The sequence below is a fragment of the Mesoplodon densirostris genome, chromosome 1 (assembly GCF_025265405.1).
Source record: "Mesoplodon densirostris isolate mMesDen1 chromosome 1, mMesDen1 primary haplotype, whole genome shotgun sequence".
In the NCBI taxonomy this organism is placed as follows: Eukaryota; Metazoa; Chordata; class Mammalia; order Artiodactyla; family Ziphiidae; genus Mesoplodon; species Mesoplodon densirostris.
In genome coordinates, this window is record NC_082661.1 from 54617751 (window position 1) to 54761929 (window position 144179).

General features: G+C 38.2%; 2 protein-coding genes across 5 annotated transcripts; both read right to left on the bottom strand.

Annotated features, from left to right (window-relative positions):
* Positions 1–7049: 7049 nt before the first annotated feature.
* On the bottom strand, positions 7050–59271 carry ZCCHC4 (zinc finger CCHC-type containing 4). 4 transcript variants are annotated; one of them, XM_060082121.1, is made up of 13 exons: positions 59139–59271; positions 58243–58361; positions 57213–57295; positions 37041–37316; positions 36435–36515; positions 28177–28249; positions 23398–23548; positions 21736–21836; positions 14136–14257; positions 13815–13890; positions 12310–12361; positions 11651–11795; positions 7050–7711 (listed from the first exon to the last, which is right to left on the bottom strand). In XM_060082121.1, the coding sequence occupies exons 1-13, from the start codon at positions 59263–59265 to the stop codon at positions 7576–7578; spliced, it is 1542 nt and encodes a 513-aa protein (XP_059938104.1). In that variant the 5' UTR covers positions 59266–59271; the 3' UTR covers positions 7050–7575. The 4 variants fall into 4 exon arrangements, with proteins under 4 accessions (XP_059938104.1, XP_059938179.1, XP_059938263.1 ...); XM_060082196.1 differs by lacking the exon at positions 36435–36515; XM_060082280.1 differs by lacking the exon at positions 58243–58361 and having other exon boundaries at positions 59188–59266.
* Positions 59272–77155: 17884 nt separating this feature from the next.
* Positions 77156–108426, bottom strand: PI4K2B (phosphatidylinositol 4-kinase type 2 beta). Its single transcript, XM_060082468.1, has 10 exons — positions 107977–108426; positions 99238–99374; positions 97488–97688; positions 96739–96870; positions 94782–94935; positions 93183–93244; positions 90785–90884; positions 86736–86869; positions 86093–86152; positions 77156–79214 (listed from the first exon to the last, which is right to left on the bottom strand). Exons 1-10 carry the CDS (start codon positions 108287–108289, stop codon positions 79041–79043), a joined length of 1467 nt encoding a protein of 488 aa, XP_059938451.1. The 5' UTR covers positions 108290–108426; the 3' UTR covers positions 77156–79040.
* Positions 108427–144179: the final 35753 nt, after the last annotated feature.

Below are 144179 nucleotides of genomic sequence, written 5' to 3' on the forward strand. Positions count from 1 at the left end.
ATAACCTACATGGTGGGGGTCCAATATTTTTATCCGCTTAACAATCTTATGAAAACTGAATGCCATTTTCCTGAAACTTATCCTGAATATGAACCCCCATACAACACATGGAAAGGACTGTTAATAGAACTATACACTCAGTGCTACAAGACAGAGGAGAGTAACTACCTGCATATTATGAAACCTTCACAGAAGAGTATGAATTACCCAGAACGCATGTATAACAACACAGGAAACAGCATAGGTGTGAAGTTCCAGATGTGGCCATAGCACTTCATGCGTGTCAGTGGGAGTGGGTGGCAGGGATTGTTACTGGAAATGATCCAAAGTAGCCATAGGACAAGAGCTATTAACACATGGTATTTCTAGCCTTTTTTTCTCACTGCCCCATAAAGGAGACTTTGGCTTTACCCACTCTGTTTCTTTGCCTTCCCCATTCTCTAAGGAAAACACTGCTTTGTCAAATTGGTTTACTTGTGCTTATGTGGCACAGGATCAAAAGGAAAAGGGGGAAAGTCCCAGGGATCAGGCATTGGTGCTTTTTAAGAAGGCAAAGATGGGAGATACAAATGTGCAGAGTGGGAAGTGGGAAAGGGGTGAGAGAAATGAAGAGAAAATAGACTTTAGGAATTCCCATGATGTATATTAATCTGTCCTCCTCCTAGTGCTTGAAAAGAAAATGCAGTGGCTAGCTCTTTTGAAATAACTTTTTGGTAGCTAGGCTGTTTCTTTGATCACTACACCCCTTGGGCTAGCTCACACCGATGGCACCTTTCCACGTGTTATAACGGTGTGGGGTTAGATTCTGAAAGGCAGGAAGTTGAGAACAGAGGTTGTTGGAGGGGCGTGTTGTTGATGGCATCACACTGGTTCATTGGTCATGCGAGACCTTAATTCTTGTGCCAAGGCTGATGATGAGTTAGAAAGGAAGGAAGACTAGTTGGGCAGAGGCGGGGGAGGGGAGAGGGGGGTTGCAGGAGGTGATTCCAGAGACATTTCTGAAGTAGGATAACATGAACAGATTATTGATTAGATCGGGGGAATGAAAGCAAGGGAGTAGTCAAGACAGGTTGGGATATTTGGGTGCACAGACTCAGGGAGTAGAGAACTGGTTGTTGTTGGGTGGGGTGGGATATGAGGGCAGTATGAGGGGAAGGGAGGGAAAGTAGACCAGAGCAAAGGAGTTCATTGAGGACTGTGTTCAGGTGGAGGTGTGGTGTGAAAATCCACCTGTGATGGCCAAAAGACAGCTGAAAAGGCAGGTGTGAAGGGGAAAGGTCAGGGCCTGAGCAGAGATGTGGGACTCACAGTGCACAGGGATGGAAGGTGGAGTTGTGTGGGATGTGACTGATCTAGGACAGGTGGAAAGGCTGTTATATTGAGAGGCCTATTTTGAAGTCAAAAAATAAGTGAAACATACAAAATAAGCAAATTAACTGGATTTGTTGGAAAAAGAAATAAATGTTAGTGATAGAATCTCTCTGCCCTGCCATGGTTGCAGTGGCACAAGTAATAACTAGAATGTGTCGGCTCATGTAAACTACAAGTCCAGTCCCGGGGCCAACTTCAGGGCAGACTAGATCCAGCAACTTGGAGTCACCAGGGACCCAGCTGAAGGTGTGCACGACCATAAGGCTGGCTCCCCATGTGTTTGCTGGAAGACTGCCGACAGCACCTGGAGCTACAGGCTTCCTCATTCAGAAGGAAGAATGAGCGTCTCTTCACCAGTCACAAGACTAAAGTACTGAGCCGCGTTGTAATTAGACCAGCCCCTATCCTGAGCCTCGCTGAAATCACAGGTAAAGGGGATGGAATTATGCCCTATAAAAAGTCCTCCCCAAGAGCTGGAGCGGATGTCAGTCAACCCTCCCCCAAATCCCACAGCAGGCACACAATAGAACGGGTGGGAATGATGGTGGCAAAGCGGCCCATCCATAGTGTTCAATATGACAATCAATCATTACTACTTAAAGGGTGGGTTTACGTTTGAAGTGCGTCTGGGAGATGTGGGTCTAGACTGTCAGTTCGTGGTGCTTTGCTTGTCTCCCACGACCACTTCAGATGCTGTTCAGAGACCAACTCGTGGGACTCCCATCTGGAAAAAAAGTTCTAAGAGCTACAGAACCAGTATTTGTATGTATAGGAACTTAGCTTAAGGAAATAAGAAAAAATCTGAGTATAAGTACGTTCACCATAGAGTTGTTTACACTAGTGAAAAATGCAAACAACTTAGATGTCCAACCATAAGAGACTGATTAAATACAGTACATGCATACTGAAGAATAATACTGTTGTTATAGGTATAAATTGATGTTCACATGTTTATAAGAAGGAGAGGATTGCAGACAGTATATTTTAATAATTCCATTTTTGTGGGGGAAATTTTAGAGTGTATATAGCTTTTACACAAGAAACAATCTTTGGAAGAACACACACATAAGTGTGACAGTGGTTATGTCTGGGTGGTAGAATTAGAGTTACTTTTCATTTTATTTGACTCACCTGGCTCGTGTATTAATTGTAAAGTTAGCAGGCAGCAACTTTTATTTCCTTTTGTCCTCTTTAAGCATGTGGAATGTTTAGGCTGTCTATCTCTAGTTTTCTCTCATTCCTCACCTCCACATTTTCACATGAAGAAGCTGGCCCATCTAATCAGGCTTCGTTTCTTAGAGATCATCGGATGTCACACTGCTAGTCTGCAGGAGTACTAAGCAACACAGTAGTGTGAGAATCTTGTGACTGTCCAGCTAATGGGATAAAACTCACCCCTCAGATCTCTGAGATCTGCTTGCTTACTTTTGGTGCTTTTTTCCCCCTCAGTCTTGCTGAGTTAACATTTATACTAAGTCGCTTGAAATCAAATAGTAGAGTTCTTATCTTCACTTTTTTGCAGTGACCTTCTAGCTGATGCTCAAGTAATTTAACCCATGTCCTAATGTTCCAATTAAAACCGCATCAAGTAAGTCAAATTGGATTTTCCTTTGCATTTTTTAAAGCTTTTCTTCCTTGGGCAGCTCTAAGAGTATTAGCGTCTTACTGTCAGACAGCACAGTTGGGTTTGGAGGCATAAGTGGCCATCTCCATTCACCCGGTCCTTATTTAGGAGCAGCTTCTACTTGGAGGGTGGAGAATGGTGTTAGCCTGGGCGCCTGCTTCCCAGGCTTGTGGGATGAGGAATGAGGCCATGCATACTGCAACTGGTTGTCTCTGATATCACCATGTGCAAGACACAGCTCTGGGAGCCAGTGAACGTTCATGATGATGTCCACAGGCCCCTGCCATCAACGAGTTTCTAATCTACACAGGGGAAACAAGCACAAAGAGTTGTTCTAATGCAGGGCATGATTTAAGTGCCTGAAAAGAAGTAGAAATGAAAAGACACACAAACACACACCTATTTTTATTTCACTGGTAAGAGACATACTGTTCCACTGGAGACACCAACAAGGACATCACAAAGGAGGTGATATCAGACAAGGACCTTTTATAGGCTGTGATTTTATATTTAAAAATTAAATATCTTGTTTTATTGTGCTTCATAGATATTGTGGTTTGTTTTACAAATTGAAGGTTTGTGGCATCCCTGTGTTATGAGATGATGTTTTAGCATTTTTTAGTAATAAAGTATTTTTAAATTCAGGTATGTGGATTTTTTTTTTTAGACAATGCTACTGCACACTTAACAGACTACAGTGTGGTATAAATGTAACTTTTAGATGCACTGGGAAACCAAAAAATTCATGTGACTCCCTTCACTGAGATACTCAATTTATTGTGGTGGTCTGGAACCAAACCCACAATATTTCTCTGATGTCTGCCTACAGTCAAGCTTCTCCCAGATGCCTAGTATTTTATAAATTGCTTTGAAAAGGGCAGAAATCAACTTAAGTGTTTTTCTTAAAATAACCTTGAAAGCTGAATTATTCTAAGTTTAAAGACTTCCAGATAAGGCTGCCAATCTTGCTCACGTAGCACATCCCAACGTTTAAACCCTCAGTGCTAGGATAGTCCTTCTGTCGGCTCTGAATTCCTCCCAATATTGTTTAGGTCTGTTTTCCTTTTTTCAGTCCTTCTAAGAAAGAGAAAAAAGCAAGTCCTCTCCATATCTTAGGCATGGTTACTGTTAGGGAATGAATGGTATCTCCCCAAATCTGCATGTTGAAGTCCTAACCCACAGTAGCTCAGAGAGCGACTGTATTTAGAGACAGGGCCTTTAAAAAGGAGATGACAAGTAAAATGAGGCCATTAGGGTGGGCCCTAATCCAGTCTGACTAGTATCCTTACACAAAGAGGAAATTTGGACACAGAGAGACACCAGGAATACACACACATAGAAGAAAGACCATGTGAGGACACAGTGAGAAGCTGCCATCTGCAAGCCAGGCAGAGAGATCTCACCAGGAACTGAATCAGCAGACACCTTGATCTTGGACTTCCAGGCTCCAGAACTGTGGGAAAGTTAATTATTGTTGTTTAAGCCACCCAGTCTGTGATTTTTTGTTATGGCAGCCCTAGCAAATGAATACACCTACCACCTGAAAACCTCTAGAAAACTCCATGTTTTCATCAACTTTTTACTGAGCACCTACAATACATAAGAAAGACATGAGAGTATAAGAAGTGGGTACTGACCTGAAGAAACTGAAACCTTTCAGGGAAACAGAATCTGTCAATATAATCACAGAATAATACATGAAAAGTGCCTCAAATGTGGCGCAGAATAGCAAGCGGTTTGGAGAGGAAGGTACTGGCTGCTATCAGGGACTCATGTGAGGCTTCCCAGGAGAGAGTGGGACTTGGGCCAGGGCCTAAAGGCTCCATAAGACTTTAACATACGGCTGTATGGAGGGAAATGTTCCAAACAGAAAGAAGAGAATAGGATGAAAAGATTGGGGCATACTGGAGAAATAAATTAGTCTAAATATCAGACTAAATGTAGGGGAAAAAACTGAAATCTGATCATCCAGGGCCTACAAAGTAACTTTGTATTTCATTACATTTTATAATATAAACAAGAAGTAGAATGAAATTTAGCTGTAGTTATTTAAGAAAAATGTCCTTTTAAAAAGCTTAGAAAGTTTTATCTGTCAAATTTCAGGAATTTTCTTCTATTGCTATTTTGAGTAAGTATCTTAATGTTCAGATAGGCAGATTTCTAATTAGAACAAATGACTTCATCTCCCATCACACTTTACCTCCCAGAGACATTTTTACATTCTATTAGTTTATCCTCTGAGAAAAGAAAGAGATTAAGTCCTTAAAATTAGTATTAATTGAACAAAAAAACCCAGAACCATCAAAGTTCCTATTTTTAACTCTCTAAGGAGGTAACGAAGTTTTTAAGTACAGAATTCCTGATTATAATACCCTATTTGCTCAATACTAAGATGGACATTTTTTTCACATTTCAATATTTCTGAAAAAAGATACATCTAAAATTTAATATATACAATTAATGAGATAAAGGTGTTGTCTCCCTGAAGAGCTATGATTACATCGAAAATGCATTTTACAATTGACGGTATCTTAAAACTAAGAAAATATGGTGATGATAAAAACCATTGGCCATCAGGACCCAGTTCTTCAGCAGTCATGGTCCCTCAGCTGTCTGAGTTTCTGGGGAGATTTCAACAGATTTTATCCACAGTATCGTGGACACCATGAAAGTCAGGCAATGTCCACATCTATGCCTGAATCAGAGAGGGGAACTCTCACAATGATTGTACAAGGTTCATATCTCATCCAATCACCTCAAAATCTGCCCCTCCTATCACCACAGGAACCCATGTTAAACAGGGGGCAAGAGAAGAGTTTTCTTTTTTTTTTTTTTTTGCGGTACGCGGGCCTCTCACCATTGTGGCCTCTCCCGTTGCGGAGCACAGGCTCCGGGTGCACAGGCTCAGCGGCCATGGCTCACAGGCCAAGCCGCTCCGTGGCATGTGGGACCTTCCCAGACCGGGACACAAACCCGTGTCCCCTGCATCGGCAGGCGGACTCTCAACCACTGCGCCACCAGGGAAGCCTAAGAGAAGAGTTTTCTGATGCTTGCTAAGTCCAGGAGCTTAGCTCATCTTTTGATATAGCCTAATCTACCAGGACCACACTGATCAGGGCCACATGTGTGTATTCCACATCAGGCAACAAACCATCCTAACTTAAATACCAGGTAGAATTTAAATACCAGATGGAGTGCAGTTCTTCCACCTTTACTCTCAGGGCTCTAGCTAAGCCCAAGCAGAGATGCCTCCAAACCTGCTCTAAAGCAGTCATTTGGGAAAGAGAGAAGAGTCATTGTGCAAATGCAAGCCATTCTAAACTACTAAGTCTCAAGGAGACAATGAACTGTTTGTTCAAACTACTCCCTTCCATGCTACAATAACTGACCACCCGGTGATTACTATTAGTGCTCCGTAGCCATCTTCACTTGTTAACGTTTCTCGCGGGTAGCAGGAGAACTGAGAGCCAGGGGCATGTGCCTCATTTAATTTCACCACAAACAAACCTGAGGTCTAACTATTATTGTCCCCATTATAATAACGAAGAAACAGTAGCTTCTAGAGAATGAATGACCTGGCTAAGGACATACAACCAGGAAGTGTTAGAATAGGAATGAGGATCACCAAAATGATCACCAAAATATCCTGCCTTCTGCTACTACTTTTACAAAGAGAGAAACAGGGCTTCCCTGGTGGCGCAGTGGTTGAGAGTCCACCTGCCGATGCGGGGGACAAGGATTCGTGCCCCGGTCTGGGAGGATCTCACATGCCGTGGAGCAGCTGGGCCTGCGAGCCATGGCCGTTGAGCCTGCGCGTCCGGAGCCTGTGCTCCGCAACGGGAGAGGCCACAATAGTGAGAGGCCCGCGTACCGCAAAAAAAAAAAAGAGAGAGAGAGAAACGTACTGCCTAGGTTAAAAGACACTAAGATGACAGAGCAAGTCATAATTCTAAATACCTCACTTATTCAACAAACATTTAGGTGATTCTATACCATCAAAGGACAACTGCAAAAAGTATTTGAAAAATAAATATTTAATAATAATTAACCATAATCATAATCTTTATATCTTTAGACTGGCTTTGTCAAAATTCTTTCCATCATCTTCAGATTCTGTCTAAAAAAAAAATCATACATTGTATTTCTCTTTACAAGTGGGGTTTAAGCCATTGTACAATACTTTAATATTTAAAATATCAAACTTAACATACTCTTATGTTCAATGTAAACAAAACCTCAGGTTTTCATTCTCATTTTCTTCTTTCTTCCTGCAAAAGGATACGTCATGCCCTTTCTTCAGATAAAAGAGGCTAAAATAATATGACTGGAAGAGATTTAAAGAGAGAAAAAAGGCACTGAGAGCTAGCAAACCAGCTAAGGATGGAACAACTCCCCAGGTCTCCAGAGGGGCTGCTGGGGGTGAGGAGGTCTATAAACCAGGAAATACCACCTGCCTACTTTCAAGCTTAGAGAGGTGCATACCTTTGAAAGCGACAGAATTTAAGTCCAGTGAGGCACTTGCAGAAAATGGCATCAAAGGTTGGACGATAAATCTTTCTTATTCGCAAGCCACTGGACATTTAAGAGCAAAGATATTGATGAGCTCTTTCTCTTCTTTTCTTCTTCCTTGTAACAGTTGTATGATTCATGGACTGTCCTTTAGTGGTCTCCATTTTCATCTTATTGCTCTTTCTTTGCTTCTGCTTTCTGACAGCTCTGAAAAACAAGGTGCTAAATTATTTTGTAGAATGAGCACAGTGAATTATGTAATTATGTTGAAGTTTAATTAACCAGCTAACCAAATAAGAAAACAGAAGGGAAGGAATTTACTGTATTATAAGCATAAATCCTCAGAATCCTAACCATAATAACAAGGAGATAGAGTCCTGACCAAGCAGAATGTTTGAGAAAAGAAATTTCTTTGAAAGATGGTGACTACAGATTTAGAACAATCTATTCAGGACAAACACACCACAGAAGTAAATAGGCAGGCCAATGAGTTGGGAGGTTTTTTGGTTGGTTTTTCTTTCTTTTTTTTTTTTTTGGTACATCTGTACTGCTCAACTCAGCACTTCAATCTCCAAATCCCTGAATTACATTTTTCAGAAAAAAGACCAATACACTGGCAGTTAGCAGTGGTAGAAAAATGAAATAGCACAATGGAAAAAACTGAAAAGGCTTAAAGAGGCCCATCTTATAGTCCTGCAGCTAATTTTCCTTTCCTCAGTAGATCTAAAAGTCCTGACAAGTGCCATACAGGATGCCCACATTTTGTGGTCTCTTCTTGAAGACTAGCTTCAAAATGAACAAGTTGAAGCCACTATGGAGAACAGTATGGAGGTTCCTTAAAAAACTAAAAATAGAACTACCATATGGCCCAGCAATCCCACTACTGGGCATATACCCTGAGAAACCATAATTCAAAAAGATACATGTACCACAATGTTCACTGCAACACTATTTACAATAGCCAGGACATGGAAACAACCTAAGTGTCCATCGACAGATGAATGGGTAAAGAAGATGTGACACATGTATACAATGGAATATTACTCAGCCATAAAAAGAAACGAAATTGAGTTATTTGTAATGAGAGGGATGGACCTAGAGTCTGTCAGAGTGAAGTAAGTCAGAAAGAGGAAAACAAATACTGTATGCTAACACATATATATGGAATCTAAAAAAAAAACAGTACTGATGAAGCTAGTGGCAGGGCAGGAATAAAGACGCAGACATAGAAAATGGACTTGAGGACACAGGGTGGGAAGGGGAAGCTGGGATGAAGTGAGAGAGTAGCACTGACATGTATACACTACCAAATGTAAAATAGATAGCTAGTGGGAAGCTGCTGCATAGCACAGGGAGATCAGCTCGGTGCTTTGTGATGACCTAGAGGGATGGGATAGGGAGGGTGGGAGGGAGGCTCAAGAGGGAGGGGATATGGGGATATATGTATATGTATAGCTGATTCACTTTGTTGTACAACAGAAACTAACATAATGTTGTAAAGCAATTATACTCCAATAAAGATATTTTTTTAAAAAATAAACAAGTTGAAACTCACTCTCTAAAAAACATTAAATCACACCAGGAAAAACAAAAAACAAAAAACACCCAGATCCTTTGTTTCAGGTGCTCTCTGACCTACATTACAGGCAATCTGTAGCTGAGGAAGATTGCTGGTCTATCCATTCACTTTCTCCAAGCTAGCAGAATCATGCCATTTATCATATCATGAATGAAGGGATGGGCTGGGGCTGCCAGTAATGGCAAACCTGGGCATTTCCATGGCTTCCCAGCAATATCAATTGTTAGATTCACTTCTCCTAAACCACCACGAGTGCCAGGGAAACGCTCCTTCTTGATCTTCCCAGGACCAAAACCTGGGAAAGGAGCTTCATAAACAGTATATAATCTCCTAGTGGACCAAACTCAGCCTCTCCTTTTGTTCATTCAGTATATATGTTAAGTGTTGGGAATACAAAAATGAATGGACACAGTCTTTGACTTCAAGGAGCTGGGAGACTGAGACAAGGCAGATGTCACCCTTCTCTTTCCTTCCCCCCAGTTTTTTTTAGGGGAAGAAACAGAGGCTATGAAAGCATCCATGAGCAAGTGGCAGAACTAGTTTGATTCAGGAAACTGTGTTCTTAATTACCTTGATATTGATACTACGTACTCTACTATAAATTATTCAGGTATGTAAAATGCTAAGCATATAGTAATTAATAAATAAATATTAGCTATTATTAGTAGCTCCGCATGACTACTACTCAGAATTTTGCTTGGCAATTTTATATTTTTCCATGTTTAGATTTTTCACCATGGACTGGGGTATCCTATAAGTTCAAAATAAAACAAATAAAACAGTCATCTTTATACTGTTTTGTGCATGTTACATAAATCTCCTTTCCCTCCAGCCATTTTTTAGAAGTAGGATAATGTACTGATAAGTGATGATTTAGCAAATTTAATGAAGTATAATCTCTTGATGGCAAAGTCAATGAAGCTATGCATATCTGTATACAAAATTTAAACAAATTTTCTTTGGTTTGTCCACTCAGAAAAACTAAACATGAACCAGATTTCACTAGAAGATACAGTGAACAAAAACAGAAAGAAAATGTTCATTTGTAATATGAATAAACAAAACTTTCCAGAGATAAAGTCTCTCAACAGTGATAAACTGAGTATAATAAACTGATTGTTTTATTTTGCCTTAAAATTAAATTGACCTAGTATTTGTCCTCTAAATTATAGGTATTTATGTAACTGATAAAATGAGCTCTAACCACAAGAGGGAGCCAGCATCATTCCAGATCACAACCAAAGGAAAATTAATACCAAGGAAAACCAAATTAACGTGACAACTATAAAACATATAAGATGAAAAGATCTTTTATGTCATATATACTAAAAAAGCTATTAAAATTATTTTTTACTATTGTAAAGAAAAAACTTTGCATTGTCAATTTCATTGTAAATTTTTTTTGAAAGCAGTATCTGAAGATCACTGTTCACAGTTTAGGAGTCTTCTCTAAGAGAAGAAAGTAATACTATTTAAGAACTATCAGGTATACCACATCCTAAAGAATTTGGTCTTGAATTAAAATTGATAAAATCTAGTACTAAGAGATACTACATGATTTCCCTCAATGAAAACAACATATTACTATCAAATAGTCAGGGCTATTTAAGAACCAACAAAGAGCCTACATTGTATTACCAAAATGCAAATTCAGTTTCCACGTGTCATAAGATCACAGAATCAAAGGCTGGGCATGTTGTTTGCAAGCAGAATTACATTGTAATAGTGCAACAACCCCAGATCAGTCCTTTATTAGGTTGTATTCTATTCTTAAAGCTTTATAAAAAAATATTTTATAAGACTCTTCAATACACCTCTTTAATTAATTTTTTAAATTCCACTTCTACCCTAGATTACTTAGTGGAAATAATTATTTAAAGTAAATTTGATAAAAAGTAATGGAAAAGGTAGTTTAAATACTAGGCAGAATTCAAATGGCTGGGCTTTAATGGAAAAAAATGATTTCTACTGACCGAAAAAAAAAAAAAAAAACAAATGGAAAAGAATTCTAATGCAATCACAAGTAGCTACTAAACCATCAGATACTTCTAATAATAATAGATGATTTTTTCATCACAAGTCATATGATAGCTCAAAATTTTTATCCTGATCTCAACGGTCATGTAATGTTAAACTTGGCTATCTGGTTTTCACATCAGTAAAACAAGAGGACTCAATAGCTATAATCTCTTCAGTTTAAAAGGAAAAAAGTGTAACATTCAAGTTAGCCCAGTTGAAATACCTATAGTTTTTCTAAATATACTATTGACATTGGTATAACTTTGCTCTGAATTACACGGCTATATTACACAAATATATAGGAAGTGAGTCACTTTCTACCTTATATTTTGATTATTTTCATGCCTTACCTATAAAATTTTAAGCTCTTTGACTCACCTTCATATCCTCCCTCTCCCTATCTATGCAAACAATACCTAACAGTGAAAGCAACAATTAATTTAGCATTTAGCATTTCTGGATCCTCTGATTATTGTGTACTTCTGTGGATTGCTCTGTACAAATATACAAGGAAAATTTTTTCTAGTAAATAAAAGAATTCAACTAACTTGTTAACTTTCTTAGATGTAAAGATGTTAGGACAAGTACTCCGTTTATGATCTAATTCACCACAAATAAAGCAGCCATCTTTAGGGCCGTTGCAAGAATGATCTGGAAGAGCACAGTGATTGCAAATGTTACAGTGGATCCAGGCTGTAAAATAAAAATTAGGTATTAGAAGAGGTTCATTTAATATAATTTTTCATTTGATTAACCTTTATGATAAGGAAGCGTGAATAGTGTTTACTTCAAATATTGTGATTGCTTTGCATAGCTAATTATAATTTGGCTAAAGAAGCCAAGGTTAAGAGGTTGGAATCCCATGTAAACCAGCTAACTTCTTTCTGATACATGGCAACAAATTCAGCCCTTCTGCCCTGAGTCATGAGCTTAGAGCCACTGACAAAATGGGGGCTGGCTGAGTGATACAAAACCCTGTTAAAACAAGCCAAAGCAAATCCAACACTGAAACAGGGTAAAGTCACGTCTCTCTTTGAAGGAGAGAACGTACATTTTGGCAAGTGTAAAAATTAAAAAGCAAGTAAATTAATGCAAGTCTCTATATTATTTTTTTCTTTTGTAAATACAGTTAAATAAAAACCTTATTTAGATGAAGAAAAAGTCAAATATTTTCAGAAGATCTCAAACACTAAGTCTGAATACTTACAAGGTTTTACACACTTTTTGCAGAGAAAGCAATGATTCCATTTCCTGCCATCCTACAAAAACAATTTTAAAATTATGTTTAACTTGTCACTAAAAATCAAATTTCCACAATTAAAAATTAAAATGTCTTATTAAAATCTGTGTAAATTATTCATTCCTTATTTCTCACTTTCCTGGGCTTTACTATTAAGTACTTTGATTTTAATTTATGCATTTCTCTACTCAACTCAAATGCCTCCTTGATGGGCCCCAATTTCCTTAACTCTAAAACTGGAGGATTTATCTAAATGATCTTGAAAGTCCACTCCAGATCGAGCAATCCAATCTGCAAAAAGAAGGACTCAATGAAAATTTCAAGAGAATTAATGATTCAGTTTTTATGTGTCTAGCTGGTATAATCCTTAATAACATTCATATTTGAGAACTTAATGTAATTTAGAAGGATAGAGGTTACTATTTGGGTAATTTAAAAACTGTGAAATAAAACATAACTAAAAAAGTACATGAGATGCATATGTCCAGTTTAATGAGTATTATAAAGTGAACACTGATGAACCCAACAAGTCAAGAGACAATATCATCAGTACTCTAGACACTTCCCTACATGCCCCTTCCCAACCCAGCATTCCTCCTTCCCCACTGAGAAACGCCTATCTTGGTTTTTGTGATGGTCACTTCCTTGCTTTTGTTTATTTTTTCCACTTACGTGTGCATCTCTAAATAATAAAATTTTGTTTTCCTCATTTTGTACTTTGTATGATCTGAGCATAATTTTTTTTAATGAAGAATACAGATAATTTCTAAACTAATTGGAAATATATAATCAGATGTGTTACCATAGTTAAAAACCAGTATAACCAGTAATATAATTATAAAGTTATAAAAAATGTACTTTCCAATAGTTATAAAAATATAGCCTTTCCTCTGGAGAATAATATGTGCGTATCAGCCAACTAAACTTCACATGTTCTTTCTGACTGGATTTAGTTAAAGTAACTGAGTAACCTAAAGGTGATCCCACCTTCCTAAAAAAATAACTAGGAGGTATGTCCCCTGTAGTCCTTCCTCATACGTAAAAAGCCCTGTCTACTAGTGCTGTGAGGAGTAAATACACAGCACATGTTATTAATTACTGCTTCATCAGAACAGTGATGGTATCTAATAGTTCAATTCCTTATTTGAAACACCTTAATTTTGCCCTCAACAAAATTTAGCCCTTATTTAGTGCCTTATTTGAAACACTAATAATTTTAGCAGTCATACAGTACCATATAAAAATAACTCAAATAGTTGTTAATGATGATGAAGGCAACTAAGTATTTTTAAAAGCCTGCCGTACTTTATAATTAGAGAAAAAATATTATATTAAAATATAATTAATAAATGATAATACATTAATACAAAGTATAATATTAACAAAATAACATTAAACAAATGTAATGAAACTAGTGACCTAAAATAAAACTAATATGTTTGAGTAAAAACACATTCTAAAGAAAACTGTACCTTGGATGTGCAAGAATTACAGTGTTCACAGTGCTGATTCTCTAGAGAAACATATCGTTGACACAGAGGGCAAAATCTAAGGAGAAAAGAAAAGACTCGAAGAAATCAGCTACATATACTTATTGAGATTCACAAGGTAGAAAAAAGTTCACAAGGCATTTGTTACAAAAGTTCGGTGTAATTCAAATTAAATTCAATATAACATTATAGGCCAACTTTAAAAGTAATAAAAGAACTACATGAGTCAATGTGAAAGGCATTTGGTGTTAGATATATGGAACTTTATTTTCAGTGACTTGTGTACTTCAAGGTTTCTCTTACCTGTACCCTTCTTCAACAGGAAGGATTATTTTGTTGGGTGGGATATTGGTGAAAATACGCACAGGAGACTGTTTCCGTCCTGTCTTTCCATGTTTATAAAGTGCATGATTATCATAATCTACCTAGAAAGTTTTAAAAAATTAAAAAGGAAAAATTTCTCAAATGAGTAAACATTCGTTAAGATTCTTTAACCAATAAATGAACAAACTGATGCCAAGATACAAATTAAATCAGAGTATTTAATAAGAAGTTCTCAAAAGCAAGAGTTTACCTAGTAATCAACAGCCTCAGAGGGGCCTCTATGAGAGTAAAATTTCATTATAAAAAAGGTAAAATTTGTTATGACACATTCATGTTACCTAGGATTCAAAAAACAACTCTAATATTTTATCCAGTGCAACAGACTTTGCAGGAAAGGCTTTTATGTAATTAAGACTTTAGCTTTGGGCATTAAAACATTCCACCTTTGATGATCTGTGCCAGCTTGTATAGGGCTTTTCATTTTTTGCCTGTGAAATTCACTGCATGTCCGTTTTCCATTCCCCAAGGCTCAGTGCATCCTCAGTGTGGCCCTCCACCATCACTCTCTGACAGAGCCAGGTGTGGGGGCCAGGCAGTGGCTCTGCCACTCACTTTTTATGTGACCTCAGGCAAGTCTGCATCATTTTCATCTGGAAAAGGAGGTTACTGATACTTACCTTAGAGTTATTATGAAAGTTAAATGAGACAATGTATGTAAAACACTGAATTCAGGACCCGGCATATGGTAGAGATAGATAGAAGGATGGAGTGCAGAGGGAAATCTATAACTATAGTTGTTTTCCCCACAATGACTATTTCAAACGTTTACTTCTCTCCTCAAGATCCCTAACTCAACTTTCCATTTCTGTAGATTATCTGGAAAGTAAACTGAGGCCAACAAGCATGATTTCTATTAGCTTCTTGCTCCCCTCTCTTCCTCCACCCTATCATCCATACACATTCTCAATTTGGTTTTAAACCTGCCATGAATCCACCTGGCCACTAAGTCCATCCATCTTCAGATCAGTAATTCTCAAAGTGTGGTGTTTGGATCAGCAACATCAGCATCACCTGGGATCTTGTTAGAAATGCAAATTCTTGCCCCACCTAGGACCTAATAACACAGAAACTCTGGAGGTGGGACCCTGCAATCTGTTATTTTTAACAAGCCCTCCTGGCACACTAAAGTTTGAGAACCACTGCTTTACAGGACCCACAAGAATACCATGAGATTTTTATAAGGTTAATACAGGTAGATCGCAACTTTCAAGTAAGTTGTAATAAATTCTTTAGATTCTAAATAAGGTTACACTTAAGAATTTACAACAGAACTGACTTGCAAAGTAGCTATTTAATGAGAGAATTACAAAAATGTAAGGAATCGGTGACAGTGGAAAGAGAGGCCTTTAATGGGAGGGAGATTGCTAAGCTCTCTCCGTGGCTATGCCAATGCCTTCTAGATTTACAGGTGAACAAATTTAGGAAGTCTGATTAACAAGCTTCAGCAGTGGGAAAAAAATAAGTACAGGATAAGGAGACTCAGCTAAATGAGAGACAGTGGGGAAGAAAAAAAAAAAAAAAGCCCTAGGGCGTTCGGCATGTAAGCACGCACAGTCCAATGTGGGGAGTCCACAGTCTATCACAAAGGTGTAAGAGCTGGTGTGAGCTCACAGCCGGCTTACATAGAACTGTAATATCGTAACAAGGAAAGGAGACGAAGTTAGATCACATTTGAAGCCCTCCATTCAGCTGCTACATTTTAAGAGAGACATTAATAAAGCCAGTTCATTTCTATTGAAAGTAATGGGAATAAATAGGGCTTATAGTTTAACAGATTGGGGGTGTTTATTCAGAAAAGAGAAGACTGGGAGGATCTGACAGCTATGTTATAACTGAAGGGGTGTCATGTGGAATAGAAATTAGACTTATCCTTTATTGCTTCGGAAAACAGAAGTAGGACCAATGGTTAGAAGTTAATAGGGAGCATATTTTATCTCCATATGAGAAAATTTTCTAACGATTAGAGCTATTAAATAAATTGAGTTGCCTTGTAAGGCTGTAGGACTTTGCTCAGGGAAAGCATTCAAGTGAGACTAGATGACTGCTTGTCATGAATTTAGTGGAAAGGATTATTACATTGGGAAGTCAGCCTACGTTAAGGCTATGCATCTTTACAACTTTAAAATTCTATGAATATATGTTACCTATTAGAGGCTAAGATACAAAAGTAGATTTTACTTCAAAATCACTGTAAAATAGTACCTTAAGTAGTTTTCTTTTAAAATGATTTAAATTCATAATTCTTCCCTAATGCACCTTCTCTATGTATTCAGTAAATATATGGTACCATATTAAATTCAACAAAGATTTTTTTTTTTTTTTTTTTTTTTTTTTGCGGTACACGGGCCTCTCACTTTCGTGGCCTCTCCCGTTGCGGAGCACAGGCTCCGGACGCGCAGGCTCAGCGGCCATGGCTCACGGGCCCAGCCACCCCGCGGCATGTGGGATCCTCCCAGACCGGGGCACGAACCCGTGTCCCCTGCATCGGCAGGCGGACTCTCAACCACTGCGCCACCAGGGAAGCCCAACAAAGATATTTTGAACATTTATGAGTGTCATAAGAAAAAAAATTCTTCCCAAGAGAATCTTATGAAGATTTTCAAATGCTGGAAAAGAGTATCTTAGAAAGATTTTTAGTAAATGGAATAGTCCATGCAATATAATAGATAGCAGATGGAAGAGAGGGAAAAAGAAAGAATTTCTTTATGGTTACCTAAGGAGTCAGAGAATGTGTGCGTCAGGGAGCTGGTTGATTACTTGATTTTGCATAACCTAATTGAGATTATTATTATTTTTAAATGTGGGTTTGTTGTGCTAATTAACTATAAACATATGGTATGTAAAATGCATGCTGCTAGGGTAAATTAATGTACCTCTAACATACATCCATATTTCATAGCTTCATCCACAAATAAACCTCCTATGGAAGTGCTATAAAGCAAACACAATTTTGCAAATTGCGTATCACTAGTGGTAGAGCTGATACACCATTTTCCCATCATTATCCCTGACATTTCACTCACAATGATGATAAGAGGCATTTTCGAATAGAAAATTTCTCCCATGGAACTGATTAATGTGATGAAGTACTGTATAGAAATGAGGGAAAGCACAAAATCTCTGCAATTCCTAACTTTTAATTTTATCTATACACAAATTTCTTCTGCAACATGAGACTGAAACTAGTTATACGGAAAACAAGACATTCAAGTCGACAAACATTTATTATTCTGCACCTACTATGCTCCAGGTATCACGCTAGGAAACAAAGCTTAAATAAAACAGAGTACATGTTTGTATTTTCATAAATCCCTAAAGTGTGTTCTGTTTAATTTCAATATATTCAAAAGATTCCAAGTGAACTCTTCAGCTCCATCAATCAACTTCTACCATAGCAATAAGGTTTTTTAGTCACACCATATTCCATGTAACCTCTTATTTTAAATATCATATGTACAGATATATACAGACATACACTTACATATATGTGTGTGTTATTCCTCATCACTTCAAATCCATTAAATATTTTATGTTTATTGTATACTGAATTTTGAGAATTTCACGTGTCACCTTATAATTTACAATCATTTCTCAGAAATTCCTGTCAAAACCTCTTCATTTCTGAACATGAAACCAGATTCGAAAAACAAACGGTTTTCTAAACAGGATGATTTTTTAAAAGACAGCTTTAGAAAAAAAGCAAAGATCTCTGCTTTTAACAATCCAGACAAATGTCCCAGATTAAGCAGAAACAAGAGATCATAGCATGTTCAAGGTGGAAGGGAAGTGAGAAGATCTAGTTCAGATATGGTAAATACAGGACCTGAATGCCATCACTCCCTGACCCTGACCCTGTGGCAGACGTCACTAATCAGTCACGCTACTCTCCGCCACTGAGCCTGGTGTTCTCAACAAATTCTCCAGAAAGTCACTACCAATTTATCAGGCTTAAGTCTAAAAGTAAAACTTATCTGGCATCCTTTTTCTGGTTCAGTCATTTTATTTTATAGGTAAGGAAACAGAGACCTGGAAAGATAAAGTGACTTCCCTCAAGATTATATTTAATCTTCTAAAAGGCAGTGCTAGGACTCAAACTTCTTCTGACTCTAAATCAGAATTTCTTTTCATTACCAAATCCTTCCTTTCTAATCTGCCCTTAATAAAGCTCTTGGTTTTCTAGGTCTTTGATAGCTATTTTATTCTGTACTCATCAAGTGCTTTATCAGTGAAGAGTCTACATGATTTATAGTTTATGAAGATTTGCAGCATTTCCGCCTTCCTCTTACCTAAAAAGTATTTCCAAAAAAAGAGATTTAGTGATTTTTTTTTTTTTTTTTTTTTTTTTTTTTACTGCATTGTGGTTTCGGGGCTTATAATCATCTCAGGCAAAGTCAGAAAGAAGGCCTAATCAAGGTCTATGGGAAAAGACCTGTGAAGGAGGAGAGGAAACTTTCAACTTTCAAATTTTTCATTTGATGAAGGTGGCTAATATAAAAGGAAAAAAATTACCACAAAATGAAGTTAAAGTAACAAAAGAAAAAAAAAAAAGAATGCAAAAGGCTCGGAAAGGATAATAATAAGTCCAGAGAGAGTTTCAAAAAAAAAAAAAAAATACGTGAGCCATGGTCGCTGAGCCTGCACGTCCGGAGCCTGTGCTCCGCAACGGGAGAGACCACAACAGTGAGAGGCCTGCGTACCGCAAAAAAAAAGAAAAAAAAAGTAGAAAAATCATCAAAGGGGAGGTACAACAAACAAAGTTTACATATACCCTAGGAGATCTGGCAAAATCAGTTTCTCTCACTGAGCATGTAATGGGCAGTAGTGTTCTTATCTTTAGTAGGAATCATGAAAAATGAAGATTTTTTTTTGTTTTATAGGTTTTATTCTAATTCTTCTTCTCAAAGGTTGGCTTTCTCTTTATTAGAAAGACTGCTTTTCACCCTGATACACATGGCCTAATTAGAACCTTTTCCACCAATGCACTGAATCATATGATTACTTTCAGTAAGCTTGGACCTTGGAACTAGTTCTTAAAATTAAAACTACAGTACTTCCAAAAGTTCTTTCCTAGTAACAGAGGTTGTCTAAACAATAACTGGTTACTACACATTAATAATCACTCTCATCTGCTTTATTCTGGATCTGCCTTCTTCTGCCTCCTCACCAACTGAAACTCTTGCCCAGAGTGAAAACTCATCTCTAAATGTGGATGAAACAGTTTTCTGAGGAACGATGTGTTTTGCAGTTAAAATAATGTGTTTTGTGACATAAAAATTGAAGAAAAGTTTTACCCCCACTCTGGGGCCATCTGAATGATGATTATAGTGATGGTTACGACAATGCTAATAGCAATAACCTTTTTTCTATATTTGCTGTGTGTCAGGGATGAGGCTAAATCTTTTAATGTATTATCTCAAATAATTCTTAAAACCTTAGGAAGCAGATATATTATTACTATGCTCATTTAACAGGTAAGATGAGTTTCAGAGAGTTACATAAAATGTGTAGGCCTAGATAGTAGGTGGCAGAACCAGCATTATAACCCAGTTCCTTTTCAACTCCAGAGTTCGTGCTCTTTTTCATTCAAATATTCATTCAACATGTACAGGACACCTACTACGAGCCAAACATTGTACTAGATGATTATTCACTGTCAAAGGCGGCAGGTGCTCCTGGAAACCAGGAATAGTTTACTTAGTTAACGTCTTTAGGATATGTCAGCTATCTCTACATTGCAAATGTCCATATTTGAAGCATCCTTCAGATAAGAAACAGAAAACTGGATGCCCTAAAAAGGAAAGTAAACCAGCTTTGAGAAGATATATGGTATGGATTTGCCTAAAGCAGAGCTCAAGAAGTCAAGGTTAAAATGACTTGTGCTACACACTTTTGGAAAGGACACTGTTAATATGGTTCAAGAGCCATAAAAAAGTCCATTAAATTTGATAACGTAACTTTTATAATTCTATTTTAGTTTTGGAAATTTATTTTAAGGGAGTTATGGAAAATATGGAAAAAGTATATGAATAAAAGATGTTCATGACAGTGTTATTTATAGTACCTGAAAGGTGGGAGCAACCTCTAAGTCCAAGAAGAGAATGATAACATAGCCTATTAATGGAATAATTTACTTATGAAAAGCATAAGATTATGTAGCTACATTTTAAAATATACACTTATATAAGGCACCATGAAGAAAGCAGAATTCAAATTCATCTTCCATAATTACAAATATGTAAACGTGTTTTTTAAAAAGACTGGATGTGGATACAGCTGACCCTTGAACAGCATGGTTTGAACTGCGTGGGCCCACTTATACGTGGATTTTTTTCAATAGTAAATACTGAACCAAAGTTGGTTGGATCCACAGATGTGAAACTGCAGATATGGAGAAACCTCACATACAGAGGGCTGATTATAAGTTATACACCAATTTTAAACTGCACCCATAATCCTCCTGTTGTTCAAGAGTCAACTGTACCTCAAAATTATAATATTTGCTATGGGAGGTAGAATCACAGGTAGGATATGTCCCCTCATTTCTGGTAACACTGTTTCATTATTTCTAAATAATTTTCATAATAGTGTATATCTTCAAGACTAGAAAGATTAGAACCAAGTGCTATAGGGAATTATACCCATTATCTTGTAATAACATATAATGGAATATAATCTGCAAAAATACTGAATCACTATGCTGTACACCTGACACTAACACAATATTGTAAATCAACTATATATAAAAAAAAGAAACAAGTGCTATCTTGGAACAACTAGTCAAGACGTTTACAGTTCTAGAGCTGAAAAGCCTTAATCAGAGGCTAGTCAACTGCTCAGAAAAATCAAATAGAAAAATGTCATTACAAAAGTGGAAGCAGTGCCCACTTGGTGACCACACACAGTGATGGCAACAACAGGGTTAACCTCAGAACCCAAGGAAATGAATCCAGGAGAGTGGACATTGAAACAGAAGGAGCTGAAGGACAAGGATGCAAAGGAGGAGGTCCGGTCAGTCTGCCCTGAATCAGCACACCCACACCTCAGCATCTCTGCTTCTCTGACACGCCACAACCTTGGGCACACCCCTCCTTAGAGCTCCTGGCATCCTCTGAGCAGCAAAGTGAAGTGTACATGGCATTCCACCCACCAGAAAAAGCAATTTACTTCTCTGCAACCTCTGAATGGAGAAAACCCATGTTCATAATGATGATCTTGGGGTGCTGCACAATCTTCTGGTGATGATGAAAGATCAGATCACTTGGTCTAAAACCTGGCTACAGTTCAGAATCACCTGGGAAACTTGGTAAAATATTTTTTCTTAGGGCTTTACCCTCTGGTTTTGATTTAGTAGGTTTATTTTGGTACCTAAGAATCTATATTTTTAATAACATAGTTTTAGTGTTTCATACAGCTTATAGTGTTTGCATTTACTAAAATTGATGAATCGTCTTATCAGAATATTTATTTAAGCAGAATATCCATTCCCCAACCATGTCAGAAAACAGAATATTTACTATACCTGGTAATCCAGCATGCAGAAGCTTGGGAAAAACTGACAAATTCGGGATTCAAAAAAATAGGGAAAAATCCAGAATATGGGGAGTTCTTTGTGACTGTTATCTAATGGATCACAAAAAAGAGAAAAGAAAATAAGAAACTGATGTTAAAGAAAAAAATAAAGTAGAAAGCTGTTACTGAAAAACATATGGTATTGGGAGAAACTGTAATCCTTCAATACATTTAAATCATACAAACGAAGAGATGATTTATCAGAGTACCATTTACAACTTGACCTTTCCCAAAAGTCAATGGAAACATTCTTTTATATCTAAACACAGCTATACATGGTATGTAAAAGTTATCTTTACATGCATATCACTATAGTCTAGGTAAAGGCAAAGATATTACAAAAAAAGTGGGAGATAAAAAATGAGCATCACTTTGAAGCACAACGGTCGTTGTGATATGGTAGAAGGAATCCTGGACCAAAAGGCAGAAGGCCTTAGGTCTGAATCTTAGCTCTGCCATAACTCACTATGCCAGTTTTCAGGGTGAATCTATCTTTTCTGAATCATGGAAGATTCTTATGAACAATTTTATCCAGATTAATTTTTATGAGAGACAGGGGACATAGCTATTAATTACAGAGCACCTGATACAGGCTAGTACAATGCTAGGTACTTTCTGTATGTTATCTCCTTAAATAACCCCTGGAGTTAGATGTTAATACAGTAATCTCATTTCACAGATGCGGAAACTGAAGCTTGCAAAATTTAAGCAATTTGTTCAAATTCATGCAGCTAATAAGCAGCAGAATCAGTTCAAGCTCACAAAGCTTTTTATTGCTTTCCCAACAACAATGACTTTATCCACTCTGATAAGTAGACTTCAGAACCAAAAATAAGTGGAATACTTAGCACTGTGAGTCATGTTTTAAATTTCATTTGCATCCCGTCCCCAAAGCACACTATTTATATAGCACAATTAATGGAGAAGCTTGATCACAAATTCCTGACACTCTTACATTTATCAACTTGCAGGTTGGAAACTGAAAAATGATTACACTGTCTAATTAGATAATTACATAAAATACTTTGAAGTCCTAAGCCATTTTAAGCTGAATATCCCCCAGTCATTAACCCACTTCTCAGGCTGGGTATCCATGTGACACTGATAACCACTGTTAGGCTACTGTACAGCCAACCTTCCCACACAAATCTTGGCACAGTTTAGAGCTGTGGACCAGGAGCTGGGTGCCCTCCTAGAGTTCTGGGCAAGACTTTTGGAAGAGGAAATGTAAGGTCTAAGAGGGCAGAGATAAGTGTCTGTCTTGTTCACCCTTCCACTCCCAGCACCTAAACAGTACCTGGAACATAGTGGCCATTCAGGAAATATTCACTGAAGAAATGCCAACAGTTCACTGCTATTCTTCATAATGTCCCCTTATGCTCACCAAAAACAAATACTTTACCTATGAGCCATTTTTAAAACACATGAGTAGAATAATACAAAGTGTATCATGACAATAAAGTTATTATCAAATAAGTCTATTTTTTAAAAAAGAAGAGAATGCAAGACGTATATTTTATCAGTGCTCTGATTCACTGAGCTCTGCTAATATTTGACAGGAAGTATATACATAGATACATGTTTATTTTGCAGTAAGTAATAAATTACACACCTTGGCTTTGACCTTCTTTCCACATAGCAATTAACTTCTTGAATGTAACAGCCAGAGGTTCAACCAAGCCACCAAAAGGAGGATCTGTCACCATAATGACTCCTTCACCTTTATCTTTCTGTAAAAATGCTCTGCATACTTCAAGGGCAGCCTGGAACAAACAGAAATTCATTTCTAAATTAGGACTAAAGGGAGGTACTTCATCCTATTGGGAGGAGAACGCATTAGGCTCAGTCTCACTCTTTGGACTGAACTTCACCCATCCTGCCACCCCAGAGTCCCTCAGTGACATCCTGAAGCCTCTCTCATTCAGCCCCCGTAAGATTTTATCTTTGGGTTCCTTGATAAGTGGGTTTTTAAAACTGCAAATTCAAACACCATCACTATCAGAGGGACTACACATTCAAATGGTTGAATTAAAAAACTAAATTTAGTAACCTAAAAGAGAGAAACTCATTACCCATGAGGACTATCTAAAATGCTAAATTCAATTCAACAAACAGAAGCAAGGACTGTGCTAAACACTGGAGACACAGACGAATAAGACATATTTTTTCCTGTCTGGTTTGTCCACCACCATAAGTTCAAGTTAATGAGAGCCAAATTACCAGTTAAACATGCACACATTTTTGATGCCAGGTAAATGACAAGCATATTTGAACATGCAAAGTAAATAAATGAAAGCTCACAAATAAAGCTTATCCAGGCCATGAAACCATGCTATTAACACATTTTCCCAACAAGTTGACGTGTTTTTAGTGATTGCAAAGTTAACATTAAAAACTGTCTAGGAGGGCTTCCCCGGTGGCACAGTGGTTGAGGGTCCGCCTGCCGATGCAGGGGACGCAGGTTCGTGCCCCGGTCCAGGAGGATCCCACATGCCGTGGAGCCATGAGCCATGGCCGCTGGGCCTGCGCGTCCAGAGCCTGTGCTCTGCAACGGGAGAGGCCAGAGCAGTGAGAGGCCCGCATACCGCAAAAAAAAAAAACAAAAAAAAAACTGTCTAGGATATTTATCACTTTTTTGCTTTGGGAGAACTCAGTAAGAGACAGACCTATAATATTAGCTCTAATCTACTGACTTTGTAGTTGCTTTCAAGTACTTATCTATAAAAGCAAATCAACACTTACAGTATACAAAATGGCAGAAGATTTGAAAGCTTAATGGCATTTAAACTTTAATAAACCTACATGTACTTTATAATAAAATATATATTGTTCTACTACTAAATCAACTTAGAAGACCCAACTGATGAAAGGAAAAAAATCACAACATCCTAATCCCTTTTCTCTAGTAAAGTCTTTATTAACTTCCTCCTGAAAGTCCTACAGCAAAGGATGGTGTCAAGAAGGTTAACCATTTTTCAGGCGCTGCCTGGCACTTCCCTAGCCTGCCTACACGAACAAGGACTAAAAGTACAGATGATGTGACTGAAAAACCTTCAAATTCCTTAGAGTAAACCAGCTATACTCCAATACAAATTTTAAAATAAATAAATTAATTAAAACCCCTTAGAGTTAAAAGTAGAAAAAAGAAAATAAGTAAGTGAACGAGGCCTGAACTCTTAACCAAATTTAAAAAGAAATTAAAGAATATCTTCCCAGGTAAGAATCAATGGTGGGATGTCCCGTCCTGGGTTGCTGAGGGTCCTAATGTTGACCACCTATGGGAAACAGACACTTGCTTATGCCACCAAGGTTGACAATAACTTAACTCTGTTCTTCATCTCCGTCATCAATAAAAAAGTGCTTGGCATTTTAAATAGCCACCCTCTGTACACATTTTAACCACCTTACCAATAAGGCATATGACATTTTTTATTACCCAAAAGACTATATTATTTGCTATGAAAAAAATTCTGTGCAGAAAACTCCTACTTTTTAATCCCATGAACTGTGAAGAGCTTCTGTGCAGTGGCAGAGGCTTAGATCCTCAAAGGCACATGGTACCTCAAAGGCTTACATGCCTTCACAGACACCTAGTAGACACTTAAATGCTTTGGTGATTGATTAGATGGTAATCTCTACTGAAAACCCTGACTCCGTAAGTAGGTAGAAAAAGGGGAGACAGTAAAATCATTAAACAATAGTTTTCTGTAGGTCACTCTCTACTGTTGCAGTGCTATTTAGTGGCTGCTCCTAAAATACAGAGAAAGGAGAGCCTGAGCTGGATGACTGTTTTCTTCTGTGAAACAGAACATGGAGCTCAGTCTTGGCAGCTTATTCCAACCATTATTCTAGAAACTTGTAAGGTAATTCTATAAACTCTTAATAAAAGTTACATAGAATTTCCTAGAAAAGGCTACTTACATGTTACTTTCTTAAGATATATGAAATTGCTAGCCAACTCTTCGATATTTAAATGTAATTTTACTCTTGTCTTTATTGTTCAAATTAAAAAGCAAAATCACGGTCTGGTATTAAAAACAAATAAACAAATACCTGACCCACTACTGCAGCATCAAGCAATAATATGAACTCAGTTCCTTCCTCAGCTGTGTCACCAGTGCTGACAACCCCCCTGAGCTCAAAGCCCCACAGTTTCAAGAGACCACACTGGACACTTGCACGTCGATGCCGTGCCAGCCCCACAAACTCAACACTTCCAAACGTCACTTCCACACTTCCCTACTCTCTGTTTTGAAGAATGGAAGATGAATCCAGGTCACGGCCCCATGTCATCTTTTTTTTTTTTTTTTTTGCGGTACACAGGCCTCTCACTGTTGCGGCCTCTCCCGTTGCGGAGCACAGGCTCCGGACGCGCAGGATCAGCGGCCATGGCTCACGGGCCCAGCCGCTCCGTGGCATGTGGGATCTTCCCGGACCGGGGCACGAACCCGCGTCCCCTGCATCGGCAGGCGGACTCTCAACCACTACGCCACCAGGGAAGCCCCCCCATGTCATCTTTGACTTCACCCCCGGTACACTTATCACCAAGTCTTCTTTTTTTTTTTTTAAATTGAGGTATAATTGACTATAACATTATATTAGTTTCAGATGTACACAGAGTAATTACACCTAGTCGTCTGGTTTCCATCTGGGAAATGCCTTCAGAATCCACTTCTTTCCTCTCTTTTCCCCACTGTCACTGTCCGAGATGAGAAGCCCCTCTTCATCTACTGTCAAGTGATCTTTCAATTCCTCGTTCTCCTTCACGCTCATCTGATCAGTTCTCAAATTCTAGTGGTTATCAACCACACAAGCACTTTGGGAAACAGTGAAGTCTAATTCTGTTATTTACTTCAATACTTGGTTTTCATAGCTTTCGCAACTGAAAAATATGTATCCCCATGCTAAATGGATTCTGATGGAAGGAGTACATCACTGGCTATACTTACTAAATCTCATTTTTCAATGAGTCTCATTTTTTCAATCCCAACCAACAATTTAGAATCTATTTTCATTTCCTGAATGCTTAGTTTTTTAGTCTTGCTTGGTTTTCATTCTATCATTAGCTAATATCTTAAAGCACAATATATACTTAAAACATGACTCACAATTCTTTAAAAATTGATATATACCCATCACATATATGTATGGATATGCTTCAAGTAGTCTTGATAATTTCAAACATTTTTGACCAACCGTCAGGTGTGATTACTTGGTTGGTTATAGATTTTATTTTGTAATGGGACTGACAAAGAGCTCAAATTAGGAGTAGAAATATCAGCTCTGCTATGTCGTTTATTCACAATGATGTTATTAACATCATATTGAAAGCAGATTTTTTTAAACCACTCTCCCTTTTTTATAAGGTTATTTTTTTTTTTAGAGTAGTCTTAGGTTTACACCAAAATTGAGAGGAAGGTACAGCAATATCCCACATACCCCCTGCCCCACACATGGATAACCACTCCCACTATCAACAGCACCCACCAGAGTGGGACATTTGTTAAAAGTGATGAACCTAAACTGACACATTATCACCCAGAGTTCATAGATAGGAGTTAACTCTTGACACTGTCTATTTTTTTTTTTTTTTTTTGCGGTACGCGGGCCTCTCACTGTTGTGGCCTCTCCCGCTGTGGAGCACAGGCTCCGGACGCGCAGGCTCAGTGGCCATGGCTCACGGGCCCAGCCGCTCCACAGCATGTGGGATCCTCCCGGACCAGGGCACGAACCCGCGTCCCCTGCATCGGCAGGCGGACTCTCAACCACTGCGCCACCAGGGAAGCCCGACACTGTCTATTTTTTAAGGATTAGTTTAATAAAACCATAAATCCCCTTAACTGGGACATGAAATTTATCAGGAAGGCAGACAGCAAACAACTAACCACAGAATTATTTAATTACAGGATCATAAATCTACAAAGGAGAACCTGACCTTGTCTGAGGGTCAGGAGAGGCTAAAGAAAGTGACTTGGAACAGGGTTCTGAAGGATGAGGTGACATGAACAAGGCAAAGAGAGAGTAGACAGTGGAGGGAACAGCATGGGCAAAAGCCCCTGTGGTGGAAAGGTCAGTTTGAGATGAAGGTCATATGTCCTGAACACGAACAGCAAAGCAGGAACAGGGAGAGGACAGGCTGGAGAATGGCAGGGGTCAGATCACAAAAAGCTACGTGAGTCTTGGTGAGAAAGTGGCTCTTCACCCAAGAAGCAGTGAAAAGTCATGAAAGATGAATAACATGATCACCTCTAGGTGCTCAATACACACTCAGTGAATGAACAAAAATAAGTATCAATAAATGGTAAAAAAGCCACCATTTGCTCTTGAGGGACCCTAGAAAAATAATGAAGGAAATACAATAAAAGAAAGAGATAACTGTCATAATTCTTACCTTTCCATCAAAGAAGTGATGGTTAAACATGTTGTAATGGCAAAAACTATCTTCCATATAAAACTGTGAATACCTGTAAGATAATTTGTTTATTACTGCAGTTACTTGTCTGGTCATTGTTATACATAAATAAATAAATAAATGTAAACTAAATTTTAAAACTATGAAATCACACCTTTAATAAAATCAATTTCATCATCCTTTAGTTTTTTTGAAATAAAGAATACTTTCCCAAAATCTCAAGAAGTCAGCAACAGTGGATGAATAACAAACTTAAATTATGGTCCCAAGTTTAATAAGCCAGTGACGAAACTACAGAACACTCATATATAAAAAACACATATCATTTTCTGGTTCCTATGGACCAGAAGATTCTACATAAATAATCATGTTCCTGATAGATTATTATGCAATTTAAGCTTGAGATGGGCTGGCAATTAAAATACATCTCTCATAGTTAATAATTTTAAGGAAAATATTGAATCAACATTTCTTCTCAACAGCTGTTAATTATTTTCTTCCGTGGTTAACAAAAAAAGGTATCTAATACAGAGTTTTTCTTGTCTATTGTGAATTAGCTTAATAAAATATGCTTCTCAATATGTAAGAGAAAAGAAGTACATGCATTTCATATATACTGAATTAGTGCCAGGAAAGAGGATATTTATTTACTGATTGAATCATTTTTTTCTTCTAACATACTATTTTAAAATGCAGTCAGTAATGAATGAGAGTACCAGCTCTGGGTATTAACATTTTATAAATTTTCACTAATTTACTAGGCAAAATTCATACCACATTATGGCTTAAATTTGCATGTATTTGACATCTTACAAAATTGAGTTTTCTTTATTCCTTAATTTTATTTGTACTGCCTAGCTCTGTTTTTCCCATTTATGTCTATGGGCCTTAATGTCTTTCTTGCTGATTTCTGAGGTTTTTTTGTATAATATAGAAACCTCTTTTACCTCAATAGGATTTTGAACTTCCACAGTTTTGTCATAAACAATTCACATATGAACCACACCATCCTTCTACAGAATTCATAACCTAGTGGAAAGACTGAGAAAAAATCAGGGACACATCCTTAAACAGCTCCTTTAACCAAATCACGATACGGCGCTTCTTTGCTTCTACTTCTACTCGCGGTTATTTATGACCATCTATAACTGATCACCAACCATGCTGAGTATTTAATACAACGGACAAGCCTAGTTTATCCTCTTCCTATTACACTGAGGCTAAGAGTACAGCTGTAGAGTCAGGTGGTCTGGTTTCAAACTCTGGGTCTCTCACTTATTAGCTGTGTAATCTTAGTAAGTTATTTAACCTATCTGAGCTCCCGTTTCTTCATCTACAAAATAGGAAAATAGTTTCTATAATACCTCATAGGACTTGGTAAGAATAAAGATAATGTATGTAAAGTGCTGAATACAATGCCAGCTACAAAGCATATACTGAAATGTCAGGTATCATTATTTTAATAAATACCAGCTATAAAGATGTATGTCTCAGTGACTCTAATGTTAGGGAATTATGTTTATGCTCAATCAAAATATCTCCTCCTATAATCTAGATCCGTTTCTTGTTATTCTGTGGAGATGGAAGAACAGCTGTTCCCCATTCTCAGTACAATATCCCTTAATATCACTTAAGATACTGTTAGTACATCTGATGATTTCATAAAACAAATTTGTACTGAAGAAATAAACAGAAGGTTTGAATAACTGAAAAATATTTAAACTATGTACTGTAACCCAAGGAACATTCCAAAACATGGTGGGACAATGTAAATTACCATTAATAAACAAATGTCTTCCTCTTTAACCAAATCCCAAATAGCTGATAATATAGCTATATCAGTTACTTAATTTACACATATATATTAATACTAGTACAGCTGTGGATCAACCATCATTTGAGAGTGTTCTTCGCTCTTGCATTGCTTTGTGTGGGCAAGGGAAAATACAATCTCTTTTTAAATATATTTCTACCCCCCTCCATTTATTTTCATTGCTTCATGATGCAATAGTCATTTTTTTAAATTAAAAAAAATTTATTTATGTAAAATTCAGCATAGCACACTCATCCAAAATGTTCTGGGCAGCAGTGGGCAGAGCCATAGAGAGAAAAAAGCCAAGATTTCAGCTCTAAGTTTCCATCAAACACAAACAAGGAAGCATAATTATTCATATTTTAAATTATGAAAAATCACTCAACATCACCCTCTTAGAATAAAATTGGCCACAAAGAATTATTCTCTCCATTGAATAAGGCAAACAAAACCAATCAGAAATGCATGCACTTGAAAACTGCTCAAAAGGACATTCATTTAATTTGGCCATTCATTCTCTTTAAATCAGAGTCAGTTACCAAGTATGAAACATGTTCTACACAAAGGAAATGTAATCAAGAGCTGAATAAAACTAGTTCATGAAATGAGCCTAAGAAATACATTTTTTGATACAACTTTATTTGGATGATAGTTTGCCAAACAGAGTTTCATATCTTTCATGCTAAAATTAGAGCGTATAGAAATCCATCTTAGCAAATGTTAACTTCATATCTTAGACCCCCAGAAAAGGACATTTACCACACATCTACATACAGCCCTGGAGTTGAGGCAGTTCTCTGCAGCCTTGCACAGACCTTACGTAGGGCAACAACAAGCCAAAGTCAAAGTGCCAGAAGGAACTATTCAGTACCACTTTATACCACAAAGGGATGTTTCCCTGATTTAACTGTGGTCCTTGTGAGAAATCTGAACCAACCCCACACTCCATTATAGTGTAAATACAGGCAACAGGCTGAGTTCATTCTGGCTACAAACATATGTCAATAAACCAGCTCTATCTTAGCACCCAATGTTGACCTTTTACAGAACTGACTAAGAAACAGAGTAGCTATCAAGGAAGCCATGCTAGGATACCACAGTACTATACCTTCAGCTTTTGTCTGCAACACACACACACAGGTTTACAGACAAAAAGAAAAAAAGCATCTGTGTATTCCATAGGTTATAAAACAACTTTATCCACATCCCCTACTCGCTATTCTGACCAGGGGATTTGAACTACAGGCTCAAGAAAGGTAAAACTACAAGGCGTGGCATTTAAGGCAAAAGAGTTAAAGGGCCATATAAATCTTTCAAATTAAAAGTACATCAGGTGGGCTTCCCTGGTGGCACAGCGGTTGGGAGTCCACCTGCCAATGCAGGGGACACGGGTTTGTGTCCCGGTCCGGGATGATCCCACGTGCCACCGAGCGGCTGGGCCCATGAGCCATGGCCGCTGAGCCTGCGTGTCCGGAGCCTGTGCTCCGCAACGGGAGAGGCCACAGCAGTGAGAGGCCCGCGTACCGCAAAAAAAAAAAAAAAAAAAAAAAAAAAGTACATCAGGTAAGATGCAAAGAGTTCTGGAGAATGTGTGCAACGATATGAATGTACTTCACTTACTTAACACTACTGAACTATACACTTAAAAAATGGTTAACATGGTAAATTTTATATTTACTATGTGTACTTTATTGCAATTTTTTAAAAACAAGTAAACAGGGCAGTAGCAATGAACAATAGATAATAAAATTTTAAAAAACAATTTATTTACAATAGCAACAAAAAGAATAAAGTGTTTAGGAACAAACAACAAAAGAAGTACACATCCTGCACACTGAAAACTACAAAATATTGTTTAAAGAACTTAAAGAATATCTAAATAAATGGAAAGACATCTCATACTCATGAACCAGAACACTTAATATTAAGATGAAAATACTCCTCAAATTGATCTATAAATTCAATGCAATCCCTATAAAAAGGCCAGTTGGCTTTTTTGTAGAAACTGAGAAGGTAATTCTACAATTCATACAGAAGTGCAAGGAACCCACAATAGCCAAAACAATCTTGAAAGAGAATTAAGTTGAAAGACTCACATTTTGCAATTTCAAAACTCACTACAAAGCAACAATAATCAAGATTGCATGGGACTGGTATAAGGACAGACATAGATCAATGGAATAGAATTTAGAGTCTACAAATAAATCCATACATTTATGGTTGTTTGGTTTTCAATAAGGTTCCAAGACCATTCAATGGGAAAAGAATAATCATTTTAACAAATGGTGCCAAGGTAACTGCATATCCACATACAAAGAATAAAGTGAGACCCCTACCTCACACCATATATAAAAATTACTCAAAAGAAATCAATGACCTAAATGTAAGAGCTAAAATTAAAAACTCTTAGAAGAAAACAAGTGTAAATATTCATGACTTTGGATTAGGCAATAGTTTCTTGGTATGACACCTAAAGCACAAGCAACCAAAGAAAACAGAATGATTGGATTCCATCAAAAGTGAAAAAACACAAAGAATGGGAGAAAATATTTATGAATCATATATCTGATAGGGGTCTAGTATCCAGAATATATTGAGAACTCTTTCAACAATAAGACAAATAACCAATTTTAAAAATGGGCAAAGGACTGAATAGAGATTTCTCCAAAAAGATAAACAATTGGCCATAAGCACATGAAAAGATGCTCAACAACATTAGCCACCAATAAAATGCAAAACAAACCACAATGAGACACTACTTCAAAAAGACAGAGAATAACAAGTGTTAACAAAGATGTGGAGAAATTGGAACTCTCATACATTGCTGTTGGTAAAGTAAAACAGTGCAGTCACCTTGGAAAACAGTTTGGGAGTCCCTCAAGAAGTTAAACATAGAATTACCACATGACCAAGCAATTCTACTCCTAGGTATAAACCTGTTATGGCCTCGGTTGTGTCCCCCCAACTAATTCATATGCTGAAGCACTGATCCCTCAGTCTCTCAAAAGGTAACTATATTTGGAGAGAGGGCCCTTAAAGAGGTAATTAAATTAATTTTTAAGCATTTCCCCTTTTAAAATTTTTTTAATTGAAATATGATTGATGTACAATGTTATGTTAGTTTCAGGTGTACTAAGAGGTGACTAAGTTAAAAGGAAGTCATTAGGGTGGGCCCCAATGCATATGACTGGTGTCTTTGTAAGAAGAGGAAATCTGGACACATAAAGAGATACCAGGGATGTGCATACACACAGGAAAGACCATGTGATGACAAAGTTAGAAGGCAGCTATCCACAAGCCAAGGAGAGAGATCTCAGAAGAAACCAAACCTGGGACTTCCCTGGTGGCGCAGTGGTTAAGAATCCACCTGCCAATGCAGGGGACACAGGTTTGAGCCCTGGTCTGGGAAGATCCCACATGCCGTGGAGCAACTAAGCCCATGCGCCACAACTACTGAGCCTGTGCTCTAGAGCTTGCGAGCCACAACTACTGAGGCCATGTGCCACAACTACTGAAGCCTGTACACCTAGAGCCCATGCTCTGCAACACGTGAAGCCACCACAATGAGAAGCCCACACACCACAACAAAGAGTAGCCCCTGCTCTCCACAACTAGAGAAAGCCCACGCACAGCAACGAAGACCCAACACAGCCAAGAATAAATAAATAAATAATATAATAAATTTTTTAAAAAAGAAACCAAACCTACTGACACCCTTATCTTCGACTTCTAGCCTCCAAAACTGTGGGAAAATAAATTTCTATTGTTTAACACACCCAGTCTGTGGTATTTTGTTATGGCAGCCCTAGCAACTTAATACAATACCCAAGAGAGATGAAAATGTATGTGCTGCTGACAACTGACATATATTGTCTTGAACAATTCAGTTGTGGACATCTTTTTTTTTTTTTTTTTTTGTCTTTCTAGCACCTATATCTCCCCTCGTTTCAGTCAAACACCTATTTCCTATGGAGAACCCACTCCATAGCACCCTATCTGCCAGGCTACGGTAATGGTTCTGGAATGGCTATGTAACCCCAGGCAAGGTAGGCAGAGTACTCACTGGAGTTTTGCTGCTGGAGCTCTCAGGAAAGATTCTTTTTCTACTGGGCAGTTCAGCTGAGACTATGTAAGTTTAAAGCTGCTGCCCACCAAAGTCCTTGGCAGAATGAAGGAAGCTGTCTGCAGAATAAGGTCAGTACAGAGAGAAACACAGAATGAGAGGTAGAGAGAGAAAGACAGAGCTCTAAAAAATTATGTGAGGCCCAGGATCTCAACTGGACTGAAGCCTGTTATACCCTAGACTCCAGCAGTGTGAGCCAATACATTCGCAGTGACATAAATGGATTTCTGGGACTCTAATGAAAGAAAGATTCCTGACTAATATGAATGCCTGACTCTAAATACATGAATAACCTGGAAACCAGTTATTAACGCATTTGAAAACTGTTGTGGAACAAAGAAGGGGGAAAGGTGGAAAAAGGGAAAGCTAGAAGGATGACAAGAGAGAAATATAGGCTATATAAGAAAGGCTTATATACACTTCCAAAAGCAAAGTTATTTCCAGAGGATAATTTAATTTGGGGGGCCAGACTGACTGGGTTTGAATCCTGAGCTGGACATTTATAAACTGTGACTTTGGTCAAGTTATTTAATTTCTTTGTATCTCAGTTTTCTATTCTGAGGAAAAGGAGAATGTTAATAGTATCTACCCTATAGGTCTATTGTGAGGATCAAAGGATTTAGAATAGGGTTTGACACGTGACAAGTATTCACTGAATACTAGTTATTGTTAATATTGTTATTATAAGACCTCAAAAGTTAAATTTCTACCTTTAAAATAATACATTTATAATAATTTAACAATAATACTTTAGGAAAGAAACATGGTAGTTAAAAAAGAAACTGAGATATTCATACAATGGGATATTATACAACCATAAAAGGAAGTACAGTTATATGCTATGACATGGAGGAATTTTGAAAACATTATGCTAAAGTGAAAGAGGCCAGAAATAAAGGTCACACATTGTATGATTCCATTTATATAAAACATCCAGAATAGACAAATCCATGGAGACAGAAAGCAGATTAATGGTTATTAGGGGAAGTAAGGAGTTTCTTTGTAGTGTGATTAAAAATGTTCTGGAATCATGGGTGATGGCTGCAAAACCTAGTGAATATACCAAAAACTGCTGAAATATACACTTCAAAATGGTAAATTTTAGTGAATTATAACTCAATTTAAAAAAAGAATTTGAGTTTAAGAAGAAGTCCATATTATCACTTATGGAATTCCATTTTCCCGAGGATTACTCACATCAAGCAGGTATTTGTAAAGTGTGTGCTAGTCCTGTTAATAAGGGATGAGGGTTACAGAAGGTGTGGTTTATTTCTGAGAAACATATGTGCTTATATTAGATAAACTAAAGTTGACTTGGAAATCTAAAGAAAAATAAATAACGAAAGCTGTACTTTTTATTGTGACTTTCTACACTTTAAAAATCTGTCTGCCTGTTTTTAGGGAGAAAAAGCATATGTAATTTCATAGAGAACCTGAATAATAATACTAGAGAGAATCCAGCAAATGCTGGAATATTGGCCAAATAGACTCTATCAGATTAAATAAAAAGAAACTCAAAGCCTGATTCCTTCAATACACTCAAGAACAAGTAAAATATACTAAGAACACGGTGTCTTACAGACTCACCATGAACTCCTGGAAATCAAACAACTACAGAAACTAGGAAGAGTACTTCAAGTTTACAGAATCAGAGAGTCTGAGGATGGACACATTTGCCATCCTGTGTTGTAAATCAAACGTCTGTATCTTCTCAATTACCACCAGAGGGGGGACTCAAGATGTGGTCCACTGTCTCACCTGTTTGTTCCAACACATCAGGTGCCATTTAATTCTGACCCTCTCCCACAAAGCTTATCTGTTTATCCTCTGCCTTGGGACTTTTCTATTTCCTAGTTAGCGCTCCCTCCACTTTAGGTCATGTCCAGTGAAAGACAGTATGCACATCATCTAGTAAAAATATTAAAATACATGTCTTATCACACTTAAAACATCATGATGAAACAAAATTCTGGAGGAAATTTGGAATTACCCTTGAAAAATAAGTATATTAGAAGAAATTTCACTCAATTGAAATGTATCTCTAAATTATAAGCCAAAGACAACTAGACATATTCACAGAGAAAATTTAGGAAGCACACTAGCAAAAGGAGAAATCTACCATCTCCCTGTTAAAAATATGGAAGATTACATGTTGAGTCTATATGACTAAAATGATACCTTATAACCAATCACTGCTTCTAAATGTTAAGTAAAGGATTGTAATAGGATTAATAAGACGAAAACATTAAAAAGAAACAGAACACAATGAAGGAGAATAAATATTATACTTTGTAAACCTACCGAAAATCAATATCCAGTAAAAGGCTTTTAATGTTAGACTTCTTGTCACCTGATGCTTTCAACCTGATCAGCTCATGCAACCTAAAGCAATTAGTGAAAGCAAATTTAATAAGAAATTACAAATGCCATAGATAACAAGCAAACAAAAAACCCATCAATGTTCTCCTGATATTTCTAATATTTCAGTGAAACACTGAAGAAAATTTGGCAAGTATAAGCAAGGTTTAAATTTCACCAATATTTTTAAAACAGTGGATGGATCTCACCTGAAACAGAAAACTCTAAAATAATAAATAACTTAAGATTCAAATCAGAAATAATCTCCTATCATATATCAGAAATCTATAAAGATTTCTCTCAAATGGAATAAAGATTACAAACTCCTCAGAGAGGGACCATGCTTTATATTTCCTTTGTATACTTGAAGCTTCATGTCGTAACCTGCACATAGTATTGGGTTGGACAAAAAGTTCATTTGGGTTTTCCATATCTTATGGAAAAACCTGAACGAACTTTTTGGCCAATCCAATAAATAACTACTTAATAAATTTTCTTACAGTTTAAATAGTGGTGATGGGAGAATGTTTAAAATACCATATAACATACCTTGGTGTCCCAACACACAGTACTCTTCTGAACCCAAGGGTAGAGAGTAGGTCTATCAAGAACAGACAGCTCCTATCAGCAAACAAATACTGGGCATTTGTCTTCTTGTTTTCCAATGGATACAGGAGTTGACTGGGCCTTTTTAACTGGGTGATAGAAATATCACCCACTATCTGATGCTTGCGATGCTTTTCCTCATCATCTGGCAACAGCAACTGCTGACATCTTTGACAAAACTTTCTCTGAGACAAGGGCAACTCAATAAACTTCAAGTACCTTCAAGACACAACAAAACACAAAGGAATACATTTTAAGTTTGTTGCTTTAAAGACAATTGATTTTCGCCAGGTTTAACATGCAAAAAGTATTATTACTTCCTAAAGAGTACTGCATGAAGAAGCAAAGGTACAAAACAATCTGTGGAATGTTGGCTAGGATTTATGTCTGGCTGCATACCTACAAAGTGGAAAAGAATCAGCGATTTCTTCAAAATTGAGATGCTCCAATTTAGTCACTGGCTGAAGATCAATATCCATTTAAAATGTGAATATAATATATTATTCAAACAACTTAGTAGTAATGGAGACTACTATCACCTTTAAATTTATTGACAAATCCATGTGTTCTAACTTGGAGGTGTTAAACAGTCTGGCTCAGTAAGACAGTCATTTTCAAATGAGAAATTAAGATCATTCTTCAATTTCTTATGGCATACATAGCAAGAAAAATTACCTCCTAAAAGAAAAAATGTTCCCACAAAGCTCCTCTATTCTTAGCAGTACTGATGGAGGCAGTTCTGAGAAGCTCACCCCCAAAGCAGCAAAACAATAATCAAAGCCTTAAGAAATACGATACCAGATAGCCTATTTATCCCTTTCAAGTCATCTTTATATCTGATTTCAAAGTCACTACTTTGGGGTTTTTTTCCCCCCTCTTTTCATTTTATTACTGATGATTAAAGAGAGAAGACAATCACAGTACGCTTTTAAAACTGCTGATTTTGTATATGCAATCCAGCTAAGAATTCACAGTAAGATGGACTTCCCTGGTGGCACAGTGGTTAAGAATCCGCCTGCCAATGCAGGGGACATGGGTTCAAGCCCTGGTCCAGGAAGATCCCACATGCCGCAGAGCAACAAAGCCCATGCGCCACAACTACTGAGCCTGTATTCTAGAACTCGCGAGCCACAACTACTGAAGCCCATGTGCCTAGAGCCCCTGCTTCGCAACAAGAGAAGCCACCACAATGAGAAGCCCGTGCGCCACAACGAAGAGTAGCCCCCGCTCACCACAACTAGAGAAAGCCCACACACGACAATGAAGACCCAAAGCAGCCAAAAATAAATAAATAAATTTTAAAAAATTTTAAAATTAAAAAAAAGAAAGCAGTGTAAGAAAACAAAAGAAAAATAAGTAAGATTATCATGGCTCATAGAGGGTCAGAAATGTCTAGATCTAAGCATGTCAAATAGTGCACTAAAGGATTCTTAGAGTTTGAAAACAGTCATATGATTTCAGCTGAACTAAACTCTGAGCTGCACTGTAAAAACTGTGAACTTAACATAGAATCAAAGTGGGTATTAAAACTTTCTGTATATAAGCACAGTTTCACTTCAAAGCACCCAAGGCAGTGAGAAATAGATATTCTGAATGGCGATGGCAAGAAATAAGCTCATCATGCTGGTAATTTAAATGTTTCTATTTCTATGATAACTGTTCTTTTGACAGCTTTATCTATGACTGGAAAGAAAAAGGAGCATGATACTAGAAAAAACTTTAATAGTAATTCAAAGTAAGAGTGTCAGTAGAGAAAAGGGCCCCTAAGACATGAGATGCAAGTGGAAGGAACTAGCACCCTCCTTGGCAACAGACACACTGAATTTACTACTACTACCATTCATTAGTAGCTGTTCATTGTTGAAGACTTCCACATTCAGCCACGAAAAAGCAAGAGAGACCAGATTTACCATCCTGGCCCTCAAAAAGTTGATAAAATATATGAAACTACAGTTTTAAGATATTGGACAAAAGAAAAAAGTAGGAAAAAAAAAAGATGTTGGACAACTGGCAGCCCAAACAGTGAACGCCGAGAGAAGGCAAGAGATGAGTGAGCAGTACAGCTGCTCAGCTTCCTGCCTGTGGAGAGCTGGCTGCACAGGATGGAGGCCCCAAACATAGCACAACAAGTTGATGAGGCAGAGCTGAGAAATCGTGGAGGCCAAGGCAGCTGGATCCACAAGGCAGAGCACTGGATGGTACGCATGGAGTACACGGAAGGCAGACAGCAGACACTGAGCTAGTGCTCCAAGGCCTGCTGAGTGTCCCCTCCAGCCTATGCTGAGCACTGATAAGCAGGTGCGTGAAAAGACTACCTACCAAGAGAGAGAGGACTGCTGGAAATGAGCAGGTAGAACAATCACCCAGGGTCCAGAGTGAGAAACCCCTGAATCCACAAGGATGAGGTAGGGTGCTCAGGACATACAGCCTCAGGAGTGGGAAGAAATCAGCCCTACCCCAAGGCTGCTCTGGTCCTCCAAAAGGCTTAAAGATAAGCCTTCAAAAGCAAGGGACTATAAAGGATCAGCCAGTAAATATTTTGAGCTTGGCAGGCCATCCATTCTCTCTGTCATGACTATTCTATTGCTGCAGCACAAAAGCAACCATAAACCCGAAAAGAAATGAACAGGCATGGCCAGATTTGGCCTGCAAACTGTCATTGGCCAACTCCTGCTCAAGAGTATCAAACATTAGCCAAGGAACTTAACTGTATCTTAGAACAAAGTTCAAAAATAGGTAAAGGAATAAAAAATATCCAGTATACAACAAGGTAAAAATCACACTGCCAGCACTGAATCAAATATAACCAGGTATGCAAAGAAACAAGAAAACATGACCCATGATTAGAGAAAAAAAAATCAATCAATTCAAACCAACTCAGAAATGACAGAGATAATATAATCAGTAGGCAAAAACATTCAAGCCATTTTATTATAACTATATTCCATATGTTCCAGAAGGTAGAGGAAAGCATGAGCCTAAGGAAAGCCATGGAAAATATAAAAAGACCCAAATCAAACCTATAAAGATTTTTTAATTGTCTGAAATGAAAAATACCCTTGATGTGACTAACAGCAGTTCAGACACTACAGAAAACAAAAAAACATTGGTGTACTCGAAGGCACAGCCTTAGAAACTATCCAAAATGAAACACCAAAGGGCCTAAATACATGAAAATGGACCCCTGAAAGGGGGGAGGGGGAAGAAAATTTTTTGAAAAAATAATGGTTAAAATTTTCTAAAATTACATTCAAAGATAAAAGAAGCTCAGTGAACCCCATGCACAAGACATGAAGAAAACTATAAGATACATTATAATAAAATTATTTGAAGATCAGTTGATAAAGAGAAAAATCTTAAAAGAAACCAGAGGGAAAAAAGACACGGAAGAACAAAGGTAAGAATGATACCAGATTTCTCACTGGAAATTAGAAAACAGTGGAACAATACCAATTCTGTACAAATTCTTCCAAAAAACAGAAAGGAGGGTATAATTCCCACTTCATTTCATTAGGCAAACATTACTCCAATATCAAAACCAGAAAAAAATTATAAGAAAACTAAACACCAATATACTTCATGAACACAAACTCAAAATTATTAACAAAACTTTAGTCAATCAAAAACACATATATAAAGACGGTAATACATCATGACCAAGTGTAGTTGACCCCAGATATGCAAGGTTGCTTTAATGTTTGAATTCAATCAGTGCAATGCACCATATTAAAAATCTAAAAAAGAAAATGATCTCATTGGATGCAGAAAAAAAGCCCTTGACAAAAATCAAACATCCATTTGTGATAAAGAATCTCAGAAAACTAGGAATAGAAGGGGACTTCCATAACCTAATAAAGGGCACCTAAGAAAAACTTACAGCTAACACCACTGATGAAAGACTGAATGCATTCTTCCTGAGGCTGGAATAAAGCAAGGATGTCTACGCTTAGCATTTCTACTCAGCACTGACCAGGGATTCTAGCCACTTTGATAAGACAAGAAATAAAAGGCACAGATTAGAAAGGAAACATTAAAACTTCTTTACTCACAGACATGATCATGTATATAGAAAGTCCTAAGAAAATCTTCAAAAAAGCTGTTAAATAAGTAAGCTTATCAAGTATAAAAGATAATATACAAAATCAATTCTATTGTTACAGACTAGCAATATATAATCAGAAACTGAAATGTGAAATATAACAGTTTAAAATAGCATTAAAAATATAAAATATTTAGGAATAAATCTGACAAGAGACATATAACCCCAGTACACTGAAAATTACAAAATGTCATATAGAGAAAAATTAAAGATGACTTAATAACTGGAGAGATATACCATGGCTATGGATTATAAAACTCAGTATTATTAAATGTCAATTCTTTCCAATTTTATCTATAAATTCAATACAATTTCAATTAAAATCTCAGCAGGACTTTTTGCAGATACTGGAAAACTGATTTTAAAAGGTTCAAAAGCCTGACCCTATTTCATATCATATTTAAAAACTAAGCAAGGACTTCCCTCCCGGTCCAGTGGTTAAGACTCCATGCTTCCAATGCAGGGGGCATGGGTTCAATCCCTGGTCAGGGAATTAAGATTCCACATGCCATGCAGCACAGCCAAAAAAAAAACAAGAAAAAAGAAAAAGAAAAACTAAGCCAAAATGGATCATAGACCTAAATCTAAGAGCTAAAACTATAAAACTTCTAGAAGAAAACACAGGAGAAAATAATAATGATTGGATTTGGCAAAGATTTCTTAAATAGGACTTAAAAAGCACAAAGTCTAAAAAAAAACCCAATAAATTGGAAATCAAAATTTTAAACTTTTCTTCAAAAGACACCCTTATCGTAAGCAACAAAAGAAAAAATAAATTGGACTTAATCAAAATTAAAAACTTTTGTTTTGCAAGGGACACCACCAAGAAACTGGAAAGACAACCCAAGAACAAGAAAATGTTTGCAAATCGTGTATCTGGTAAAGGAGCAGCATCCACAATACATAAGAATACTTACAACTCAACAATAAAAAGAATTAGACCAACTAAAAAATGGCAAAGGAAGTGAATAGACATTTCTCCAAAGAAGATATACAAATAGCCAATAAGCACATGGAAAGATGTTCAACATCATTAGCAATCAAAGGAAATGCAAATCAAAACAACAATGTGATACTACATCACACTTAATATGATGACTATAATTTAAAAAATAATAATAAGTGTTGTGTAGAATGGGGACAAACTGGAACCTCATAAATTGCTAGTGGGAATGTAAAATGATGCCGCTACTTTGGAAAACAGTTTGGTAAGGTTAAGCACATTTATCATATGATCCAGCCACTCCACTCCTAGGTAATTACCTAAGAGAAATAAAAACATGAGTCCATACAAACCCTTATACACAAAAGTTTGTAGCAGCTTTATTTGTAATAGGCAATAACTGGAGGCAACCTGAATGTCTACAAAGAGGTGAAAATATATCCATACAACACAGTATTATTCAGGAATAAAAAGGAATAAACTAATGATACAAACACTTAAACATGGAAAACATCAAAAATATTTACGCCAAGTAAAAGAAGCTAGACACACATCCCCTCAAAAAATACTATATACTGTATAATTCCTTTATGTAAAATTCTAGAAAATGCAAACTAATCTATAGTGACAGAAAGCAGATCAGTGGTTATCTGCGGCCTTTGGGGATGGAGGAATATAGGATAATGGTAGAGGAGGAAACTTTTGGGGGTACTGGATATGTTCATATTCTTAATTGTGGTGATGGTTTCATGAGTAGATGGTTTCACGTCAAAACTTATCAAACTGTAATTTTAAATACATGCAACTTATTGTACATAAATTATTGTACTTCAGTAAAGCTGAAAAATTTGAGGAAAAAATGCGAATTTTCCCCTAACAACCCACATTCCTCCAGGGTACCCATACACCCCTGTTTGCCCAGGACAGTCCCAGTTTACATCTGCTGTCCTGGAGTTCCATCTAGTTAGTGCCCCCTTTTACTCTCAGAAAGTATTCTGGTTTGGATTAAAATTATATGGGCACCCTACCTATAACTTCCATCATATTGTAAAAATTAAATCAAATTCAAAAAGTGCTATACCAAAAAGAATAATTTCAATTAACTAAAAAAAACTAAATTTTTAAAATACATGTTTTCACAGTGATATTAAAAATAAAAGAACAATGACCCTGATAAGTCAATTCTGTAAGTTGCTGGGGTACCGAATCATTATTCTGAAAACAGGCTGAAAACAAACAATAAGAGGGGAAGAATTAAACATTTATCTTGACTTCCCAGATGAACTGTAACACGGTTAAGTCAACAGTTGATGAAACAAAGTTCTTCTTTAAAGAATCGCAGCTAATAAATGCATGAGCGATGACAGGAATTTGTAAACCCTTATAACTCTAGGCAATGATCATCAATTACTGCTGAAATCATTAGAAGAAACAGTGACATAGCACTTTATAATGGATGGTATAGGCTGGCCTATACTTATATGACCTGAACACACAACCAATCTTATAACACACTAAGTGAACAGCCAGACATTATCTGCCTTTTGATGTGATATAAAAGGAAACAGACCACACAACTTACAGAAGAGTGTTGCTCCTAAAACTGAACTTGATTCTGGGGATGCCTCTACTTTCCAAGAACTACAGGGGATAGAATAAATGTTATCTGACACTATAGGATGCAATCAACCAAATTCAGAATATGGAAATTTCTATCAGACAAATGACTGTTTCTTCAATGAATAAAAGATTAAAGATATCAACCAATTGCCATGTGTAAAGCCTCTATGGATCCTGATTTGAACAGACCAATTATAAACTGGCATTTATGAGGTAACCAGAGAAACACTGAACACTAACTGCATGCTACGTAACATTAAAAAACTGTTTATGTTTTAGGTATTTTAATAGTATCGTGATCATGTTTTTTTTTAAGGCCTTATCTCTTAAGATACATAGAGAAGTGTTTCCAGGTAGAACTATATAATGTCCAGATTGGAGGTTGGGGTACAGGGTACAGGGGAAACAAAATTAGCCTCGTACTGATGACTGATGAAGCTGGGTGTGGGTGCAGGAGGTTCTTAGTATACTGTTCTCTCTGCTCTTGTGTATGCTTGAAATTTTCCTAAATAAAAGGTATTAAGAAGTGCTTTAAAGGAAAGGGAAGAGTTAAACTCAAAGAAAACAAAGACAACTCCAGAAGATCACTAAGCAAGAACTGGGTTGTACTCGGCCCTAAGATCATGTGAGACTTGGTTTTTCATTCTTTGGCAATAGGGACATAATCTGGGAAATTTCTCAGAACTCAAGAACATGAGTTTCCAGTTTGAAAGGATTTACCTAACACCAAGCAAAATAAAATAAAACAGACTTACATCAGATAGATCATCATGACATGTGATAGAATAAAGATTAGAATAAAGATTCTAAATAACTGACAGAGGGATTAAACAAGTCACAAGTCACACATAAGAGATCAAGAATGAACTTGCTGAACTTGAACTTCTCAACAGCTATAATGAAGACAGAAGAAAATGGAGCACTGCCTTCCAAACCCTGAAGGAAAGATATTCCCAACCTAGAATTCTATCATCTGTATAGGTTATAAATCAAGTATCAGCATAAAGGTATTTTCAGAAATATAAGATCTCAAAATATTTACTTCCTTTTAAGCATTCAGGAAAAAGATCAAGTCAACTGTTGGGTGGTCAAAATCAAACTGGCCCCAGACATCTACAGTACCTACTTAACTCTAGAACAGTGCTCCACAAAGAGGGCCATGCATTGGAGCTGGCCGCCAAATGTTTCCAGTTCCTGATGAGACAAAGACAGACATCCAGAGTATGTGTTTAGAAACTTTTATACCAATTAGACAGAGTACTTTTAGGTCTGTTCAATCTAATAATAAAAAATGGGGCTTGTATTTTGTATGTCTTCTCTTTTTTTCATTTTATTTTCTAGTTATTTATTTCTATTATATTTATAGAAGTATCTGATCCCAGTGGACTAGAAATAAAAATAAAAACATAAAACAAGCAAAAGACTGACCCTTTAACACAGATCATTTAAGAAGTACTGCTCTGGAGGACATGAAGCAATCCTGCAAAGTCCCCAAGTAAAACATACACCCAAATAATTTTATACTTAAGTACCGTGCCACTCAAGAATAAAGGAGTTACACAGACATAAAAAACAAACTTATGGTTACTACAAGGGAAAGGTGGGTGAGGAGAGATAAATTAGTTTGGGACTAGCAGATACACACTACTGTATATAAAACAGAAATAACAAAGTCCTACTGTATAGCACAGGAAACTATATTCAATATGTTATAATAAACTATAATGGAGAAGAACCTGAAAAAGAATATATAACTGAACATATATATATATATATATATATATATAGAGAGAGAGAGAGAGAGAGAGAGAGAGAGAGAGAGAGAGAGAGAACCGAATCACTTTGCTGTACACCAGAAACTAACACAACATTGTAAATTAAACAATACTTCAATTTAAAAAATATATATGTAAAAGAAAAAATAAAGAGATCAAATTTCTACTTTTCAAAAAAAAAAGAATAAAGGAATTAAATATTTCTGGACTTGGAAGAACTCAGGTTATATAGTTATATTACCTGGATCCTTCATGAAGAACCTCCTGGACAGCTGGATGCCAAGGAGAAAGGGCAACCATTACAAATGGGAACATTTCTGAAAGCTCAAGGACAAATTTCTCCAAGAAGATGAAACCAATAGATTATGCTACATTTGAATGTTCTGAAAGGATTCAGACAACAGGCAGAGAGTTTGCAGTTGAATCATTTCTGAAGCACATAAATAATTAAGCAAATAGTCACTATAACAACAAATAAATTCAAAACTGTTATTAACTAGGAGGAAAATAAAAAGCTGTGTAGGAAAGAAGTTATTATGATTTATATATTTTTATATAAATGGAATCATACAATAGCCACAGATATTTTGATTTAAATTTTTTTGATTAATAAAAGCCTTTAAAAAAATTTAAACTGCTAGAGGATGAATTTCAGCCAAATAGGAGATGAGTGCAGAAACTACAGCAAAGGGGCTATCAGTCAGCACTAAATCTATTTGACCACAGACTAAAAACAGAAAAAATATGGGTATTACAGTTAGAGTACAAAATGTAAATAATATAAAACCAAATAAAACTGGTATGGGAAGAGAAAGGGAAAGGGAAATCAAAAAGTATATTGATTTTCTCATATTTTAGAGCCATCAGCCAAAAGATATAATTTAAAACTGAAAAACCAAGTAAAAGAGCTATAAGCAATATTCAAAGGCATAAAGGTTAACCCTAAAAAGAAATAACCAACTAAAATCAGATAGTAATTGAGCCCAAGTGCCACAACTACTGAAGCCTGTGCATCTAGAGCCTGTGCTCTGCAACAAGAGAAGCCACCCAATAAGAAGCCTGTGAACCACAAGGAAGAGTAGCCCCCGCTTGCCGCAACTAGAGAAAAGCCCGCGCAGCAACAAAGACCCAAGGCAGCCAAAAATAAAAATAAATTAATTAATTTAAAAAAATTATTAATAAAAAAAATCAGATAGTAATTATAGAGAAGGAAAGAGAGAGGAAGAAGAAACATATTAAGTAATCATTTCTCATTTTTAGATCGAGGAAGGCAATCTAAAAAAAAAAAGAATTAAATATGGTTTAAAAAGTTACAAAGGCAACCATTAGAACAAAAATACAGAAGAAACACGCATTAAAAAAAGAAAAACAGGGCTTCCCTGGTGGCTCAGTGGTTGAGAGTCCACCTGCCAATGCAGGGGACACGGGTTTGTGCCCCAGTCTGGGAAGATCCCACATGCTGCGGAGCGGCTGGGCCCGTGAGCCATGGCCGCTGAGCCTGCGCGTCCGGAGCCTGTGCTCCACAACAGGAGAGGCCACAACAGTGAGAGGCCCGCGTATCGCAAAAAAAAAAAAAAAAAAAGGAAAAAAAAGAAAAACAAACACAGACCATAGAGTGAAAGAGCATAAAAAGAAGCAATAAAAATAATATAACAAAACTAAGACCAAGCATATCTGTCATATCCGCTATGAAAACGGGCTAAACCCACCCATTAAAAGAAAGCCTGGGGACTTCCCTGGTGGCACAGTGGTTAGGAATCCACCTGCCAATGCAGGGGACACAGGTTTGAGTCCTGGTCTGGGAAGACCCCACATGCCACGGAGCAACTAAGCTCGTGAGCCACAACTACTGAGCCTGCGCTCTAGAGCCCGCGAGCCACAACTACTGAAGCCTGCACACCTAGAGCCCACGCTCCGCAACAAGAGAAGCCACTGCAATGAGAAGCCCACTCACCTCAACGAGGTAGCAGCAGTAGCTCCTGCTCGCCGCAATGAGAGAAAAGCCCACGCGCAGCAACAAAGACCCAACGCAGCCAAAAATAAAACAAATAAATTAATTAATTAAAAAAAAAGAAAGCCTGTCAGATTGGATCACAAAGCAAAATCCAATCACTTCTAAGATGCAAACATTTTCACATTTTAGCATCTAGGATATTGAGACATGATTTATAACTGCCATCAGCCAGACTGTAGGTGGAGTGTCACTGCCATTATCCCATGACTCAGTCCCAAAACACAAAGTTATTGTACATGCACTCAGGGACCAAAACAGAGGAATGGAGCAGAAGCACACTTTTGATATTAGAGAAGTAAATAGTTGTCATTGAATGAATGATGAAAACAATCAACGGCTTTATAGGAAAAAGGAGAAAGGAAGCTCCCCAAATAGATAATGCTGTGCCAGCTTCTGCTACTTAAATATGGTCAAAAGGACTGCCTATCACACACCAAGTGAAGCCAAATGAAGGCAGCAGAAGCTGCAAAATCACCAGGAAGAGATGAAAGTTCAAAGCGAGGGGCTAGTGTGGCAATTCACTCACTACATGGGACTATCTTAAGGCACTAAGTTTAATTATTTTTAAATGAAGGAAAAAAAGAACAATGCTAAATGAACCTCCACTAGTGTATTTTGTGCCTGGTCAAAACTGTCCTTCGGAAAGCTTTCATTGCTAGTTTATTAATCTTCTCTTGACAAAAGATCAACTGAGATCTTGTGCATATTTCTATTCAAAATTATATCATTATCATTCAACTGTATGGCTTTAAATGTAACATTCAGACACAAGGGATTTTTCTTAAGTTTGGTAGGAAGAACTTGAGACTCTCAGGAACTAAGGATTACTCAGTGCTCCTTCCTCATTTGTACTTACTACACATACCCAGGGGGGAAAAGAAATTCATTCTGCTGCATGGCTCAGCATGACTCACAAATTGCAGGCTAGCATTTTGAAATGTCATTTTTATTGATCTCCATTTGATGTTCCATTTGACTTTCTGGGAGTAGACAAATTATGTTTATGGCATTTCCCTAATAGAAGACCTTGAAAATCTGAGTTTAAATGAGCTCTGAAAAAAAAAACCATAACCGAATGAAATATCAACTAAACAAAATTATCAGGATGCACATAAATTAATGCTGATTTTAGCATTAAAATATATCTTCCCTAAGACTTCAGCGGTCACGATAAAGATGTCAACATACTACATAATAGAATAACACATTTCAGGGCATAACAGGCAGCTAAAAACTATAAGGAAAGTCAAGTCTCAGGCACAAAATGTAAATCTGTCAACTGAACACATATGAAATATAAGGCATGGTTGAAATTAGAAAAATGAATATCAAATCCTATTCTGTAGAACCTAGAAGTCTGTGCAGCACTGCCAGTTTCATAATAAAAATCAAGTAAGAAAGGTCAATTTATCTCAATAGCCACCATTATTCCTTTCTAATAATTTCAAAACTAAATCAGTCAATGAAAAGCTATTGTTATGTCACAGTAGCAGATAAAAAGTTTGCTTTATAGAATAGGTAGAATGTTTTAATGCATTTTAACACTTTCAAATATAGTAGTTATTTAATAAGATAACATAAATGAGTTGTATAAAGTTAAATTAGAAAACAATTATAATCTCAAGTAACAGTACGTCATCCTTACATCTGTTTACACACAAGAATAATCTGCCAGTCTCAAGCTGAAGACACACTAAGAGAGTAAGTAATTAATAACATAGAAGAGGTAATTTAGCAAGCCTTTGGTTTTAAAAAGGCAAAATTTTTAATTTTGAGAAATGACTGATTTCAAACTTTTCACTCTTGTCGAAAGCATGTGAGAAAGCATAAGAGCATCAACTATAAAGTGATCCAGTGAAATCAGTGATATTACATTTCAAAAGCAAAAACTTTTACCCATCCTCCAAAACCTGTTCGAATACTATATCCTTAAACTGAATTAATCAGCTAAGGCACAAGTTAGCTGTAAAGCTTCTGACCTTCCAGAGTACTAAATCTTTTCTATGAATACTGTCAACACAAAACATTCTTCTTTTGTACTGTATTATGTTTAAATATATCTCAACTCCATTACTGGCATTTTAAGTTCTTTTTGAACCCTCAACAAAGAATGAATAAATGACTGGATGGATGGAATGGATGGAGGCTTGGACAACAAAATCTGAGGTTTGGGGTCACAGATGATTTAGGATGTTGAAAATGACTTTATTAAGACATGCTCTCAAGAATCAGCACTAAATAACAGATGAAATTATGGCCCCCAAGAAATAACCTTTTGAAAATTCTTTAATATTCCATAGTCTAGCCAGTGTTTTAAAATTCTAATTAACATGAAATGTGAATTTCAAAAACTCTTCAGTATCAAAAACCATACTCTGGTCGTACAAAGACTTGCACAGTGGTTTAGCTCCAGACTAAAATCTTATTACGCAAGGAAAGAAGATCATCTAAATTTTCTTATAGAGTGTAACTGCATCACCAATATCCTTATGTAATAATATGAAGTACATGCTTATCAGCTAAAAGTGATACGGCAGAGTACAAAACTATGTCCACATGATGACCACAATCTTGTACAACAAACCTTTGCATAGGAAAAAAGGCCAGAAGGAAGACTACAAAATGACCAAGGTGATGGGTTCAAAGGGAGAAACCATTAGTGATATATTTCTTTCTGTATCTTCAATATTCTCTCTCATTATAATAACCTCATAATAATATATCTCTATATAACTCTTTGTTTTATATCCTTATATCTCCTTAAATTACATCACTACACATCATATATTAATTACTATCTGCTTATATGCTTAAAAATACTGTTTTAGAATCTGGGAGACATAAGTTTGAGTCACTGCTCATTCATTCTAACAATATAAGTTGATGAAGTTACTTAACTTCTCCAAGCCCTCAATTTTCTCATCTAAGTAAACCATCTTGGCAGGATTTAAACAATATATCATGGAAAACACCTCGCATAGTGCCTAGCTCACTGGTGCTCAATTTACATTAATTCCTTTTTCTACATTTTTTGTTGTTGATTTAATTCCCATAAATTAAGTAGACTTAATCACTGATTAAGTACTGCAGTTAAGGGGCAATCAAGTTATCTCAAGAAAAGCCTCCCCTATCAAAGGACTTTAAAAGCTACTAAGAAGCTCAAAAAGACATTTTTAACAGATCCCAGTATTCCTTTACACTTAGCCTAGATATGACCTCAGAATCCTTCTAAACACAGCAGCCCAGGTATCCAGCAGGAGTTATCATGAGAGTGAAAACCTATTTGTCATCAGCAACCCAGACAGAGGCTTCTTAAGAAGTCTCTCCCAGCACACAGAACACAACACCTATAACAAAGGAGAGGGATGAATTCTTTTCACAAGTTTGCCAAAAAATTAAATCTATGACTCAGTTCCAGTTCACCCAATAAAACATTTTAAAAATGCAGATTTTTAGGGACTTCCCTGGCAGTCCAGCGGTTAAGACTTCGCCTTCCAATGCCGGGGGTGCAGGTTCAATCCCTGGTCAGGGCGCTAAGATCCCACATGCCTCACAGACAAAAAACCAAAACATAAAACAGAAGCAATATTGTAACAAATTCAATAAAGACTTTAAAAATGATCCATATCAAAAAAAAACTAAAAAAAAAATAAAAAATAAAAAAAAATAAAATAGACAAAATGCAAGAAACAGTTAACAAGGACCTAGAAAAACTAAAGATGAATCAAGCATCGATTAAAAACACAATAAATGAAATGAAAAATACTCTAGATGGGATCAATAGCAGAATAACTGAGGCAGAAGAACGGATAAGTGAGGTGGAAGATAAAATAGTGGAAATAACTGCTGCAGAGCAAAATAAAGAAAAAAGAATGAAAGGAACAGAGGACAGTCTCAGAGACCTCTGGGACAACATTAAACGCACCAACATTCGAATTATAGGGGTTCCAGAAGAAGAAGAGAAAAAGAAAGGGCCTGAGAAAATATTTGAAGAGATTATAGTTGAAAACTTCCCTAATATGGGAAAGGAAATAGTTAATCAAGTCCAGGAGGCACAGAGAGTCCCATACAGAATAAATCCAAGTAGAAATACGCCAAGACACATATTAATCAAACTGTCAAAAATTAAACACAAAGAAATCATATTAAAAGCAGCAAGGGAAAAACAACAAATAACACACAAGGGAATCCCCATCAGGATAACAGCTGATCTCTCAGCAGAAACTCTACAAGCCAGAAGGGAGTGGCAGGACATAATTAAAGTGATGAAGGAGAGAAACCTGCAACCAAGATTACTCTACCCAGCAAGGATCTCATTCAGATTTGATGGAGAAATTAAAACCTTTACAGACAAGCAAAAGCTGAGAGAGTTCAGCACCACCAAACCAGCTTTACAACAAATGCTAAAGGAACTTCTCTAGGCAAGAAACACAACAGAAGGAAAAGACCTACAATAACGAACCCAAAACAGTTCAGAAAATGGGAATAGGAACATACATATGGATAATTACCTTAAATGTAAATGGACTAAATGCTCCCACCAAAAGACACAGACTGGCTGAATGGATACAAAAACAAGACCCATATATATGCTGTCTACAAGAGACCCACTTCAGACCTAGAGACACATACAGACTGAAAGTAAGGGGATGGAAAAAGATATTCCATGCAAATGGAAACCAAAAGAAAGCTGGAGTAGCAATTCTCATATCAGACAAAATAGACTTTAAAATAAAGACTACTAGAAGAGACAAAGAAGGACGCTACATAATGATCAAGGGATCGATCCAAGAAGAAGATATAACAATTGTAAATATTTATGCACCCAACATAGGAGCACCTCAATACATAAGGCAAATACTAACAGCCATAAAAGGAGAAATCGACAGTAACACAACCATAGTAGGGGACTTTAACACCCCACTTTCACCAATGGACAGATCATCCAAAATGAAAATAAATAAGGAAACACAAGCTTTAAATGATACATTAAACAAGATGGACTTAATTCATATTTATAGGACATTCCATCCAAAAACAACAGAATATACATTTTTCTCAAGTGCTCATGGAACATTCTCCAGGATAGATCATATCTTGGGTCACAAATCAAGCCTTGGTAAATTTAAGGAAATTGAAATTGTATCAAGTATCTTTTCTGACCACAATGCTATGAGACTAGATATCAATTACAGGAAAAGAGCTGTAAAAAATACAAACACATGGAGGCTAAACAATACACTACTTAATAACCAAGTGATCACTGAAGAAATCAAAGAGGAAATTTAAAAATACCTAGAAACAAATGACAATGGAGACACGAGGACCCAAAACCTATGGGATGCAGCAAAAGCAGTTCTAAGAGGGAAGTTTATAGCAATACAATCCCACCTTAAGAAACAGGAAACACCTCGAATAAACAACCTAACCTTGCACCTAAAGCAATTAGAGAAAGAAAAACAAAAACATCCCAAAGTTAGCAGAAGGAGAGAAATCATAAAAATCAGATCAGAAATAAATGAAAAAGAAATGAAGGAAATGATAGCAAAGATCAATAAAACTAAAAGCTGGTTCTTTGAGAATCCAAACCGGAAAAGAAGAAGTAAAGCTGTCACTGTTAGCAAATGACATGATACTATACATAGAGAATCCTAAAGATGCTACCAGAAAACTACTAGAGCTAATCAATGAATTTGGTGAAGTAGCAGGATACAAAATTAATGCACAGAAATCTCTGGCATTCTTATATACTAATGGTGACAAATCTGAAAGTGAAATCAAGGAAACACTCCCATTTACCATTGCAACAAAAAGAATAAAATATCTAGGAATAAACCTACCTAAGGAGACAAAAGACCTGTATGCAGAAAATTATAAGACACTGATGAAAGAAATTAAAGATGATACAAATAGATGGAGAAATGTACCATGTTCTTGGATTGGAAGAATCAACATTGTGAAAATGACTCTACTACCCAAAGCAATCTACAGATTCAATGCAATCCCTATCAAACTACCACTGGCATTTTTCACAGAACTAGAACAAAAAATTTCACAATTTGTATGGAAACACAAAACACCCCGAATAGCCAAAGCAATCTTGAGAAAGGAAAACGGAGCTGGAGGAATCATGCTCCCTGACTTCATACTATAGTACAAAGCTACAGTAATCAAGACAGTATGGTACTGGCACAAAAACAGAAAGATAGATCAATGGAACAGGATAGAAAGCCCAGAGATAAACCCACGCACATATGGTCACCTTATCTTTGATAAAGGAGGCAGGAATGTACAGTGGAGAAAGGACAGTCTCTTCAATAAGTGGTGCTGGGAAAACTGGACAGGGACATGTAAAAGTATGAGATTAGATCACTCCCTAACACCATACACAAAAATTAGCTCAAAATGGATTAAAGACCTAAATGTAAGGCCAGACACTATCAAACTCCTAGAGGAAAACATAGGCAGAACACTCTATGACATAAATCACAGCAAGATCCTTTTGGACCCACCTCCTAGAGAAATGGAAATAAAAACAAAGATAAACACATGGGACCTAATGAAACTTCAAAGCTTTTGCACAGCAAAGGAAACCATAAACAAGACCAAAAGACATCCCTCAGAACGGGAGAAAATATTTGCAAATGAAGCAACTGACAAAGGATTAATCTCCAAAATTTATAAGCAGCTCATGCAGCTCAATAACAAAAAAACAAACAACCCAATCCAAAAATGGGCAGAAGACCTAAATAGACATTTCTCCACAGAAGATATACAGACTGCCAACAAACACATGAAAGGATGCTCAACATCTTTACTCATTAGAGAAATGCAAATCAAAACTACAATGAGATATCATCTCACACCAGTCAGAATAGCCATCATCAAAAAATCTAGAAACAATAAATGTTGGAGAGGGTGTGGAAAAAAGGGAACACTCTTGCACTGCTGGTGGGAATGTGAATTGGTACAGCCATTATGGAGAACAGTATGGAGGTTCCTTAAAAAACTAAAAATAGAACTACTATATGACCCAGCAATCCCACTACTGGGCATATACCCTGAGAAAACCATAATTCAAAAATAGTCATGTACCAAAATGTTCATAGCAGCCCTATTTACAATAGTCCGGAGATGGAAACAACCTAAGTGTCCATCATCGGATGAATGGATAAAGAAGATGTGGCACATATATACAATGGAATATTACTCCGCCATAAAAAGAAATGAAATTGAGCTATTTGTAATGAGGTGGATGGACCTAGAGTCTGTCATACAGAGTGAAGTAAGTCAGAAAGAGAAAGACAAATACTGTATGCTGACACATATATATGGAATTTAAGAAAAAATGTCATGAAGAACATAGGAGTAAGACAGGAATAAAGACACAGATCTACCAGAGAATGGACTTGAGGATATGGGGAGGGGGAAGGGTAAGCTGTGACAAAGCGAAAGAGCGGCATGGACATATATACACTACCAAACGTAAGGTAGATAGCTAGTGGGAAGCAGCCGCATAGCACAGGGAGATCAGCTCAGTGCTTTGTGACCGCCTGGAGGGGTGGGATAGGGAGGGTGGGAGGGAGACGCAAAAGGGAGGGGATATGGGAACATATGTATATGTATAACTGATTAACTTTGTTAAAAAAAATAAATAAATAGTGTTTAAAAAAAAAAAAAAAAAAACCAGAGTCTGATGACATCATGTAAATGGGTTTCAAACACATAAATATCATAAATATATTTGATTTGAGAAAGTTTAGTAATAAAATGTGCAAGTTACTTAGTCTATCCAAAAATAAATAAATAAATAAATAAATAAATAAATAAATAAATAATTGGCGTATGACAAAAAAAAAAAAAAAAGCAGCGGTGAGAGGCCCGCGTACTGCAAAAACAAACAAACAAAAAATTGGGCTTCCCTGGTGGCGCAGTGGTTGAGAGTCCGCCTGCCGATGCAGGGGACATGGGTTCGTGCCCCGGTCCAGGAAGATCCCACATGCCGCAGAGTGGCTGGGCCTGTGAGCCATGGCCGCTGATCCTGCGCGTCTGGAGCCTGTGCTCCGCAACAGGAGAGGCCACAACAGTGAGAGGCCCGCATACCGCAAAATAATAATAATAATAATAAATAATAATAAATAAATAAATGTTTTAATATTTTTAAAAACAGATGTTTACAGCTTTTAAAAGTTTTTGTTTGTTTGTTTGGTTTAGTATTTCAAAAAGGAAGATTACAGTAAATCTTCATGAGATTGGATTTGGCAATGGATTCTTAGCTATGATACCAAAAGCACAAGCAACAACAACAAAAAAATTGAAAGCTAGACTTCATCAAGGTTAAAAACGCTTGTGTATCAAAGGACTTCATTGAGAAAGTGAAAAGACAATCTACAGAATGAGAGAAAATATTTTCAAATCATCTGGTAAGAATGTAGTATCTAGAACATATAAAGAAGTCCTGCAGCTCAACTACAAAAAGACAAATGATCTTATTAAAAATGGACAAAGGACTTGAATAGACATTTCTCCAAGATATACAAATGGCCAAAAAGCATATGAAAAGATGGTCAACATAATTAATAATGAGGGAAATGAAAATCAAAACTACAATGACATACCACTTCACAACTGCTAGGATGGCTATAATCAAAAAAACAGAAGATAATATGTGTTGGCAAGGACAGAGAGAAATTGGAACCCTCATACACTGCTGATGGGGATGTTAAATGATGCAGCCACTGAAGAAAACAGGTTGGTAGTTCCTCAGAAAACGAAGCATAGTATTATCATATTATCCAGTAATTCCACTCCTAGGTATATATGCAAAAGAAATGAAAACAGGGGCTCGAACAGATATCTATACACCAACATGTACTGAGTATTATTCACAATAGCCAAAAGGTGGAAACACCTGAGTGTCCACTGATGGATGAATGGATAAACAAGATGTGGTACAGGGACTTCCCTGGTGGCACAGTAGTTAAGAAACTGCCTGCCAGTGCAGGGGACAGAGGTTTGAGCCCTGGTCCGGGAAGATACCACGTGCCACAACTACTGAGCCTGCGCTCTAGAGCCCGCAAGCCACAACTACTGAGCCCCCATGCCTAGAGCCTGTGCGCTGCAACTAGAGAAAGCCCGCATGCAGCAACGAAGACCCAACGCAGCCAAAAACTAAATAAATAAATTTATAGAAATAAAAAGATATGGTACATGGATACAAAGGAATATCATTCAGCCATAAAAAGGATGAAGTTCTGATACATACGACAACATGAATGAGCCTTGAAAACACAACGCTAAGTGAAATAAGCCAGACACAAAAGGACAAATATTGATGATTCCACTTATCTGAGGTACCCAGAACGGTCAAATCATAGAGACAAAAAGTAGATTAGAGGTTACCAGGGATGGGAGGAAGGTGGAATGGGGAGTTATTGCTTACCGGTGACAGAATTTGTTTGGGGTGATGAAAAAGTTTGCAAACAGATAGTGGTGATAGTTGCACAACACTGTTAATGTAATTAATGTCACTAAATTGGCAAATGTTATCTTATATATATTTTTTACCACAATAAAAAGAAATTAATTACTGAAAGTAAACTTAAAGGCACTGAGGGAAAAAATAACAGTAGGATAATAAATGAAAATGACACGGCATCAGTACCTTTCCACACACTGCAAACGGGATAAAGGAGGCTGACATCTTCGGTTATGAGCTTCTCGGGCAGCAAGTCTGGCTCCTGACAACTGAAACAGAGTACAAAATAAACTTAATAAACCATCAAACTTGCTACTATCCTAGAAAAACTGGTATCGCATTCTGCCACCAAAAGGCCAGAAATTCGAGCAACTCTAAGCTGTAAACAAGCATTCATTCCACAGGAAAACAAAACACATTAACCTGGGAAAATTCTAGAGCAGTTTGAAACAATAACCAACATATTAAACCACTGAGGGATTAATTCACAGATAGTGATCTTAACGAGTCTACAGAAGAGTGGCATACAGACTTCCAACAAACCTAACAAAGCTGAAAGCTTTCAGTCAAAACTTCCAGGGCTTCCCTGGTGGCGCAGTGGTTGAGAGTCCACCTGCCGATGCAGGGGACACGGGTTCGTGCCCCGGTCCGGGAGGATCCCACATGCCACGGAGCGGCTGGGCCCGTGAGCCATGGCCGCTGAGCCTGAGCCTGTGCTCCGCAACGGGAGAGGCCACAACAGTGAGAGGTCCGTGTACCGCAAAAAAAAAAAAAAAAAAAAAAAAAAAAAACTTTCAGAAACTTTAATTGGAGCTGAGTCCAAGAGAATTCCAAGCTCATAACTGTATCTCTAAGTGCCTTCATCAGTCATCCAGTAGCGGAATAAGGGATGGTCAATGCAAATGCTTCCCAAAGTGTTTTTCTAAAGCACTTCCTGGAATGATAATGACCTGCACTCTTTAGGGAGAAATCTATATTGGCAAAACCAATACTAACACCTCAGAAAGTCTTAAAGGGAACTCAGACTTTGAGACAGTAGTTTAAGACATCAGTAATCAGAGTTAAGTTCAGAGTAAAATATAAACTCCAGTCTCTCAAACCAAAAAACATGGTATCTTCATCTCTTAAGAGATTTATCTCATATATTCTCAATGAAATGTCACAGACATCAACAATTAAAAATATATATATATATATATCCAAAAAGTTGATATACCTTTTCATCTTCCCATTGAAAAAAATTACAATCTTTTCTATCTCTACAAGCTGAGCAGGCATAAAACCTCCGTGTTTCTTCTTTCCCTTGGTTCGCCTTTACAAACAGAAGAGTGGGTCCTAGTTCCAGAATAGGAAAAAATAAGTCAAACAGTCATCTACCTCAAGCTCCTAGTTTTCATCGCCTTTAAATAAAATTTGTTTCAGTTTTATGCACAATTTGTCACAATTAAATGCACTACTCTGTTTAATAATATTTTTCCCCCAAAGTCACAACATTCAGGCAAAGAGTACTTAAGAAATAAATTTTGAAAACTGGTCTCTCCAAAAAGAAAATGCTATTGTCAGTACAGGTGCAGTCCACATGGTGAACGGCCTGGGTCCTGACACAACAAAGACGGAGTCCAAACAACTGAGCACTCTGCCACCTCCGCTCAGTTATCCTTTCAGTGAAAATCTGAGCTTTTAGAGCTGGACACACTCTCTCTCCGCAAGAAAAAATGGGTCTAGTTAAGCAAGAATTCATTCTATCGTGCTCCCTAACGTTTTTTTAAGTTTAATGGAAAAGACAGTAAAACAACAAATGAAAACTTCAAGTACTTGGCAACGGGAATTACTCAATAACACATATCCTTTTTGCCTAGCCTCTGCCTCGTCCCTTCAAAAAACATGTGACAGCCGTAAAGCCAAAACCACAACAGTGGGGACTTTCTATGACGGTTTCTTAAGTAAGTGGAAAACCACAATTTCCCGAGGAAGGAGCGTTTTCTAGATATCACACTCGGTGGGAGAGAGAGGGGGATCTGGATCCGGGAGCCCTAAAAGCCCACGGCACATTCAGGCTCACCCACGCCCCTTGGCTCCCGACAGCCAGGCTGAGCCCAGACGCGGACCCACCGTGAGGGCACAGTGGGGCGGGCGGGGCGGGATCGGAGGAAACCACCACCTCGACTCCCGAGTTCCCCTGGCGACCCGAGCTCCCCTCTGCCTCTACGGCTCCAAGTCGCTCCCTGGGCGCCGCCATCTTCCCGCCGCCGTCCCGAAAGCCTCAGTCCGAACCAACGAGGCTGAGAAAGAGCGCCGCCATGACCCGCCGTGACTCAGAGCGCCCCCTATCCCCTAGGAGGAGCTTCGGCCACTGGGGCAGAGGTCACGACCCGAAACCCAACTTCTGCTGGAATGTCTGAGAAAGAAGCCGTAAGAGTTCCCTGTTGTCATCTCAGTGATTTCTCATGTATCTGAGGGGTTCAGCTCTCTAATCTTACCTGAGCTGAGTCATGTGTCTAGTGACCGGCTGATCTAGGTTCACCTTGGCAAGACTAACTCAGCTCTGCTGCATGTCTCTCATCCTCCTGCTGTAACCAGCAGGCCAGCCTGGGCACATTTCTTTCATGGGAATGACAGGAGCACAACAGAGCTAGGAGAAATAGACAAGGTTTTTAAGGCCTAGGCTCGGAGCTGCCACTGTCACTTCTACCTCATTCTTTTGGCTCAAGCAAGTCATGTGGTCAAACATTGCAGAGTTACATAGCAAAGGGCATAGGTCAGAAAGGGGTGAAGAACTGGAGCCAGTGACACAGTCTGTCACAAAAGCACTCTTCACTGGGACAACCAAGTGTCTGGTGGTACTGTTTCCCACCACTTAAGGAGCATCTGCCTCAGCAAGAAGACAATAAGGAGGAAGCAAAACTAGGAGGTAGGAATGTGTGACGATACCACGTGAGCACCTAGATCCAACCATGCCTGAAGTTTCCAGTTACATGAGTCACAAACTCCTCTGTCTGCTTAAGACAGTTTGAGATGAGGTTGGTTCTATCTATCACAACCAAGGATGTCAACTAATGCTCTGTGGTCACAGCATAATATTGGATGGATATATCTGTTCATTAATATGCCTGGATTCCCTTTTCCAGGCAAGACCAGCTAACCCTGCTCTCCATTCTCCCTGCTACGATCCCTGTCAGTCTGCCTGCTATGCTCCCCTCCATCCAATCTGCCCCTTCTGGCCCTTGTGGTGGAACCCAGTCTCCTCAGCTGCCTTTTGCCTTGCTGCCCCAAAATCAGCACACAGACCTACTTCTCTTTAAGGGGAAAACTGTCAGGGGAGACAAGAAAGGAATCCTACAAAGGACTTTACCATGTCAGTCTCTGCTCTCTTGTTCTGGATCCTGACTCCCCTGCTGAAAGGGTCACTTCTATGGATTGAATTGTGTCCCCCCCAAAGTTCATATGTTGAAGCCCTGCCCCCCAATGTGATGGTATTACAGGTGGGATCTTTGGAAGATAATTAGGTTTAAATGAAGGCATGAAGGTAGGCCCCCAAAATGGGATTAGTGCCCTCATGAGAAGAGACACCAGAATGCACATGCTCTCCCTCTCCCTCTCTCTCTCCCTCTCCCTCTCTCTCTCCCTCTCCCTCTCTCTCTCTCTCTCTCTCTCTCTCTCTCTCTCTCTCTCTCTCTCTCTCTCTCTGCCATGTGAGGGAGGACACAGTAAGAAGGGGGCCATCCACAAGCAAGGAACAGTATCCCCACGAGGAACTGAATCTTCTGGCACCTTGATCTTGGACTTCTCGGCCTCCAGCACTGTGAGAAGTAAATGTCTGATATTTAAGACACCCAGTCTACAGAATCCTGTCATAGCAGCCTGCACTGACTAAGACACTCATTATGCCCCTTGACTTCTGATCTCTGCTTTACATTCTGAGAGCAGACCTCTCCCCACCTCTGAAAAGCCTTAACTGTAACAACTTGGTTGGGGAAGGACTTGGACACAGAGGGGCTTTGTGTAGCCTTCCGCACATCTTTGAAAAACAGCAACGACCCTGCTGAACCAAACAAACACCCCGAAAGTCAGGACACCTTTCAATAAGCTACTGAGATTCACTGGTCATTTCTGATGTGCCGGGCTTGGCATGCATCCCAGGACATGAAAGACAGCAGCCCGTATGGAGGAGGCCTTTCAGAAGCCAGTGCAGACCAGAGGACATGGACCTCAGCAGGCATACCATCAGCGCACTGAAGGGGCTGGCCCTCCACATTTCTTCCTGCCTGCATATGTCCCTCTAGTGAGAGAGCCAGGAGCAAGGTGCAAAAAAGAGCATGAATTTATGTGCGTGAAAGTGACTGTTCCTTGTCTACACATACAAATGAAACCTGGAGATAAATAAATCTTCTGAAAGTTAAAATCCTATGGGTAGTGGGCTGAATAGTGTCCCCCAAAGATCCGTGTCCAGTCAGAACCTTGAATGTGACCTTATTTGGAAATAGGGTCTTTGCAGATGTAATTAGTTAATGATCAAGATGAGGTCATACCGGATTAAGGTGAGCCCTAAATCCAATGAGAATGTCCTTATAAGAAGGGGAGAGGACATAGAGAAGAAGGTCACGTGAGGACAGAGGTGGACAGAAATTGGGGTTATGCTGGCACAAGCCAAGGAACGCCTGGGGTCACTAGAATCTAGGAAGAGGCAAGAAAGGCTCCTCCTCCCCTAGAGACTTTGGAGGGAACATGGCCCTGCTGACCCCTTGGTTTTGGACATCCAGCCTCCAGAGCTGTAGGAGAAGACATTTCTGTTGTTTGAAGTCACCTGGCTTGTGGCACTGCGTCACAGCAGCCCTAGGAAACTAATGCGCCTTGTTTGAGGCTTTGTCTTGAGACCTTCGTGCTCAGAGCCCCACCGTTTACTTTCCAGGTGACCCTGGCGAAGTCACTATCTAAGCTTCAGGTTCCTCATCTGTAAAAATAGCACTACTGGGCTTCCCTGGTGGCGCAGTGGTTAAGAATCTGCCTGCCAGTGCAGGGGACACAGGTTTGAGCCCTGGTCCTGGAAGATCCCACATGCCGCAGAGTAACCAAGCCCGTGCGCCACAACTACTGAAGCCGGCGTGCCTAAAGCCCGTGCGCCACAATAAGAAGCCCACGCACCACAATAAAGAGTAGCCCCCATTCGCCACAACTAGAGAAAGCTGGCACGCAGCAACGAAGACCCAGTGCAGCCAAAAATGAATTTAAAAAAAAAATAGTACTATCTACCGTCCAGGAGAGGGAGTGTTCGAGTACATGAGAAAATGAACACAAGAGCTCTTTGTCAACAGCCAAATGATATGTACATATTATTACATTCCTCTTCTACAGCTATGTTCCAACCTATAAAGGTGCTACTCTATGGAAGAGAATTCCATTTATTCTGGATTACTCAACACAGTAGAACGTGGGTGAAATTATGAGGAGGCAGATTTTGGCTGAGAAAGAACATACTGTGGGGTTCCTAGAAGCAGAGCCCAGGATGGAGATTCTTGTGCAAGTGATTTTTTGAAGGAGAAACCTGTAAGGAAGTGAGAGAAGCAGGAGAAGGCAGGGGTAGAAGAGAGGCAGAGTCCAGCCTCAGCCTGATGCACAGGGAGCTCTGGTGCATAACGGCACCGGCACTGTGGTGTTTCCTGCTTTGGCGGGGGATGGGGGCTATTGTACCCTGCCATCTGTCAGTCCCAAGCCCAGACTAAGTAGGAGTCCTTCTTAAGGGAACCAACTCAACTGGGAGGTTTATCTCCTTATTCTTTCCCCCTACTCCTCCCTGCTGGTGGAATGCAGATACAGTGATGGAAGCTCCAGCAGTCATTTTTGGACCCTGAGGTCCAAATAGGAGGAACCGGACTATCAAACTCAACTCCTTTTATGTGACAATAAATTCTTGTCTGTTTAAGCTACTTGTTTTTTTGTGTTTTCTCTGATATATAATCGAACTTAATTTTAAAATAGGTTTTTTTTTTTCTAATGGCACTTCAGGTTTCAAAAATGTTATTTGTAACTAAAATCATGTACTATATGCTCTCCAGATTATCATGCTCCTCCTTCGAAATTGGAAGGATTACAATCTGAATAGCTATTTAAAAAAATATTCTACCACCATGTCTGGTGCTTAAATATAGAAATGTTTCATTTATATATCAACTCGCAGGAGCTATACTATTATATACCCTTTACAGATGAGGAAACAGAATTGGAGGTTGGGCTGTGTAGGGCAATCGTGAGGAAAGTTGGCTCTGGAGTCAGATGGTCTTGGTTCTAATCCCGCTCCACCACTTGCTAGGTTAGGCAAGTTACTTAACCTTTCTGTGCCTCAGTTTCTTATTCTGTATACAGAGGGATGAGGTACTGTTGGGAGGATAAAAAGAGATAATTCATGTAGTGCACTTACCAAAGCGCCTGGAACGTAGTGAGCAGTTATTATAATGGCTCAGGGTTAGAGATGAGGCAGGATTTGAACCAAGATCCCTCCAACTCCAATGCTCATGCTCCTTCAGCAACCTCTGCAGCAGATAGGTCACCCTAGTCCTTGCTTCAGGGAAAGAGCATGCTGCCTGCTCCTCATCTGTTCACCTCTTACTCCTGTTTGCTTGGTTAGCACCTAGTCCGCTCTCATGATTGCTTAAAATCACCTCCTCTGGGAGAGCCTTCCCTGAGCCCCAAGATTAGGTTAGATGCTCCTCTTATGTCCTCCTATAGCATCCTGAATGTACATCAGTAGTATTGATGATCACTCTACATTATAATTGCCTGATTGCCCTTTACCCTGTAAGCCCTTTGAGAGCAATGATCATATATTATCCTTATATCCACAGTGCTAGCACATAAGAGACATTTAATACATATTACTGATTAAATGACAACTAAAATCAGACTTTAAAAATCTGAGGATGTGTGAGTTGGAAGGAACCATTGTGTCATCTCATTTAGTGATTCCAACAAGGGCCGTGCCATCTCCTAGAGGCACATTTTAGAAATGCCAGGAGGTGTTTTTGGTTGTGACAGTGATTGGGGGACGCTACTGGAATGTGGAGGGCAGGAGCTGTGCTAAAAGATGTGTAATGGTTAGGACAGTCCTGTGCAATGAAGAATTAACTACTCTCAATCCTGCACAACTTCTTCTAGAGTCTGGAAAGACACTTATGTAGGTGAGTAAGCTGTTTATAGTTATATGAATCTACACTCCAACTTTACACAAAGTAGTTTTTTACAGTTTTCATATATTTGAATATGCCAGGAATGCAACAACTGTGTCTATCAGGGAGCGATTATACTTTGCTTTGTCCAGAAAAAAAAAAAATTCTTCACCACTGTGGAAAACTCACATGATCAACAACAACATGGCTCATGTAATCCGAATTCCCAGTACACCGCATCTGTATCTGCCTTTAAAGCTGTTACTTTCGTTGCTTATCTGTCAGCAATTTCTGTATAAAAAGCAGTTCTAAAACATAGTGGCTTAAAACAAGTCCTTCTTTCGCATACATCTGTGGGTTAGCTGGAGGGTGGCTGGTTTGCCTGGGCTCAGCGGAGTGGTCCTGCTTCACACTTGGTCAGCTGAGCCTGCTCCCAACTTGGTTGGGCTCAGGTCTGCTCTCTGTGTCTCATCGTGGGCCCAGGCTGGAGGGGCAGCAGACACCTGGGAGCAGTTCTTCTCATGATAATGGCAGAGGCACAAGAGGGCAAGTCCCACTGCACAGCACATTTCATGCCTTATTTCAGTCTTGCCTGACTCTCCCACTTGGCCAAAGCAGGCCACACTGGCAAGCCCAAAATCAAGGGGTGGAAAAGTAAAATTACACTCTTCCCATGAAGGTGGAGGGCCGAGAGTGAATATTTTTGAGCAAAATCTAATCCAACTCAGTGATTTTACACAATAATCCTAATTTAGCTCTGATTTCAAAATGTCATATATAAAGAAAAATTCAGTTTTGTCTTACTTATCTTGAATCTAAGTGTATTCATTATAAGAAAGTATGCGCACCTGACAACTTCATTATAACGTAACAGTGTGGTCATGCTGAGCATTTACATGTGAAACACATATTTTATTGTAAGTAACCATCCTTTTATTTTAAAATATTTTGTGGGCTTCCCTGGTGGCACAGTGGTTAAGAATCCGCCTGCCAATGCAGGGGACATGGGTTCGAGCCCTGGTCCGGGAGGATTGCCACATGCCACGGAGTAGCTGGGCCTGTGCACCACAACTGCTGAGCCTGAGCTCCAGAGCCCATGAGCCACAATTCCTGAAGCCTGTGCGCCTAGAGCCCGTGCTCCACAACAAGAGAAGCCACCACAATGAGAAGCCCACGCACCGTGACTAGAGGAAGCCTGCGTGCAGCAACAAAGACCCAACACCACCAAAGATAAATAAATAAATTTAAAATATTTTGTGTATTTTATTTGAAATTAGGTGTTTAGTTAGATTACATTATCTATGAATTTCATTTTAAGAGGGTCAAGAGGGTTGGCAAAGTATTTTTTACAAGAAGAGGACAAGGGGAAAAGGTTGGGGCCATAGAAGTAATCCAGTACAGCTCAGCCTGATAAGGGGGGTAGCTGAGCCATACACACCCCCACTTTGAATCCTGCTCCACCCTTCACAGATTAATTATGTCACTTCAGGCAAGTTGTTTCACATCTCTGAGCCTTTCTCAGGTGTACTATGTGTAATAATACACGTGGCTTCTGGGTAGCGGAAAGAATGAAATGAACGCACATGTGTGACATTCAGGATCCTGGCAGGAAACAGATGGCACATTCACGTGGGGTAATTGAAGGAAGCTTCATAAGGGGGCTGTTTACCAGGTTGTGGGCAGAGTTAAGTTAAACTACCCAGGGAAAGTGCATTCCCTTAGGGCTATTACTAGCAGGAAGTTATTTCCACCCCAGGTCTACAGGGCCAAGGAAGTTACTTGAAACCCAAAGAGAATAATTATATAGAAGGAACAGCCCTACAGAGTGATGGCCTTCAGCAGAGGGCCTCAGCCAACCATGACAGGCCCACAGGGAAGAAGCTGGGGGGATAAATATCCAGCCTCAGTCTCCTCCTTTGGCCCTCAGATCTTTCGTCTGTCAGTGTCTCCTACTGGAAAAAAAAAAAAAAAACAACAGCCAGAGATGAGATGTGGAGGTGCCTTTTGATGGCGTCCATAAAGGTCAGCCTCCCAGAGCATAGAGCAGAAGGGGAAAGTGGGGAGCAAATCTGGAGGAGAAAAAAGAGGATGATTACACAGCATGAAAAACACAGTACATGGCAAAGTAAGAAATTTATAAGTGGTAGCACAGTTAACTAAATAAGTAAACACACCCACACCCACACACATACATATACATATACATGTACATATACACACACACATACATACAGGGGAAACTCAAATAACCTCCCCCAAAGTATGAATAGAACCTCCACTAGAATCTAGTTGATCTTATAGGGAAGGAAAAACAATCTCTTTCCTCTACCCATCTTGGGTTCTCTGGTTGAGGCCCTACAAATTAAACTAACAAAAAAACAGATTAATAAGGGGCTTCCCTGGTGGCGCAGTGGTTGAGAGTCCGCCTGCTGATGCAGGGGACACGGGTTCATGCCCCGGTCAGGGAAGATCCCACATGCCACGGAGCGGCTGGGTCCGTGAGCCATGGCCGCTGAGCCTGCGCATCCGGAGCCTGTGCTCCGCAACGGGAGAGGCCACAACAGTGAGAGGCCCGTGTACCGAAAAAAAAAAAAAAAAAACAGATTAATAAGAGAAAAAACAAGCAGACGTTTATAAACATGTGTGTCAAGCATACACATGGGAGCACTTAGGGGTGAGTATCTCAAAGAGGTGGTTAGAACCTAGGCTTACACAGCATCTTGACAAAAGAACAGTATATTTTTAGAGACATGACATGAGAAGGACTTTGAGCTCCTACAGGTGGCAAATTGTGGGAAGGCGAGGGGATGGGGAAACTAATGGTAAATAAGGGTCTAGAATCGTCTATCGTGATTTATTTCTGTTCTTCTTGATAGAGAGGGGCGGTGGCGGGGAGGAGGACATCTTTACAAATTATGTTCTGCATTTAGGCAAATAAGGGGAAGGCAAAGAGCTTTTCTTATATATGCTGATTCTCAATTGCCTTCAGCTCCAAATCATCCTTAAACCAAAGTGGCATATTCTGCTACCTTTCCGTCTCTTTGTTCAGAGTCAAAGGCTTTTTCTACTGCATTCCTCTATAGATTATATCAAATTTCCACGTCAGCAATGACAACTTGCCCTCTCTGAGCCACAGACTTTCGAAACTTTAAAATAAAGATAGTAATATTTGCCCTCAAAACATATTAAGGGGGATGTTGTCCCAGTAATTGAGCAGCATTTAAGCGAGAGATTCAGGGAATTAAGCATATCCAATTCCTCATCTACAGCACGGAGAGTAAGCGTAGCTGAATGTTACATTGCTTAGAAACTATGCCAGGGCAGTGGCGACCTTGGTCTAAACCGGTGCCTTGGTTAAAATACAGTTACCTGTAAGTGCTGCAATTTAAAACAAACACTTGAAGGGTACAATAGTTTTCTGGATTGTTCCCAAAGCCACACTGAGATTAAAGGCAGGCTTATTCACCCTGACAGGCGTTTGGGCACAAGCATCACTGAACCTGGTTAAACCAGTTCCGGCAGCCGGGGGATCAGCCCTAAATGTTTATACAGGTTTCTGACTCTTGAGAAAGGCAAGGCTACCTGATTTTTCTACTGTTTCTGAAAGCTTCAATAGTTTCAGAAGTCTTAACAGTCAGGTGGGAATTGTGTAACCAGAGGTAAGGAGCAGCCAGGATTCCTGGAGTCAAAGGAAAAATAAACACATCTCTTTGCATACAGAGTAGATTAGCTGCTTCTTTTTGATATCACATGCTTTCCATTTTCAGGTCTTAAAAAACCCACAAGGCGACCTGCAGAGGTACCAGCCACCGGCTGCCAGATTAGCATTTCACCGGCTGGAACCAGATGTCAGGATTCTGAACAAATACCTTTTTGAAATGTCGCTTAGTTTCTCAGGGAGTCAGGTTCGGACAAATCTCTCACTATTACCCAGTGACCTCAGGTGCCTTTTCCTCTCAACCCCAGATCAACCCCGGGTGTCACACAACAGAAAACTTTAAAATAGGCTTTGATTCCAAATCTGTCACCATGCTCCAGGAAAGATGATATCCAATCTAAAACTTTATGCAATAATCCAAACCCATAAACACAGATGTATGCTTTATTTCATCATCTAAAACCAAAAATCCAAAAGTGTCACTAACACACAGACAGCTGCTCCAATAAAAACTGAATCCATAACAGAATTTGTACCACACTTTTCACAAAATACGTGAAATGACATTATATGTCATCTTTGTTACAAAACTTTGAAGTTACCATTAGCTCATGTATTTTACATGTGGAGAGAAAGCTGGTCTGGGAGACTGTAAGATCTGCCCAGGGGCATGGAGCTAATGAGCAGGGCCAGGACTTAAATACAGGTCTATTCCAATCCCAGACTCAGCCAAAAGAGAATTGTAGAATTATCTTCTATTTATTGAAGATAAGCAATATTAGAACATAAGTTTGCAGTATTTCAAAAAGACAAAAGTTAAATCTACTGTATTATTTAGCTTTAGAATAAAAACTTCAAAGCTTAAGGATTTGTTTTCTCAGAGAACTCTTTACATGGAATCTGAAGCAGGTTAAAATTTACTGAATAAGATGATGCTGATTAATAATGCAATTTGTTAGATAAATGTATTTTCGTTATATACTTTCACAGTTCAATCCATGGGCCCACTTAACATTTAGGGATCTTCAGATGAGAAACACTGAGTAAAAGCAAAATAGCTCACGGCAATGAATAAAAGCTCTCAGAAGTCATACACGACTTTGTTCCAATTATGTATTTTGTTCCTCAGATTTTATGCTTAATTACTACCATTCATGACAATATTTTTTTGATATTATGACAGATAAGTAGACTTGCTTGATGGAAACCAACTCATCATCATTATCATCAGCAAAAAAGAGAGCTAAATAAGAAAAACTCATTGATAAAAAAAGATGGGACAAGAATTAAGTTTTCAAAGAAATGGGGGTAGGAGGAAATCTAACCACACTCCATAGACAAGAATATGTTCTGATTTGTTAAAAGAGTTCCTGCTGGGCTTCCCTGGTGGTGCAGTGGTTGAGAGTCCTCCTGTGGATGCAGGGGACGCGGGTTCGTGCCCCGGTCCAGGAAGATCCCTACATGCCGCAGAGCGGCTAGGCCCATGAGCCATGGCTGCTGAGCCTGCGCATCCGGAGCTTGTGCTCCGCAACGGGAGAGGCCACAACAGTGAAAGGCCCGCGTACTGCAAAAAAAAAAAAAAAAGAGTTCCTGCTGCCACAGCTCTCTGGCTTTTTTGGGATTTCCTCTCCTAACATGATGAATTCGTTGATAAAAATTAAATCTCTCTTTTCTAACTCCTGAATATAAATGCAATATGAAATACACAGAATCATTTGTGAAATATTCTTGCCAAAAATGTTTAACCTGAACCTATTCAAGCTTTTTGATCTCATTTCCAATTTATAGGAAATACAGGGGATAGAGAATCAAATTGAACACTAAGAGGAAATAATGAGACAGATCCAGTATGGGGAATATCCCAGAAGTTAATGTCATGGGGAAAGTGAAGGAACTGTTCTAGATTAAAAGCTAGAACAACAGATGCAATGTATAAAACTTGATTGGATCTCGATTCAAAGAAACCTAGCTATAAAATATATATTTGGTGAATAATTAAAGATATATGAATATGGTCTATATAACAGATAATAGGAATTTTTTGTTAATTTAGGAGAGATGATGTTATGGTAAGTAGAATGGTCTTATTCTCCTCTCTTTCACTGTAGTCTTTCTGCATGACTAGCTTGGGCTTCCTCACAGCATGGTGGACTCTGGGTAGTTGGACTTTTTTTTTTTTTTTTTTTATTGGCCATGCCACATGGTGTGCGGGATCTTAGCTCCCTGGCCAGGGATCAAACCCATGCCCCTTGCAGTGGAAGCATGGAGTCTTAACCACTGGACTGCCAGGGAAGTCCCATTTGACTTCTTACATGGCAGCTGATTTCCCAGGGTGAGTGGAGGCTGCCAGGCTTCTTAAAGACTAAGCCCAAACTGGCATAGTTGCACTTCTGTTACATTCTGATGATTAAAGCAAGTTGCAAGCCTAGCCCAGATAGAAATGGGGGAGAGGTAGATTCCACTTCCTCATGGGTGGAAAAGTACATGCTTGCAAAGAGGGAAGGAAGTGATGACAGCCATCTTTGGAGACTATCTACTCCCTTACCTCCAAAGAATGGATTAAATATATTGAGATGTTGAATGAAAGCCATGCTCTCCACAAGACAAACCTAGACATTGAAAATATGCTTCTATTAATAAATAAGAAAAATGTTGACAGCTCAGGTCAAAGCCAATGAAGCATTTTGTTTACAAAGCATTTCATTTCCCTCCCCTGTAGGCAAAGAATTTACAGTCTAAGAGGCAAAGGTAGAGATGTGCACACACGATCAAAGATTAAGACATTATTCCCTTGAAAATACTTCATTTTAGACCTATGACCATTTGCCGGTTTTCCTTCTGCCTTTGAGCAGTATCTGAAGAGTGAATCCAAGAGATGAAACCGTATTTTACTGATTTCTGTCTTCCTACTGCCTTTTGGAGAATCTGGCATACAGTGAGTACCCATAAATGTTTGTTGAATTCAGTGAGCGACTTCTATCTATCATACAAACTGTTGTCCACACAGGTGTTGGGATTTTAGCAAATGAGAAAAGGCTAAAGCAAATTCATGTATCTGCCACGATTGAGAAACAGAGCTGTTCTAGTTCACAACTATGCAGAACAGAACCAGGAGCGAGGCAGTAAGCATGACATTTATCTCAGTTGTAAAAATAATTATTACAAATCCAGGTTGAAAAGTCCTACACATTATTAAGAAGAAAGCATCTCAGACTTCACTTCAGAACATATTTACAGATGGGTGTTCTTATTATTTCAGTGTTCCACTGAAGATATGATTAAGGAGGTGGCTGGGACTGCAGCAGTGGCCAAGGTCGAGGCTGAGCCTGGCCGCAATCAGAGAGCCTAATGCATATGGAGGTGCCTAATAGTTTTTTAGTTTGGGTAGTGCTATGGACTGCATTGTGTCCCCTCCTCCAAATTCATATGCTGAAGCTGTAGCCCCCATGTGACTATATTTGGAGATACAGCCTTTAAAGAGGTAATTACAGTTAAATGAAGTGGGCCCTAATTCAACAGAACCGTGTCCTCAGGATGTGAGTGCAATAAGAAAAGGTCATATGAGGACACAACAAGGCAGCGATCTGTAAGCCGGGAGAAAGTCCTCACCAGAAAACAACCCTGCTGGCATCTTGATCTTGGACTCCCAGCCTTCAGAACTGTGAGAAAGCCACTCTGTGATATTTTTTCATGACAGCCATTGCAAATTAAGAAAGGTGGCAAACAAAGCATTCACATAAATGTGCTCCCATATAAAAGCTCATTTTAAAAAATGAAATAATTGAAGCATACGGAAAACAACAGAGAATAACATATAAAAACTCACCTACCACCCAGATTTTAACAAGTGTGGCCATCTGGTCATATTTGCTTCAGATATTTTTTAAAGAGATAACATTTTATACTTAAAGTGTACTTGGTAACCTTTAGATTTGCTTCTATATTCTCCTAGCCCAGAGGTGACAACTATTTTGAAGCTGGAGAAGGACATTCCTGTCCACTTTTTAATATACTTACATGTATGCATATGTCAAAAAGCAACTATAAAAAAGTACCATGGTACTGTTTTGTATTTACATAAATGAGATGTGTAAATACTTTTGCAACTTAGTGTTGTTTTCCTTCAACGTCGTTTTCAAGTTTATGTGTACATTTCAATACATGTGACTACAGTTTATTTTTAGTGCTCTGTGGTCTTCTATTGTATGGGTATACCACAGTTTATCCATTTCCTGCTAATATTCAGGTTGTTCTCAATTTTTCAGTACTATAAACACTATAGCATTGACCAATCTTGTATATGTTTCCTTGAATGCACATACTACCAGGTACTTGCATCTTCAATTTTACTAGAGACTGCTCTCCAAAATGATTCTACCAACTGTCAGGCTTTTACTTTTGCCCGAATCTGATAGGTTTGAAGTGGTAATTCATTGCTTATTGTTTCATGAAGAATACTTTACATACAATGAGCTGTGCAATTTGATGATCTTTGATAAATGTACTCACCTGTGGAATCAGGACCACACTCAAGACACAAAGTATTTCCATCATCCCTTGAAATTTCCTCAGGCCCCCATGCAAACCATCCCCCACCCCCGCAATAATCCACCTCAGTCGCCAAGCAATCACTGGACTGTTTTCTTTAACAATGGATTAGTTTTTATTTTAGAAAATTTTATATAAAAGGAACCATATGGTATGTTCTCTTTGTGTTTGGTTTCAGTTAGCATAATCATTTTGAGATTCATCCACGTTGCTGGGTTTATCAGCACATAGACTTTTCCTTTTCATTGTATGGATGTATGTTTTTGCTTATCCATTCACTTGTTGGTCAACTTGGGTTGTGTCCAGATTAGGGTATTACAAGAAAGGTTGTTGTGAACATTTCTATGTAGCCGTTTGCTTTCATTTCTCTTGGGTGGGTAAAAGAAAAGGAATGGCTGGGTGTGCGATAGGTGTAAGTTTAACTTTACTCATTGTGGGTTTTATTTGCATTTCCCTAGTGGTAATGTTGAGCATCTTTTCATGTGCTTATTGGCCATTCATTTATCTTATTTTGTGAAGTGTCTGTAAAATATTTTGTTCATTTCTTTTTTTTTAAACATCTTTATTGGAGTATAATTGCTTTACAGTGTTGTGTTAGTTGCTGCTGTATAACAAAGTGAATCAGCTATACATATACGTACATCCCCATATCTCCTCCCTTTTGTGTCTCCCTCCCACCCTCCCTATTCCACCCCTCTAGGTGGACACAAAGCACCAAGCTGACCTCCCTGTGCTATGCGGCTGCTTCCCGCTAGCTATCTATTTTACATTTGGTAGTGTATATATGTCCATGCCTCTCTCTCGCTTTGTCCCAGCTTACCCTTCCCCCTCCCCGTGTCTTCAAGTCCATTCTCTACGTCTGCATCTTTATTCCTGTCCTGCCCCTATGTTCATTTCTTAAATGGGTTATTTTACTTCTTATTCTTGAGTTGTGCAATCTCTTTATATATTCTGGAATTCTTTATCAGATATATTTGTCAAATATTTTCTCCCAGTTTGTGACTAGAAATTTTATTTTCTGAAATGTCTTTTGAAGAGCAAGTTTTTAGTTTTGATGAAGACCAATTTATCAATTTTTTCTTTAATGGTTTGTGCCATTTGTACTCTAAAAATCTCTGTAAAAACAAGGTCACTAAGATTTTCTCCTGTTTTCTTCTATAAGTTTTAGCTCTCATACTTAGGTCTCTGTATGGGGTGAAAGTGAAAGTTCACTGTGTGTGTGTGCATTACAGTATCATTTGTTGAAAAGACTTCCCTTTCTATTGAAATGCCTTGGCACCTTTGTTGAAAATCAGTTTACCATGTATGTAGGGTTTATTTCTGGATTCTCTTTTCTGTGTCCTTGATCTTATATCTATCTTTACCCCCAATTACCCCTGTTTTGATTGCTGTAGCTTTGTAAGTTCTGAGACCAGGTAGCATATAAGTCCTCCAACTTTTGCTCTTGTCTCATAGGTTGGCCAGAACATTTCCATATACATTTTAGAATTAGCTTGTCAATTTTTAAAAAAAATCCTGATGGGATTTGATTGTGTTGAAACTATAGACAAACTTGGGAGCATCAACATCCTAATACTACTTATACATAAGCATGGTATTGCCCTCCATTTATTTAAATCTTGCATTTTTCTCAGTACTCTTTTTATAGTTGGTATAGAGAGCGTACACATCTTTGGTTGGATTTACCCCTAGAAATCTGATGTGTTTTGCTGCTGCTATAAATGGTATCTTTTAAAATTTTCTTTTTCTAACTAATGTTGCTGGTATATAAACCTTGCAAAATGCACTTATCAATTCTAATAGCTATTGGTAGATTCTTTTTAATTTTCTACATGCATAATTATGTCATCTATAAATAATGACAATTTTCTTTCTTTCTTTCTGAACCTCATTCCTTTCACCTCTTCCCTGCCTTTACTGCACTGGTTATACTCTCTAGTACAATACTGAACATGAATTGTGAAAGTAGGCACCCTTGTCACATTACTGATCTCAGAGAGAAAGTGCAGAAGGCAGAGTACTGGCCCCCAAAGATGTCCATGTCCTAATCTCCAGAATTTTTGAATATATTACATGGCAAAGGGGAATTAAAGTTGAAGATGGAATTAAGGTTACATATAAGCAGGCCTTAACATAGGGAGATTATTCTAGATTAGCCGGGTGGGCCCAGTGTAATAACAAGTGTCCTTAAAAGTGCAAGAGGGAGGCAGAAGGGTCAATGTCAGAATGATGTGATGAGAAAAGTATTCAGCCCGCTGTTGCTGGCTTTGGAGATGGAGGGAGAGGGCTACAAGCCAAGGGGTGTGTGAGGCTCCTCGATACTAGAAAGGACAAGGGAACAGATTCCCCCCTAGAGCCTCCAGAAAGAAACACAGCCCTGCTGACACCCTGATTTTAGTCCAGTGACACCTGTATCAGGCTTCTAACCTGCAGAACTGTCAGATAATGAATTTGTGTTGTTTAAAACACTAACGTTTGTGATAATTTATTACAGCAGCAACAGAAAACAAATATAGAAAGCTTTATATTTTCGAGCACTAAGTATGATGTTTGCTGTAGAGTTCCTGTGGATATGTTGTCTATTTGCTCTTGGGTTCCTTCTACTTTATTTCTGAAGCATACTGTTAACTCCAATATTTCCTCTGAGCTCTGTCAGCTCCCATTTTATCTCCTCCTGTTGCTTGTCCATCTAATTTTTGAGTTTTTCTGATTTTGAGGTTATATTGTTCTTTCTCGGCTTCTATCATTTCTTGAATTTCTTCAGCATTTTAACAAATACTACTGTTTTCTTCTGCTTTGTAAAAGTTTCTAGGATATCTTCATTTCCTGTGGGTATGTTATACATGCTGTTATCCCGTTTTCTGAAAGCATATTGTATGATGTGGTCACGTTTAAGTGAGATGGACTTTGCCATACTTTCCTCCTATATGTTCAGAAGATTCCTGGGTAGGTGGTGAGGTAGGCCTGGAGTTTCCTGGTTTTGTAGTTCTACGGTTCTCTCTTCTGTAGTTACTACAAAGTATTAGATAACATTTTTTTAAAGATAACTTTTATTTTTATTATTATTTTTGTAATAGCTGATATTTTATTCTTACTTATTTTATTTATTTATTTTTTTCTTACTTATTTATTCGACCGTGCCGCTTGGCTTGCAGTATCTTAGTTCCTGGACCAGGGATGGAACCTGGGTCCAGCAGTGCAGGTGCTGAGTCCTAACCACTGGACCGCCAGGGAATTCCCAGATGACATGGTTTTTTATGAACCTTCTTAGTACTTTCTGAATTGTCTCATCTGGTCCCCTCTTCTATCTCTATCAAAACCTTGTCTCCTTTATCCCCAGGGTCCTTCCCTTGTCAATGTCCATTCTATATCCAGTAGCTTCTCTCAGGGCAGGTCTATGTGCTCTCACCAGCTACTTCCGGGAACCCTGAAGACCAGGTTGCCCTGGCACCCTCATACCTTCCTGCAGGCTCCCTTTACAGCTGCCAGCTGAATGCTGGACAGCCCTCTCCCAATTTTGATTGTGGTTTTGGATGCACTAGTTGAGACTGCCACGATGACTGGGGGCGCCTCCTTTTGGGGCTGATGACATGTCAGCAGATTCTGGGCTCTTTGTACCATCACAGGCCCCCCTCACTTTCCCTCCGTTCACTCCTCCAAAGCTGTTGTTCCCATGTGATCCTTTTGCTATTGATGGATTTAGCCCAAACTGCGCATTTCTGGGATCCATAGGGATATTCTATCATCTAATTTTAGTGAAGATGGTGTCACTGTGATTTTTCTTTTGCTATCCTAGCTGTTCTATGGGGATTTGAGATTAAATACTCACGGCTGCTGCCATTCAGCCTTCTATAATTGGTTTTTTATTTTAAAATGATTTTTTTTTCTATTTACACTGTTAACGCCCAGGATAGGACAGACTATGGTAAGTTTTAACAAATAAATGCAAAATTTTAGTGACTAAACACAAGCACTATTTCTTGCTCATGTCACAGTCCAATGCAGTCAGCACGCTCTCCTGGTAGGTTTCCAAGCAGTGATTCACATGCCCTGGCTGCTTCCACTTGGCAAATTCTTTGTTTACAGCCAAATGGGAAGACAAGAGAGTGGTCAATGGTGACCACTGGTTGTGCCGCAGTGAGTTTTACTGCCAGGTCTGGAAGCCACATATATCCCTCATCCCCACATCTTACTGGCCAGAACTTGGTTACATGGCTCCAAACTCACCATAAGAGAGGCTTGGAAACAGGGCCACACTGAGGATCTCTGCCACTATCTGTACAGCTGCCCAAGCAACTTTGGGAAAGAAGGCAGACTATAAAACATAAGATGCTGCCTGTCTCTTCATATATCTGTAAAAGGATTTAAGATGTAATCTGATCAAAGGACTGGTCACCATTGTTTTTAATAAGGTTTTAATTCCATTAGTACAAAACTTTAATTAAAAAAAAAATTTGTGAATCAAATCGTTTTCAAGACTGCAAAAAACATGTTTCTGTAGTCTTCAACTGCTGACAAATTTGGGGGAGAGTAAGGCAGCTTATATTCAAATAAAAATGAAAATGTCTCTAATTATAAAGATTCCAGTTAAATATGTCTTTTGGAATGATAAAGTATTAAACTATACTACTAATATATGCAGTAAGAAAATGGTGGTTTGTGATCATTTATAAACATAAATGTATTTACAAACATTCTAAATATTCAATACACATACTTCAGGAGAAATCTAGTCTTAAGACAGTGATTTTTATTACCTTTCATCTACCATGTTTGACACTATAAATATACTCACTGAAAATATTAACACAATATTTAAATAAAAATGAAGTTCATGAAAATTTATAAAATAAAACCAATGTACTCTGACTTGTAATCATATCTTAAATATTTCAACTCTACTTTTCTGGCCTGGTCAGACCATTTAAAAATATTTCCACACTATTTTAATTTTAGGGTACAAAACAGTAGCAACTGACTAAGTTTCCATTTTTTTAATTAATATAGAAATGCTCAAGATATTGAAAACCCTGTTTTATGAAAGCAGTACCCACATCATAACAACTTATTTCATTAAGAACACATCTTCAAAAGGCACATTTTAATTACTGGTATTTATCTAAAGATATTAGCTTGAGTTTTGAATTTCCAGTCAATTTTCCATTATCTCAACATTAAGATCATGGAGGGTCAGGGGAGGTAGGAGAACACAGGTTTCCAATGGACTTCCACTAGGACAGCAGTATCCTCACTCATCACAACCACGAAGACCAAGAGAAAGATGTGAAGGAAGGGAGAACGGCAGATCTGACTTCCATCTTAATTCAACCTTCAGGAAATACTTTTTACATAAAAAAACTTAATTTAAAAAATGACAGGACAGAAAGCTTAACAACAAAAGGCCAAGACCACCAACTGTCCAGTTTAGTCTGAGTGGTGATGTTATTTGTTTGGAGCCTAAGAAGAGAATGAAGCTCCTGCTTCTTTGGGATCAAATCTTCATATCGGGCTCATCTCAATTTCAATCACTTGGTAACTTAAAAGTACTACAAATTCCCAGGATGTCAGAAATACTGATATTCAAAATCAAATAAAAATGACTTAACGGTTATCTCTGTTATGTTCCCCTTTAATTGGGACTAGTATTCTAAAGTTGACTGTAATTATAATAACATCAGTAATTTCAAGTACCCTACAACACTACTATTATTTTTAAGAGGTTATGTCCTAGGACCTAAAAATGCAACCCAATATACAGTTTGAGTTATGGTTTACCTTTCAGTGAAGTTTAATACTAATTGAAGTACTAAATTGAACGAGATCAGTACTCTGAGGTACTAACTGATTAAGTATTGATCCCATGCAAGAAACAGAAGGGAATTTTTAATGCTATTCTGGAATTTCAAAATACTGGGGATCTATCTTAATTTCATATTATTCCCCTCAAGTCTCAGTTGAGTGTTTCCATTTTTTTTAAAGGGGGAGATAGCGTTAGATTTTTTCCCCTCACTATAACAAAATAATTGACCAAAAATATTCTCAAGTACAAAAAAGAAAATGGTCATTGGTAATTTGAAATATAATTTTCTGGTCCCTAATAATGGTCACTTTAGGAGCATTTATTCAAGTTCTAAAATAGCAGCTTTTAAAATTAAGGCAACATTGTTTTATTCTTAACTATTTTCTATTAACTACTCTATTAAAGCTCATAAGAGCAGTTTCATCCTCAAAGGCCTTTTATAATGTAAGAAGAGTTAACAGGACCATTCTTCTCAATATTAAAAAAGTATATAAAAAGTTATTGTATTCAAAGTCAACAAACACCTTATTTTTCTGTTTGGAATTCTAGAGTAATTATATTCATTCCAGAATGTGTAAACTATGAAATGACCTCTGAAACTAACATCAACAACATAAAATACAATTTTTCTACAAAAATACGACATAGGAGATATATCACTTCTTCCCTGAAATAGAAATTTAATATTTGGACAAAAAACTGTAAACTTCAATTACATTCCAAAGAAAACCTTTTAGAAACTTATATTATTTGAGGTTTTGGCAACTGGAGCTCTTACTAGCAGGTTTACAGGGCGGTAATGTTGTAACAACACAATAATGCCAAACAGTTTCTTTCTCTCACATCTGCTACCAGGAGGAAAAAAAAGGCTTCCTGCAGTGGACAGTCTGGGTGAATGAATTGCTGAGGTGGACGATCCGACCCCGACCTCCAGCTTGACTGCGCTCCACAATCACACAAGGCATCTGTACTAGCTGGACAGGACTCCTCCTGTCTCTCAATGCCTGAGTAAGATTTAAGATCTGTGGAAAGAAGAGAGGTTTTCATCAGTTCAAAAAAGATAAAAACCTTCCGTTCACTGACATTATTTTAACCATCTATTCGTAACTACAATTTTTATTTCATCCATTTATGTCCAACAGAGACTGTGATGAGGAGTAACTGCTATCAATATATATATGTGGATGTAAGTATGCTTATACACACACATACATATACACAGACAAATGCACAGGATTAAAATTAAATAATTTTTGCCAATTGGCAACTTTGAAATATTCTAGAATGCATCTATATCCAGGAGCAATGGAGTCAGACTGAATGAAGTGAATGGTTCCACACACATACCCCATTTGACACTGGACCTAAACAAATACTGGTCTAAATAGTCTGGTTTTTACTAAATACTTGCCTTACCCACTCATTCAACAAATAAATTTACTGCATGCTTATTATGTGCTAGGCTCTGTTCTAAGTGCTGGGGATGCAACAGTAAGAAAATAAACAAAATCTCTGCCTTCACAGAGCTCACATTTCAGCAGGGGAGTAGTCAATAAACATCACAAACAAGTCAATTATACCAAGTATTAAAAGGAAAAAGTGCTATGGGGAAGCATGACGCAAGGCAAGTGAATTAGAGAACTGGGGAAGGTAGCATTTAAAGTAAAGTTTTATTTAAGGGTCTATTCTTAAATAGGAAAAGTAAAACTAGGAAAAGTAAACTATATTACATTCCATGTTTAAACCTACTCTTGGAATTGCTACTTGAGCATATAAATAAGGTTATGAAACAATGCATAGCTTACAGCCTATTCTACTCTGTTCAAATAAAAATTTAATAATTCATTTTCTTTTTTTCCCTGCATATCAGGTAAAAAATTCCCTTTGTTGTGTACTTTAGAAATAAGGATGTCTCCTTCAGGTATTTGAAAATATTTAATATACAGATGGTGTGCATTTTACTAGTTGTTGTAAAGACTGTTTAATAGCGAGATAAGCATAAAGGTTTCAACATAAAGCCATACTAATAAATAAATGTCATAATACTTGAACAGTATAAACTAGATGGTTTAGATCCTGGAAGATCTGAAGTATTTAATACATCAGAGAAATAAACCTTTACTAGTAATAGCAGCTACTCATTGTATTTATGGTTTAGGATTCCTTTTAAGCTCTTCCCTTAAGACCTTCTAGGCTGGTTATGTTTGGATAAAAAGACGAAAAGAATTTACAAAATTTATGTTTATAAGCATTGTCCTTACCATGAAAATAAATGTGGGTACCAGCATGGCTAAGGAATGAAATATTCAGTTAGTTTCCTCTTTTGATTTTAAAAATCCTATTCTAAACATGTTAATGTAAACACACTAATTTAAGTAACATCTAATATCTTCCTGACTCTAAAAACAATACATGATTGTTGTAGAGAATCTAGAAGCGGAATGGTACAGAGAAAATGAAAGTCATTCTACAAGACTAAAAAATTTCAAATATATAATAGCAAAAATTATTCAGTCTTAAAACTATCCAAAATATTAGTATTTCTTTGGGAGTTGAGAAGACACTTGATGATCTTGCATTTATTTACTAAAGAAATATTTACTGAGCACGCGCTGTGTTGGGGAGAAGACTAAATACGGGGGAAAAAACCCATCTGAGCCCTTAGAGTGCACACATTCTAGAAACAAACAGCCACACGAACAAATAACTGGAATGTAGTGTGACAAACACTTCAGCAACAGTGGATCTATGCCCTGACTTTACAATCTGATCCCCTCCTTTACATACTACTCATTTTTTCATTTCCCAAAGAATAAACACATCTATTACTATATCTTTACATCAGAGAAGATTATTTTTAGAAATAGACTAAACATTGCAGGCAAGGAAAAACACTTTAGAATGCTCCATCTATGCCACATTTGATACCATGGTAGGGGTGTGATAGGTCAAGGGCAGACGGTGTGAACTCACAGACTTCTGCATATAGACTTTGCTTTCCTTTGGACTAGTTCACTGGTCCTCAAATTTTAGTGGGCATGAGAATTACTGTACTATCTACAGAAAACTATGTATATTCTACTTCCTGGTTGGTTTTAAGCTATTTTTCAACTGTACTATGCCCAATTTGCTGTCCTTTTGTTTTTTGGGGGGGCCTGCACTGTACGGCTTGTGGGATCTGTTTCCTGACTAAGGATTGAACCCGGGCTGCAGCAGTGAAAGCTCGGAATCCTAACCACTAGGCCACGAGGAAACTCCCCCAATGTGCTGTCTTAACATCCAATTTCTGAGTGAAATGTGACCCCAATACTCCCATGGAGTGCTAGGGAAATCAGAACTCCTTGAGCGGCAGGAGCCTAGGAAGACAGAGCTGGAGCTTGAAGGAAAAACTGTTCTCCAGAAGGAGAGGAAAAGGCACCCCAGGAGAGACGACAGCACGCAAAGGGCACCACTGGGAGATGTAAACTGGGACTGAAGAACAGTTCTGAGTGGCTAGCCTTAGGGGAAGCTGAAAGTGACAAGAGATAAAGGCAGCTATGTTGCTGGAGGCAGATTGCAAAGGTGTTGGAGACGGTGCTCAAAGTCAGGGCTTAAGCCTGTACTGACTGACAAATCAGGGGAGTTTTAAATCACAAAAGAGATGATCCTATCTGCTTTGAGAAAGATTGTTCTGGTCTAATGTGGAAGAAGGATGGGAAAAGAGGTAGGGACACCACTTAGAAGATCATTAAATCCAGAGAAGAGATGATAAGGACCCCAGGCAGAGGCAATGCCGAAATGTTGCAGATTTGCCGGACTCTAGACTCCCTTATTAAACAGATGCAACATGTTAACCCCTTTGAGCCAAGTTACAAAATGCAGGCAACTATGTAGTGCTGTTATGAGGAAAAATAATAACAAACATAAAAATATCTAGTAAAGAGTCAAGTACTCAGGAGGTACGAAAGCGTCACTTTCATTTTCTTTAACATCAATTTTTACTGAATCTGCAAATGAGCTTCTGGTTTATATATCACTGAATAGAATTTCACTCTGTATTAATAAAACTGTTTTATTAATCATTTCTGCCACTTTTTTCAGATCGTGTATAAAATGTATCTCAAATAAATAAGTATTTCTGAGGTCCAGTGCTCCAAATAGGCACAGGAAGAATATAAAATGAATGTTCTTATTGAGCTTGACCATGACCCTACTGCTATTTAATGTAAAATTCAAAACTTTTAACTGAATAAACATTTCTAGTCAAATTTTAAAAGAAATGCCTTCATACTAGTTCCTAATTCCAGTCCACATCTTTATATGTAGAATGAGAATTGTCACTGATTATGTGTGCAAAACTAAAAACTTACTATAAATTAGGACAAAAGACTAGGTTGTACGAAGCACACATCATGATGTTAATTGGCAAAATTAGAAGGGAGAGGGATTCAAGGGATAATTATAAATGATTGAAATAATGAAACAGAGCAGGACCCTATGTCCTCTGCCTGCCTTTTGTCTGTGGAATAACCTTAGCTGGAGAATAAGTTTAATCAGAGAAATGAGAAAATGCGGAAACAAAGGAAAACAGCCAAAGGAGACCAAATAATAACAGGTTAGTCACTAAGCATAGTCAAAGACCCTTAGTTCCTCCTCAAGGGCTATAGATAATATTTTGGGCCATATCCTGTGAGCTATCTTATAGATATTGAAACCTCCATCAAGTGGAAGAAGTTAACTACATGATGACCAGACTGTAGCCATGACCTAAGCTGCCACAATTCCAAGAATTGGCCTCAAGGAAATGGGAACAAACCGACCCTGGAACTGAAGATTAACTGTACTTGAAACAACCAAGATGACGCTGGTCAGACCACCACATGACCAATTTCAAGATGACTGTCAGAGCTGACTGTGCTGTTTCTGCATGTAGCCCCCTCCCTCCATCTATAAAAGCTCTTGCCCACTGGTTGTAGGAGGGGGGGAGGGGAGTTGGCCATTGGACAGGCATCTGCCCTCCCCCCTCAGTTGCCAGCATTTAAAATAAAGCAAACTTTCCTTTCCACCAACCTTGCCTCTTTATTGGTTTTTGAGCGGCGAGCAGCCCGGATCCCACTTTCGGTTTCAATAACACAAGTATTTTCACTCAATTAAGGAACTGGCTGAATAATGAATTCTGTTGCTTGAAACACAGGTATTAGTTTTTGTTTGTTAAGCCTTGGTTTCAAAGCACTGATTTACTTTAGAATATAAAGTAATACCTGATTTTTTTCAGACCAGCTTTTTTTAAAAAAGGGTTAAAATCAGAGAGCTACACAATCATGTACATGGTCAGGGTACCTTACTCTTTTTGGCTATCAGAAAGGTCAAAACCAAATTAAAATAAAAAACCAAAACAAAATCAAATTAACACATATAAGGTTTTATTTTATTTTTTCTTTCCCAGATCCTGATCCTGTCACTTTTATATTCTATTACACCCATTTGTATAATACTTTACTCCTTTGTATAATACTTTACTCCAGGATATGAATAAATAAACCTAAAACAGCAGATAGCCACTGGTATATCTTTGTAATAGACCTCAAAACTAGAATTCCCCATATCTGTTCAGACAAGCATTTTAAAATTAAAATTGAAATTTCTCACGTGCTAACTTTAATCTACAATTAAAGCTTACAAGATTATTTACAGCTTTTATTTAAAAAAACACACAAACATTTCTGAAATAAAGATACATATTTAGGGATAAGAGAATTCTAGAAGATGGAGCATATTGTTAAGTCAAATAGATTTGTTTCAAGCAAAAATGCCAAATTAGGGCATAATTACCTATGCCTGAAAATTCAGTTCAAATATAGTTTAGGGTGGTAACACTCAGCAACATAATTACAATCATCAATCATCTAAGCCCATCATTCATACCTGAATTACTGAAAACACCTCCTCACAAGGCTCCCTGGTTCTAGACTCATCTGCTGAGTCAATGTGCACCCCACTGTCCAATCTGCAGGGGTTTTTTGTTGGGTTATGAACACCTTTTGCTGGGATATAAATTCTATTGCCCACTCCATGCCCAAGACACACATATAAACAGAATTTAGCACATAATCTCAGGGAGTTCATAGGAGAAACCCCAGGGTAAGGTCTCCTCTCGGGAAATGTAAGTCTCATCATAACTCTCCCTTTTAAAAAAATATTCTGATTCCTTTTTTATTATATACAATATATTAGCAGCTTATACATATCATTATGCACTACATTTTATAACATATTCTGGAGATCTCTCCATACTAGTAAATAGACAACTTAGTCATTATCACAACCCTTTTTTAAAAATTGAAGTATAGTTGATTTAAAGTATATTGCATTAGTTTCAGGTGTATAGCTTAGTGATTCTTTTTTTTTTTTTGCAGATTATACTCCATTAAACATTATTACAAGATATTGGGTATAATTCCCTGTGCTATACAGTAAATCCTTGTTGATTATCTATTTTATGTACAGTAGTTTGTTAATCCCATACTCCTAATTTGTCTCTTCCCTCTCCCTCTCCCCTTTGGTAATCATAAATTTGTTTTCTATGTCTGTGAATCTGTTCCTGTTTTGTATATAAATTCATTTGTATTATTTTTTAGACTTCACATATAAGTGATAATCAAAGCTTTGTCTTTTGCTGACTTATTTCATTAAATATAATATTCTTTAGGTCTATCCATGTTGCTGCAAATGGCAATATTTCATTCTTTTTTATGGCTGAGTAATATTCCACTGTATTCTAAGCCAATCATCTGTTGATGGGCACTTGGGTTATCACAACTGCTCCAATCCCTTCCATGTGGAGTCTATACCCGGCACTTAAGGCCCTCCAAAATCTGGCTCTAGCCTGCTTCTCCAGCCATTTCACTTACTATTTAAAACTTATGACTCCAGCAAAGCACTGTATAAGTGCAAGAGAACACAGAGAGATGTATATGCTAATAATCTGTCCCTTTTCCTGGCCCCCAGCCTCATGAGAGCAAGAGATCCATCAGAGTAGGAATTTGGTTTTTACTCACTGCTTTATCTCAATCACTAGGACAGTTTCTGGCTCTGGTTCTGTCAATAAATATATGATGAATACATAGTTACCTAATTTAACTATATCTATTTGTTAATGTTATATAATAAGTAGTGCAAAACCTAGACTTGTCTTCTTTGTCACAGGTATGCAGCAAATAGCTACCTTAAATGAAATGCGTATTATAGGAAGAAAAAGTTAATTAGTAAGTCACTAAAAGACAATGTTTACACTATAGTTTATTTTCATTTCGAGTCTTCCTTTTGGAATCTAAATACTATTAGTAGAGTAGAAGAGCCAGACATCACCTGTAGGTCAGCCCAGCCTGCAGGTCCACACCAGCAGATGTAATTGATACCCTGTATTGCTAATTATAGGAGGTGAAAAGGAGTGAGAGGATTGAGTTACAACTAGTACTTTTATGTCCTAATTAGTGCTCAACCATGGTGACATGGTTATTTACTGACTGCTCTAGCAAAGGCCAAACATATTTTATGAGGAAAATAATCAACAGGAAACAGAACTTGGTATTGAAACATTCAAGCAGGTGGATTTGAGGAGGAAAATGATACCAACACTCAGGAAAACAGTTATCAAAATGAGGACAAGAATTAGCAGTAGGAGGAAACTGGCTAACTAAACAATACACAACAAGGTAAAAAAAATCTAATACAGAAGACAAAAGAGAAAAAAAGAGTATTGAAATCAACTTCATTTCTAATCATCTGAGCTACTTTGGTTCAGAATAAAGGACAGTGTTGAGAGCTGCATCTTTGGGTCACAATGGGAAAAAAAAAGTTGACTACTGTTTCAAAGAGAGAGTTTTTCCTTAATGAACAAGATCTTAAAAAGGTGACCTACCTGACCCCTCATCACAGACATCTGCCTTTCAAAAGTGGCTTTGTCAAAGCTTCTGTCAGTCTATCACAAAAAGGAAAGAAAACATTACTATAATTCCAAAAATCAGGATCTTTGAAAAAAAATTGAAAACAAATGAACTCTCCAACTCAGCACATAAGGTCATTAGAAAGCATTCCTAATAGAAAAAAATAGCATGAAAAGATTATTTTTAATTGATTTTATTTGAACTGATTTTCGTATTCCTCCAGAATGACAATAAACAGTGTAGTTACACTCCAACTTGTTCCAGAAAGGATTTAAAATGACTTTCCAGCCAATGGGTTTAGGCTTTTTTAAAAGGAAAATTGAATCATAGCAGATCACCAAACATTTATTATAATTCAGAGTAATTTTGTAAAAATTCAACTTTTGAAGAAAACAACTTCTCAAATTATAATGTAATTTCACTTCAAAGAATACTCACAGTGTAACTTCACAAACTTATGCTCCTATAAAGTAAAACTGCTAATTCCTGTCTGTTATGTCAGGTTCTACTGCAAGCAATGATATCAGAAGCAGTAAACTGCAGCTTAGCTCTATTAAGAAAATCTCTTTTAAGATTTATTTCATTTTCTGCAATAATTAAAACTAAAAACTTATTTACCTTAAAAAGTTCATAAAGATCTTCACATAAATCTTGCACAAAGTTCATGTCAGAAATATATGGTAGAACCAAATTTCTTATTTCTTCAGAAAAAGGAACTTTTGCTTGAGGAAGCCAAGCCCAGTGAAATGGATCTAATTAAAAAAAAGAAAAAGTATTCTTATCAGTGAGGGGAAATGGTTTATTTAGACCTAAATTTACCCTGTTTTTCCCCTACAGTTCCTAGGTTAAAAAAAAAGACAGGAGACCTAGAGGGGTGGGATAGGGAGAGTGGGAGGGAGGGAGACAGAAGAGCGAGGAGATATAGGGATATGTGTATATGTATAGCTGATACACTTTGTTATAAAGCAGAAAATAACACACCACTCTAAAGCAATTATACTCCAATAAAGATGTTTAAAAAAAAAAGGAGAAAGGAGGTATCAGAGAGAACAATTAGTTTTTGCCATCGAAATTATTCAGATTTCTAAGTTTGGATGGTTAATTCAGATGGTAAAGCACAGTAAGGTATTACCTGAACTGGTTAGGTTTCTGAGTTTTAAATAGGAATCAGTAAGAGTTTTGATAATGAGTCTATCTCAAACAGCCCTATATCAAAAAATATATCTGGGGCCTCCCTGGTGGCGCAAGTGGTTGAGAGTCCGCCTGCCGATGCAGGGGATACGGGTTCGTGCCCCGGTCTGGGAGGATCCCATATGCCACGGAGCGGCTGGGCCCGTGAGCCATGGCCGCTGAGCCTGCGCGTCCGGAGCCTGTGCTCCGCAACGGGGGAGGCCACAACAGTGAGAGGCCCGCATACCGCAAAAAAAAAAAAAAAAAAAAATATATATATATATATATATATATCTGAATCTCTGGTTCCTGTGTTTGGAAACTGAGGGGTATCTATAATTTGTTCACAGCCCCAGACACCATGGCCGAGGTCTCCCTGCTTTTTCAGCCACAAATTATCAGGAACTGACCACTCATATTTGTATATGTGTGTGTGTGTGTGTGTGTGTGTGTGTGTGTGTGTGATGTTCCAAAATTTTAAATCATTAGTAGGTAAACAGGTAATTGGCTTTGAGGGATAAAAGATCCATGATTCTGGGCTAACTCTAGTTCTCTCCTGAGAAGACCATTAAATATACAGAGTGCCAGGACTAGAAAGATTTGTAACGTAGTGAGATTGTCTAGATAGGGTACATATTCAGATCCTTGCAAGAAAATGTAAGGCTTATGAGAATATGATCACCCATAGAACTCCAGTGGGTACATCCAATGCGAACCTCCAGCTCCTACCACGTAGAAAGCCCTGAGGAAAATACTCTGCCTTTAGAGTCATTCCTTCTGAATTCTCTTGTAGCTATCTCTTTGAACACTGTGGGAAGTACAGTCCATTCCAAAGAAAGCCTTTCCTGTGGCCTACATCTCTGAAGCTATGTCCAGTTTCCCTGACCAATTATATACAAGGAAAGCCCTGATTCTATGCCTGCCTCTACTTCCAATCCCTATCCCTCAACTTCTACTATCACCATTCAAACTCTCCCCTAAGATCACCAGTCATCTCATAAGGGTTTCTCCAAAAGCCCATTTTCAGCCCTCATGCTACTTCATGTGTCTTTGCAGCAAGCACCACTGTTCTCTATCATCTCCCTCGGTGAAATTCTCTTCTATATGGCTTTGGAGATACTACTCTCTCAAACTTTACCTTCTGTCTTTTAAGCCATTTCTCTTGTTTGCTGGCTTTTCCTCTCATTTTCAATGTCACCATTCCTAGATTCTATACGTAGTCCTTCCGCTCCTTCATCTACTAAATATTCAGGAAACATTTATTGAGTACCTACGTACCTCACATTGTCCTAGTGGTGGCATTTGTTCACCATGATTTTTCCAGGTGATAGCAACACCACCACGGCTTCCACTTACCAAGGTGACAGTTTAAAAATGACATCCTCAATACCAATTAATCTTTCAAGTTCTAGACCCTTAATCCCCAACTGTGTGTTTGGTAAAATTTTCCAGGTGTACTGTAGGCATCTTAAACTTGACACTTTTAAAATGCAATTTGCATATAGATTCCAAACCATTAGAGGAAAAAAAAAATAGAACAAAGACATCTCAAGTCAGTTCAACCAAAGATAGGAAAGGAAAAAAAGAAAAAATTGAAATTCATCGTAAATAGAAAAAAAAAAAGATGGCAGGAAAAGTTCAAACACATCAGTAGTTTACTGAGACAAACTACAGAGTTAAGTGTACCTGTTAAAAGGATCTCAGATTGGGTAAAAAAGAAAAAATTCAGCTAAGAGCTGTTCATATGTCATATTAAAATAATGAAAGTTGAAAATAAAAGTATAGAATAATACAGGTAAATACTAATAAAAAGAAACGAGGTACAGCAATGTTACAACAGATGAAATAAGAAATGCCAAAAACACTGCGAGGGATAAAGTGGGATATATTTTACACTAATAAAAAGAACAAGCCAACAGCAAGATAAAACGCCAGGCCTTTGTGTGTGAAATACAAAGCAAAAAATGCAAAGAAATGCAAGAAGAAATTGACAATCACAGTGAACTTAGTCTCTCAAAAATTAACAGATCAAGTAGTCAAAAAATATATCAAGAATATGATTTGACTAACAAGCTTTCATTAGTAGACAAACACAGAACTTTGTGCCTAACTGCATTCTTCTCAAATACAGTCCTTCAAACTGGCCATATATCAAGTTACAAAAGAATTACTAAAAAATTTCAAAGAGCAGAATTCACACAGTTAACATTCACAGATCACAAAGCAATAAAACTTGAAAATAACAATGGACAGTTTTTTTAAATCAACTGCCCTAGAAATTTAAAAACAAAGAAAATACTTCTAAATTATTCCTGTCAAAAATAAAATTGGAAAGTATAAATATGTAAAAGCAGAACAACAATGCAACACCTAGCCAATCTGTGCTTTAGCCAAATGATACCTAGAAAAAAAAATATAGGAAAATAAAATAGCATGAACACAATAGAAGAAAATAATAATGGAAAACATGAATTATGAAAAAGAAAAAGCAAATAAACAAACTGGAAACCTGATCAATAGAAGGCCAATTATCTGATAAAAGTGAAAAAAAATTATATATAAAATATATTTATATAATTATGTATATTTGTTTTGTATATTATATTTATATATAATCATATATATTATATATGGGCCAATGCTTTATAATAGACAATCTTGGGCAAGTCTAGTGAAAAAAAATCCAATAAGCAGTAGGAATTTAAAAGAGACATAGTCATAGATACAGAGATTATTTTTTTAATTTATCACATATATTTCAAACATAAACAAAAATTTTAAAAACTAGTACAATGAATTCCCATATTCTGAATAACCTAATTCAATTATTCCCAAATTTCTTATAAAATTTGTTTCATCTAACCCTGTTTTTCCTCCCCCTAAGTATTTGAAAGCAAATTCCATTTCATTTCACCCCTAAATATTTAATATGCACAGAGGGGATTTCTTAAATTATAAGAGAATTCTATAAAACACTTATACACATAAATTACAACTCAAGATAACATGGATAATTTAAAGCAAAATAATGTCTAAAACTGGCTCAAGAAGACATAGAAAACCTGACCATTAACTGTAGAAGAGACTGGTAAGGCAGTTAAGCCACTACTCACTAGAAAAGGGGGAGGTAGGCCTAAATTGTTTTAGAAGTGAATACTACCCAAATATGAAAATAAAATTCTACCAAAATATTAAAATAGATAATTCCCATATTACATACATTTAAAAACTGGAAAGTTATCAAGCTTGTTTTACAAGGCTAATACAAGCCAAAAAATCAAAATCAGACAGTCATCCAAAAATGAGCAAACAATACATGGCAAGACCCACAGAATGTAGTACACATCTTTGCATCCTAGTGCCTAGAACTGAGCCCTAATGAATGACTGTATTTCACCCAGTTTTTCCTCTGCTATTGTGATATCCATAAATTTCATTCCCTTCTTATTCTGGAAAAGGGGTAACTATAGAATCTATGGAAAGTTCTAAATACTCACATGCTCTCCACTCATCAGGATGTTTAAAAGGAAATGCTAGACCATTATCAATTGCAGCTATTTTAATAAGCGTTTCTTTATCATCAGTCCATTTTGTTTCCTAAAGGGGAGAAAAATAGTCTATTGATAAATTTATATGCATATTTCCAAAAGATAATTTATAACAATTATTGAGGTTTAAAGATATTTTATCTGAAGAGCTTATAAAAATAAAGTTGCCAGAGGGTACCAATTTACCCTTTAAGGGAAGAGACTGTCTTAAGAATCAGTAAAAACTTCATAATCACTATTTTTTTTTAATTTGGTATTACAAATTCATGCATTAATAGTTTCAATTTTTTTCCTCTTTGGGGAAGAGGGCTTGGAATTATCAAGACTTTAAAAAGTGTACTTCAGGATAATTTATTGTTAGATACATTGCTTAAATGTATGGTATTTGCAAAATATTGATTTTTTTAAGATAACAACTTAAAGTTACCTTATTAAAATCAAGTCTTTCCTATGGTCTCATAGAAATAATTAGTTCAAATACAAAATGCTTCTAAATAAAACTCCCCAATGACCATAGCTAAATATAATAAGGTCCAGTAGAAGGAACTTCAAGATACTCTTGATTACGGAATGTAGGTCATTCCTAACTTCTCCATTCTTCTGTAATGGAAACGAAGACCTCAGGGACAAGAGACTTTTCATGTTAAACAGTACTTCTTATTATCAAAAAATAGACGGTTGCCATTATTAAGTGGCCTATGTGAAAGACATGAAAAAGATAATTTTTAAATTGAAAGTATTACAGTGAAGGTCCAAGTGATATATGCCAGGTTTGTTCCTGCTAGTTTATATCAAATATCTTGATGAAAATGCAAAAAATACTTAAGAGAAAAAGAATAAGGTTTTCAGTAAAATCCAACTGCTTAAGATATACCAATAAAATATATTTAGGAACTGTTATAAATATGAATATTTTTTATGTGTATTTTAAAACCCATTTCTGCTATAACTGCCATTTATTTTTTTCTATATACAACTTTATGAGGTATAATTTACACACAATAAACTTTACATATTAAAGTGTACAATTTGACAAGCACTGACACATGTGAAACCACCCAGAAGTTTCCTTGTGTCCCTTAGCAGTCCCCTCCCTCCCTCTACCCCACCCCAGACAACCATGGCCTGCTTTCGGTCCCTAGGGATTAGTTTGAACTTTCTAGGTTTTTATATAAAAGGAATCAGACAGTATCTTCCCTTTTGTGTAGTTTCTTTCACTTGGCAGGATTTTGAGATTCATTCACATTATTGCATATATCAAGCTTATTCTTTTTTTATTGCTGAGTACTATGAATATGTAATTTTAAATTTCTTTGATAAGCACGGAAAACTACAAACTTTTAAAGTGATGCAACAGCTTTAAGTGATGAGAATACACAGACTGTAAACATTGGAGAAATTTATTTTTAATCAGTTAAAACTTTCTTAAATGTATAAACTGATTTAAACTAGTAAAATTATTCTGAAAATATCTCTCATGTAAATATCTAAAATTTGAACTTGGGTAGTCAAAGTTGATAGGAATGGATCTAAAATCTATCATTCTGATAGTGTTGAGGGTCTTCACGGTCTATTATGTACATGAAAACCAGCTTCTTATAAGCATTAGAAGTATATATTTTTAAGGTCAATGGCTATAATTCACAGGTAAAGCACATAGGTTCCATTTTATTGGGTAATTCTGTATTACCTAATCTTGAGTCATAAGGCTCAGAAAGAAGTGAATTAGTAAAATATAAACATTTTGGCAAAAAATACTAGAAGCCTTTCTTTATTACATAAAAGCAAAATAAATATGGTGGTTATACAACAAATTTCCAAAGCCCTAAAAAACGTACTGAGCTGGGCTTCCCTGGTGGCGCAGTGGTTGAGAGTCTGCCTGCCGATGCAGGGGACACGGGTTCGTGCCCCGGTCCGGGAAGATCCCACATTCCGTGGAGCAGCTGGGCCTGTAAGCCGTGGCCGCTGAGCCTGCGCATCCGGAGCCTGTGCTCCGCAACGGGAGAGGCCACAACAGTGAGAGGCCCACGTACAGCAAAAAAAAAAAAAAAAAAAAGAACTGAGCTGATATCATTCTTCTATACTAATACAACATAAAAAATAAACTTGCACAGAGGTTTTGAAAATAGAATAAAAAATACAATGTAAACAGGTGAAGGAAAGAAAAAAGAGGAGAAAAACAGAAAAAGGAGATAAAACCAAGGATCTAGGTGGAGAGGATGTGATGAAGAATAACTTAACATCAAGGAATTTTTTACAGAAATTGATAGTGTGTGTATATGTATATATATATATATATATATATATATATATATATATATATATATATATATATAAATTTCCTTACCGTAATTTCATCTTCTTGTTTCTGGTTTTCACATCTGATTAACCAATTATCATTTCCCCTGTCTTTCAAAACAAACAAACAAAAAATCTGTTACTTCATTTTTTTATGGATATCATAGTTTAATACCAAGGGGAAAAATTTAGTCATCACTTTTTGAGACCTTCATTTGTTATCTGTAGCATATGGACATATTAAAGGCTCCAATTTAACACATACAGACTAAAAATACTCATAAATGTTAGCTAACATTCATTGAGATTTACTCTGTGCCAGACATTGTTGTAAGTGCTTAACATGTATTAGTTCACTGAATTTTTAAAACCACTCTGTGGTAGGTACAATTACTGTCAAGAACTCTTAAACCAAGGTTATTAAAAAGGATAATTTCTCTTCACTTTGGGAGAAAAAGCACCTACCCCCATTTCCAGGCAAATTCCTGGATAGGCTCTTACCTAATGTCTCTATAGGAGTATTCTAGATTCTACACTAATTTTTTAAAAAAATTGAACTATAGTCGATTCGCAATATTGTGTTAGATTGAGGTGTACAGCAGTGATTCAGTTATATATACATATTTTTTTCAGATTATTGTCCATTATAGGTTATTACAAGATATTGAATATAATTCCCTATGCTATACAGTAAATCCTTGTTGCTTATCTGTTTTATGTGTAGTAGTTCGTACCTGTTAATCCCATACTCCTAATTTATCCCTCCTTCCTACCCTCTCCCCTTGGGTAACCATAAGTTTGTTTTCTATGTCTGTGAGTCTGTTTCTGTTTCGTATGTAGCTTCATTTGTATTATTTTTTTGGATTCCACATATAAGTGATAGCATATTATTTTTGTCTTTCTCTCTATGATTTACTTCACTAAGTATAATATTCTCTGGGTCCATCCATACTGCTGCAAATGGCAATATCTCATTCTTTTTCATGGCTGAGTAATATTCCATTGGACTCCACTAATTTTAACATTAACTTAAGACCATATGATTTAATAAAGGTACATCTGAAAAGGTACATTATGCTTTTCCAGAAACTAATATAAATGAGCAAAGATTTAGAACCAGTGGTTCTCAAGCTTCAGGGTGCATGAGAATTACCTGGAGGACTTATTAAAACACGAACTGCTGGCCTCACATTCAGCAGGTCTGGGCTGGGCTCCCAGAAGATGCATTTGTAACAAATGCCCACATAATACTGACCCTGACAGTCCAGGGAACCTCATTTGGGAACCACTGTCGCAGATTATCTATTATGTTGGCCAAAAAGTTTGTTTGGGTTTTTCCATAAGATGTTACAACATTTCCAATTTCCAGAAGGCTTTGTCCTGTTGCCAAGAAACTCCCCGCTCCCGAGGGATAGGAACTGATCGCTATCACCTGGGCAGGAGCCTGCTCTGAGTCAGAATATCCAGTATGAGATTAATTCTGCCTGGGAGAGTTGGTACTACATCTCTGTTTTCTAAGGAACGTAAAGAAAAAGTGGCCTCAAGACTACTGCATCAAAATTTTACATCTTTGATTTGGATAAACAAGAGTTGAATACAATTTGAAAGTTAACAAGATTTGAGTGAACAAATGAGAGAACTTCAGTACCTGTATTTCTGATGAGGTAATCCAAAATAACTAATCTTTCAAACTGTGACTGAAATTGTTTTCTAATATTCTCAGGCAAAGGCTCAGCTTCAAATTTCCTAAGCCAATATTCAGCCTCCTTGTAACCTTCAACAAATAACTGAAAGGAACCAATCTATAATTTTAAGAATTATAGTTAGAAAAGAAAATATAAGAACAAAGAGACTACTTTTTAAAGTTCTCAGCAGTATTGTCATAAAATACTTTATATGAACACAATAAGAAAAATCGAAGTTAACACTAATTTAGATAAGCCACATTTATCAAGAAAACTATTTTTATACACTAATTTAAAATAATCACATAAAGAATACATAGCAAATAAAAAATGCTCAATCCTAGACTTTCAAGGAGCATAGCAGCTATTTTAGGATAACTAAAAAACAAAATACACATGTGCCCTTAAGGTGATATTCTCAAGAAGAATGCTGTTTTCTAAAAATACTCATTAACATGAAGTTAATTTTGAAGACCAAATTTTACACCTATCCTGGTTATTTATCTAATAATAGTATAATTTTTTCTTACTGAAAAAATACTTCAGGATTCTTTTTACAACATAAGATACAGAAAATGACTTTATTTTTATAAAAGAATGAATTCTTTGACTATGTAGCTTAAAGATCCTGTCATAAATTTTAAAGAAGTAACCAATTAATCATAACCTCTACAGTGGTTTTTTAAAAAAGTCCTTTCCTTGAAGATATGTCTATTTTATAGTTTTCTATCGCTAAAATTACTATTTGTTAATATTAAACAATTTTTTAAAGACGGAAATATAAATTTAAATAGCACAGGACACATAGGTAATGGGTAACCTAGCTGGCCTCATAAATATTTACAAATCACCACAAAGAAAACCTATTTAGGACTCCACGCTTTCACTGCCGAGGGCCCAGGTTGGCTCCCTGGTCCAGGAACTAAAATCCCACATGCTGGGTGGTGCAGCCAAAAAAAAAAAAAATCTGTCACTTATCCTAACATTCTTGTTCTTGTTGGCATGAAATTTTAATGATTTCCTAAACGTTTTCTCTAAAGCACTCATAATGAAGTCCTAGTAGTCATAAATACGGAAATAATATCCTTCTTTAGTCACACCTATTTCAGCATATGCAAGGAGTAACAGGCCTTGTAAATTTTTTCAAAACTTCCTGCTTACTTGGAGTACAATATTAAAGACAAGTTAGGATAACCATGCATTTCTACTCAAATTCTTTTATATACATAAATGCATAGCAACAACAAAACAACAAAATTGCAGGTTAAATATAATTTAAAAAATAATAATAAAGCCTACTGCTTTTTCTAGAATGTTTTTCCCATTAACCCTCCCTACCCTTGCTTAGCTAGTTGTTAATCATCCCTTAGGTTTATTTAAAATTGATAAGAAAAAAAAATCTAGTATGTAGTGAGTAAACTTGGCTACTATCATTTACTATGTGCCAGGTACTGTACCAAGTACTTGACATATATTTTTTCATTTTATTCTCACAACCCTAAGAGGTAGTTTTTTATTATCCCCATTTTACAGAAACTGGGGCTTGGAGACTAAGGGACTTGCCCAAGGTCTCAGAGCTAACTGGTGGAGAGGGTTGGAATAAAACCTAGGTCTAATTCTCACCTGCACTTTCAGCCATTACTTTATAAAGCCTTAGGTGCAGCCTCCTCTTGGAAATTCCCTAGCCCTCCAAAGTGGGTTAAATATCCCTCCTCTACCCTCTCTGAGCTCCCTGCACTTAACCATCCTCAACAGCTTTATCACATTGCGTTGAAACTGCTTGTTACTATAAGCTCTTGAAGATGAGAAAACCGTTTTTACTAATATATATCCACAGTCCACAGCACAGTGCCTAGCGTACAGAGCTCAGGTAATATGTGATGAACTTCGCCCCAAATAAAGCGCATCGCAGTAACTTACCTTAGGAGGAAGTCCTATCCGATGAAATTTTCTACCTACTTTTGGCACTTTCTCTAAAGCATACTTTTTGCCTCTAGATTTTGCACGGTCAATTGCACTGTAGTTAAATGTCTCACTGACAAGCCAAACCACCTAGAAACGTACAGTTTAGAAAAAAGGTTATTAGAATTTGCATTATAGTATTTCTATTCACATACACCATGGAACTCACTCTAATGCTGTAAATTAGCAAAGTTTAACACTATACTAAATGCTCCTGAGAATCTAAAATAGAAAGGCTAAGGGATTTGGCAAAGTTGGTTAAATGGCACACATGTATTTCTTTCTGAGAGAGGCAGCTAAAATTGGCCAGTGGAAGAAAGAATAGTCTTGAAATGTAGAATTAGGAATGAACATTTCCAGTAGAACTTCAAGTAAAAATGTATAAAGGTCAGAAAGAAAAAGATAGCAGTCTTCTGAGCATATTAGTTATCTCTACCTTCAAAAGAATTTCTAGATTTTTTTCTGCTTTCTAAATGCTAGTTCTTTCTCCTCTTTTCGTCAGCATCATCTCAGCTCACCTGAGCAAGAGATATTCCCTTGGATACTTTGTGGCTCTACACTAGAATCAATTTACTAGTCATTTGTGACTCTGGATTACAAAAAAGGGGCTCAACTTTAGGCTCTGTCATTACAAATATTACTAAAGTGTTCACAGAGAAGTGGGCTGTAAATTAGAAGTACATGATTAAAAACAATTTCTGCTTTACCCTTGTTTTTGGTACAATGCCCAGATGAAGCTTTTCATCCACAAGGGAGGCACCAGCTTCGGAAAGGTATCCCTGATTAGGAAGCAGGCAGCCTCTGCCAAAGCAGCAAGGGCAGCAGACCTTATGAACATATTTGGTCCATTTTGGATTCAGGTGACCATAGGGCTCTTCCGATTTGGGTTTAAATACACCAATAATGTTCTATAGGGGAAAAAAAGTGGAAATTTCATTAGACTTTTAATATAGAGAGATAATAATCCATAAAACGCATTCTGATCATTTTCTATTTCTTCTCACCACAAATTTGGGCATCACTCTTAACTATTAAGAGGTTTAATTCCAATAACAGTTTTATACGCATTCTCATTCAACAATCTAAAATCAATAATCCTTTGGGCTAATGGTTTTCAAACCGTGCTCTGAGAAATTCTAGGGAAGGTGAGAGAAGAGGGGAGGGCAGGGCTCTAAGACCCCATCCACTGATTTCACCCATTTTATGTACTGGACTTCCTAGTTAAGAAGGAGTTCCACTGATTTTAAAATGTTTGAAAACTGACCTAGGTCAAACAGTGTTATTATTCAATATCTATTAAATACCCAAATTCTATGTTTATTTATTGTCTACTTTCCCAGTAGATGTGTATTCTAAAAGGGCAGGCACTTTCTCTGTTAGGGCTATATCCTAAGTACTGTGTACCTGGTACACAGTAGACATTCAAGCATCTGTTAAATGAATAAATCCAATGACAAAAAGTCATCTCTAAGATACAAAGGAAATGATAGGATATAGTGACATCTATGCTGCCAGATTCTCCTACCCTAAATCTTTTTTCAGTTATTTCTTTATGAACCAATTTTTAAATAAATTCTCTCCTTAAGAAAAATTGCTCATGATGTCTAAAAGACTATAATCGTTATTACTGGTCTGATAAAATACATTAATATTAAATTTAGAAGCTGAATTATCCTTAGACAAGAAATAAAAATCTTACTGTAAGTATATAACTGTTTTATAATGCAATAAAGTCTGAGTCACTAATAAAAAAGTCAACAAGAACAAATTAAGAAATCAAGCTTGGAATAAAGATAGAGAGATTGACATTACCTACATATATATATTTAAATCTCAAAAAAGACTATGTTTTAAAATATAACTTCAGTCTTTGCAAAAAATATTTGGGTGGAATTATAATCTTTTTTCCTCCTGAAAAAGAGAACTGTTGGCTATGCATCATTCAGAAAGCTTTTAGAAATAATACAGATTTTTGAAAAATTCTAGACTAAGTGGAACAAAGTCCCATATCAACTTCTCTTTTCTGCCTTAGAATTATACTTTGGTTCATTTCACTTTGTCACATTCCAACACCTTCAAACTTCAGACTGCCCAGGCTCCTTCTCTGGTATAATGCTGGAAAAAATATTCTGAGGGTAAAATAAAACTCTGCTTGGTTACTGTATGGTAAGGACTTGTGAATATAAACCCAACAAATCTACAGCTAAACGTGAGTATTCAATAAATACTTGAAACCAAATATTACAATAATAAAACAGAAAACTATGGTTTAAAATGAATAGCTCAATTTTTAAGTAGTAGAGTGCTTTAGTTAATAGTAAACTGACCTTTATTTCTGAAAAGAAGTTATAATCAGATTTATTAGGAAAATATTTTCAGAAACTCACAATGACTTCACATTTAAATTAGTGTTTTCCAAAATGTCTGTTATGTATAGTAGGTCTGTGAAATTCTCACCCTCTTAGGATCCTTCACAAAGTAACTTCCACTTGAACCTTGAGAGATTCTTTCTGGATAAACTCCAAATTCTATTGCTTGCTCTGCTTTCAATATAACATCAGCAAATTCTGGATCATCCAAGAATGTATTCAACTCTGAAGAACCAACAATTATTGCATTAAGAAAAATCAGTGTTAAATAGAATGCTAAGAAGAAGAAAGACCAGCTCTGAGAATGCTCACAATATGGACCTGTAATACTGGATTAGATTATTAGCACTAAAACATTTAGGTACAGAAAAATGTAATTAAGTATTGTTTGGGCTGGTTTGATGCTTTTTTTTTTCTCTAACCCCACTTCAAGCTATGACACGTAAAAAACAAGATCTCCTATACTGAAATAATCACACTAATGCCTTGTGTTAACTTGAACTCCTCCCTCCCAGTGTTTTTGTTCTTCATCCCACCTCAGCCTCCGACTGCAGTCATACCTCAGATCTGTCATCACTAATACCTGCAATCTCCCCCTACTTTTCACTTCAGGCATCTTCTATTTTTCCTAGTTCACTCCCTCTGACACCTTGAGTCCAAAAATTCTTCCATCCCACTAGGACGTTCAAAGCACCGATCTACCACATACTGTTCAAGGGTCTTCACCCACTTTGTGTCCCTACTTCCCTCCTTGGCCAGCATAAGTTATGGTTAATCATCAAAAAATCACTCTCTTCCTCCCACCCCTCATCATGGTTACCTGGAAAAATCCCAATCCTGGATAAACCCAACTGTCTGCTGACTATGCCTATGCCTAGACAGCTGAACTTCACTAGATAAACACAATGCCTGGTGTCTCCCCTTAAATTCATCACCACAATCCTCAGGTGGACCCTTCATGTTGCCCTGGGAGCATACTACATTCCTGTTAAAGACACAATGCTTGTGTCCTTCAAAACACTCGAAGCCTTAACCCCTAATGTGATCATACAGGGAGTGGGGTCTTTGGTAGGTAATTAGGTTTAGATGAGGGTGGGGACCCCATGATGGGATCAGACCATGTGAGGACACAGTGAGAAGGCTGCCATCTGCGAGCCAAGAAGAGAGCCCTTAGCAAGAACCTGATCATGCTGGCACCCTGATCTTGGACTTCCCAGCCTCCAGAACTGTGAGAAATAAATGTCTGTTGTTTATGCCACTCCAGCTAGGGTATGTCATTATAACGGCCTAAACTAGGACGATTCCCCTAACACACAGACTCTCCCACTCTTCTGGCAACTATCTCATACCCTCCCTTCTCCTCAAATTCCCAACACCTCTTTCCTCTCAGCAGATGATCTTCCTATTTCAAGAAGAAAAGAGAAGCAAGCAGAAAAAACTATCATCAGCCCTCAGCACCATATCTATCCATTCACAACCTCTGCCTCCTGCCTATTACTATAGATGGATGATCCAAGCTCTAAGATCAACTCCTCCACTTTGTATACTAGACCTATCTCTTCCTGACTACTCCAGGACATTTCTTCTGCAATTCTTTCCTGTATCAATATTTCCCTCCCTATTGGATCATTTTCACCACCATACAAAGCATGGTGTAATTTTTCTCATCTTAAATCTCTCTTAGCCCCCAAAGTCCCCCTAGACACCCCCTCATTTCTTTGCTCCCTTTTATAGAAGAAGACCTCTGTAATTATATTTACCATCTCCAATTTTTCTTCTCCCACTCTCTTTTGAACCCTTTTCAATCACGCTTCTGACCTGACCACTCCATCGATATAATTTTTGTCAGGGTCCATAGTGACATACACATTGCTAAATCCAACCTCAGAGCTGATCTTCCTTGACCAACACCATCGTTTCACCCTGTCGGTCACTCCCTCCTCCTGAAAACACTTTCTTCACTTGGCTTCCAAGACGCCACTTCTCCAAGTTGTCCTTCCATTTCATTAGCTCCTCTTTTCCAGTCTTTTGTGGGCTCATTTTCATCTCCCTGACCGCTTAACTTTGGAATGCCCAGGTTCAGTTCATGGCCCTCTTCTCTCCCTCATCAGCACTGATGGCTCCCTGATTTATATCTCAAGCCTGGACTTCTGCCCTGAACCCCAGACTATTATACTCAGCTTCTCTATTTGGATATTTAGTAGACAGTTCAAACTTTACTGCCTCAAACTCAATTCTTCATTTCCTCTCAACTGCTTCACTCCCAGTATTCCCTGTGTTAGTTACTGGCAAAATCTTCTAGGCGCTCTTGCAAAAAACCTTGGAATCATCCATGATCTCACACCCTCACCGCCCCCCCCCCCGCCACAGCCAACAGCAAGCTGTGTAGCTCTACCTTAAATGAATATCCAGAACCTAACTACCTCTTACCACCTCCATTCCTTCCATGTGATTCAAGTCACTATCAACTCTAGCCTAGATTGTTACAAGAGTCTCCTAACTGATCTCCTCTCTACACTCAACAGTGAAAGTATGGTAATCCTTTTCAAACCTAAGTCAGGGAATTCCCTGGTGGTCCAGTGGTTAGGACTAAGCACTTTCACTCACAGGGCCGCCCAGTGGTTCTCCATCTCACTCGAAGAAAAACTCTAAGTTCTTATATTGGCCTCCAAGACCCTACCCAATCTCCCCTAACCTCCACTTTATTTTTCTGGTTAGCACTTATCACCTAACATATTATATAACTTATTTATTTTGTGAGCTTCAAGAAGACAAGGATTCTCTCACTGCTATATACCCAGAACTTTTATAGTTCCTGGAACATAAAAGGCATTCAATAAACACTTGCAGAGTTAATCATTTAAAGTGGTAATTAATCATTTAAAGTGGTAGACAAGCCAAAAATTATTCACATTTTACTCTGAAAGGCATTTAAATGCTATTACACATCAATCTTATGAAAATTCAAACTATAAACTTTCCTTAATTTAAAATTTTCCTTAATTCAGACATAAATAAAACAATTATTTACTAATTTTTAAAAGTTTATGCTGAGAAAAATACTACAAAAAGGGCCCTTGGGCATATTTAACCTACTTAAAAGAATAAATAATCCAAGTACTTTAGTCATGTCTATACAATTGATATACTATTTCCAGATCTATTCCATGAAAATTCTTAAGAATGCAGGGAGAAACTTTGTCTTTCTTGTTCACTGTGCATCCCTAGCACCTGGAAGAGGGACTGGCATTTAGTGGGTTCTTCATAAGCATTTAAATGAATAAATGAAGTATTATTTGTGTGGCAGAATATGCCAATAATAATTATCATTAGTCAAATGATATTTCTTCTAGATCAGGGCTCTTAACAAGAAAGAACTTGAAAAGCTATTTATTTCAACTTTGCTCACAGTACTGATGTACTTTCCATAATACATCACCAGCAGGTGGTCTCTGGACCAATGTTTAAACACTTTCAAAGAGGGATCACTCCTTTTTCCATACTTTTTGTGTTTGTTTGAAAATAAATATAAACTTCTTTCTTTTTCAGAAATAGGTTTCTGCAGTTTCACCCAATGTCCTAGACCTGCCATCTGGAGCAAAACAAAAGTCTACTTACTCCTCTCTTCCCAGGGATAGCCCTTCAAATAGCTGAAGGTCATTTCATGCTCCCCTAAGTCTCCTCTATTCTCTGCCTCCTTTCATATGGAAGTATTTTCAGGCTTTTCAGCATCCGAGTTGCCCTCCTGTTTCATGCTTCAGTTTTCAATGTGCCACTTTAAAATATGGTCTCCAGAATCAAGCAACCCAATACAGAGAATAGAGATATCTCTCTATACTATACCAAAATAAGAAGCACTCTAGTATTACAATCGTTGTTTAGGAGTCCTGTCATACTAATTCATATTGAAATGGCTAAACTCTTGGACCCCTTTTGGTCTCTCCCATCCTGTACTTGAGCAATTCTTTTGGAAACTATGTGCAGACTTTGACATTACTATTAGATGTTATCAAATTGCCTTATGGGTTAAGCTTTATGAATTCATCATAGAACCTGCCTTTGTTACTCTCACGGAGCCCAGGATCATACTCTGAATACTTAATAATTCAGCTTCAACCAAAATCAGATCAGAACGATTCCTAAAAAATCAGCCTGGATGTTCTCAATCTCTTTTTCTTTAACTTGTCCCTTTAATGAGCAACTCTTTTGGATAAATGAGATTATCTCCCTACATGAAAATTGGCATTCTTTGAAAATGGTCTGGATTTACCATCACAATCCAGAAAGGCACTTAAAAGACAACTGGTCCTACCTAACTACTGCCAGAAAAAAAACAAACAAAAAAAAACCCCTATATATCAACTATTCTAAAAATCAAAGTAATTATTTTTTAGTAATTTTTCTGATTCAAAACTCACAATTACATTCTACAACTTTCTTCATTTTATTTACCTAAATGTGTATTTAGCAATGAGTTTAACTTGGAGAACACACCCTAAAAGTTACACCACTTCAAGATAAATGTGCCATGGAGATTTGGTTTGAAGGTTTGTTGTCATTGTTTGGTTTGATTTTTAATAGCTGAGGGCTTAATTAGCTATATATTCTTTAAATTTTGTTCAGTTAAAATTACTTTCTCCCTTTTAAGAAATAAACTATGAGATTTTTATTTGTCCCTGTATCAAAAAATATTCAAATTTTCTGAGGAGAATGTGAGTTCTATCTCTGTATACTCTCTTTGGCACTCCTCCAAGAAGCAGTGGCCTTCTAGTCAAGTTCCAGTCCTATTCAAACTCCACACTTTTCACAAGGCATCCAGCCCACCCTTTGAACCTTTGTCCATGCTGTTCTGATGTATATGCCAAGTTTCCTTTCTATGACTAATTCTTATCCATTCTTTGACATCATCTGATCACCTTGCAATGCTATAACAAAATGATCTATGTTCCAGGAGGGCAGAGAGCTTTGTTTTGTCCTGTGATATATGCCAAGTGCTTAAAACTGTACCTGGCACATGGTAAACCCTCAATAAATTTGTGAATTATTTATTAACAAACCCTTAACCACACTTAAGGGTTACAGCTGATCCTCTGATAAGCAGAAATTGAAAATGGATTAAGAGAACCGCTTGTATAACCTCTTATATTTAGTTTTATATAAGTGTGCATGGTAACTTATCAAGCTCTCATTTTAAATAAATAAATCAAAATGAACTCTTCCTCACCTAAGGGTTGGGAATATATCTTACCCATTGGCCAGAATATTTTCTAAAAAGAAAAGTAGCTGGCTCACAAGTTTGGTGATCTGACCCAAACTGGAACTCTCAGGGGTTCCAGTGCTATTCATCCTCAAGTCTCAAATTGGATGCTACTTCCTCTGCTAAATCTTCCCTGGCCCCTAAATCCAGGGTATGGCTCTATGGAAGCCTTGGCTTTCCCCATCCAAGCACATATATCCTCTGTTAGAACTGTTTGTTTTAACTGACTCTTTCCTTCATTAGGTTATAAGGTTGCATGGGGACAAGGCTTGTGACTGGACATCCATTTGATATCTGGCCACCACTGTTTCCCCAAGGCCTCAATTTCCACTGGCACCCCATAGACACTGAAACATTTGCTGAATGATGGATCTCTGCAATAAATGGAAAACAAGAATAAGTGTATTCTAATTATTGGTTGAGGAATAATCTCCAACACACTGCTGCTCACTACCTTTCAAAAGTTCAGCTTTGGAGGATTGTCAAGATCCATGGGATATCCACTCTTCTAATACCTTCCTCTAAAGTAAGCCAGACTATCAGCATCTTGAATCTAGACCCAGCAATACTGGTAACACCACCCACTAGAATTACTTCTACTGAAATGAACTTCAGGGAAGTTGTAAGAAACACTCCTATGAAAGTCATCACTTTTATTACCAAGATATTACTGAGCATATAATCTCTTCTCCAAGAGAATGCATGACAGTTTATCCTTTGCCAGTTTTGTTTTGGTTCAAATAACTAGTCTGTTTTAACTTTATGGACAGAGTGATTGTGTTTCTCTCAAGTTGGCTGCTCAGTAATCTTAAATAACAAATTTGTGGGCTGCCTGTATCGAGTGTGTGATGTTAATTTTGTGTACTCTTATTCCGGCCCCCATCTTACTTATTTCATTGCTCTTATTTCCCATTCTTATATTTCTTCCTTACTTTTAAATGATTTTATTTTGTTCGTACATTTATAAGCCACCATGAATCATTAAAGGGCTTATAAACACACACTTTCTTTTACTTTGGAAGCTCTTTGTGAATTCTAACACCATTCTCTAATTGCCAGCCTCTCCAACAAAATTGATAAGTGCCTCTGGTTTATATTAACTGGGACCTTCACTTCACCCCTCTGTGCTTCCTTAAAATGAAAATAAATAAAAAATAGTGCTCACATCATAGGGTTCGTTATAAATTAATATATGTGAAGCACACAGAACTATGCCCTCTGCACATACTAACTGTTTTGTGGGTATTAACTATTATCATCTTTACTAGTCTTCAACTCACTGATTAAAATGACAACTGGAACAAGGAATGCCACTAATCCTTTTGACATTGATCCAACAACACTATGTTTATGCTGGTTCTAGACTTTGTCACATGTCTTGTTCAAGTAAAGATAACAGACATATGACATTCTTCCACTGGGTAAAGTACATAAAGCTCCTGTTACATAAAATAGTTAAGCATCATAAATGATGTTAATATTAATCTAAAGGCAGGAATATCTTAGAACTAGAGAAGTGGCTTCATAGAAATTGGATGGTAAAGGACAAAGCAAGTTAATGGACTCAAAAAATAACTAAACTTAATCATCTAGTTAAATTAATCATGAACTTTCTAGGAGAATGGTTTGAAATTTTAAAAATAGTTTTTACAGTTCAAAATTGTTTTTAAATCCATTAAAAATAAGACCTCCATAATAAGTAAACAAAAGTTAACAATTATTTTATAACACTTGGGGATCTACAGCAAAATAGAAAAACTGTAGGACATGAAAAAACTAGGTTCAGTCTGGCTTTTCCACTTCCTGGACCTTGACTTTGACTTACCTCTGAAGTTCTATCAACTACTAGTTATTACAGTTTTCATTCATTTTCAGTCTTCACACTCAGGATGGGGGTAAATAACAACTAACTTGCTGTGCTATTGTGAGAATTAATGAAATATACAAAAAAGATCTTAGCAAACTGTAAACTGTGATATAAGTAAGTTACTGCATTCAAAAGGTTGGAATTCTCTTTAATAATCCATTTGTATTCAAATATTATACTCTATCTCCACTTTTACTTTCTCTAGCCTTAATATCATTTGTTTACAAAACCTCACCTTCATAGAATCAACGCATTTTCAAGGTTTTAGGCTCTTTTAAAATCTAGCTACACAGGTAACTTTGGGTAGAAAAAGGCAAGTTAGCCGCACAAATCTTATTTACTTCACAGACCGGTTTCTAGGTAATATATACCCATATTATCAATGTAGCTGCGTGAATGTGGATCCATTTGTGACTTGATTGCAAATGCATATTTGTTTGTTATGTTAAATGTTGTACTGTCAATGCATCCAAAAGCTAACATAATGGTAGCTAGCCGATCTGTATATTAGACAGGTTTGTTAAAGCTTTATTCATTAAAGTCTGCTTCCCTTGGGCTGCTCTGATTTATTTACTCTAGAATATTTGACCATAAGTTCAACTACAACTAGAATAACCTACTCTATCCAGAATTCTTTAAATTGTAGAAGCCCCATTAGTGTACTAATAGCAGGACATGTAAAATCTAACCACTCCAGAAAAACTTAAGCAGCATTAATGAAAACTACATTTTCTGTGCCTTTTCTTTAAGCTCACATGTGGAATGAAACTCCAGGCACAATGCACACATCTCGTCATTTAAACCATCCTTACCACCAGCAAGTAGGTGTTATCATGGCCATTTTACAAACTAGCCTGCCTCAGCTCTACCTAGGACTCTTACAAGCCTATTCTATTTTACTATCAAATTAGCCTTATCATGGCAAAAAATTCGATTTATCAGTAAATATCAATGCCTGCAGTCGCATACCTTTCAACATCATTTCAATTATCCTCTCTTTCACCTGAGGCTGTCAGTCTGCTTAATAGTGAAAATTTTTTTTCTTTTTCTTTTTCTTTTTAAAGTATAAAAATAGAAATGACTCAAGAAAGGAAACTTTGCGAGAGAGAGAGCAGGTACAGAAATTCAACTGCTTCTGCGCCCTCTGGCTAATGTTACAGTAACAGTATTTAACTTATAAAGTTTTTGAAACGTGTCCCAGTGGCAACCGGATATTCTTGCTCTCTATCTCTCGGCTGTCAACCACCTTGAAAATTCACCAACTTTCCTGGTAGTTCAGGGTTCTTAACCCAAAACTCAAGTCCAAACTTGAGCAAACAACTTAACGTCGTTTTACAGTGTTAAGTTTTCCTGTCTGATTCCAAAAGTTTAGGCTCACTCTTAGGGGAGGCCTCAAGGATCAGTGTTTAATGACAACCCCAGGCCTCAGGTGAAGCAGCCTATAGCCCCTGGAAAAGGTGAGAGTAAACGGGGGAGCAGGAGAGAAAGGCGAGGTGTCCAAGGTGTGACCAGCGGCTGACCCCTCGGCCTGTGCGCCGGACCTGATGCCCGGCGAAGAGCCTTTCCTACTAGGCAAGGGCCAGCGGGAGACAGCGAAAGAAGCCGGGGGTAGGGACCCAAGGAGGGGCTTGAATGGGGGGCTGAGCGGCGGCGGCGACAGGAGCACTGGGAGGGCGCCGGGGAAGGGAAGAGCCGGATCGCACCTGAACCCACGGGGCGGTTCCGGTCCAGGTTGGTGGGCGAGCTCCGCAGGCGCCCCAAACTCAGGGAAGAGAAGAAAAACGTATCCCTGGGCAGGAGCAGCAGTTCCCGGTCACTGGCCTGGTTAGGGGAGGCCGCGCCCTCCTCCCCGACAGCCTTCTCCAGCCTCACGGCGCCCCCCGGAGCGCCCTTCTGCGGCTGGGCCCAGGCGATCCGCGGCAGCAGCGGCTCCCGCTCCTCGTCCTCCTCGTCCTCCTCCTCCAGGCTCCCGCCGCCCGCAGACGCCTGCCGCCCAGGATCGGAGGCCTCCGCCATGGCCTCCCTCTGTGCCTTCTGCGCTGAGACCGACTCAGAGAGGCGAGGCGTCCGGATCTGTCCTCGGCATCGCGGAGAACCGGCGCCTGTGGGTCTGACCGAAAGCACCTCTCTAGTGTGTGGTCCCGCTCGGCGCCCGCCCCGCCCGCCCGCCGGTTGCCCCGCCCGGCCGCCGGCCTAGCCCCACCTCGCGACCATCCCGCGCCTGCGCGGAAGGGCCGGGGCGGCTGAGATGGGGAGGGGCGCGGCGCGCGGGGCGGGGCCGCCACCTGCCTCCTAGGGGCCGGGAAGACGCCGGGAGGGGCTGACGTTACTCCTCGTGGAGCGCAGGGGTCGAAGTTAACTTACCTCTGCAGAGGTGCCCCTCTCCAACCCCAATGGGCCTCTCCCTCCCCTGCAGACTTCTCATAGAGTTTACCCCAATCTATACCTGTATATTTCTTTGTATGACCATGTAACACGTTTCCCCCACTAGAAATCCACGAGAACCAGGACCTTGTCATTTTTTTCAAACATTCCTGATTTGGGTATTTTGTATTTCCTCTTTTTTTTTTCTACTGACTAATATGGTCAGAAGTTTATAAAAATTTTAAATTTTTTCAAAAAGCCACCTATGGTTCCATTGATTATTTATTCTCTAGTTTATTGACTTTTGTTCTTTATTATTTCCTTCTTCCTACTTAACTGGGATTTGATTTCCTCTTCTTCTAGCTGATAACAGTAGAAGATTACATTACTGATTCTGGACTTTTCTATTTTTTTCATATAAACATTTAAAGCTATGCATTTCCCTCTAAGCACTGCATTATCTGCATTTCACAAGTTTTGATATGTTGTGCTTTCATTTTCATTCAGTACAGAGTAGTTTTAAATTTCCCTTATTGTTTCTTCTTTGACTCACTTTTTTGAAGTGTGTTGTTTAATTTCCAAATATTCAGGGGCTTTCCTAGATACTATTTTTAAATTATTATATAGATATATATTTTAGGGAGATTGCAATTGACACATATACACTATTTTTAATTTATTTATTTTTGGCTGTGAGGGGTCTTCGTTGCTGCGCACGGGCTTTCTCTAGTTGCGGTGAGCAGGGGCTACTCTTTGTTACAGTGCATGGGCTTCTCAATGTGGTAGCTTGTCCTGTTGCGGAGCACGGGCTTTAGGTGCACAGCCTTCAGTAGTTGTGGCATGCGGGCTCAGTAGTTGTGGCGCACAGGCTTAGTTGCTCCGTAGCACGTGGGATGTTCCTGGACCAGGGCTCGAACCCGCATCCCCTGCACTGGGAGGTGGATTCTTAATCACTACACCACCAGGGAAGCCCTAGATATTATTTTTTAATTACAGTATAGTTGACATATGACATTATAGTACTTTCAGGTATACAACATAATGATTCAATTTTGTATATATTGCAAAATGATTCCTGGATATTATTACTGATTTTTAATTTAATTCTGTTGTGGACAGAGAAGAGTCATTAAAATTTCAACCTTTTGGAGTTTATTGAGACTCATTTCATAACCCACCATATTATCTACCTTGGTGAACATCCCATTTGTGCTTTAAAAAAGAATGTGTATTCTGCAGTTGAGTAGTTATATAACTGTCAATTTTTTTCTATAAATATTAATTCAGTTTGGTATTGATAGTGTTATTCTGATCAACTATATCCTTATGGATTTTTAAATTTAGTTGTTCTATCACTCACCAAAAGGAGAATATTACAATCTGTGAATGTGGATTTGTCTATTTCTTCTTTTAGTTTGATGAGTTTTGCCTTTATGCATTTTGAAGTTGTGTTATTAGGTGCATATATATATATATATATATATATATATATATATATATATATATATATATATATATATATATATATGATTTTTATGTCTTCTGTTAGGCTTTCAAGTCTTCCTGATGATTTAACCCTCCCTTCCTTCCTTTCTTTCTTTCTCTTTCCTTCTTTCATGAACTGCCCCTCCTTATCTCTCTTAGTACTCCTGGCTTGAATTTTATATTGTCTGATAATAATACAACATCTCCACCTTTCTTATGTTTACTGTTTGTCTGGTTAATCTTTTTCCTTTTCTTTTCAATCTATTTGTATCTTTATATTAAATATGTGTCTCTTGTAGATAGCTTCTAGTTGGTTCTTTTTTTTTTGGCTATGTTGGGTCTTCCTTGCTGTGAGCAGGCTTTCTCTAGTTGCGGCGAGCAGGGGTTATTCTTTGTTGTGGTGTGCAGGCTTCTCATTGTGGTGGCTTCTTTTGTCCTGGAGCACGGGCTCTAGACATGTGGGCTTCAGTAGTCTCAGCACGTGGGCTCAGTAGTTGTGGCTTGTGGGCTCTAAAGCACAGGCTCAGTAGTTGTGGCACACGGGCTTAGGTGCTCAGCGGCATGTGGGATCTACCCGGACCAGGGCTCAAACCTGTGTCCCCTGCATTGGCAGGCAGATGCCTAACCACTGCGCCACCAGGGAAGTCCTATAGTTGGTTCTTGATTAAAAAAAAAAAAATCCAGTCTGATAATTTCTGCCTTTTAATTGGAGTTTTTTTGTCTATTTACATTTAACATAAGATTAATATCATTGGATTTTAAGTCTATTATTATTTGCAATCTGTATTCTATTTGTTTCATCCCTTTTTTGTTCTTTTGTTTCTCCTTTTCTGCTTTCATTTGGGTTAATCAATATTTGTTTATATTTCATCTTCATTCCTTTATTGACCTTCCACTAAACTTCTTTACATTAATTTTTAGTGCTTACTCTAGCATATGCATTAAAGTGTCTCAATGCACATAGACCTCATATTGTAGTAACTGATGTAAAATGTAAGAAACTCGCAGAAGTGTAGTTCTATTTATCCTCCATCCTTTACATGATTGCTTTCATATACATTAGGCCCACCTATGTTTAAATGCAGTGAACTATTTTTGCCTTAAACAATTATGTCTTTTAAAGAAATTTTTAAAATGTGTATTCTTTTCTATTTACCTACATATTTACCATTTCCAATACCCTTTATTTCTTCCCATAGATCTGAGTTTTCATCTAATATCACTTCCCTTCCCTCTGAATAATTTTTTAAAAGCATTTCTTGTAATGCATAACTTCTAAGTTTTTGTTTCTCTGAAGTCATCTTTATTTCACTATCATTTTCAAAGAATATTTTATCTGCATATAGAATTCTGGATTGACATTGCCCCCTACCCCTGCTCCCAGTTTAACTCTTAAAAATATGATTCCATTGTCCTCTAACTTTCGTTGTTTCTGAATCCTGTCCCTCTACCCACCCACTCAATTTCTACTATGTCATTTTTCCCTAGCTGCCTTTAAGATTTTCTCTTTATCTGGTTTTCAATAGTTTGACCATGATGTTTGTGGTATGAATTTCTTTTTTCATATATCCTGCTTGGGTTTTGCTGGGTTTATTCATTTTTAAAGTTAGGTATTCTACGAAATTTGGGGAAATCTGTCATTATTTAAAAAAATTTTTTTCTGCCCCATTCTCTCTTCCCTTTCTTTCTGTGATTCCTATTACATGTATGTTAGGCTCTTTAATATTGTCTTGAAGGCTAGTAGGGCTCTGTCCATTTTTTTCAATAGTTTTTTTATCTCTGTTTTTCAGATTGGATAATTTCTTTTAACCTGTTTTTAAGTTTACCAACCCTTCAGCCATTTCTAAATAGCTGTTAGGACTACCCAGTGAAATTTTTATTTCAAATTTTGTACTTTTCAGTTCTAGAATTTCCATTTGTCTCTCTCTCTCTCTCTTTTTAGAATTTCTATATCTCTGCTGAGTTTTTCTGTTAATTCATTATTTTGACCATATACTTTTTCATGTCCTTGCATATATGTATAATAACTGTATAAAACTCTTTTCTAGCTACAATGGAGAATGGTATGGAAGTTTCTTAAAGAAGTAAAAATAGAGTTACCATATGATTCAGTGATCCAACTCCTGAGCATATATCCAGAGAAAACCATAATTGGAAAGATACATGCACCCCAATGTTCATAGCAGCTCTATTTACAATAGCCAAGACATGGAAGCCACCTAAATGTCCATGAACAGATGAATGAATAAAGAAGATGTGGTATATATATATATATATATATATATATATATATACACACACACACACACACACACACACACACACACACACAATGGAGTATTACTCAGCCATAAAAAAGAATGAAATAATGCCATTTGCAGAAACATGGATGGACCTAGAATTTATCATCCTAAGTGGAGTAAGTCAGAGAAAGACAAATATTATATGATATCACTTATACGTGGAATCTTAAAAAAATGATACAAAGAACTTATTTACAAAACAGAAATAGACTCACAGAAATAGAAAACAAACTTATGGTTACCAAAGAGGAAAGGAAAGGGGGTGGGATAAACTGGGAGTTTGGGATTAACATATACACACTACTGTATATAAAATAGATAAACAACAAGGACTTACAGTATAGCACAGGGAGTTATATTCAATATCTTATAATAATCTATAATGGAAAAGAATCTGAAAAAGAATATATATCACTTTACTGTACACCTGAATAACAGAACATTGTAAATCAACAGTACTTCAATTAAAAAAACAGTCTTTGCTAATTGTTACATCTGAGTCATCTTGGAGTCAGTTTCTACTGACTACCTTTTCTCTGAACTATGAGTCAAACTTTCCTGTTCTTTGAAATCCAAATCAGAAAAGAAGAAGTAAAACTGTCACTGTTTGCAGGTGACATGATACTATACATAGAAAATACTAAAGAGGCCATGAGAAAACTACTAGAGCTAATCAATGAATTTGGTAAAGTTTCAGGATACAGAATTAATGCACAGAAATCTCTTGCATTCCTATACACTAGCAACAAAAGATCAGAAAGAGAAATTAGGGAAACAATCCCACTTAGCATTGCAACAAAAAAAATAAATTACCTAGGAATAAACCTACCTAAGGATGCCAAAGGCCTGTACTCAGAAAACTATAAATACTGATGAAAGAAATCAAAGATGACACAAATGGAAATGGAAAGATATACCATATTCTTGGATTGGAAGAATCAGTATTGTGAAAATGACTATTCTACCCAAAGCAATCTACAGATCCAGTACAATCCCTATCAAATTACCAACGGCATTTTTCACAGAATTAGAATATAATTTGTATGGAAACACAAAAGACTCCAAATAGCCAAAGCAATCTTGAGAAAGAAAATTGGAGCTGGAGGAATCAGGCTCCCTGACTTCAGACTATACTACAAAGCAACAATCATCAAGACAGTATGGACTGGCACAAAAATAGAAATATAGAACAATGGAGCAGGATAGAAAGCCCAGAGAAAAACCCACGTACCTATGGTCACCTAATCCATGACAAAGGAGACAAGAACAGACAAAAGAAAGACTGTCTTCAATACTGGACAGCTACATGTAAAGAATGAAATTAGAACCTCCCTAACACCATACAAAAAAATAAACTCAAAATGGATTAAAAACCTAAAGTAAGGCTGGACACTATAAAACTCTTAGAGGAAAACATAGGCAGAACACTCTTTGACATAAATCACAGCAAGATCTTTTTTGACCAACCTCCTAGAGTAATGAAAATAAACAAATGGGACCTAATTAAACTTAAAAGCTTTTGCACAGCAAAGGAAACCATAAACAACACCAAAAGACAACCCTCAGAATGGGAGAAAACATTGCAAATGAAGCAACTGACAAGGGGTTAATCTTCAAGGTATACAAACAGCTTATGCAGCTCAATGTCAAAAAAACAAACAACCCAATCAAAAAATGGGCAGAAGACCTAAATAGATATTTCTCCAAAGAACACGTACAGATGGCCAACAAACACATGAAAAGATGCTCAGCATCACTAATTATCAGAGAAATGCAAATCAAAACTACAATAAGGTATCACCTCACACCAGTCAGAATGGCCATCATCAAAAAATCTGCAAACAATAAATGCTGGAGAGGGTGTGGAGAAAAGGGAATCCTTTTGCACTGTTGGTGGGAATGTAAATTGATACAGTCACTATGGAGAACAGTATGGAGGTTCCTTAAAAAATTAAAAATAGGGCTTCCCTGGTGGCGCTGTGGTTGAGAGTCTGCCTGCCGATGCAGGGGACACGGGTTGTGCCCGGTCCGGGGGGGTCCCACATGCCGCGCGGAATGGCTGGCCCCGTGAGCCATGGCCACTGAGCCTGTGCGTCTGGAGCCTGTGCTCCGCAACGGGAGAGGCCACAACAGTGAGAGGCCCGTGTAGTGCAAAAAAAAAAAAAAAAAAAGAGATAACTAGTGAGAACCTACTGTATAGCACAGGGAACTCTACTCAGTGATCTGTGGTGACCTAAATGGGAAGGAAATCCAAAACTGAGGGGATATATGTATGTGTATAGCTGATTCACTCGGCTGTACAGCAGAAACTAACACAACATTGTAAAGCAGCTATACTCCAATAAAAATTAAGTAAAAAAACCCCAAAACTTTCCTGTTCCTTTATATTCTTGTTAGTTTTTTATTGTGTACTGGATATTGTAGGTGATACATTGTAGAGCCTCTAGGTTCTGTTATCTTCCTCTGATAAATGTTGATGTTTTCTTGCAGGTACAGTAAGTCCCCTACATATGAATGAGTTCTGTTCCAAGAGCACATTCGTAAGTCCAATTTGTTTGTAAGTCCAACGGAGTTAGCCTAGGTACCCAACGAACACAATCGGCTATATAGTACTTTACTGTAATAGGTTTATAATACTTCTCACACAAATAATACATGAAGAACAAACAAAAAAATAAAGAAAACATTTTTAATCTTACAGTACAGTACCTTGAAAAGTACAGTAGTACGGTACAACAGCTGGCATACAGGGCTGGCATCGAGTGAACAGGCAAGAAGAGTTACTGACTGGAGGAGGGAGAGGAGGTGGAAGATGGTAGAGCTGAAGGATCATCAGCAACAGGAGACGGAGGGCAAGCTGCAATTTCACTCATGCCTGACGTTGACGGCACAGGTTCTGGTTCCTTGCTGGATTCAGTTCTATCTACCCTCTTGAAAAAACGATCCAGTGATGTCTGGGTAGCTATTTCTTTCTCATCGTAGATGACACGATAGCACTGGATTGCATTCTGAACGGCTACTGCAACCTTCGTGTACTGTTCTATGATCAGGTCCTGTGCCTCCAAAAGTAACAGTGCCTCCTCACAGGAAAATCCCCTTGCCATGTCCTGCATTGTGAATCTCTTCGGTTCTGCAGTTACTTCTTCTTCCTCTTGTCTCTCTTCATCTTTTCTCTGTGCCTCCAATTCCTGGCACTTCTTAGCAGTACTAGCTACATCACCACTGCTTTTACACTTGCTTCCAGACATCCTGGGCTTGAAATAAAGATACTGTACTACTGAACTCTATACAGTACTGTAGAGTAAAATACACAAAAGCACAACCACTTGTAGAGGATGCACACACGTGACAATGTACAGCAGACACGTGAACTAACTTACATGATTGGACACGAATACACGGTCACATCTTTGAAAGTTTGCAACTTGAAGATTCGTATGTAGGGGACTTTCGGTAGTTAACTTTTATCCTATGCACACAGAGTTCAGGAGTCAACCAAGGATTTGGGCAGAGTGTATGTGTAGATTTTGGAGCTCTCTCCCTCTATTACTCCTTCCTTTTCAGGAGTTTCATCCTCAACTTCCAGCTGCTCTGGGAGCCCCAGGGTCCATTCTCTAATTCCTTAAGCCATTAAGATTGTGGCTTTCTGAGTTCCTGCTGCTTTTCACAGTGCAGACTGAGTAGTGCCCTCAGATAAAACATGTATGAGCATAAGTCACACTCATTATATTTCAGTTCTTTGAAGAGTAGCCATCCCTTAAAATCCTGCCTGCTAGCTTTTGGTTACTTTCCAGCATCTTCAAACAATTGTTTTTATATTTTATCCAAAGTTTATAACTTTTATCTGTAAAAGGCTTAGTCTGATATAATCTCCTATAACATATTCTTATGGAAATGTATCTTTTAGTGAGATGAATGGTGCTATTTTTTTGTCCATAGTCCACATGTTAGTAGAGGAATATTACTTTTTGCTAGATAAGACAGGATTCATCATCAGTTCTATTTGTAGTTTTAGTTTTTATAGATATAAACACTGAGAAAATATGTTCAAATAAATAGATGCTTATGGTGAATACTTTGTAATAGCAATGTCACTCAGATCTTTGATCTTCCAAATGCTAAAAGTCATATAGCACTCTATCATCAAAAATTATTTTTTATGATCTATCATAAGGCAATTCATTTAGGTCCTCCTTTGTTTGAGTTATTCACTTTGTCAATCTCTGGGAAGTATACCAAAAAGGCTTTTAAAAGAGTTATCAGTAATTAATAATTGTACTGTAACTCTTTCCTTTCAAGGCGCTTTATTTTTTAACTCAGAATTGAGAAAATAAGAACATTAACATTTCTATAGACCTTTGGCAATACAATATTATTTGTTAAAATGTTTTTATCTTATCATGAGTTTTAAGTATATTTTTGCCAAAACTTTAGAACTGCAGATTTGGCTCATTCAGTGTATGTAAAAAATCTAACTTAAAAGTTGATCGGTAAAGCCAATGTTTATTACCAAATCAATCAGCCAAAGCAGACTTTTTTTCAATTTTCATAAACATGGTAAAATATATCCCTGTGTCAGCTCAGTTTTGAATTCTAAGGCTCTGCTGCCTCCAGTATTTCTCACAGATATTTCTTAATTTTGTTCCCATGGAATATTCCCTTAGGAGTCCATTCTTCAATAACAGTCAGGGTTTTGAAGATGCAAGATCTTTAAATGAAACGTGGCATCACTCTTACAACATCACTCTACATCCTAACACTACATCCTAGAACACCCTAACACAGGCCTAAATGCACCATGTCCAATGTCACCATCACCTGTAAAATAATGCTCCTTTAATAAGAAAAGACACAGAGCGCTGCTGTTATTTGCTGGGGCTTTTGTTAATGGAGGTTGTGTCAACATCTGTATTTCAAATCCAGTCTTTGTTGTGAGCCTCAGGTTTTTTAACACCCCGGAGCAAGGAGCCATTGAAAGATTCCGGATAGGCATTCCAGCACCACCTGGCATACTACAATTCAATTCTGCCACTAACCACCCAGAGTTAGCACAGATCCCACAAGTTAAGGGGTCAGTTCTCCATGATACTGTCCTTACTACAGATGCCAGCTACACTTCAGGGGTCCCCAGGACACCCCCTTTTATGACCAACTGGCTATAAATTTGGGGGGCCCATGACCTCCTCAGGTTCTGTAATTTGTCACAACAACTCACAGAACTCAGCAAATACCTCAAGGTTTTTGCCTTAAGGGAGAGTATGATGAGATGGAAATTATAAACAAATAAACGGGCAGTTACAATACAGTATGCTGTAGCTATGTGGAGGAAGTACAGGCTGCTATGAGAGCATATAAGAGGGGCCAAGATCAGGAAAAAGGGTTAAGAAAGAGAATTCAGGGGCAGGGAAGAGACTTGGCTGGAGTAAAATCCCACCTGAAATTTCTGATAATTTTTTTTCAGCAATCTAGCTGCTGCTTTTTGCTAGTGGTACTGGTTGGGCTCCGTCAACAACCCTTGTCCCTCCAAGGTACCCCAAATGATCTTTATTTTCACCCCTAAGTAGAAGACGATCCTTACTGAGGAAACATGGACTCAAGAAAGTTTCCTAGTTCCTCCATACATTCAACAAATAAATTGTGCCAAGTGCTATTGTAGTGCTGGGAAGAGAGAAGTGAACGCACCTCTGCTCTCATGAGGCTTCCATTTTCCTGGGGGAGAGAAACGATAAAAAGTAGCCAAGAGAATATTAGAATGTGAAATGATGACAAATGTTATGAAAAAGAATAATGCAGGGTGGGGAGTACAGAATGATGGTAGTACAATGGGTGGGTGCTCTTTCATACAAGGTGGTTGTAGTGGGTTGAATGGTGATTTCCCCCAAAAGATAATGTCCTTGTCAAATCCCTGGAACCTGTGAATATTATCTTATTTGGAAAAAAAGGTTTTGCAGATGTAATTAAGTTAAAGATTTGGGGATGATATCATCCCAGGTGGCACTAAATCCAATGACAAGTGTCCTTATAAAAGAAAGGCACAGGGAAGTTTGAGACAGAAGAGGAGAAGAGACACATAGAGGCAGATGTGAAGATGAGGAACAGATTGGAGTGATGTGGCCACAAGCCATGGAATCCAAGGAATGCCAACAACGGCAAGAAACTGATACAATAGTCAAACGCTCAAAGACAGAATTGAGGGTGAAAGTGATAGCTATTAGGCTATGGGATAAGAATGTTCCAAATACCTGGTTACTTCTAAATCCCTTCTATAGGAAAATTCTGGAGCTTCTACTTCTGTTTTTGGCACTGTTTTAATTTTTGTGTTTGTTTTTTTTTTTTTACTAAAAAGTTACATTAAAATGATTTTAGTGCATTACAAGGTTTTTATAGCAATGGGGGAAAAAAGAAACAAAGACTACTTGACTTAGGTGAATGTCTTAATTAGATGAGGTTGATTTTTAAGGTTATGATTCAACTGATATGCCATGTGTAACCATGGAAAACAGAAAGAACACCAGCTTTTCTGATATATTATAAATATATTATAAATACCATAATATTATAAATCTGATAATAGCCACTTGGTTGATAATCTATATTGGCTTTATTTAGCTAGCTGCGGTGGACTTTTACTTCATGGGGAATTATTATTGTCTTGAAGAAACATAAAGATCCTCCAGAAGAGCCCTCCAATCTTTGTATTCTGCTCCACTTCAATATTTACATGTATATGTTGTGATTTGAATACAGATATATTAAAGAAAATCCTGATTCCCAGTTTTCTGTCATTTCCCAAATTTATCTTATACTAATATTGGATCTTGCTTTAAGCAGAATCTGTTCCCAAAAACTTACATGCAGATAAAGTGCTTGTGAAACAAATGATGCTTTTATGCAGTGATAATGAAAGCTACAGTTTATTGAGAACCAGATGCTGTTCCACATGCTTTGAGTTTATTAGCTTATATACCCTCACAACAGCTCACTGTGGCAGGCGTTCTTATTATCCCCTCCTTACACATGGGGAAACTAAGGTATATACAGGTGAAGTGATTTGTCCCAGATCACCCAGCTGTAAGTGGCAGAGTTAATGTTGGAACGCCAGTGGTCTGGCTCCACCCTTTTAGCCATTCTATTATACAGCCTCTCTTCACTTAGGAAACCAATGGAAGGTTCTTTCTAAATCACAGTTCTGATCAGTCACTAACTTCTTTTTTTTTAGGAGATAGTTTTTTTTTATTGAAGTATAGTTCATTTAAAGTGTGTTAATTTCAGGTGTACAGCAAAGTGATTCAGTTAGATATATGTATTTATATATTCTTTTTCAGATTCTCTTTCATTATAGGCTATTACAAGGTACTGAATATAATGCCCTGTGCTGTACAATAGGTACTGTTGGTTATCTATTTTATATACAGTAGTGTGTATATGTTAATTCCAAACTCCTAATTTATCCCTCCCTTCCTTTCCCCCTTTGGTAACCATAAGTTTGTGTGTTTTTTATGTCTGTGAATCTATTTCTGTTTTGTAAATGAGTTCATTTGTATCATTTTTTTTATATTCCACATATAAGTAATATCATGTGATATTTGTCTTTGTCTGACTTACTTCACTTAAGATGATAAATTCTAGGTCCAACCATGTTGCTGCAAATGGCATTATTTCATTCCTTTTTATGGATGAGTAATATTCCATTGTATTGATATATATATATATATATATATATGTACACCACATCTTCTTTATCCATTCATCTGTTGATGGGCAGTCACTAACTTCTAATGCTATCCCATTGCTCACTAAAAAACAAAAACAAAAACCAACCTAAAAATTTACCATTGCAGGGACTTCCCTGGTGGCACAGTGGTTAACAATCCACCTGCCAACTCAGGGGACACGGGTTCAAGCCCTGCTCTGGGAAGATCCCACATGCCACGGAGCAACTCAGCCCATGAGCCACAACTACTGAGCCTGCGTGCCACAACTGCTGAAGCCTGTACACCTAGAGCCCACGCTCCGCAACAAGAGAAGCCACCGCAATGAGAAGCCCGCACGCGCACTGCAACGAAGAGTAGCCCCCGCTTGCTGCAACTAGAGAAAAGCCTGTGCACAGCAACGAAGACCCAATGTAGCCCAAAATAAATAAATAAATAAATTTATTAAAAGAAAAAATTATCACTGCATGTGATTCCTTCCAGACTGGGCTCTAACTGCTCACATCAACCCCACGGTTGACCTCGTCCCAGCTGCAGCCATCCTGAGCATCTCCCTATTCCTAGAACCAGTTATTTCATGCCTCTGTGGCTTTATTCTTGCTGACAGGAAATCCCTACCCTCTTCTCCACTTGGCCAACCTCTACCTGACCTCTAAATCCCAGTTTAATGCCAATTCCTTTGGAACACTGTCCCCACTTTCCTAAGCAGAGATCACCATGTCTCTGTCCTGTATTCTCCCCAAATCCTTGCTCTGACTTCCTCCAGTGGCACCTCTCCCACTGAAGTTTAATTATTTCTCGATTCAAAGGTGCTGTGAAACTGTGAGCTCCTTGCAGGGAAGGATGTGATGTTCTCTCTGTATTTCTCTCTCACTCCCTCCAGTTCCTAGGAGAGTGACTAGAACATAATGTGTGCTTGACAAAGCATATAAATTCATGAACAAATGAATGAATAAGTAAAATTATATTTAAAGGAGTTATATAAATAAACTTTGTAGTGAAAGCCATCAACCCTCCACTTCTCTTTGATAGCATTGATATTTGCTCCCCAAATATCACAAAGAAAGCCTGTGTTGGGAGGTCCCCAAGAGCATCCCCAGGTTTGATGATTCACTAAGAGGACTCACAGGACTCAGCATATAGTCATATTTACATCTATGACTTATTATAGCAAAAGGATACAAAGCAGAATCAGCAAAGGGAAAAAGCACTTGAGACGAAGTTGGGAAAAACCAGGCCCTTACTTCCAAGAGCTCTCTCCTACTGGAGGCACCACATGACACTCTTACCTCCCTAGACTACAAGTTGGGACAACACGTGTCAAATGTCTAACAGAGAAGCTCATTAGAGGCTCAGTGTCCGAGGTTTTTATTGGGGCTAGTCATGCAGGCACCCCCTGCCTAGCATCTACCAAAATTCCACATCCCTAGAAACAAAGCATGTGTTCAGCATAAACCATATTGTTTGCACAAACATTTTAGTTAGTGATAAGAGTGAGCCACTCTTATCAGGAATGGTGGGAACCGAAGTTCCCAGATGTCAGTCAAGGGCCATGACGACCTCTTCAGTGATGATCACATCTGCCAAATGAGAAGAGCTCCCAAAGGAGAGGATACATCTCAACAAGAAAAGAGGGAAAGTGTTGGCCAGCCCCACACTCCAGAATGAACATGAAGGACAGAAGCCTAGTTCCTCAGAGGCCATCTCAGCAGAGAGTTAAGCAAAAAGTTGCCAGATTTTCTTTTCCAAAATCCTGGCTGGAGATGGGGATGGGTTCATGGCATACAAGGCTGTGGTGGTGGTTAAAAATATAGGTACTTGATGAAAATGCATTGGTACTTCCAATTTGTGTAGTTTATATCAATTTTAGGAAATATTAAAAAAATTTTATAACTGTAGAGAAGTATACAATTCAATTTTTTGTTTGTTTTTTGTTTTAACAGACAGAAAGGAAAAATACCCAAGTTCCAATTTAATTGCAGATGCTAGATAAATCCAGGAGCAAGATAGACCAGAAGAGCAGTGGTTTAACAAGTTTTATAAAACTTGCGGGGCTTCCCTGGTGGCGCAGTGGTTGAGAGTCCGCCCGCCGATGCAGGGGACACGGGTTCGTGCCCCGGTCCGGGAGGATCCCACGTGCTGCGGAGCGGCTGGGCCCGTGAGCCATGGCTGCTGAGCCTGCGCGTCCGGAGCCTGTGCTCCGCAACGGGAGAGGCCACAACAGTGAGAGGCCCACATACCACACACAAAAAAAAAACTTGCAATTTCCCCCGCATTCTTACTTGTGTGATTGCCTGTCTGTAGTAATTAGTAAAAAAAAAAAAAAAAAAAAAAAAGTAATGAAAGCAAAGAGAGGACTATGAGCTTGTCAGCAGGAAAAGGAGGACCTGGGAAAATTGGGTACCACTCTGCTGCCGGGCTTGGGTGAGGGGAGGCGAGTGGGTGGTGACAGTTGCTGAAAGAAAAGGAAAATAGGTCATCCTTAAGCCCCTGGTGGAGAGGAAGAAATGGGGTCAGCAGGCGTGGGCCTGAAAAGAGATCTGGGGCTCAGCCTTTGAAGCCTGTATTAGTTTCCTGGAACTGCCCTAACAAACCGTCACAAACTGGGTGCCTGAAAACAACAGAAATTTATTCTCTCACAGTTCTGAATGCAAGAAGTTTGAAATCAAGGTGTCAGCAGAGCCTGCTCCCTCCAAAGGCTCTTGGGGAAAATCCATCCTTGTTTCTTCCAGCTTCTGGTACCTCCCAGAAATCCCTGGCCTTGTGGACACATCATTCTAATCTCGGCTCCAACATCACATATCCTGCTCCTCTCTGTTTATCTCTGCTTGTCCTCTCCTCTTTTTATAAGGACACCAGTCATTAGATTTAGGGCCTCCATTAATCTAGGATGACCTCGTCTTAACTCATTACATCTCCGAAGACCCTATCTCCAAATACAGTCCCATTTTGAGGTTTTTGTTTTTTGGGGTTTTTTTTTGCGGTACGCGGGCCTCTCACTGTTGTGGCCTCTCCCGTTGCGGAGCACAGGCTCCAGACGCGCAGGCTCAGCGGCCATGGCTCACGGGCCCAGCCGCTCCGCGGCATGTGGGATCCTCCTGGACCGGGGCATGAACCCGTGTCCCCTGCATTGGCAGGCGGACTCTCAACCATTGCGCCACCAGGGAAGCCCATTTTGAGGTTTTGAATGGACATGATATTTTCTTTCTTTTTTTAAACAGGGGACACTATTCAACTCACTGTAAAACCCCATCGCAGTAACTTGCGTCTGTCATTATTAGATGGAAGGTCCCCAGCCAAAACCTCAATGTGTCTATTAGCATAGCTTTCCTGGAATCTGTGACTATCAAAAAAAGGAAACCACTGAGCAAACCTAAGAAGTGGTCAAAAAAAAGATAAGGAAAATTTCTTCCTATACATGACAAGATTTAATGCTTTTCCATGGATGAAAAGACCATGATTCTAAACCTCACAATGAAAGCTCTTTGTTGATGGAAATCTGCCAGAAAATCTGCCTATGAAGCACCATATGCTGAATGTGGTTCCATTAACTCTTTGGGGTGTCTTGAATGTGCTCTGAGCTTCCTCACACAGTCCCTTCCTCACTGGGTGTGTGACAGGCCCACCTGCAAGGATCCAGATGCAGTCAGATGACAGGAGGCACATGCATGTAACCATATCCAGAACTGTCCAAGCCACCCACAAAGACGCCCCAGCTACACTAAAATGACCTCTGGCCACTCGCTTCTGGAGACTGCTTCTCTTCTAGGCTTTCCCAACAAGCTGGCCTCAGAATAAAGGAAATCTTTATTTGTTTAAGGAAGCTCTGGCAATTGGAATTTGTCACTCTTGGTTCTGAGAAAACACTGGAGAGTGGCTGCAAAGTCGTTTCTGCTCCCAGAATTATACTTCTGGACTCTGGCACAGATTAAAAAACAAATGAACAAACAAATTTATATGCTGATATTATTTTTAACACCTATCACAGAGTTGGTACTGTTGGCCAATGAATGAGATGCAGAAGAACCTCAGAAGTACAACTGCAATCATTTCTGGTCCACGAGAAATTTTCAAAGCGCATATTAAACTATTAAGTAATTGCCATAGATTGTGTTTCCCCCAAAATTCGTATCTTAAAATCTAATCCCTAATACGACAGTGTTTGGAAGTGGGGCCTTTGGGAGGTGATTAGGTTGTGGGTGTGGGACCCTCATGAATGGATTTAATACTCTTTAAAAAGACGCTAGAGAGTTTTCTTGCCCTCTTCTACCATGTGAGGACACAGTGAAAAGATGGGCACCTATTAATCAGGAAGCAGGCTTTTACCAGACACCAAATCTGCTGGCACCACAATCTTGGACTTCCCAGCCTCCAATCAATTTCTATTGTTTATAAGCCACCAGCATATGGTATTCCTGTTATAGCATCCCAAATAGACTAAGACAGACATTGTCAACATGGGATATGGCATGGAACTTTCCTAATGATTTAATCTAACCATCCTTCCATTCATCCACCCCTCACCCTCTTGATTCTACTTCTGAGATATCTCTTGAATCATCAACTTCTCTCTCTTTTCACCACTGCCATCCTTGTTCACCATCATCTCTGTCTTGACCACTCCAACAATCTCCTAATTGGACTCTCACTTGTACTCTAGCCCCCTAAATAGTTAAGAAGTCATAAGCAGCAAAAACAGAAATCCCAACTCAAGTTGGTTTAAAAGAAACTCATTATCTGACTTAGGAGAAAGGCCAAGAAGAGGGCACGTTTGGGAGCTGGTTCACTCAGGGCCTCATCACTGTCACCAGAGACCCAGGTTCTTTCCATCCTTTAGCTCATCCATGCTTAGCTTGTTGGCTTCACTCTCAGGCTGCCACTCTCATGGGTGAATGATGACTGCAGGTGTTGTCAGCAGCTTCATAGCCAGACACAGCTACATCCAGAAGCAGAAAGGTACTGTCTCCTAGTGCATTCCTACAAATAAAGATGCCATTCCCAGAAGTCTCCCACGATAGGCCTCCCCTCAAAGCTCATTAGTCAGAACTGGTTCACATGTCTACTATGGAACCAATCACTGACAAGGAGAATGGGACCATCATATTGACTTGAACCAATCAGAAGTTACCCTTGGAGTTGCGAATATGATCCCATTATCCTGAATCATCCTGAATAGATGTACACCAGACCAAATTTTAATTCTGTCTGCAAGAGGTAAGGGAGGAAAAGGTATTTGACAAGCAACCCAGCCAGGCATTCCACCCAAATCTCTTTTCTGTAGAGCAGCCAGAGTGATGTTCCTAACTTGCATTTCCAATTGTGTTCCCCCTCTGCTTATATATTCCGTGGCTTCCCATGATACTTATAATATAATCCGAAATGTTATTTGGGCTTACAAGCTGCTGTCCAGCTGAACTGGAGGGAAACCTGATAAGGAAATAGCTTCTCTCCTTGCACCTCAGCAGCAAGGAGTCACCAATTCCCTGCCATTCTGCTGATTCAGCTCTGCCCCATCTCTTTGGCTCTTCTCCTGCTACTACCCACGAACAACTTCCCATCTGTCCACACCTTTCTGACCTTGTGGCAGCTGTTTATGAGTAACATGGGCTCACTCATGCCTTCTCTTTGCAAGTTTTCGGAATCTCTTCTTGAACCCAGCTGATTCTCTCTTCATACTTTCTAGATCTAATTTCTGACCAAGGCACTCTGGTTGGCATCTTTTCTTCCTACCCTTCCTGTTTGGATAGAGCTTCCCAACTGGTCCAACTGGTTGTGATGGAGGAGGTCAGGAGACAGGCAGATCACATGGAAAAGAACATTCCAGAGGCTGTGGGGGAGGCCTTTTTTTTTTTTTTCTCCAGGGACTTAGAGTGAGGCAGGTACCCTCACTGATGTGTCCAATACTGCAGAAAAAGGATGGCCAGAGTTTTTGGATAATAGTTTAAAATGTTATCTCCTGGCAAGGTATAGTAGTATTTTAAAGAGGCTCAGTCTTCCTCATTTCTGGCATATGGTGGCTCTAGATTTTCTTTTTCAGGTTAAGAGGCTGGGAGTAAAACATGCTGGGGGCAGTGTGAAGAAAATGGGGAAAAAAGTGTCAAATGGAAAGAAGTAAAATAACCCGAAGATTATAACATTATTTGATTTGGACAATAACAAGTGAATTTAAATGAAGCTAGATCTCAAAGTGATTTCTATGAAAACAGACAACTAAGTTTTATTTTTCTTCCTTTCTTTTCTTTTTTTTTTAATAAAAATTTTAATCCAATCTGGTCAAGTAGAAGAAAATAACTCAATGTTCTGAAAATAAATTTCTCAGAGGAGGCCATTAAGGCAGCCCTTTTGTTTCCTGTCATACTCAGAATCAGTTACAAGGACAAACTCTATTTGTTTGGGTACATTAATTTTGCTCAATGGCCTTTCTATAAAATGAGCATCAAATTGATGGGACTGGACCTCAGCAAAGAAGAAGTTCCAATTTTCTCTGCATGGATTGTTCTGGACGTGCGGTGGAAAATTATTATTAATAGTGATTCATGTTTACTATCCAGTGAACACGAAAGAAAGAGTTAGAAATGCAGCTGTATCCAACTAAGCACTGAACATCATAGGACAAATCACTATGCAGTGATGACCCCAATCTTCAGCTCCTGTGTGGCTAGTCTATTTAGACCACATTTGGTGTGTTGGACCATAGGTGTTCTCTGAATGTGCTTTGGTTCAATAACTTCAGGGAAGCAAAATAGCTTTTTGACACAAGCTATTCATTTGAGTTGTCTTCCTGCACGTACCACATAGTGCTTATACCCTGAATGCATCCACATGTTTATTTCAATCATTCAGCTGGGCACATGGAGGTGGGCTGAACAGACATGCTTGCTCCCTTCCCTCATGGAGTTGATATTCTAAGTGATAAAATCTGGTTCCTAAGGTCTTCCTGATTCAGAGCCAGCCTTCAAAGGTCAAACCAAATTAGAGGCATATGGTAGCTCTAGATTTTCCTTTTCAGGTTAAGGAGTCGGGGGTAAAGCATGCTGAGAGTGTGGAAAAGGAAATACAAAGAAGTAAAACAACTTCACCTTCCTGGAGCTTAACCAGAACCCAGCTAGTCCCTGTGATCAGTGGGGTATGGACAGTTGCTATAATGTTCATTTCTCATAAATGTATATGCCTTCGTCATTTGCATTCTGTGTGCTAAGCTCACTCCCGAGTTCATCTCTCTTTCTCTTCTGTGGAAATAAATGAAGACCAACAGAATGAGAATGGGCAAGTTGTCTTTGTTTAGAGTTTGCTATAGCAAGGGAGTCAGCCACCATTACTTGACTTTTGGCAGAGACTGAAAGGCAGGCAGAGGTGTGGGAAAGTTTTATAGTGAAACAAAGCGAAGGCTTCGGGTATTCCCTGATTGGGCCAGAGTTTGGAGAACCTGGAGGTGGGCTAACTAGAAGTGGGGCATCCTATGTGATTGGTTAGGGGTGTATATTGGGTTGTGTCTGATTGGTCCTAAGTTCAAAGTGGGGACAAACATTAGGAAAGTTCAGTTATTAATCAAGTCCTGGCTTGATTTGGGGCCAACTGTTACAGCGATTATTATTTAGCTTCCTGGGCTGGTTGATAGAGATAGCAGTCTGACTTATAGATAGAAGACTGGCTTTCCAGTCTGGTTACTATAAATAATAGATTGGTTTCCCAGGCTGGTTGCTACAGGTTGTGGGTCAGAGCTCTATTTTTGTATAAGGTCTGACCATTGTCTTTTTGTATATTCAGGTTCTCACTTATTATTTACCTAGGTTGCTTCATCTATTTTAAGTTTTACATCCTTTATCTTATACATATCTATTAATATCCATCAATTTTTCAGCCTTCATGGTACATTTTCAAAAAACTTTTGATTATGAAAATAATGCATGTTCACTGAATAAAAAGTTTTAAAGTAGAAATAAGCAAAAGGAAAAAGAATTTTACAAACTCCCACCAACCACGTCTCTACTGACAATTTGCTGTATGTTCTTTCTATGCATGTACAGTAATCAATATAAACCCATAGCGCTTTGTAACTCTCTTATAAACAGTAGTTGGTGTATGTTTCTCCCAGTAGAGATTTTCAGAAATGGGGAGTATTTCTTATTCAGCCTTTACTCCTCAAGCCTTGCATAGTGCATTGAACATGGCAGTATGTTCAATAAGTATTAATTGAATATTTTATATTGAACCACATGAAGTTTCATTTCTTGTAAGTCAAAAATGGTCAAATAATGGCAATTTCATGTTGTTAAACCTAGTGGATGGATAGATGAGTGGATGGATGATTGGATGAATGAATGGACAGACAGACGATGGATGGATGAATGACGATGGATGGATGAATTGTAATGCCTTTTACTATTGTCAGTTCTATTCCACATAACTAATGATTTGAGCATCAAAATTCTAGATCAGGGCTTCCCTGGTGGCGCAGTGGTTGAGAGTCCGCCTGCCGATGCAGGGGACACAGGTTCGTGCCCCAGTCCGGGAGGATCCCACATGCCGTGGAGCAGCTGGGCCCGTGAGCCCTGGCCGCTGAGCCTGTGCGTCTGGAGCCTGTGCTCCGCAACGGGAGAGGCCACAACAGTGAGAGGCCTGCGTACCACACACACACACACACACACACACACACAAAATTCTAGATCAATGTGTTGTGACCTCTTAAAGATGATGGGGAAAATTCTGACGTCTGCTCTCAACTTAGTTATTTCTTCCATTTGTTTATGACTGTTAGCCAATTACCAAATGGCAGTGTCAATCCTTTTCATCCATATATGCATTCAACTTTTTTATTAGACTGCATCTCCCTGTCATGAGTAGATGGATCATTTTCATTTTTCAATTATTTGAGCTTCAGTTTATGACTTTGGTTAATGATTTTGCAAGACATTGATTAGAGAGGTCTTTTTCTTTCCTGATTAAAAGCATGTATGATGTCTTCTCTCCAGCTCTCTTTTATTTGTGTCTAGTAATAGTGGATCTAAATATATGACTATGGTGATCTGTCACATACTATATTATGTGAATTTTTAAGGAAGCAAAATCTTTTTTATTTAAAAAAAATTATTCCAGAAGGTTGTCATTAATCAGACTAAGGATTCTGGAAGTAAGTCTTCAGTAAAATGAATTGTTTTCAATAAAACACTATAATAGCAAATCACTGCTGCCAACTCCTATTCAATGTTCCTCCTATTATAGCATCTTTGTATAATATCTAGAGAAGAGTTGCCACATAAATTATCTCTAAGGGCTTGTCCTTGGGGCTTGGTCTCTAAATACAGCAAAAGTTGGTAGTTTAGTATGGTGGGTAAAAATACAAAGTTGGCTGTCCTGAGTTCTCTTTCTTTCCAGTTCTGTCTGGCATAAGTTCTGTTACCTCGGGAGTGTCAACTTCTCTCTTGGAGTTTCACCTTCCCTCTTGGAGTTTCAGATACCTCCCCTGTAAAATGGTTCTATCTATATATCTGAATGTTTGTGGCCTTCCCCTCAAATACATATGTTAAATCTTAACCACCAATATGACAGTATTAGGAGGTGGGGCCTTTGGGAGGTGATTAGGTCATGAGGGTACAGCCCTCACAAATGGGAATAGTGCCCTTATAAATGATACCCGAGACCCCCCTCATCTTGTCTGCCACGTGAGGTTACATCAAGAAGACCGCCATCTACGAACCAGGAAGTGAGACTTGACCAGACACTGAATATACCAGCGCCTTGATCTTAGACTTCCCAGACTCTAGAACTGTGAGAAATAAATGCTTGTTGTTTATAAGCCACCCAGTCTATGGTATTTTGTTATAGCAGTCTGAAAGGACTAAGACAAATGGGGGTAATGTTATCTTATAGGATATAGTCATTCATTCTTTCATTCAATACACACTTACTCATGTGTCCAGACCCTGCTCTCAGCAGTGCTATTGGTGGCACAGTTTCATGTAAAATATGTTCACATAACACAGGCGACCCTTCAAACCTGTGGGCTCTGAATCCTCAGATTCAACCAACCGTGGAGTGAAAATATTTTGGGGAAAAATCCAGAAAGTTCCCCCAAACACTTGAATTCGCTGCTCACTGGCAAATATCTACATAGCACTAACATTGTATTAGGTATTATAAGTAATCTAGAAATGATTTAAAGTATTCGGGCAGATGTGCTTAGGTTAAATGCAAATACAGCACCACTTTATAGAAAGGACTTGAGCATCCTTGGATTTTGGTATCTGTGTGAGTCCTGGAACCAATCTCCCATGGATACCAAGGGACGACTGTACTTTCACTTTGCTCTCTAGGTTCTGAGGATGCAGTGGGAAAGGAGGAAGGCAAGCCTTTTTTTTGAATCTCTTGTTCTAGTGTAATGTTATTGGCAACTTAAAGATACAAGCCAATTCTTGAAACAAGCATGTTGTAGTTGGGGAAGTTACTTGGGTTCAAGTCTGCTGGATCTTGGGAAACTTCTGAACTCTCTCCTCTCAATTCCCTCCTGGGCGAAATGTAAATAATGGTTTTTGCCTCACTTACCTCCCAGAATTGTCTAGACAGTTACACCTATTAGCACTTTACATACATTATCATAATTCAATGAGATTATCAAATAAGATTATCTCCATTATGACCTTTGTAAATTGTAAAGACAGAAGTAGCAATTAAAATTCTTACTTTAAAAAAAACAGAAAAGGGCCTCCCTGGTGGCGCAAGTGGTTGAGAGTCCGCCTGCCGATGCAGGGGATACGGGTTCGTGCCCCGGTCTGGGAGGATCCCATATGCCGCGGAGCGGCTGGGCCCGTGAGCCATGGCCGCTGAGCCTGCGCGTCCGGAGCCTGCGCGTCCGGAGCCTGTGCTCCGCAACGGGGGAGGCCACAACAGTGAGAGGCCCGCATACCGAAAAAAAAAAAAAAAAAAAAAAAAACAGAAAAGACAAAAACCTCAGGTTGGTTTGAAGAAAGCAATATTTTTCTAGTTTTTTGGTTAGAGAGTTAAATGTTCCCACAGGGGTTTTAGAACTCTTCCCAGCACTTAACATGGAGAATTTATCCACAGTATTTCCTGAAGCTATCACTATCCGTTCTGCTTATTAGCATTAACTGGGAAACATTAAAAATACCCACACCCGGGCCTCACCCTAAACAATAGATTTCTTAGCTCTGGGGGTGGGGCCCTAAAAAATTCTCTCAGGCCATTCTAGTGTGCCTCCTGGGCTGAGAAGTACAGCCCTAAGAAATGGTCTTCTAATCTAACACCTGCGGTTTTGCCAGATAAACTCTTTTTTTTTTTTTTTTTTTTTTTTTAAAGAAGATGTTGGGGGTAAGAGTTTATTAATTTATTTATTTACTTTTGCTTCGTTGGGTCTTCGTTTCTGTGTGAGGGCTTTCTCTAGTTGTGGTAAGCGGGGGCCACTCTTCATCGCGGTGTGCGGGCCTCTCACTATCGAGGCCTCTCTTGTTGCCGAGCACAGGCTCCAGACGCGCAGACGCAGTAGTTGTGGCTCACAGGCCTAGTTGCTCCGTGGCATGTGGGATCTTCCCAGACCAGGGCTCGAACCCGTGTCCCCTGCATTAGCAGGCAGATTCTCAACCACTGCACCACCAGGGAAGCCCCAACTCTTAAGCATTATAATTGTTCTGGGTGGGCGGTGGTGGTTTGCCCGGCCTCCCTCCCACCTTCCGGAAGGCGGCAGCTGCGCAAAACTTGAGTGCTCGGGTAGTTGGCTAGTGGATCTGTCCTCTGACTTTACAAATGGCATTGCCAGCATTTAATATGTTTTACAGTAGTAATGAAATCACTTTTATAATTGAATTGCTTCACAGATTACAGAGTGCTTTCAAATGCATCATCTCATTGAAATAAGTTTTTTTTTTCAGGCATAAAGAAACATATGCTCATCATAGGAATCTTTAAAAAGTTTAGAAAGGTGAAAGATGACATTAAAAAAATCTCCCAAACCCCATTACCTAAAGACAACCATTGTTAATATTTTACAAATTTCCTTCCAGTTGTTTTTAATGAATTAAAATTGTCATAAAATGCATCTTCACTGTAAAAAATAAAATCAAAAACAGAGTTTATAAAGTAAAAAATGAAAGTTCCTGTCCTCTCCCTAACCGTCCCCCACCCCAACTCCTACAACCACCTTGCCAAATCATATTCTTCAGAGACAGACATTGTTAATGCTCTTTACATGCAAACACTCTCAGGCTTCTTCCTCTATAGGCATGTTTGTTTAAATCTTTTTGTTTTTCATGGTTGTATTCTTAAAGTAAATGCAATTTCTATTCCGGTTTACCACAATGAACATTATATCATAAGCTTTCTTGAGCATAATTTTTAATGGCTGCATAATATTTTATTGAATATATGCATTATAATTTGCTTAATTATATGCTGTTGAATAATTAGGTTGTTTCCAGTTTTTCACTATTATAAATTCTGCAATGACTCTCTTTGTACATAAAGTCTTTTCTGTTCTACTTAGGCAATTTCTATAGAAAAATCCACACTCCGGAAGAATATTCCTGGGTCACAGTGATCATTCTTTCCATGACCTTGGTAAGTAGGCTGTGCAGGTGCCTGCCTGTTTTATAGTAACACAGAGAAAGGATCATGGGCTTTGGAGTCTGATAAATTTGTATTCAAATCTCAGCTTTGACACTGATTAGCTGTGTGACCTTGGAAAATAACTTAATCTCTCTCAGTCTCATACCTGCAAGATAGCAATGCCTACTTGATAGTGTGATTATGAAGATTATTTTGTAAGGCACTTAATACCTTCCCTAAATAAAGACTGAGTAAAACATGTTTCCTATACCTCCTTTTAAAAAAAAAACAAAAACAAAAACTTCTTTTGCCCTTTAAAAAAATTGAGGCATAACATATCCAGTAAGGTATACACATTTTAAGTGTACAGATTAATTTTTTATATGTATAAACCCATATAACCACAATTCAGATCAAGATGTAGAACATTTCCATCACCTCAAGAGATTCTCTTATGTCCGTACTCCTCAACAACTATCCACCCTTCCCAAAGGTAACCACTGATAGTTCTATCACCATGGATTAGTTTTTTCTGTTCTTGAACTTTATTTAATACAAGCAAACAGTATGTACTTGTGTGTATATTGTCTTTTGCTCAATAGTATGTCCGTGAGATTCATTCACGCCATTGTATTAATGGTTTGCTCTTTTATGTTGCTGTATAGCATTCCAAAGCATGAATATTACAACATTTATTTGTCTGTTCTCCTGTTGATAGACATTTGAGTTGCTTCCAGTTTGGAGCTACTATGAACACTGTTTCACATGTCTATTGTGGACACATAACACTTATATATATATATATCCAGGAGTGGAATTGCTGGGTCAGAGGTAGATGAAGATTAAGCTTTGGTAGATATTTCTTTTATCTTTTATGAATACAAATTTTGAAAAGTTAAAATAATTCATTATTCATTCAATAGATGTTTGGTAAGTGCCTAATATGCACCAGGCACTGTTCTAAGTCTTGAGGTGCAGGAGAAGTTCAAAGATGTCATTAAGGACCACTTTTCCTTTTAACCATCTTTAGAGTGTTTTAGAGTATTCAACTTCATCTTCAGGTTTGTGTCCTCATAGTCTCAAGAAGGCTGTGACTGCCCCAGGTATCACATCACTATAAGACCTTATCCAAAAACAAAAAGTAGGGGGAAAGAGGGTCCTTCTTGTGCATGTGTATTTTATTTTTTTAATCAGGGAGAAAACTTTCCCCAAAATCCCTAGCAGACTTCCCCTCAGGCCCCATTGGCTAGGTTGCATCAAAGCTCATGCCCTAGCAGCAAAGAAGTCTGGGATAAAGTGTATTCAGCATTTTCAACTTATTTAATGAGAAGTATGTTCAACCAGCAAAGAGGCAGAAAATAGTTATGCGCAAGAAATCAACAGTGTCTGCCATAGATATTTTACAGCTATTTAAACTTGGGTAAATGACTTCCCCTCTTTGAGGCTTTCCCATCAGAAAAATGGGGGCAATGACACCTGATTTAAAGGTTAGGGTTAGTATTAAATGAAATAAAATATGATGAGATGGGCACATAATAGGTTCCGAATAAATGTTAATGCCCTCCGTTTATACTATCCTTATGCCCATGCCACTCAATGTTTGTGGAGATTTCATCAAGAATTGTTAAAATGAAAAACCAGTTGAGAAAGGTGAAGAGGAAAAACAAAGAACTGTCTTTCCTGTTGTGATATGTCTATGTAATTTATAAATTATATGGCTAGAGAAATTGTAGCTTATTATTTTAGGATGCAAAAGAGAATGTGGAAATCTGAATCAGTTACAAGGAGATGTATTGCAGTTAACCAAATTTCGTTGCTTCACACATACATGAAAAAATATGATCATGTGAAGGATACTGGCTACCAAATGGGCTTTATTTTTAACTGTTTTAATAGCTTGTGAAAATATGGTGGTGCTTTTTATGGCTGCAATGAATTTTAGAGATATGAGACTTCACTGCAGCTTTCTAGTGCTAAATCTTTTTAGTGGAGGGAGATACGATATGCAGTTTGCTGGTGTCTCTCCATGCATCCTGGTAGCCAATTCCTCCTTCTGTTGCTATTCATGCTTTCCTAGAAATTGCGGGCTATAAGTATTGGTAGAAGGGGGACAGTCTCAGCAGTTGGTGCCTAGGAAATTGGTATCATCCCCCATGAGCTTCATTTAACTTGAAACCAAGAAGGACCCTGTGGGGCTCCTGGGCACAGAAGCCTTTTTTCCCCCCGTTTCTTGTAGGCAAGACTCCAGCCTTCATGACCTTCCCTGAGTTCCAAAGGGCAGATTTGAACAGTTGCTAATCAAGGGAGGAGCAGCCAAGCTCCCACCTGAGGCGAGGTTAAAGGGACCAGGGATTTCCCTGGCGGTCTAGTGGCTAAGACTCTCCCAGCAGAGCTCCCAGCAGAGCTCCCAGGTTCGATCCCCGGTCGGGGAACTAGATCCCACATGAATGCTGCAACTAAGAGTTCGCATGCAGTAATGAAGATCCCGCGTGCCACAACGAAGACCTGGAGCATCCAAAATAAATAAATAATTAATTAATTTTTTAAAAAAAGATAAAGAGACCAGAGAAGCTGATCAAGATTAGGAGACGACCACCTGAGACGACATTAAGCCAACATGAAGCGAGTGCAGGCCTTGCACACACCCTAACCTTGTCAGTAATCCCACCCTTGAACTATTGCTATAAAACTCTTCATCAAATCCTCAAGCATTGGGACACATAATTTTCGAGGGCAGGAGCCTGCTGTGTCCCCCTTTGCCTGGCAAAGCAATAAAGCTATTCTTTTCTACTTCACCTAAAACTCTGTCTCCAAGATTCAATTTGGCATCTGTGTGGACAGACCAAGCTTTCCGCACCAGCCTTCCTTAGGTTTATTCTCATTTCTTAAAGACGAACTTTTCCCCCTCCTGTGAAGGGCACATGATGGCTTCTTTGGCATTGGAACTTTAAAAAGAGGATAAATATATAGGTGTATTAAGACTCTTTGACTTCAATAGCAGAAACTCAACTTCTTTGCCATAAAGAGGGAATTAATTGGCTCACATAACTGAAAAGTCTAGGCCATTTGACCTCAGGCATGGCTGGATCCAGGAGCTCAAATGCTGTCAAAGGCTTGATTCACATGTCTTAGGTCTTGCCTGCTTTTCTCTATAGTGGCTCCATTCTCAGACAGGCTGATCTCTAGTGCTGACAAGATAGCTGCCAACATTTTGTCTTCTCAGAAAACCCAACAGAAAAAAACACATTCTTTCTTCAATAGTTCCAAGAGAATGTGTCCACTCTGGAGGATGAGGGGTAAGCACAGGGTTGATGCTTACAGATGGGACAACAGTTTATCACTGCCATCAATTGGGCAGTGCCTATGCTGTACCTGTTGTTAACTAATCTGAAGTAAGGAGAAGTGGCAAAGAGTCATCCTGTTGGGTTTTTAATAGCTTTTACTTCATTTCATCCATTTTCATTTTTATTTTTCCCTTACCTCTTTCTTTGCTCCTCCAAAGTCTCAAGAAGTGGGTGGGTAAGATTTGATCTTAGTTTGGGGGAATGAGTGTGATGTAGTTGTAGTAGTGGTGATTGTGTGTTTGAGGAGTGGGGCCTGGTTATTCCAGCTCCTGTTTTCCACCACAAATCCCTTTGTCTAAGAAGAAAGTAGGAAAAACTTCAGCTTCACTAGGGCAAGTGCCTAACGTCTAATTCACCATTAATTTCCAGCACATCATAGTCCAGTGCCTGGAGTACTTCAGAAGTATTCATCAAGTATTATTTGAATGTAGAAAAAAAGAAACTTGAAGAAGCTATAGGATTTTTTTCTCCTTTAGTTGTCTTAAAAAGCATGAGCTATGGAGGTAGAGTTCCTGGGCTTGAAACCTCGCATCCCAGCTCTTCCCTTACTACCTGTGCCACTTTGGGTATGTCACTTAACCTCTCTGTGGCTCAGTTTCTTTATCTGGAAAATGAAGGTATTAATAGGGGGTTGTCGAGAGAATTAAATGAATTAATACACCTAAAAACACTCATGTGGTAGACAGGATTTCTCATCACCTATACCTAATCAGCTATGGGAAGAATGTACCTCACCACCCCCCTTGAAGTCAAGCTTGGCCTTGGGACTTGATTTAGCCAAAGATATGAGAGCAAATGCCACGTGTTACTTCCGAGTAGAAGCTTTAAAAGCCAATGTGTGTTTTGACATATGCTATGTAGTAAGGAATTTGGCCTTGCCCAAAGAAAAAACTGACTTTGCCATCAGCTACTAGGAGGTAATCAATGTCATACCGGGTAGGAGTGTCTTTGCTTAGTGTAGGGGCTAGCCACACCAGAAAGACCACCCATGGGGTTCAGGGGGGTGTCTTTGAGTCATGTGTTATCTCAACTCAGGAGACTGAGTTCAACCGTGTGGATAACCATTCCCTCAATCATGCCTCTGTAACCCCATAAAAAGTCTGGACACAGAAGCTCAGGTGAGCTGCCTTGGTCAGCAATATTCCGTGTGTATTGTTACATACTGATGCCGGCAGAGGAATGCATCCTGAGGACAGCATAGCTTTGTGTTTGGAACCTTCCCAGAGTCTGCCCTATGTGTCTCTTCCTTTAGCTGAGTTTGATCTGTACCCTTTCCTTGTAATAAACAGTTAACTCTGAGCACAATAGCTTTCAGTGAGTTCTGAGTCCTTCGGTGAATTATTGAACCTGAGGGTAGTCTGGGGAACCCCTGAACTTGCAGTTGATGTCAGAAGTGAGGACAGTCTTGGGGGCTGTGCCCTCAAATTTTCTAGTTTGGCTACCTCTGGGTATTCATACAAAACTTGGCCTCTGGGTACTGGTGCCAAATTGAATCTCAGAGGCAGAGTTTTGGGTGAAGTAGAAAAGAATAGCTTTACTGCTTTGCCAGGCAAAGGGGGACACAGCAAGCTTGTGCCCTAGAAAACTGTGTGTCCCCACCTGGGAGGATTTGGTGAGGAGTTTTATAGCAATCGTTCAAGGGTGGAGTTGCTGATAAGGATCAGGGTGTGTGCAGGGCCTGCACTCCTTTAATCTGGCCTCAGGTGGTCTCCTAATGAGCTTCTCTGGTTCTCAGCCACCATTCTACTGTTTCTATGAATTTGACTACTCTAGATACCTCATATAAGTGGAATCAGATAGTATTTGTCTTTTTTGTGACTGGCTTAATGTGACTTAGCATAATGTCCTAAGGCTCATCCATGTTGTAGCATGTGTCATAAGGATTTTCTACCTAATCACCTAACATGTTGTTTATTCATTTATCTATCAATGGACACCTGGATTGCTTCCACCTTTAGACTATTGTGTAGAATACCACTATGAACATGGGTATATGAACACCTCTTTAAGACCCTGCTTTTGATTCTTTTGGGTATGTATCCAGGAGTAGAATTGCTGGATCATATAGTAATTCCATGTTTAATTTTGTGAGGAACCACGATACTGTTTTCCATAGCAGCTGCATCGTTTCATATTCTCACCAACAGCTGGAGCAGTTTTAAAATAGATTCTGCATTGAAAGCTCACAAGGGGCACTTTAGAATTTAGCCATGGTCTATTCTTCCTATTATCTCTTCCATCATAGAAATGTGGGAACTAAGAAGAATCTTCTTGCTCGAGTATATAGGGGGAGGACTATTCAGAGAGATCAACCACGATAAGGGAGTAAGCCATACCCTTATGTGACTTCCTCAAAGCCTCATCTTTTTAGACCACTCACCTCCTATATAGTCTTAATCTCTCATCCAGAATCTGCAAAGAGGACAGAGCTTGAAAAGTTTCCACATTTGATTTTCAACCATTACTTTTTCTCCTCTTTTCTAAAAGGAAAACTTTTTTTTTTCTTTTAAGGATTATATGCTTTCTTTTACTCCACCTGTCTTACCAGTACATGGGTGGCTATTAGCCCAGGTTAATTTCTGGTTATCTATAGCTTTGTAACAAATTACTGCCACAATTAAAACAACAACCATTTAATTCTATCTCGTGACTTTTTGGGTCATGAATTCAGGCAGGCTTAGTTGGGTGATAATTCTCCATCGTGAGTGTCAACTGGGGTCACTTGATGGTGTTTAGCTTGTGGATAACTGCTCTGAAAGGCTTCACTAGCTTGTACAGTTTCTTGGAAGGGATGACTGAAAGGCTGGGCTTAGCTGGGACCCTCGGCTGTGGGATGCTCCCACACAGGGCTTCTCCAGCATGGTGGTCTCAGGGCAGTCAGACTTACATGGCAGCTTAGGGCTCCCAGAGAAGGTTCCAAGGACAGGAGGTGAATGCTTCCAGACTCTTAATGCCTAAGCCAGGCACAGAGTGAGATTTTGCCATATTCTGTTGATGAAAACAGTTACAGAGCCCACCTAAATTGAAGGGGAGGGGACACAAACCCTATCGCTTGATGGGAGGAGTGTCAAAGAGTTCTTGGCCATTTTCAATCTTTCACGCAATTTACATAAGAAGAGAATAACAAATACTGTGACTCAGGTAGAGTAGAGTCTGAGTTTCATAGTGATCAGTGGTGGGAGGATTAAATGACTGTCGTAGGTTTAGGCAGAATAAAGATTGAGGTTCCAAAAAGTTAGCTATAGCCAAATCCCCAAACTGTGAATGAAAGAGTCATAGATTAATAAACTAATTAAACATTAAAACTACTAAATAGAAAAAATAAACAATTTGCAAGGGAAAATAGTAATATGTTTAATAAATAAAGGGTTACTATCCTTAACATAGAAAGTATGTTTTGAATTAATACTAGAAAAATATGTTTGGAAATGCAAGGGACCCAGAATATCCAAAACACTCATGAAAAAAAAACCCAACTAATTTGGAGAACTTACCCTTTCTGATTTCAGAAATTATTACAAAACTATTTTAATCAAGACTATGTGGTACTGGCATGAGGATAGAATACAGATCAATAGAACAGAATTAAGAATAAACCAATTTATGGTCAATTAATTTTTGACAAGGGTGCCAAGAACAATTCAGTGGGGGAAAGATTCTTCTTTTTTTCGTTTTTTTTGGCCTCACCTTCCAGCATGAGGGAGCTTAGTTCCCCGACCAGAGATCGAACCTGTGCCCCCTGCAGTGAAAGTGTGGAGTCCTAACCACTGGACCACCAGGGAAATCCCAAGATTAGTCTTTTCTAATAATGCTGGGCCAACTGGATATCCACATGCAAAAGAATGAAGTTGGACCCCTGCCTCATACCATATACAAAAAAGAACTAATAATGAACCAAAGCCCTAAATGTAAGAGTTTAAACTATAAGACTCATAGGGGTAAATCTTCTTGACCTTGCATTAAGCAATGGTTTCTTACATGAAACCTAAAGCTCAGCAACCAGTGAAAAAATAGATTAATTGGATTTCATCAAAATTTACAACTTTTGGGCTTCAAAGGACGCTATTAAGAAAGTGAAAAGACAACCCATAAAATGGGAGAAAATTTTTTCAACTCATTTATCCGATAAGGAATTAGTACTATCCAGAATATGTAAGGAACATTTATAGCTCAACATTAAAAGGAAAATTTACCTATTTAAAAAATGGGCACAGGATTTGAATAGACATTTCTTAAAAGAAGATAGACAAATGGCCATTAAACATATGAGAAGATATTCACAGCATTCGTCACCAAAGAAATGCATATCAAAACCACACTGAGATACCACATCACACCTACTAGTACAGCTATAGTAAAAGACAGATAATAACAAGTGTTGATGAGGATATGGTGAAACTGGGACCCGCATACATTGTTGATAGGATATAAAAATGTGCAGTTGCTCTGGAAAACCATCTGACAGTTACTCTAAAAGTTACACATAGGTTTACAAAATGAGACTCAATTTCACTCCTAGGTATATAACCAAGGTAAATGAAATGATATAAACTGCAATAACATTTCTCGAGAGCAAATTAGAAATAGTTATCACAACTTGAAAAATACATCCCCTTCAACCCATACATTCCACCGCTCAGAATATATTCTAAGGAAACATGTTAAGGCAAGAGTACAAAATATATATCTAAGATGTTCATTGAAGTATTGTTTAGTAAGTTTGGAAATAACCTATGATATCTATCAATAGGAAATAAGTTCTGATATGGTTTCTTTTAGACAGTGGAATTCCTAGCACTTGTTTAAAAGGATATTATGTGGCTGGGCTGATGACTCTCTTACACTGTAATTTTTTTCTTTCTTCTGGAGATTGAATGAACAGACTAGGACAAACATCTATATTTCTTATCCACCTCTGGGCCCAATTCCCAGAAGATGGACTGTGTATTTGAAGCAAAGGAGGAGAATGTGTGATACTTGTAAATTTCTTTTCGATAGTTTCTGTTTGTTGGAGGTTGTGCTGAATTGCTTTCTAGGTTGTCTATTTGGGAACTGGGGGGAGAAAGATGCCCCTCAGTGTCCCAAATGAGAGAATAGAATTGTGATTGGGAGTGGCTAAGGGTCACAATTTCAGCCTGGAGGAAGGTTAATAAAAGAGGTAAGGGCAGCTTCCACCTTAGAAAGGCAGCTCTCCTCAAGCCTGCAGGACATCAGAGGCTGCTTGTCATCAGCTCCCAAATCACTCCCCGAGCCTTCCTGACTTGGGCCCAGCATCACTTGGAAATCTGCGCATCCCACCTTCAGGAAGAAGGTTGGAACAGTATGGGACTAAAGGCTGCACTTTGCTTAACCTTGAGTGGTCTTTGACTCTCTTGGCCCTGAAACTTCTACCTCATTCCAAAGAGTCTAAGTAAAACCTAGGCCTGGGTGGCGGCACAGCTGGCCAGGCTGAATTTTGACAGGTCTTAAGATAGCTATTTATAGAAAGGGAAATATGTCCAGAATATATTAAGTAGAAAAAACAAAGCTGAAAAATTATATATGTTATGACTTCTACTTTTTATATTAAAAAGCACACAAGTCCTTGCATAGACAAAACATTCTGATGGATATACAACAAATGTAGTTAACAGTGGCTATCTCTGGATGTGTATCTTTGGAGGTGATCTTATTTTCTTCTATATACTTCACCAGTGTTTGGTCTTTTTTTTTTTTTTTCCCCAATGAGCATATATTACCTTTATAAACAGAAGAAACAGAACTATTTTTTCTTAATGTGCCAGTGTGAGATGGTCAGGTAGATATTACTGGCCTAAACAGGTGGACTTTGGAGCCTGGCAGGTCCATGCTGACACGTGGAAAGCACAGAGCACGAGGGTGACTGCAGATTGCAGGGCAGAGGGCGTTTACTCTCTGGCCCATTTATACCCTTCACTAGATGCCAGCGGTCATGTTTCTTCCTGGGTTATGTGGAAGTAAAAGGGATGTCAGAACTGGTCTGCTAAATGGAAGAGTGTGGTGGGCTGAATTATATCCCCCTAAAATTCCTATGTTGAAGCCTTGACCCCTAGCACCAAATATACCCAAGACTATATTTGGACATAGGGTCTTTAAAGAGTAGTTAAGTTGAGGTCATTAGAATGGCCCCTAATCCAATCTTATTGGTGTCCTTATAAGAAAAGGAAATTAGACACAGAAAGACACCAGGGAGGTACAAGCACACACACAAAAAGACGTGAGAACACAGCCAGAAGTCAGCCATCTGTAAGCCAAGGAGAGAAGCCTCAGAAGAAAATAAACCTGTCGACACCTTCCTCTTAGACTTCCAGCTCCCAGAACTGAGAGAAAATAAATTTCTGTTAAGCCACCCTGTCTGTGGTATTTTATTATGGCAGCATTAGCAAACTAAAACAAGGATATTCACAATTTTAAGTTTTTGCATGTTGAAATGTGTAAATATTTCAGCCCAAATATTTTCACAGATGCTGACTTTTTTTGCCTTCATTCAGAGTGACTTTCTTCAACAAATATTTCATAAGAAAAACCTCATCAAATAAGTTGTCTCTACTTTTGATTCTGCATAATTATAGGCCTCCTAAATTTCATTTCATTCCAGTATAGAACATAAACTTACCCAATTAAAAATAGGTACTTCAGCAAATGATTCATTCTGCAAGTTGAGATATCCCAAAATGCAATTACAGAATTTCAATATCAATATTGTATACCATTTAGGGGCTCATTGTTTAATTTGTTCAGTAGCTCCTGTGAAGTTATTGCTTCCAATAACTGCATTTTGGCATTTCATTTGATGGCTATTTTGATTAAACATTTTCATAAGCACACGAAAAGTGTCCAACTTGATTGGTCATCAGAGAAATATCAATTAAAAATCACAGTGAGATACCACTATACACTAGAATGGAGGAAGTGAAAAAGACTGACGCTACCAAGTGTTGGCAAGGTTGTGGTGCACCTGGAACTCTCAGACATTGCTGGTGGGAATACACTCACTTTGGCAAACAGTCTGGCATTATCTTAAAAAGTTAAAGATTCATTACCATACCATACAAGCAGAAATTCTACTTCTGGGTATTCACCCAGGAGAAATGAAAATATATGTCCAGACAAAACATGTATATGAATGGTTGTAGCAGCATTATTTGTAATAGCCCCAAACTGAAAATAACTCAAATGTCCATCGCCTTTGAATGGATAAACAAAGTGTGGTGTATCCATACCATGGAAAACTACTCAGCAATAAAAAGGAAGTAAATACTAACATAGACAACAATATGGATACATCTCAAAAATATTACACTAAACGAAAGAAGTCAAACACAAAGATTCCATACTGTATGAGTCAATTTATATGAAATTCTATAATATGCTAAACTATAATGATACAATGGTTGCCTGAGCCAGGGTGAGGGGAGATGCTGGGTATGAGGTGAGGAAACTTTTTAGGGTGAGAGAATCGTTCTATTTCTTGATTGTGGTGGTGGTTCAATGATTATACAAAATTACAAAAGTTCACCAAATTGGACACTTGAAGTTAGTGTAAATATTACCTTGCTTAACAAAAAAGAGGAAAAAACTTCCAGCTAACTGTGAACAACATACAACCAAAATTTATTAGAGGCCTTACAAAAAAAATAGATACACTGGTAGAACATATATTCATTTGCAAAGTAGTTATTTCAAGGCTCAAATGTTTGTTTGTTTGTTTGTTTGTTTGTTTAATGAAAGCTTCTTTCTTTATTTATTTATTTTTGGCTGTGTTAGGTCTTTGTTTCTGTGCGAGGGCTTTCTCTAGTTGTGGCGAGCGAGGGCCACTCTTCATCGTGGTGCGCGGGCCTCTCGCTATCGCGGCCTCTCTTGTTGCGGAGCACAGGCTCCAGATGTGCAGGCTTAGTAGTTGTGGCTCACGTGCCTAGTTGCTCCATGGCATGTGGGATCTTCCCAGACCAAGGCTCGAACCCGTGTCCCCTGCATTGGCAGGCAGATTCTCAACCACTGCGCCACCAGGGAAGCCCTCAAATGTTTTTAATGTCAGATTGATGTGTTGGTTTGCATCTTTGGGAGTTCCCTGGTAAAATTCAGAATTGGTATCCTTACGTGGAGAACAAAGAGAGACCAAAGA

What these genes read in the sequence shown, in the direction of transcription:
- ZCCHC4 (XM_060082121.1), bottom strand. Translation starts at nt 59,265, where the DNA reads ATGGCGGCGCCCAGGGAGCGACTTGGAGCCGTAGAGGCAGAGGGGAGC. An exon ending in GAAAGAAGGTCAAAGCCAAG is followed by an intron (nt 21,837 to 23,397) that starts GTGTGTAATTTA and finishes GTGATCCATTAG; the next exon opens with ATAACAGTCACAAAGAACTC. An exon ending in ACATCTAAGAAAGTTAACAA is followed by an intron (nt 7,712 to 11,650) that starts GTTAGTTGAATT and finishes CTTGTTTTTCAG; the next exon opens with AGCTGTCAGAAAGCAGAAGC.
- PI4K2B (XM_060082468.1), bottom strand. Translation starts at nt 108,289, where the DNA reads ATGGCGGAGGCCTCCGATCCTGGGCGGCAGGCGTCTGCGGGCGGCGGG. An exon ending in TTACCTCATCAGAAATACAG is followed by an intron (nt 93,245 to 94,781) that starts GTACTGAAGTTC and finishes TTGTTTTGAAAG; the next exon opens with ACAGGGGAAATGATAATTGG. An exon ending in AACAAGAAGATGAAATTACG is followed by an intron (nt 90,885 to 93,182) that starts GTAAGGAAATTT and finishes TCTCCCCTTTAG; the next exon opens with GAAACAAAATGGACTGATGA.